Source organism: Scyliorhinus canicula, unplaced genomic scaffold (assembly GCF_902713615.1).
Source record: "Scyliorhinus canicula unplaced genomic scaffold, sScyCan1.1, whole genome shotgun sequence".
Taxonomy (NCBI): Eukaryota; Metazoa; Chordata; class Chondrichthyes; order Carcharhiniformes; family Scyliorhinidae; genus Scyliorhinus; species Scyliorhinus canicula.
Window position 1 is genome coordinate 177,395 of NW_024055654.1, and position 115,058 is coordinate 292,452.

The window sequence follows — 115,058 nt, forward strand, 5'->3', positions numbered from 1 at the left end:
CACTCGATCATCCATCCTGCTGAAACACCAGAGCCTTCACAGTGAGGAGAGATCCGCTCTCGTGCTCCAAGTGAAGGAATGAATTAATTCAGCCATCCTTCCGGAATACTGTGTTCACACTGAGGAGAGATAGGTTCAATGCCCAGATTGAAGGATGTGTTGTAGGTTCCCAGGAACTGATGTCCCATCAACATGTTCACAGTGATGAGAGATCAATCACCTACGCTCACTGTGGGACTGGGTTCACTATTCACCTGACTGTACACCGAGCAAATTCACAGCGGGGCGAGGTGGTGCTCCCAGTCTGTAAGTGGGAATGGATTTGATTAGTTATCCCATGTCCGGAGTCACCAGTGCATTCACCGCTAACTACACTGATTGGATTTTACTGATAATCAGATCTCGGATTGAACTGGGTCTGTCTCTGCTTTTTTTTTTTTTTTTTTTTTAAATTTAGAATATCCAATTCATTTTTTCCAATTAAGGGGCAATTTAACGTGGTCAATCCACCTAACCTGCACATCTTTGGGTTGTGGGGGTGAAACCCACGCAGACACAGGGAGAATGTGCAAACTCCTCACAGACAGTGACCCAGGGCCGGGATTCGAACCCGGGTCCTCAGCGCCGTAGGCAGCAATGCTAATCACTGTGCCACCGTGCCGCCCTGGGTCTGTCTCTGCTGATCATCATCAGCCCAGTTATAGTGTTTATTATTCTGGATAAAAGTCAAGTCAATCATCTTTGTGTTCAATACAGTCAATTCGGGGACACGTCAGCAGGGAGGGGGGGGGGGGGGGGCAGCTGCATTTTTGCGAGCCCTGGCACCACTCATCCTGTAATCCTCTTTTTAAAATAAATTTACAGTATCCAATTAATTTTTTCCAATTAAGAGGCAATTTAACGTAGCCAATCCACCTACACTGCAAATGTTTGGGTTGTGGGGGCGAAACCCACGCAAATACCGGGAGAATGTGCAAACTCCACACGGACAGTGACCCAGAGCCAGGATCGAACCTTGTGCCTCGGCGCCGTGAGGCAGCAGTGCTAACCACTGTGCCACCGTGCTGCCCTTCATTATCCAGATGCACAAGCCATAATTATTTGATCCTGACCTGTATGATCTGTGTTATGTTCCAGGAACAAAGAACAAAGAAAATTACAGCACAGGAACAGGCCCTTCGGCCCTCCCAGCCTGCGCCGATCCAGATCCTTTCTCTAAACCTGTTGCCTATTTTCCAAGGTCTACCTCTCTCTGCTCCCCACGCGTTCATATATATGTCCAGATGAATCTTATATGATGCTGTCGTACCCACCTCTACCACCTCCGCTGGCATTCCATGCTGCTGGCCTTGTTCTGCATTACAAGCCAGCTGTTTAGCCCACTGTGCTAAACCAGCCCCGTCTCGGTAATTGTTTACGGGCGTTTTGGGACGACGACATAGCGAAAGTGCAGGGGCTTCGGGGGAACTCTGGATGGATTCAGATTGTTGCTCCATGATCCTTGGAGGCTGTGGCCTTTCTAATCACCCTGGATGGTTATGTTATTCTGCAGTTCATCATTAATCCTAATCTTTGTTCCTCTGTGACTTAACTCCTGATTTTGTGTTATTGCCTTTTAGCCCGGCAAGAGTGTATGATATACGAGCAGTGAGGTGTTGTTGCCTGTTACACTGTGACAACAGCCCTTAGGAGGTTGTATGACATGAGGGCTGTGCAGTATTTACCTGTGTTTTCTATGTGCTATAATCCTTGCTTTTACACTGAGGAGTGAGGTCTGTTGTGTTGTGAGCCTTGGCAGGGTGGAGAATCCTTGGTTGCTTTATGGAGCAGAGTGTGCACCATAGGGCCACGTTCATGGCTTTATCCTGAGATCCCTCACACTTTTCAATATCCTTTTGTTCTCCGTGTGAAGGGATGCACTGACCATGTCAATTAGAATCTGAACCGATTGTATGAATATTTGCTGCGTGTGTATATAATATATATATTATATGGAATAATGATCACTTTACTGAACTTAATTTTGGGGATTTGTTGCATCTTGTGGTTGAATGTAAAATATCCCATCTTCGGACAAAAGGTTTTGTGAATTATTTCTGTACCTTTTCTTTATTTGGGGGTTAAAGAATGTTGACTGGATCCTGTAAAGGTGCAGACAGGTCTCTGATCTGAGAAAAATGCTTTACAAAGTGTCCCTGGCACCTCATTCTGATTGGAATTGAGGGAAAGTCTGTTTTGGAGCAAACCTCAGCAGGGTATGGAAATATTATCCTAGATTTTCTTTAGCTGTATGAGCGATCGCTACAAGTGAAGGCGTGAACCATTTTACCCTGTTTTCATGGCTTTGACTTTTCCCTCTTTCTCCAGTTTATCCATTCACCGTTTCCCCCGGTAGAAACGGAGGCACCAAGTTTAATCCTGTCTTTTTCTGTATTCATGCACACTGAAGGATTTCTGTACCAGTTGAGGGTTTGTTGTGTTATTTGTAAAAACGGAAAAACTCTTAATAAAAATATATATGATAAAGGTGACCCAGTTCGAGATTCTCCAACAAGAGGAAACATCATCTCCACTTCCACCCCTTAGGATCTTATATGTTTCAATCTTACTTAAGCTCCACGGGATACAAGCCTTAGCCTGTCCAACCTTTCCTCACAAGCCCTTTGCTTAGTGCCTGCACCTCGACAGTATTGGGTCAGATTGATGAAGATCACCTCCTGGCGAAGAACGACACAAGGTTCAGGAGTAAGAACGCTCTCCATGTTTCAGTTTGGTGATGTCAAGACATTAAATCAACACTCTTTCAGTGACTTTAATGTGAAATAGCTGAAGTAAGGCAGTTGACCAGGACTGGTGTAGTTTCTAGTGAAATACCCTTTCTGTTGAGTAAACCTTCCATGAACAAGGTATGAATGCAACTGACCATGGAGCAAGATAAGGCAATTAGAGAGTCACTGCATCTGAAGTTTACTCCATCAGAATACTATCATATCCCCTTAATTATACCTGGCGACTCTGATCAGAGTGTTTGAGAAGGATTAATAGCATTAGCTGATAAGAATCAGAGAAAAATAGTCTCAAAGCTGCAGACAAACTGCTCATCCTTGCTGTCAAAGATGAAAAAGCCTGCTAAAAGGTACCGGGTTGGTTGATGCATATAAAAGGCTCTGGCACGGTGGCACAGTGGTTAGCACTGCTGCCTCATAGCGGAAGGGACCCGGGCTCAATTCTGGCCTTGGGTGACTGTGTAGAGTTTGCACTTTCTCTCCCTGTCTGTGTCGGTTTCCTCCGGATGCTCCTGTTTCCTGCCACAGACCAAAGATGTGCAGGTTAGGTGGATTGGCTTTGCTAAATTGCCCTTTAGTGTTCAAAAGGTGAAGTGGGGTTACAGGGATAGGGCGGGGGAGTATTCCGAGGTAAGGTGCCCTTTCAAAGACTCTGGTGCACTGTAGGAATTTTATTCTAAAAGAGATTAGTGCAAAGTGTGAAATTTGCAAAAGGAATGGGAGCACGCCATCACACCCTATTATAAATATTCCCTTTGCCCATGATTTTAACGAGGCAGTTGCCATGAATCTAAAGGTATGGGACAAAGACAGAAATACTTTCATTCTAAACTTTAGACATGGTAACTAAATGGTAACCCGATTTAGTTTTTCTCCAATAATACATGGCAAGGCCAAAAGGGTTATTCTCGACAAGTCATTGAGAAATGGACAGGGATTGGATCTGGGGCACCAGCTCAGTGTCTGACTGATGATGGAGGTGAATTTATTAATGACGAGTTTGGAGACCTGCAAGAAAATATGGACATTTTGGTCATGAACATTGCAGCTGAAAGTCCTTGCAGCGACGGACTCTGTGAAAGGAATCACACGTGATCGATGAAATGCTGCAGAAACTCTCCGCTGATCAGTCTAACTTCAAGTTGACAACTGGACTGGCCGGGATGATTCATGTAGAGAATTCACTTCAGATGGTTGGAGGGTATAATCCCTGTCAATTAGTCTAGGGGAAAAATCCCTAATGACCCTCTGTGCTGGGAGATAGCCCTCCTGCTTCAGAAGGGACGACAATTAGTTCAATTTTTAGGAATCAATTATCTTGTTTCACAAAAAGATTGCTCACTAATATATTATTGGGTATCCTCAGAGAGGGGTAACATATAAAGTAAGGAAAAACATATTTTTTCTTCAATTTATTTTGAAACATTGTTTATCCATATTGTTATGATCCTGGTCGGGACGGTAAATGTTTAAAGAGAGACTCAAACACCCAGTGATTAACTGAAAGAATGGAGTCACAAAATGTCATGTTTTTAAACAAAAACAAACTTTACTAGATATTTTAAATAAAATTAAAAACCAGAACTATGAACTCGACACTATAGTTAATAATGATTTACGCTGGAATCCCAGTTCAACTTTTTTTTAAACTCTCTTCCCACCCAACCTACCCCCAAATAATTCCCTTACATTTAACAATATCTTTAATATTTATTTACATGTTCTTGGGACCATCCCAAAGGTGTGTCAAAGCTCTTCACAATTCATTTTAAGTCTCTTCAGTATTCCAGCCAATCTCCAGGATTTTACAGGGATCCTTCCATTGGCTTTTGGTTCAGAAACTTTCATTTTTAACACCTCAAAACTGTGGGCTCCATAAGAAATTACAGAGTCATGAACACAGCCCAGACCATCACACAAACCTGCCTCCCATCCATTGACTCTGTCTACACCTCCCACTGCCGTGGGAAAGCTGGCAGCATAATCAAAGACGCCTCCCACTCGGGTTATTCTCTCTTCCAACCTTTTCTATCGGCAAAAGAAACAAAAGTCTGAGAACACGCACCAACAGATTCAGAAACAGCTTTTCCGCGCTGTTAACCGACACCTGCATGACCCTCTTATAGACTGAATTAATCTCTTTACGCGTCTTCTCTACAGTTGTAGCACTGCACTCTGTATGTGACACCTGATGCCCATGTTTTTACATAATGTACTTATCCGTCCTATGTATTTCACGTATGGAGTGGTCTACCTCGACTCCACTCAGAACAATATTTTTCACTGTACCTCGGTACACATGGCAAATCTAAATCGAAGCTTGGGCTTTACCATCTTCTTGCGGAGGGATTTAAATACTGGGAACACTCCTGGTTTAGAATGGACCTCTGGGCTTTTAGTCCCACAGTTCCTGCCGATTGTCCATACAGCCTGCAAACTGCCTCTGTGAGGAAATAAAGTCATGATGGATCATACATTGTTTAACTGTTCACACCATTGACTCTGACCTTATTAAATCAACAACGGCTACCTTTTCACTGTCATTAACCCAGGCTTGTTTCACTTGCATTTACATCAGAGTTCTGTTAATTTCTATCTATCTACATTTAAAGGAATTCCAATTCCCAAAACTGCAAGTATTATTTTGTAAAACATATATGATATGAAACAACATGTTTGCAACAGCCAGCAGGAGCACAATTAGCTGAATTACTTCCTGTGCTCTATGAGCCTCATTGAAAGGCAGAGACTTGTCTTCCATTGTGGGTGACATTAAAGAGAGCAGAGTCCCGCTTCTCTGTATAGTTTAACTCTTAAATCTCCGCGAACATTCACTGAAGTGGCAGATGGAGTTTAATATGGAGAATGTGAAGAGATGTGATTTGGCAGAAGGGATATGGAAAGGCAATACAGACTGAATGGCACAGTTCTAAAGAGTGAATAGGGACAAATAAAATTGGGGGTTCTTGGGCAGAGATATTGAAGGTGACAGAACAGAATGAGGGAGGAATTAGCAAAGCAAATGGGATCTTGAAATAAAGGTATTGAGTACAAAGACAGGGAAGTTATGCGGAACATTTCTAAAGCTCTGGTTAGGCCACAACTAGAGTATTGAGTCCAGTTCTGGTCAGCACACTTCAGGAAGGATCTGAGGGTCATTGAAAGGGAGTGGAGGAGATTAACCAGAATGGTTCCAGGGATGAGGAATCACAGAATTGTTACTGTGCAGAAGGAGACCATTTGTCCCATCGTGTCTACACCACCTCTGTAAACAAGCATTGTGGTCCAGTGCCATTCTCCATCCTTTTCCCCATAATTGTTTCCATTTTAGCGACAAAGTGCGGTTGGAGAAAGTGGGCTTGTTCCCCTTGGAGAAAAGGGCGTTGAGGGGAGATTTGATCGAGCTGGACACGTTTATGTGTTTGGACAAGGTGAATAAAGGAAAGGTATTCCCATTTGCTGATGATGCAAGGAGGAGGGGGACACAGATTGAAACTTTGGGTCAAGAAATGTGGAGGGGGGGGGGGGGGGGGGGGGGTTGTGAGGAAGAATATTTTTATGCAGCCAGTGGTAATGACCTGGCACTCTCAGCCACGAGGGTAGCAGAAGCAGAGAAATCAAACATTTTTGAAATGAAATTGGATGGGCACTTGTGGGAGATTAGATTTCAGGGTTATAGGGCAATGGTACTGAATGGTTTGCTCTCCAGAGAACTGGGATAGACATGACCGGATTAATGGCCCATTTCCTATCCGATTGACTGATCTGAAGAGAGAAATTTCAGTTGCTCCAGTCCCTCCAGCTAACTGAAGTCCCCTATCCCTGGTGCCAATCTCATCAATCCACTCTCCAGCCTCGGTAATAACCTTAACTCTTCCTTCAATAGAGATCCCATATATTGGCGTCCAGTCCAGGGATTGACTTGGAAATCAGGGAACTTATGATCAACTTGTTTAGAATCAGGGTTAGACTATACAGTGATCTACTTTTCGAAAAAGGAAATAGAGGCACTGGAGAAGATACAAAGAATCTCAAGATTAAAGCCAGAATGGAGAGCATTGAAACCTCAGGAAAGGCTGGGTGCTTTTCTCTCGATAAGAGAAAACTGACCGGATGAAATCTTTTCAGATTATGAAGGGATCAATAATCCAATAGGAATGTCAGTAGAAACCTCTTTACCGAGAGAGTGGTGAGAATGTGGAACTCACTACCACAGTGAGTGGTTGAGATGAACAGCATGAATACATTGAAGGAGAGGGCAAGTGGGGAGGATGACACAAAGAGTCTACAGAGAGATATAGACAGGTTCGGTGAGCGGCAAAAAAACTTGGCAAATAGAATATAATGCAGGAAAATGTGAAGTTAATGTACTTTGGTAGGAAGAATAAAGGAGCTGAATGTTGTTTAAATGGGGAAAGACTGCAGAAAGTTGCAGCACAGAGGGACTTTGGGTCCTTGTGGATAAATGACAGAAAGGTAGCTGAAGTCTCTTGCAAGTTTTGATTTGCTTTATTATTGTTACATGTATTAGTATACAGTGAAAAGTATTGTTTCTTGCATGCTGTACTGACAATGCATACCGTACATAGGGAAGGAAGGAGAGACTGCAGAATATAATGTTACAGTCATAGCTCGGGTGTAGAGAAAAAGTCAACTTAATAAGAGGTAGGTCTATTCAAAAGTCTGATGGCAGTAGGGAAAAAACTGTTCCTGAGTCGGTTGGTACGTGACCTCAAATTTTGTAACTTTTTCCAGACAGAAGAAGGCGGAAGAGAGTATTGCCGGGATGCATGGGGTCCTTAATTATACTGGCTGCCTTTCTGAGGCAGCGGGAATTATAGATTAGTGTCAATAGATGGGAGGCTGGTTTGCGTGATGGACTGGGCTACATTCACGACCTTGGGCAGAACAGGATCCATACCAAGCTGTGATACAACCAGAAAGAATGCTTTCAATGGTGCATCTGTAAAAGTTGGAGAATCGTAGCTGACATGCCAAATTTCCTCAGTCTTCTGAGAAAGAAGTCATTGGTGGGCTTTCTTAACTATATTGTCAGCATGGGGAGACCACGACAGGTTGTTGGTAATCTGGACACTCAAAAACTTGAAGCTCTCGACCCTTTCTAAATTCTGCAGGTAATTGGGATGACAAATGGAATGTTGGTCTTTATTTCAAATGGAATGGGATGTAAAAATAAGGAAATCCTGCTAAAATGATCCTGTGAATAGTTACATAGAAAATAGAAGCAGGAGGAGGCTATGTGGCCCTTTGGGCCTGCTCCACCATTCATTATCATGGCTGAGCATCCGATTAAATATCCTGATCCCGCCTCCCTCCTCTCACCCTCCATACCCCTCCTTATCTGTAGAGGCTGGGTCATTAAGTATGTTCAAGTTTAAGATAGATTTTTAATCAGTAAGAGAATCGGGTTATGGGGATAAGGTGGGAAAGTGGAGTTCAAGATCATGTCAGATCAACCATGATCTCATTGAATAACAGAGCAGATTTGATGGGCCGAATGGCCTACTGCTCCTACCTCTTGTGGACAAGCTAGATTTGTAATAGGAAGGGATGCTGATGAGGAGATGAAGAGGTGTGGGCGGAGGGTCAGGTGCAGCATAAATACTGACACAGACCAACTGAGCCGACTCAATGGAAGAAGACAAATGTATTATTTTAGAATTATCTGCAGTGTCAGGGAAAACACTATTTTTTTTTTAAAATTTAGATTACCCAATTATTTTTTCCAATTAAGGGGCAATTTAGAGTGGCCAATCCACCTACCCTGCACATCTTTGGGTTGTGGGGGTGAGACCCACACAGACACGGGGAGAACGTGCAAACTCCACACGGACAGTGACCCAGAGCCGGGATCGAACCTGGGACCTCAGCGCCATGAGGCGGTTGTGCTAACCACTAGGCCACCGTGCTGCCCAAGGGAAAACACTATTTACTATCCAGGATAAAATAAATGTACTACATCTGCTTTTGTGGATCATTTCAGTCGAAATATACAGTCCACATCACAAAACCGGCTCACAGGAAGCAAAGTGGCAAGACTGGCCAGTCCAACAGAAAGAAACTCTCGGACTCTCCAACTGTCAGAATGAACATGGTTCATTCCTGGATGTGAATTACAGCAGCAAGAACCGCAGAATCCAACCCCTATCATCACTTATGGACTTGCTGGTGTCTCAGCAGGTTGGATACTTGAGTGAATCCTTTACCACAGTCAAAGCAGGTGAATGGCCTTTCTCCAGTGTGAACTCGCTGATGCAGGCGCAGGGTGTATGAATCACGGAATCGCTTCTCACACTGACAGCAGATGAATGACCTGTCCCTGCTGCCAACTCGCTGGTGTCTCAGCAGATTAGACAAATGACTGAATCCCTTCCCGCACTCGGAGCAAGTGAAAGGCCTCTCCCCAGTGTGAAGTCGCTGGTGTGTGTGCAGGTTGGATGAATTGGTGAATCCCTTTCCACATTCAGAGCAGGTGAACGGTCTGTCCCCAGTGTGAACTCGCTGGTGTCTCAGCAGGTTGGATGACTGTGTGAATCCCTTCCCACAGTCAGAGCAGATGAAAGGCCTCTCTCCAATGTGACTGCGTTGATGAGTTTCCAGTGCAGAGGGCGTACAGAATCCCTTCCCACAGTCCCCACATTTCCATGGTTTCTCCACAGTGCAAGTGTCCAATGACTCTCCAAATTCAATGATCAGTTAAAGCCTGAACAATGCACAAAACACTTGTCCGGTCTCTCCTCAATGTGAATGGTGCAAAGCTTTAACAGCCTATGTCATGGCCAAACTCTTCCACACTCAGTTTGCTGGACCACTCTCACTCGGGGGAGGGAGGTTGTCGGATTGCCTTTCTAGTCACATCGATTTTTAAAACCTTTTGAAGCAGAAAAACATTTCTCCTTTGAGAGTCAAAGGCCAATGATATTCATGTCCCAGTGACTCTCAGATCTTGACGTGATGATTCGTTCAAGATTTCCGTTTCCAAATTCTCTACTTCTAACGTCCTGTAAAAGGAGTTTAGAAAAGTTAGCACCATCAGTCCAGGATAGAAATTCAGAACAGACAATTCTAGTTCCAATGGAACGTTCTTTCCTCTCTTATTTTAAGAAAGCTGTAAATCTCCATCCCACACACACACTGTTCTCACTCTGCTGTACGCCGTCCCAATTCTCCAGTAGGTGACAATTTGTGCGACTCCTCGACAGATCCATGCTCACCACTTCCTGTCGAGTACACAGCACTAAAAATCTTAATGCAGATGCTAGACTATAAACATACACATGTTTAAATACCAGACTAAAAATCTGTTTCACTTACAGTACTGTATTGCTTGATCAGAGTTTAGTGAGTCATAGCAGTAGAATTAGATTAAGATAATGACTGTTTATGAACACAAACACAAAGACTACAAGGGTGGTGAATGCCGAGACATTCAACTACATCAAACAGGAATTTGATGGGTAATTGAAAGAAAAATACTTGAAGGACTATGGGGATAGAACATAGAACAGTACAGCACAGAACAGGCCCTTCGGCCCTCGATGTTGTGCCGAGCAATGATCATCCTACTCAAACCCACGTATCCACCCTATACCCGTAACCCAACAACCCCCCCCCCCCCCTTAACCTTACTTTTTAGGACACTACGGGCAATTTAGCATGGCCAATCCACCTAACCAGCACATGTTTGGACTGTGGGAGGAAACCGGAGAACCCGGAGGAAACCCACGCACACACGGGGAGGACGTGCAGACTCCGCACAGACAGTGACCCAGCCGGGAACCAAACCTGGGACCCTGGAGCTGTGAAGCATTTATGCTAACCACCATGCTACCGTGCTGAATGGGACTGACTGGATTCCTCGACTGAAAGACAATATGAACTCGAGTTGTCAAATGGGATTCCTGTGCTGTAATGGTTCTATGACTGGGAATATACAACACAGCTACAGTAACAGACAGAAGTAATAATGAATGTACTTCATGAGGGGATCACGGTAGGACAGTGGTTAGCACAGTTGCTTCACAGCTCCAGGGTCCCAGGTTTGATTGCTGGCTTGGGTCGCTGTCTGTGTGGAGTCTGTATGTTCTCCTCATGTCTGTGTGGGTTTCCTCCAGGTGCTCCGGTTTCCTCCCACAGTCCAAAGATGTGCCAGTTAGGTGGATTGCCCATGATAAATTGCCCTTAGTGTCCAAAAAAGGTTGGGTTATTGAGTTACGGGGATAGGGTGGAGGCGTGTTCTTAGGTGGGGTGCACTTTCCAAGGGCCAGTGCAGACTCGTTGGGCCGAATGACCTCCTTCTGCACTGCAACTTTTGAAAAATGATAGACCTTATGTACCTTACAACAACATGAGACATATCTCTGTCTTATATTAATTCAGTAAGAAGTCTTACAACACCAGGTTAAAGTGCAACAGGTTTGTTTCAAACATGAGCTTTCGGAGCACAGCTCCTTCCTCAGGTGAGTGGAGAGGTATCATACTCCACTCACCTGAGGAAGGAGCTGCGCTCCGAAAGCTCGTGTTTGAAACAAACCTGTTGGACTTTAACCTAGTGTTGTAAGACTTCTTACTGTGCTCACCCCAGTCCAACGCCAGCATCTCTGCATTATATCAATTCATTATGTCAGCCACAAAACCCTTTAGTTGTGAACATTAGGAAAGAGACCATCCTTTAAGCCAAACAAATAAATGGATCAAGTTGAGGGAGCAAAGGATGTCACTGTCTTCGAGAGAGAGAGACCTGGGCCAACCTTTCCGGAGTCTGCACCCTCCCTGGATTCATTTCCTTTCCCTCCAGTTCCTGCAAGTCAATCATTTAAGCTCACAATGAGAAAAGAAGTAGAAAGGGGGGCGAAATGAAAGTGTCTTACTCACAGATGTGGGTCAGAGGATGACATTTTAGCTTGTGTGAAGCTTAATCTTCATTCAGAGATGGAGCAGCAGCTTTGCTCGGCAGGAATGCGCAAATTCACAAGCTCCAGGCTCAGACAATAGAGGAAGCTCCTTGTCGCCATTAGTACAAAGCTCCCACATTGATTGGCTGCAATCACCGGAAGAGCACTTCTGGTATGCCAGGACTTGCCATTGGTCAAACACAGCTCCGACCACAATGAGGGCGGAACCTGCGCCCACGTGGTGCAGGGAGGCACTTTGACCTCCAGACGCGCTGAGCTGTTGTCCAATCCGCTGTGTCTTGCTTCTGGAACCAGTGATATCCTCCCGCTGGCTGGGAACGCCACTCTGAGGCAGTGACGTCACAATAGAGCCCGGCCTGAATCAACCAATAGGAATCACTATTGTCCGCAGGGACATCTTCGGCACCACCCTCCCCATCATCACGTGGAGCCAAGGTTTCCAGGGAAACGGTCCGGCCAATGGGGGGTTTCTGGAAAACCGGAAGGACTCTGGTCCTCCAGCTTGTGAATGAAGGTTGAGTTAAATACAGACTGAAACCTCTTGGATCCAACATCTGTGAATAAAACACTTTCTTTTCTCCCATTTCCAATTCTTTTCTAATTCTGAGTTTATATTTGAACTGGCCATTAAAAGAGGATGCCTTGACTTGCTGACTTGAATCACCCCCTTTTCCCCTATGTAACACTGTCAGGCTGGTCAATGTACTGAAAGTACCTCTGCCACAGAAGATGAGCAGAGATAATGTTCACCCCCCTATAATTCTGCTGTAAATAATTTATCTCAGAAACTAGTGGACAGATATCACAAAACATTGGTACACCGACAGAGTATGTCCATGCAAGAGGCCCGTAACAGCCTCCCCGAACAGGTGCCGGAATGTGGCGACTAGGGGCTTTTCACAGTAACTTCATTTGAAGTTCATTGAACTTCATTGTGACAATAAGCGATTTTCATTTCATTTCGTTTCATCTACTTTTTGTTAAGACCGGGATCTCGAAATGTTTTAAAGCATCCGTTCACAATAGATCAGATAAATTGTTCTTTTCTTTGAGATTGTTGTGATTTGTTTTGAATGTTAATTGTTTGAGAATGTTGGCATTCCTGTCGGTAACAATAGATGGCTATGTTCTAAGGAAGAAATAATTGGATTAGTTAAGAATGTGGACTATACAAAGATTATAAATACAAATAAAAGTACAGAACAGGGACAGGCCCTTCAGCTCTCCAAACCTGTGCCGTCCATGCTGCCCATGTAACCTAAAACCTTCAACACATACAGGGTTCGTAGCCCTGTTTCCCCACCCGATGCATGTATTTGTCAAAACATCCCTTAAACATCACTATCGTACCTGCTTCCACCACCTTCTCTGGCAGCAAGTTCCAGGCACCCAATACCCTATGTGTAAAAAACTTCTCTCCCGTATCTCCTCTAAACTTTCCCCTTGCACCTTAAACCTTTGTCCCTTAATAATTGACTCTTCCACCCCGGGAAAAAGCTCCTAACTATCCACTCTGTTCATGACTAGATCCAGATCTTGGAATTTTTCAGATTCAAATGCAGGGCTAGACATCTGCATACAAAATAATTTGTCCTAGTGCTGCATCTTTTCAATTAAAAAGCTTGGAGGCCAAATGTTCCCTGATGCAGACCCCATGCCAACACATCAAGCAATCAGAATCCACTTGATATTTTTGCATTTAAGCAAGAGCTTTAGGTAATGTTTCCCTGGTGCATTCTTCATGGCAGCCCCTCAACCAATCGGAGTCCACTTACCAACCAATTTATACTCAGTCAGTATAAATTTGTCCCTTTTAAATTTGGTATTCTTGCATCTATGCTGATGAGTACAAGAGGAAAAGCTTTGACAGCAATATTTAAACATTTTTAAAAATAAATTTAGAGTACCCAATTATTTTTTCCAATTAAGGGGCAATTTAGTGTGGCCAATCCACCTATCCTGCACATCTTTTGGGTTGTGGGGGCGAAACCCATGCAGACACAGGGAGAAATATTTTTAAAGGATTTATTCCAGTGTGAATTCGCTGCTGTTTCTGCAGGGTGAATGAATGAGAGAATCCCTTCCCACACTTGGAACAGGTGAATGGCCTCTTCACAGTGTGAATTCACTCGTGTTTCTGCAGGGTTGATGACTGAGTGAATTCCTTCCCACTCTTGGAGAGTGAACGGTCTCTCTCCAGCGTGAGCGCGCTGGTGAGTCAGCAGATCCATTTTGCTTCTAAAGCTCTTCCCACAGTCAGAACACATAAAAGGTCGAGTCAGAGTGAACATGGTGGTGTGAAGTGAGATGGGTTAGAGTTATAGAGTTTTACAGCACAAATCAATGCCCTTTGTCCCATTGTGTCTGTGCCGGCTATCAAGCACCAATCTATTCTAATCTCAGTTGCAGGGATTATTAACATCAACTCAAACTCCAGCTGTCAGAATGAACATGGTTCTGTCCTGGGTGTGATTTTGGTTCAGTCCTGGGTGTGATTAACATCAATAACAGCAGAGTCCTGGAGGCACTTCTGAACTCGCTGGTGTATCTGCAGGGTGGATGACCGAATGGATCCCTTCCCGCATTTGGAACAGATGAACGCTCCCTCCCTGCTGTGAATGCGCTCGTGTTTCAGTCGGAGGGACTGCTCAGTGAATCCCTTCCCACACACGGAGCAGGTGAACGGCCTCTCTCCAGTGTGACTGCGCTGGTGAATCAGCAGATCCATTTTGCCTTTGAAACTCTTCTCTCAGGCGAAACATTTAAAAGGTCGCGTGTCAGAGTGAACACGTTGGTGTGAAGTGAGGTGGGCAGACTGAGTGAATCCCTTCCCACACTCAAGGCAGGTGAATGGTCTCTCCCCAGGATGAATGTGCTATAAATTCCCAGTGCTAACCACTGTGCCACGTGTCGCCCCTCCACCGTCCAATGATGTGCAGGTTTGGTGAATTGGCTATGCTAAATTTCCCCTTAGTTTCAAAAGATGGAGAGTGCAGGGTAAGTGCGCCTGTGTTACGTGCTCTTTTGTAGGGTTGGTGCAAACTCGATGGGCCAAATGGCCTCCTTCTGCACTGTATGGATTCTATGATGCTGCCAGACCTGTTGAGTTAATCTGGCATTTTTAACTCTAAATTACACATATTTTTAATCCACTAATTATATTTATTGAACCACCATACCATCAACTACCAGGAGCAGTGTGTTGATGTTTCAGCTATTCCAGCCATGACTGTGTGTTTAGGTGTTGGTACGGGGATAGGGTGGAGGCATGGCTTAAGTAGGGTGCCGTTTCCGAGGGCCGGTGCAGGCTCGATGGGCCGAATGGCCTCCTTCTGCACTGTAAATTCTATGATTCTGTAGGATTTCCTCTCTCAGTCTGAACCACTGGGTGTGTCTGGCGGCATATCCCTGACGGTAGCACAGTTGCTTCACAGCGCCAGGGTTCCGAGTTCAATTCTCGCTTGGGTCACTGCCTGTGCGGAGTCTGCACTTTCTCCCCGTGTCTGCGTGGGTTTCCTCCAGGTGCTCCGGTTTCCTCCCACAAGTCCCGAAAGATGCGCTTGTTAGGTGAATTGGACATTCTGAATTCTCCCTCTGTGTACCCAAACAGGCGCCAGAGTATGTTGACTTGGGGCTTTTCACAGTAACTTCACGCAGTGTCAATGTAAGTCTACTTGTGACAATAATAAAGATTATTATTATTCTGTGTTTGTGTATTTTAGGGAGCAGGTAGAACTTCCTTGGTTCGACCTGTTGTCCCCTCAGATATTCCACCTGTTTTTGGTTAATGTGTCTGGAGTCTGAGTTCTTCCCGTCTGTCTCCAATTCTCCTTCTTGTCTCGGGTATATGGGTCTAGGTAGCTTGGTGTTGTGATTCGTATTGTCTAGTTGTCTGTCTGTCTCCAGCAGGTATTGTTGTCTCTCGATAATGACTGTGCTGCTACCCTTGTCTTTCGTCTTATGGACATATCCGTGTTGGATCCAAGCTCCCGGATTGTCTGTCTTTCTCTCCGGGTACGATTCTATTTGTCTCTTGTATTTCACTGTGACAGGGCAGAGACCTGATTGAAGGGATTCAAACATGGGAGTTCTGGGAAAGATGGGCAAGGATTCGGGAGGTGGCAACATGTTCAAAGAGTTTGGAGAGGAGGCAGTAATGAAGATAGGGCAGTAATTTGTAAGGAAGGCAGGGTCAAGGGTTTGTTTTATTGAGGAGGCGGGTGATGATGGCAGATTTGAAGGACAGAGGGACAGTACCTGAAGAGAGAGAAATGTTGACAATATCCATGGACACAGGGTAGTTGGCTGATCAGTAGCTCAGTGGGAATAGGATCAATGGAGCAGGAGCTCATGGACAAGATGAGCTCTGAGAGGGCATGAGGGGAGATGGGAGAGAAACTAGAGAATGATGTGGGTTCAGGGCTCGGGAAAGGATGACATTTAAAGACAGTTTGGTCCGGTGGGCTCGTGGAAGGGAGGGAAGCAGCAGAGGCAGCTGATCGGATTGACTCAATCTCAGTCACAAAGAAGCTCCACAAGCTCCTCCCACTTCTTGTTGGAGGCAAGGATGGAAGAGACAGGGGAGAGCGTGAGTACTTCAAAAGGGACTGACTTGTTGTGTCAGAGATATTAAAAAGCTTCAACACTGTGTATTTCACACAAATCTAATTTATTTGACTTTCAGCCAGAATATTAGCCCCTGTAAATGGGCTGGAGTTTGTTATCAGCAGAAAGAGACCCAAATGAACATGGTTCAGTCCTGAATGTGAGTAACAGCAAAATTCAATCACTGTGGTTATTTGTGGCCTCGTTGGTGTCTCACCAGGTGGGATGAAATGGTGAATCCATTCCCACACTCGGATCAGACGAATGGTCTCTCGTCAGTGTGAACACGTTGATGGCGCTTCAGTTCCCCAGAACGTTTATAGCACGTCCCGCAATCTGGACATTGAAACGGACTCTCGTCAGTGTGAATTCGCTGGTGACTCAGCAGGTCAGAAGACTGAGTGAATCCCTTCCCACACTTAGAGCAGGCAAATGGCCTCTCCCCAGTGTGAACACGCTGGTGCTTCTGCAGGTTGGATGACTGAGTGAAACCCTTCCCACACACAGAGCAGGTGAACGGCCTCTCCCCAGTGTGAACTCGCTGGTGCTTCTGCAGGTTGAATAACTGAGTGAATCCCTTCCCACACGCGGAGCAGGTGAACGGTCTCTCCCCAGTGTGAATTCTCTGGTGCTTGTACAGGGCGGATGACTGAGTGAATGTCTTCCCACATTTGGAGCAAGCAAATGGCCTCTCCCCAGTGTGAATTCGCTGATGTACAGTGAGATCAGATGATTGTCTGAATCCAGTCCCACAGTGAGAGCACCTAAACGGTCTCTCGTCAGTGTGAACACGTTGATGGCTCATCAGATCCCCAGAACCTTTAAATCGCTTCCCACAGTCTGGACACTGAAACGGTCTCTCATCTGTGTGCACTCGCTGGTGACTCAGCAAGTGGGCTGAAATAGTAAATCCCTTCCCACACTCTGAGCAGGTGAATGGTCTCTCCCTGGAGTGGAATCGCTGGTGTGTGGACAGAGCGGATGATTGAGTGAATCCCTTACCACACTCGGAGCAGATGAATGGTCTCTCTTTGGAGTGAACTCGCTGGTGTCTCAGCAGTTCGGATGACTCAGTGAATCCCTTCCCACACTCTGAGCAGGTGAACGGCCTCTCCCCAGTGTGAACTCGTTGGTGTTTCCGCAGGGCCGATGACTGAGTGAATCCCTTCCCACACTTGGAGCAGGTGAATGGTCTCTCCCCAGTGTGACTGCGTCGATGAGTTTCCAGCTTGGATGGGGAAGTGAATCCTTTCCCACAGTCCGCACATTTCCACGGTTTCTCCTCTGTGTGACTGCATTTGTGGCTTGTGAGGGCTGATGATCGAGCGAATCCTCGTCCACACACACAACACATGTACGGTTTCTCCCCAGTATGAACGATGCTTTTTCCTTCCATGTTCAAAGTACGATGATATTCAGGATATGATAAATTGAGGACTCTGTCAGATCCTGATGTGATGCTTGGTTTGAGTTTCCTGACTTTGAATCCTCCCCTTCGAACACCCTGTGAAACTGATGTAAAAACAGAAAATAGGGAGTGAGAGAGAACCCACAAAACACAAAGACAGGTTGTGAAATTGAGCTGAATGAATCTGGTAATTTGTGGGGCCGGCACTGGGAAAAAGTGACCATGAAAACTGCTGGATTGTTATAAAAACCCAACTGGCCTCTTTGGGAGGAGAGAGAAAGGCGAAGAGGGATTTTGCATATTGACAAGACCTATTAACAGAGTAGTTGGCAAAGCAAATTCGATCTTGAGCTTCATAAACAGTAATATTGATACTGAAACTATGCTTCTGGTAGCACAGTCATTAGCACTGCTACCTCACAGCGCCAGGGACCCGGGTTCAATTCCGGCCTTGGTGACTGTGTGTGTGGAGTTTGCACTTTCTCACCGTGTCTGCGTGGGTTTCTGCCCGGTGCTCAGGTTTCCTCCCACAGTCTAAAGAAGAGCAAGTTAGGTGGATTGAACTTGATAAATTGCCCCTTAGTGTCCAGGAATGCTCAGGTCGGTGGGGCTATGGGGTTACAGGACAGGGTAGGGGTGTGGGCCACGGCAAGGCTCCCTTTCAGAGAATCAGTGCAGACTCGATGGGCCGAATGGCCTCCTTCTGCACTGCAGGAATTCTATGGTTCTAATTCTATTCTATGCATCTTTCTAAAGCTCTGGTCACCACTCTTCAGGAAGAATGGGAAGGTTCTTGGCGAAGGTGCAGAGGAGATTTACCAGAATGGTTCCAGCAAAGGAGGTTGAGGGGAGATTTGATTCAGGGACACAAGATTATGCCAGATTTCCATCGGGTGGACAAAGAAACTCTGTTTCAATTCACTGATCGTACAAGTAGTCGGGACACAGATTGGAAGTTTTGGGTAAAACCTGGATTGAGCTATACAAGATCCTGAGGGGTCTTGACAGGGTGGATGTGGAGAGGATGTTTCCTCTTGTGGGAGAATCGAGAATGAGGGTGTCACTGTTGCAAAATAAGGAGTCACCCATTTCAGATGGAGATGAGGATTTTTTATTCTCTTGAGGGTTGTGAGACTTTGGAACTCACGTGCTTAAAAGGCAGCGGATGCAGAGTCCTTGAATATTTTTAAGGCAGAGCTGGATAGATTCTTGATGGGCAAGGGGGTGAAAGGTTATCGGGATAGGCAGGAATGTGGAGTTGAGGTTAAAATGAGATCAGCCGCAATCTTATTGAATGCTGAGCAGGCTCGAGGGGCCGAGTGGCCTGTTCCTAGTTTGTATGTAAAAGGTACAGGAGATATGAGGTGATATGAGAAATATATTTTTACACAGCGAGTGGCAATGACCTGAAACTTGCTGCCTCTGAGGGAGTTTGAAGATAGACACAATGAATTATTTGATTTCAAAAGGAAATTGGACAGACATCTGAGGGAAATAAACCTGCGAGGATACAGGGAGCAGGAGAATCAAACTGACTGGATTGCCCCAGTGAGCTAGCATGGACTCAATGGGCCGAATGCCATTCTCTGTGCCATAATTTCTCTGACTCGTTTGTGTCATCTAGTTTTGTAATTTATCCCCGGGGGGTTCAGATATCACTCAGGTAAATCTGTGCTACACTCCCTCCGAGGCCATTCTATCCTTCCTCAGGTTTGTTGCCCAGAACTGAACACAGTTCTCCAGGTTTGGTCTAACCAGGGTTTGTGAATCTCGGGGCTTTTCCAGTCACACCGAGACCTGAAATCTTCCCTCACAGACAGAACAGACAAACCTTTTACCTTCCACACCCAGATGCTGCTGATATTCTGTTTCTAATGAATCGAGTGACTCTGTCAGATCGCGATGTGACGTTTGGTTTGAGTTTCCCTTCTGTTAAACCTCCTCTTCCAGTATCCTGTAAATTTACAGAAACCTCACTGTCAGTTTAGGATAGAAATTCCCAACATTCTCTCCTCACCAACTTTGATTAAATGTATTCCTGGAGGTTTGATCACATGACCTCCCCCCCCATGCTCCAGCCATTAATCGGTCAACACACCCAGCCTTGTGACACACTCGCTTCCTCGGCCTATTGGGAAGCGAAAGCACTCACTACCTTACAGGACAGTTACTGTCCTAACGATTTTCCAGACACCCAGGTATGAATCTCACCAACACAGGGAGTGGAGTTGGTGTGAACTCGGGCAGGAGGGGCTTCAGAACAGTAAATATAAATAACGTACCTCGGAATTCACGGCCTAGACAGCAGGGAGAGGAGTTGGCACAAATCCAGGGAGGAGCAGCTTCGGAACAGTAAATATGAATAACTTGCCTCAGAGTAAAGCTGATTGGCTGGTTGGGAATCTGTTCTAAATTTGCGAAACTGGAGTAATTAACTAAGTAGGGAGTAACTCGGAGATCAGTAACTATGAGATTGCTGTTTGTATCTATATCAACGATTTGGATGAGAATGTACAAGGCATGATCAGGAAGTTTGCAGGTGACACTAAAATAGGTGGTATTGTCGGCAGTGAGGAAATTTATCAAAAATTGCAGCAGGATCTTGTCAGCTGGGGAAGTGGGCCGAGAAATGGCAAATGGTGATCAATACAGATAAGTGTGAGGAGTTGCATTTCGGAAAGTCAAATGAAAGGTCGGACTTTCACAGTGAATGGTAGGGCCTTCGGGTGTATCATGGAACAGAGGGATCTTGGAGTTCATGTGCACGGTTCTTTAAAGGTGGAGTCACAGGTAGATAGGGCAGCACGGTAGTATAGTGGCTAGCACAGTTACTTCACAGCTACAGGGTCCAAAGTTCGATTCCCAGCTGGGTCACTGTCTGTGCTGAGTCTGCACGTTCTCCCCGTGTCTGCGTGTGTTCTCTGGTTTCCTCCCACAGTCTAAAGATGTGCGGGATAGGTGGACTGGCCATGCTAAATTGCCCGGAGTGTCCCAAAAAAAAGGTTAAGTGGGGGTTACTGGGTTACGGGGATAGGGTAGATCAGTGGGTGGTGTGCTCTTTGTCAGGGCTATCCAGCTCTGGCAGACACGATGGGCCGAATTGCCTCCTTCTGCACTGTAAATTCTCTGAAGAAGGCTTTTGGCGTGCTGGCCTTCATCAGTCAGGGCATTGAGTATACAAGTCGGGAAGTTATGTTGCAATTGTACAGGACTTTAGTGAGGTCGCACATAGAGTATCGTGTTCAGTTTTGGTCGCCTTGCTATAGGAAAGATGTTATTAAACTGGAGAGCACGCAGAAGAGATTTACAAGGATGTTGCCAGGCAAGGGACTGAGTTATAGGGAGAGACTGGAGAGGCCAGGACCTTTATCTTTGGAGCGTAGGGGACTGAGGGGTGATCTTATAGAGGTGTATAAGATCACGAGAGGCATGGACAGGGTGAATGCACTCAGACTTTTCCCCAGCGTTGGGAAATCGAGAACCAGTGGGCACAGGTTTATGTTAAGAGGGGAAAGAATTAATGGGAACCTAAGGATCAACGGTTTTACACAGAGGATAGTACGGAATGAGCTGCTGGAGGAAGGAGTTGAGGCAGGGACATTGCCAACACTGAAAAGGCATTTGGACAGATGCATGAATAGGAAAGGTTCAGAGGGATCTGGGCCAAATACAGGCCAATGGGATTGACTTTTGGTTGGCATGGACCAGTTTGGGCCGAAGGGCCTGTCTCCATACCATAGATTCTATGAACCCCAAATCTCTTTGGACACCCACTGTACTGAACCACTTTCCATTCAGAAAGTGCTCAGTTCGATCCTTTTTTGGTTCAAAACAGATAATCTCACACTTGTTTATAATGCCACAATCTTGCCCATTCACCTTGTCTGTCAATGTCTTCTTGCAATTTAATGCAATCATCTATGCTGTGTATGATGCCACTGAACTTTGTATCATCAGCAACTCAGAGGCGCTGGTTTAGCACACTGGGCTAAATCACTGGCTTTTAAAGCAGACCAAGGCAGGCCAGCAGCATGGTTCAATTCCCGTACCAGCCTCCCTAAACAGGCGCCGGAATGTGGCGACTAGGGGTTTTTCACAGTAACTTCATTTGAAGCCTACTTGTGACAATAAACTATTTGCATTTCATTTTCCTTTCATTTTTTTCACAGTGCAGAAGAGGCCCTTTAGTCCATCGAATTTACACCAACACCTGATAAACCTGACCCACCTACCTAATCCCATTTGCCAGCACTTGGCTCATAGCCTTCAATGTTATGACTTGCCAGTCTTCATCCAGGCACTTTTTTAGAGGATGTGAGGCTCATCTCTATCACCCTCTGAAGGCAGTGCATTCCAGACCGTCACCACCGTCTGGGTAAAAACATTTTTCTTCAGTACATGTGTCAATAAATCTAATCCCCACTCTCTGCTGTCTGTTGGTTAGCCAATCCTCTATCGATGCTAATATATTATCTCTCAACCCTGTGGGATTTTACGTTATTACCTTTTGTGTGACACCTTATCAAATGCATTCTGGGAGTCCAAATACATCTACAGGACCCCATTATCCACTTGGCTTGTTACATCTTCCAAGAACTGCACAAAATGAGTCAAACATGTTCTACCCTTCACAAAACCACGCTGATTCTGATGGATTGCAGTTGACTTTCCAAATGTCCAGATACTGCTTCCTCAATAATGGATTCCAACAGTTTCCCAACAGGCGATAAACTAACTAGTTTCCTACTTTCTGACCTAATCCAGTGACATTGGAGATTTTCTCAGTGACCCTCAGTCACCGTCATTGAGATTAACTTTAAATTCCAGATTGTATTAATTTAATGGATTGGAGCCGATGTGCCCAGAACATTCTCCTGTCTCTCTGGGTGACTAATGCAGTGACATTGTCACTGGGTCGGTGTCTCCCCCCCCCCCGGTCTCTATGAGGTTATTTGTGGAGAGAAGCCGGAAGTGACGGACAGCGAGAGTGGAGAATGTTCATTGTTCGGCTCTGGGGCCGCACTGGGGTTTGTAAACCCCGCCCCCACCCCGACACCTCACAATGCGCGAAGTGATTGACGGCAAATAGTGGGAGGGACCGGTCGGGAGTGACTGGTCCTCCAGCCAATCAGCATGAACGAGGGGCTCGGGCCGGGCTGAGTGAAGCATGCGCAGTGTGATTAATGGCGACGCAGAAAAACGTTCGTTCTCGGATCCACAATTCGTGAAGGTGGGAATGGCGGGACGGAGGGAGAGATCAATCAGGCAGGTCGTTAGACACACTTCGTGAACATGTTATTTGCAACGAAAATCCGAAAAAATAACGTACCGGTACCTGGGGATCTGAGCGGAGGTCGAAGCTTTGTTACAGACAAAACTATGCGGCAGCCATCTTTATTTGGTACTGGCAGCGGTGCGCATGCGCACCCACCATCTTTATTGGGGCACGAGCAGCAGAGCGCATGCTCAGTCGCCATCATTGTTGGGGGCAACATTTTTGAAACGCTTCTTCATGACAGAATGTCCAGCAAACTGCTTCATTCTGAGTTACAAATTCCTATTTATGGGGCAGAATATTTGCCGAGGGCTGTGACAATAATTCGAATTTGTATTATGACTTGAACAGAATATAACTTTTCAGAGAAAAGTTCAGAGAAACATTACAAAATAACAATTGACACAGAGCCACATGAGGAGATAGTAGATTTTAAGGAGAATCTTAACTGAGGAAAGTGAGTTTGAGAGTCGGAGTTTTAAGGAAGAAATTCCAGAAATTGAGGCCTTGGCAACTCCGTAATGGTGGAGAGATTCAAATCAGGAATACTCAAATGGTTGGAATTAAATGAGTGCAGAGATCTCAAATGAATGTATGTGGAGGAGATTACAGTGATCAGGATGATCACTGCATTGGAGGAAAAGAATAATGAGAAATTTAAACTTTTTGTGCCTTTCAAAAAGAAGCATTTCAGTGGATCAGTGGGCACAGGGGCTGGTGTGAGTAAGCACATGGGTAGCAGAGTTTGGGATGGGATGGAGGGGGTTGTTTAATGTTGGAGTCTGGCTGCGAGTGCGTTGGAATAATTTATTTGAGAGGGAACAGAAGAATATATGATGGTTTCTGCAGCAGATTAACAGAGACTAAGGTGGAGTTGAGCTATGTTCCTGAGGTGGAAATCGGCAATCTTGGTGATGATGTGGATCTGGTCAAGAGTTCATCGCGGGGTGCAATATTTCACCATGGTTCTGAACAGTCTGCTTCAGCCTCAGACATTTGACAGGATTGGAAGTGGTGGCAAGGGAGTGGAGTTTGTAGCCGGGAAATGAAGGGAATGTGTTCAGTCTTTTTTTTAAATAAACAATTTTATTGAGGTGTTTTTGGCATTGTAAACAGTTACAGTAATGTGCAAATATCAACACAAAGCAGATACATAGTGCAAAAGACCACTCCTCTCTCATAAACAGTACCCGCCTATTTATCCCCCCTATTCTACTCTAATTTACCCCCCCCCCCCCGTTAACATTGAATCATTGAATTCCCCGTGAAGAAGTCGATGAATGGCTGCCACCTTTGGGCGAACCCTAATACAGATCCTCTCAAAGCGAACTTAATTTTTTCCAGCCCTAAAAAGGTCGACATGTCCTAGAGCCATGCTTCAGTCTTTGGGGGCTTTGAGTCCCTCCTTGCCAGCAGTATACGTCGCCAGGCTACCACGGAAGCAAAGGCAAGATGTCGGCCTCCCTCTCCTCCTGGACCCCCGGGTCTTCCGAGACCCCAAAAACTGCCACCACTGGACTCATCACCACCCTGGTTTTCAGTACCTGGGACATGACATTCGCAAATCCCTCCCAGTATCTCCTAAGTTTTGGGCATGCCCAGAAGATGTGGACGTGATTCGCTGGCCCTCCCGCACACCTCACGCATTTGTCCTCCACCCCAAAAAATGTACTCATCCGGGCCACCGTCATGTGGGCCCGGTGGACGGGAATGGGTTCAGTCTTGTCAATATTTAAATAGAGGAAAGTTCTGTTCATCCAGCACTGGATGTCGGACAAGATCGGACAGTGTGTGGCTTGGAAAGGAACTTGCAGGTGATGTTGTTCACATACATCTGCTGTCCTGTCCATCAAGGTGGTGGAGTTTAAGTATTTAGGAGATTCTATCAAATTGTGATTCAGTCGTTAGTCAAGAAAATGCCTCTCCAATGCCACCTGTCACCCCCCCCCCCCCCCCCCCCCCTCTGTTCTCGCTCTCTCTCCCTTTCCCTCATTCTTTTTTACTTTCTCTCTCGGTTTCTTGCAGAGAATTCGCTCGCCCAGAGGGTTGTGGATAATCCATCAATGAATATATTTAAGGCTGAGATGGTGAGATTTTTGGGGCGCGATTCTCCGGACTCACGACGCGTCGGAGAATAGCGGGCGGCGCTAATTTTTACGGCCACGCTGGTCCGACGCCCTCCCGCTATTCTCCCCCCCCCCCCCACACGAATCGCTGCTCGCCGTTTTTTTACGGCGAGCAGCGATTCTCCCCTGGCCGATGGGCCGATTTCCAGGGCCTTTACGGCCGTTTTTACGAACTAAAAACACACCTGCTCTCACCGTTCGTAAAAATGGGCGTAAAATGCCGTTCTGGGGAACCATGGCACCGATTGGCACGGCCGCACCACGGCTGTGCCAAGGGTACTTACCCCGCGCACTCTTTCTTACTCCGCCGCCCCGATGGATCCGTCCGCGGGGCTTCTGAGGGGCATAACGGCCCGCGCATGCGCGGGTTTCACGCATATGCGTGATGATGTCATCCGCGCATGCGCGGGTTGGAGTCGTCCAATCCGCGCATGCGCGGCTGACGTCATCATACGCGTCAGCCGTCGCTAACTTTGGCGCGCGGCCTTAGCGAAATTCGTTAAGTCCACGATGCCGGAGTTCACGGCCGCGTGATGCTAGCTCCGACCGGGGAGCAGAATCGGTTCCCGGTCGGGGGCGCGGAGGCTGCCGTCAAACACGGCCGGTTTCACGGCAGCCTTCATGACTCTCCGCATTTGCAGAGAATCGCGCCCGTGGTCTCTCAGGAAGTCAAAGGACATAGAGAGCTAACTGAAAAATGGAAATGAAGACTGAGATCAGCCACAATTGTGTTCAATGGCAGAGCAGAGTCGATGGGCCGAATGGTCTACTATTTCTTGTGTTCTTGCAAAGGCCCGAGTCTTGTGTGGGCTTAGTCCGGGTGGCAGGTTCCCTTCCCTGAAGGATATTAACAAACTTTGTCACTTTTCACAAAAGGTTCAACAGCTTTCCTGGTCACTTATTCCCGGCCCCACAAGTTACCAGATTCATTCAGCTCAATTTCACAACCTGCCTTTGTGTTTTTGTGGGTTCTCTCTCACTCCCTTTTTTCTGTTTTAAATCAATTTCAGAGTTAGAAGGGGAGGATTTGCAGTCAGGAAACTCAGATCAAACATTACATCAGGATCAGACAACGTCACCGAATTCACCGTAACCTGAATATTGGTGAATTTTGACCATGGAAGGAAAAAGCAGCGTTCACAGTGAGGAGAAACCCTGGGAATGTGAGGAGGAGGGATTCAGATCCACATCTTAACTGGAAATTCACCATCCCACACATTCTGGGGAGAGGTCATTCACTTGCTCCGATTGTGGGAAGGAATTCTCTCGATCATCCAGCCTGCTGCAACACCAGCGAGTGCACACCGGGGAGAAACCATTCAACTGCTCCGTGTGTGGGAAGGGATTCGCTCAGTCATCCAACCTGCTGAGACACCAACGCGTTCACACTGGGAAGAGACCATTCACCTGCTCAGAGTGTGAGAAGGAATTGGCTCAGTCATCTGACTTAAAGACGCCACCAGCAAGTTCACACGGATGAGAGACCTTTTAAATATCCAGACTGTGGGAGGTGCTTTAAATGTTCCCGGGACCTGATACTCCATCATCACGTTCACACCAACGAGCGACCGTTCAGGTGCTCTCACTGTGGGACTGGGTTCAAGCAGTCATCTCAACTCAGTGAACACCAGCACACTCACACTGGGGAGAGGCCGTTCACCTGCTCCGTGTGTGGCAGTAGGTTCAGTAGGTCATCAAACCTGCGGACACACCAATGGGTTCACTCTGGGGAGAGACCTTACACTTGCTCTGAGTGTGGGAAGGGATTCACTCAGTTATCCATTCTACTGAATCACCAGAGTGTTCACAATGAGAAGAGACCATTTAAATGTCCAGACTGTGGGAAGTGCTATAAAGGTTCTCGGGCTCTGATACTGCATCAACGTGTTCACACTGATGAGAGACCTTTTCAATGCCCAGACTGTGGGAAATGCTTTAAAAGTTCCGGGGAACTGATGCATCATCAACATATTCACACTGATGAGAAACCATTCAGGTGCTCCGACTGCGGAACTGGGTTCAAGACATCATCTGACCTCACTGTACACCAGCGAACTCACACTGGGGAGAGGCCATTCACCTGCCCCAATTGTGGGAAGAGATTCACTCAGTCATCCAGCCTGCTGACACACCAGCGAATTCACAAGTAATTACAGTGAGTGGACAATCTGATCAGCTGCCTCTGCTGCTTCCCTCCATCCACTAGCTGAGTCTGAGTGTGAACTCAGATCTATCTCCGGTTTCTCTCCAATCTCCTGTCATGTCCTGTTTAATCTCATCTTGTTTATGAGACCTGGGCCGGGATTCTGCCGTACCCGGCGGGGCAGGGGGTCCCGGCGTGGCGCCAACCACTCCGGCGTCGGGCCTCCCCAAAGGCGTGAAATTCTCTGCACTTTTGCGGGCTAGGCCCGTACCGGAATGGTTGGCGCCACGCCGACTGGCGATAAAAACCGCCGTCAGCAGCCTTTGACGCCCGGGGCTGGCCGAAAGGCCTTCGCCGGTTCGCGCATGCGCCGATGCGTCAGCTGCCGCTGACATCACCACCGGCGTATGCGCGCTGGGGGATTCTCTTCCGCCTCCGCCATGGTGGAGGCCGTGGCGGCACCGGCGGATAAAAAAAGAGTGCCTCCCACGGCACTGGCCCGCCTGCCTGATCGGTGGGCTCCGATCGTGGGCCTGGCCACCGTGGGGGCACCCCCCGGAGTCCGATCGCCCCGCGCCCCCTCTCCAGGAGCTCGCTTGCGCCGCCAATCCCTCCGCCACCAGAGGTGGTCGAAACCACGGCGGCTGGAGAGGCCTCTCAGCGGCGCGACTTCGACCCATCGCGGGCCGGAGAATCGTGGCAGGGAGCTCGGCGTGGAGGGCACGCTGATCGGCGGGGCGTGATTCCTGCCCCCACCAATTCCCGGGTGGCAGAGAATTTCTGCCACGGCGGGGGCGGGATTTTCGCCGGCCCCGGGCGAATCTCCGACTATGTGGGGGGTCGGAGAATTTTGCCCCTGACTTCTGCTCCATTGACCCTATTCTCACTAAACTGCTGACTATCCAACTTCCCGCATTAACTGATATTGTTAACAGTTCTCTCTCTTTCTTCTGGTTTTGCCACTCTCACTTTTAAATACACCATCCTCACCCTTCCGGGGAAAACAATCCTTGATGCTCAACTTCTTTGCAAACGGCCATCCACTCCAACCTCCCTTTCCTCTCCAACATGGTGTCCTCCAAGGATCTATCCTTGGCCCCTCCTATTTCCCATCGACATGATGGCACGAGAATCCATAGAATCCCTACACTTTCCGTTTGTGACTTGGTCAACGCGCAGGCGCTTTGCCGGCCCGTTTGACTTGAACCGACTGGGCATGCGTGGCTCTGACATGTACTCGGCATAATTAAAGGGTCAGTGTCCGTTTGCTGTTGCAATTTAAAGGGTCAGATGTTGCGAGCCTCATTTGAACACAGATAAGGGAGAATAGGTTTGGTGGCTTCAAAAATAATGTAAAGTTAGAAACCTATCCACTCTCAATTTCTGCATTTTTTCTTTGCAGGAAGTACTGATATAAATTATTAAACAAGGAGTGGATTCACAGACAGGAAGCTCTGACTCCCAGACACCACATCAATCTAACCGAGTCACTTGATCAGGACTCAGTAAGATTGGCCATATGGAAGGGGAGAGCAGCATTCACAGCGCAGGCAATCTGTACACGTCTTCAGCATGTGGACCTGGATTTAACCATTCGACCAATATGGGAAGGCACACGTGTGACCGGAAAAGGGAAGGTCTGTCTGGACAATGTAGGGGTGTTGGGAAGGGATTGAGTTGTCATCCCTCTGATCAGGATATTTATCGATACAGTCACACCGGGACAAGGCCATTCACCTGCCCACAGTGTGACAAGGGATTCACTCAATTTTCAAATATGTTGCGACACCAGCAGGTTCACACCGGGGAGAAACCCTTCAATTGTTCCCAGTGCGGAAAGCGATTCACTCAGTCATCCCACTTGCTGACACATCAACGAGTTCACACTGGAGAGAGACCATTCACCTGCTCAGTGTGTGAAAAGAGATTCACGGAGTCATCGGCCCTGCTGAGACACCAGCAGGTTCACACTGGGGAGAGGCCATTCCCCTGCTCTGTGTGTGGGAAGGGATTCACTCAATCATCCAACCTTGTGAGACACCAGCGAGTTCACAAGTGACTGCAATGTTCCAATTCTGCAGTTATTCCTGCTGTTAATCAGATTTAGGAGTAAAACTTGTTCATTATGAAACAGGGGAGTGTCTATGCTGTTGCTGATAGCCACAGTAACCGGGTTGCAGTTGGAAGACTTTGCATTTATAATAATAATAATCTTTATTGTCACACGTAGGCTTACATTAACACTGCAATGAAGTTACTATGAAAATCCCCTCGTCGCCACATTCCAGCGCCTGTTCGGGTACACGGAGGGAGAATTCAGAATGTCTAAATTACCTAACAGCATGTCTTTCTGGATTGTGGGAGGAAACCAGAGCACCCGAAGGAAAACAACACAGACACAGGGAGAACTCTGCATTGACAGTGCCTAAGCAGGGAATCGAACCTGGGACTCTGGTGCTGTGAATCAACAGTGCTAACCACTGTGCTACCATGCCGCACATGGTATTATAGTGCCTTTGTAGTATATAGTGCCTTTCACAACTTCGGATGTCTCTGTGTACAGTAAGCCTCCAAAAACAGCAATGCGATAATGACCAGTGATTTTTTAGTGAGATTGATTGAGAGTAAACTATTAGAGAGCAGTGAGAACTCCCCTGCTGTCCTTCTAACAGTGCTCGGAGATTTTGTTTAATAATATTACTACAGAATAGATAAGGGGAACCAATGCATGTGGTGCATTTGGATCTTCAGAAGACTTTTGATAAACTCCCACAGAGGAGGTTAGTAAACATAAGATTGGGGGAGTATAATGGCACGGATTGAGGATTCACAGAAACCAGAGAGTAGGGATAATCAGGTCATTTTCAGGTTGGCAGACTGAATAGTGAGGTACGGGAAGGATCAGTACTTGGGCTCCAGCTATTCACAATCTACATCAATGATTTGGATGTGGGGACTAAATGCAATATTTCCATGTTTGCTGATGACTCAAAACTAGGTGAGAATATGCATTGTGAGGAGAGTACAAGGAGGATTCAAGATGATTTAGACAGGATAATGAATGGGCAAGAACATGGCAGATGGATGATAATAGAAACAAAATGTGAAGTTATCCTCTTTGGTGGGAGGACTGGAGATGTAGAATATTTCTTCAATGGTGAGAGATTGGGATGAGCCGATATCCAGAGGGATCTGGGTGTCCTTGTTCATGTGTCATCAAAAGCAGGTGTAGCAAGTGATCAGGAAGGCAAATGGTATGTTGTCTTCATTGCAAGACGATCTGAGTATGTGTTGGAATTTATTATCAGGTTAGCAAGACTTTACTAAAACCAAAATGGTTCAATATCTAAAAGCCTGGGGCTTCTGAGCTGGTCTGGCTTTGAGCAGAGGAACCAGATTAGAACAATGTGCTGATTACACTCACAGCTCTTTCCAATGTGTCCTCCTTTGAGTATCCAGTAATGTCAATGTGCAGTCACTTATGTAATACAAAGAACAAAGAAAAGTACAGCACAGGAACAAGCCCCTCGGCCCTTCAAGCCTGCGCCGACCATGCTGGCTGTCTGAACTAAAATCAGCACTCCCAGGGTCCGTATCCCTCTATTCTCATCCTATTCATGTATTTAACGAGATGCCCCTTAAATGTCACTATCGTCCCTGCTTCCACCACCTCCTCTGGCAGCGAGTTCCAGTCACCCACTACCCTCTGTGTAAAAAATGTGCCTTGTGCATCTCCTCTATATCTTGCCCCTCGTACCTTAAACCTATGCCCACTAGTAATTGACCCCTCTACCCTGGGAAAAAGTCTCTGACTATCCACTCTGTCTATGCCCTCATAATTTTGTAGACCTCTTTCAGGTCACCCCTCAATCTCTGATGTTCCAGTGAGAACAAAACGTTAATGAATAAACATTAAATCAACGGCCCATTGTTTCCTACTTTCTGAGTGTGTTTAATGGAGTCTGGATACAGAGAAGTCCTTAAAACCACAACGTATATTGAACCTGTTAGGGGGAAACAATCATGAAGTCCAGGATTTCTGAAAAGCAGTGGATCCAATATCAGCAAAGTTCTCACCCACGAAGCAGATAAGTTACTGAGTGAATCTTATCCCACACACATCCACTACACCAAGAAGGACAAGGGCAGCAGATACATGGGAACATCACCTCCTGGAAGTTCCCCTCCAAGCCACCCCATACTGACTTGGGAACATATAGCCTTTCCTTCACTGTTGCTGCATCAATATCCTTCCTAACAATGCTGTGGGTAGACCTACACCACATGGACTGAAGAGGTTCAAGAAGGTGGCTCACTGGGGGCTTTTCACAGTAACTTCATTTTCATTTATTTCATTTCACCCCTGCCTTCTGAGTAAATTTAATGCACCTCTTCTGAAGTGGAAGTCACTTGGGGCAGGTACAACACTTGTCGGGAACAGTGAAAGTCTCCCTCTACATTTTCTAAGGTACAGAACAAAGTTCTCTCTAAATCATCCCATCACAAACTCACAGGACAAGTACAGCCCGGGCTAGGTACAAAGGAAAACTCCCACTACATGACACATCAAACAGTGCCAGAGAATAGGTGCAGCACAGCTTTGATAAGGGTAAAATGCCCTCTGCCCTGCCCCATCAAACACTCCCAGCCCCTAATGAACTGGATTCTGGGAGGCAGTTACCAGGCAATGGAATGATGTCATAAAGCATCGCCATTCAATGGAGCTGGTTCTCTCCTTGTCCTTTTAAAGGTGGTGAACTGGGACATCCTGTCTCCAAAACACATCCCACCCTATTCACACTGAGAATCCCAGGGTGGACAACTGGGACATCCTGTCTCCAAACACATCCCGCCCTGTTCACACTGAGAATGCCAGGATGGATAATTCTCACACACATTCATTCCTGTGGATTTACTGGTGTGCGAAAACAGACATTAGAGGTTCACTGGTTAGTTAAGCACACAAGAGTTCCTGTTAGTATTTGATCCACTAATTCTACGCATTTCACATGCCCCAGTTACATTATTAATAAAGGGTCAAGTTAAGGGAGTGTTCCCAATGTGATGGAACAGATAGATTATTGAATTATAAAGTGAAGACATAATTATTCTGCAAACTCACAATGGTTGGGTGTTTTGAAGTATGAAAACCCCCACATGTTGGAAGGTGGAGAGATGCCAATGTCCAGCAGATTCCTTCCTACTGCACATCTGCACCTTACTGTCATAGACATAGAAATGATAGACACAGAATTCTTACAGTGCAAAAGGACGCCATTTGGTCAATTCAGTCTGCACCGTCCCTCTGAAAGAGCAGCCTACCTCGGTCCATTCTCCCAATCTAACTTTGGACACCAAGGGGCAATTTTGGCATGACCAATCCACCTAATCTGCACATCTTTGGACTGTTGGGGGAAACTGGAGCACCCAGAGAAAACCCACCCAGACATGGGGAGAATGTGCAAACTGCACTAAGACAGTCACCAAAGGTCAGAATCAAACCTGGGTTCCTGTGAAGTCGAAGTGTTAACCACTGTTACATCATGCTGCCCGTGTCCTTCTGCTTGGAGCAATGTGGATAGAATGATTCACCATTTATATATCACAGAATGGAGGGGAAGGGCATATATCATAATCCTACTGAATAGAATAATATAGAAGAGTGAACATTATCCAGTCCCACTCCCTAAAGGTGTTCAGAAAATGAACGCATTAATTGAAAAATAATTATTTTTATTTTAAATTTAATTATAAATTGAATTGTGTTTGTTTAACTATATTTCCCAAATAACTTACACAGCCTCATATTATTTTTTCTTCTGAGACCATGAACACTGACAATGATCGATAAGTGGACCGGGTCCTTAAACGACATTGGTTTCCCTCTTTCCGTGTTTGTTGAGCTTCATATCCTCTCATTTTGTACCTATTGTGGACAATGTTTCACTTTACAGCTCTGGGTAAATCATGTACAATTTTGATGCCTAAATTCGAATTCCTACACTGCAGAAGGTGTCCATTGAGTTGGCACCAGTCCTCTGAAAGAGCACCCTACCTCCCCATCCCCGCTTAACCTATACATCCTTGGATTGCGAGAGGAAATGAGAGCACCCGGAGGAAACCCATGCAGACCCGGGGAGAAAGTGCAAACTCCACAATTCACCAAATTCCTGAAATCAAACCTAGGTCGCACGCACTGCGCGGCAGCAGTGCTACCATGCTCACCACTGTCCACCTGGGTTCCTAACATTACTGATTTCCGCTGCAATCGCCAAATCATAGCGAAATAATTAACAATTCCCTGCTTGGTTAGTAGCTGCCATGGCGGGAACATTACCCGGCACCCCCCGCGGTGATGAATGTCCTCTATCCAGAACACAGGTGAGCAATGCGCAAGCGCAAGACCGCCCTGTATTGGAGCATGCGCAGTGATAGCGAAGGGAAGCCTATTGTTCATCGGATCTCCGAATTGGTGAGGATGCGGAAACGCGTAGGGGGCGATGAAGCCGGCGGATGGACGGGGAGGATTTCTAAACACCTGGTGAAGGCATCAAGCCCCGAATCCGAACCTGCGGGTCCCACATTTGCAGCTCCGGGTCTTTTCCCCGGAGACGACCCAGACTAACGGCCGCCATCTTGTTTCAGGTGGAGAGTGCGCATGCGCTTCTGTTCTGGGGCATTCGAAAGATTGTGGGCGGGGCTTCCGCGCCTCTGTTTCCAACCGGGTCCTAGTGTCCGGGCGGTGTATCAAGGTGCAGGTGCTGCTTGCAGCCCAGAGAATTCCATGGGCCATGTATACATTCAGTGTGGGAGGTTGCAGTCTCGATAGTTAGTTACCTGCAAAAGCTACTTCTCAAGTTTTAGATACATTTCAGCCCCAGGCTCCTAATCTTTGACTGCCCGGTGTGGAGGGACTGGGTAAGTCAGAGGATCTTCCCCTGGACTTGCTCTTGGGCCTGGTTAAAACAGCAATTTATAGAATTTGGATGATCAGGTCCCATTTGAGGGGGGGGGGGGGGGGGGGTTATACTGGTTAAATGTAAGAAATAGGAGCAGGAGTCAGCCACTACGGCAACACCACTACACCAGTACCACATAGTGGTATTGTCACTGGACTCCTAAACCAAAAATCCAGGGTAATGCTTCTGGTAAAACCCAGGTTCGAATCCTGCCACTGCAGATGTTGAAATTTCAATTCAATAAGCATCTGGAATTAATAGTCTAATGATGACCATGAAACCATTGTTGATTGTCATTAAAACCTCAACTCATTCACTAATGTCCTTGAGGGAAGGAAATCTGCCGTGCTTACCCGGTCTGGCCTACATGTGACTCCAGAGTCACAGCAATGTAGTTGACTCTTAACTGCCTCCTCCAGGGCAATTAGGGATGGGCAATAAGTATGGGGCAGCATGGTAGCATGGTTGTTGGGTTACGGGTATAGGGTGGATACATGGGTTTGAGTAGGGTGATCATTGCTCGGCACAACATCGAGGGCCGAAGGGCCTGTTCTGTGCTGTACTGTTCTATGTTCCATGTTCTAAATAAAATAAAAATCAGTCCATTGAGCCTGCTCCACCATTAAATAAGGTCACTCTACTTCCGCCCCCCCATAAGAGGCTGCCGGCCTCTCTTCCATGGGCCTGCCTGTGTCTGGGTGGCTCTGGTGTCCACCGGTACAATTGACACCTTCCACAATCAGTGGGTTCCTCGGAGTACAGAATATCTCATAGACATTGGTAATAACATTCTGGTTTATTCAGGAAGATTCTTTTGCTCTTGTTGGGACTTTGTTTTATTTTATTTTAATTGAACAACACATTTGGGTAAACAAGAAAAGAATGAATGTTGCATAGAAACTAGAACTGTCTGTTGTAAATTTCTATCCTGCACTGACAGCAATGACTTTTGTAAACTCTGTTCATAGGATATTAGGAGATAACGTGTGGATGGGGAACTCAAACCAAGCATCACATTAAGATCTGATCATCACTTAATTCACTCGGAGCTGAATATCACCAAGCTTTGAATGTCAAAGCAGAAATATTTATCTGTTTTGTCTGCGGGAAATGATTTCAAACATCAGTGTGACTGGAAAAGCACCGAGACATACACATACCCGAGTGAGAGCGTTCCAGTCGACCTTTAAGCAGTGACACAGCCTGAACGAAAATCACACCATTCACAGCGGGAATAAACCGTACATATATTCTGTGTGTGGACGAGGCTTCAACTGATCATCCAATCTGGAGAGACACAAACTCATTCGCACTACAAAGAAACCGTGGAAATGTGGGGACTGTGGGAAGGGATTCCTTTGCCCATCCCAGCTGGAAGCTCATCGACGCAGTCACACTGGGGAGAGACCGTTCACCTGCTCCGTGTGTGGGAATGGATTCACTCTGATGTCCAGCCTTCAGTTACACCTGCGAGTTCACACTGATGAGAGACCTTTTAAATGTTCTGATTGTGAAAAATGCTTTAAAATCTCACCGGATCTGATTAAACACCAGTTTATTCACACGGACGAGAGACCATTCGGTTGTTCTCAGTGTGAGAAGAGATTCAGACAGTCGCCTCACCTCATTCAACACCAGCGAGTTCACAGCGGGGAGAGGCCGTACACCTGCTCTGTGTGTGGGAAGGGATTCATTTCATCATCCAACCTGATGAGGCACCAACAGGTTCACACAAGGGAGAAGATATTCACCTGCTCTGTGTGTGGGAAGGGCTTTACTCAGTCTTCTAACCTGCTGAGACACCAGCAAGTTCACACTGGGGAGAGGCCGTTCACCTGCTCTGTATGTGAGAAGAGATTTGCTCGATCATCTCACTTGCTGACACACCAGCGAGTTCACAACTGACTGTGGAGGTTAGATTCTGCTGTTAATCACATAATTTGTTTGTTTCTGTTGCTGTTAGTAACTCCTGTAACTAAATTGGTGATCATGAAATCAGACAGCGCTGTTGTAAGCAGACAAGGGTTAGGAGCAGGATCAGGCCAGACAACCTGTCTCACCTACTCTGTTAATCAATACAATCATGGCTGAATGAGCCTCAATTCCTCCCTCCTGCCTGTTCTCCAGCACCCTTGATTCTCTGAGAGACCAAAATTCAGTCTATTTCAGTCTTCCATTTGTTGGACAATGGAAACAGAAAATTTAAATTTCTAGGACCAAAGGAGGCGAGTTGGCCCATCATATCGGTACCAGCCCAACCCCACTTTCTAGCTGTTAGTCTGTAACCTTGTAGGTTGCTACATGTCAAATACCTCACTGTAATGATTTGTTCTAAGGTCACTCTCCACTGCCTTACTGCTGAGTAATCACAAGAAACTGAATTGTGAATCACAATGGTGGGGTTTTTACCCAGCATTCCCCACATGGTGGATGTCCCCTATCTACACCACAGGAGATGAGTGCACAGGTGCAGTGTCGCCCAGTTTTTGAAGCATGTGCTGTGTCGGCCATGACCATGGACAGGTGTTTATTTGTCACATCTGCAGCTGGTCGAAGGTGTGCTGGAGTTGGCGGCTGGATGGGGAGGATTTGGAAACACTTTGTGGATCCACAAACTCATCAGGATAATTGTCAGCTCCCTGGTTTGCAGCTGTGGGGCGTCTCCCTCCCTCCCGGGAACAGGCCCAGGTTAACGGGCACCATCCTGCTTCACACACTGGAGGGTGGTTCACATCACAGGATGGGGGATGGGGGATAATAAATAAGAGCTGACACTTTGCACTCAAATCAATGAGGACTCTGATCTCTGGGAAACTATTAACAAATGTCTCCCTGTGAAACATCAGCTCAGGGTCACATTGGACAGGACGAGAACCAGAAATCAAAACAAGGGAGAGAGAGGGAGAGAAAGGTTAATGTCTGAATTGTGATGACGATACAAATATAATAAGTAATTAGAATTCATCACATAGTTATAGATAGCCATTAAATAAAAGTATAAAATAATGACGGGATTGCACATTGTTTCATCAGACAAATAATTACAATAGGTTACAAAACGCAGGATTCCTTAACCAGCAGAATATAAATTAAAGATTCTCAGCAAAGCGCATTTTTTAAAAACTTGTTTTTATTCAGAATTTTAACAAAGCCACTACTAAAAGAAGGCAACAAAAAACAAAAAAAGAATGAACAACTTAACAAAAATCTATCCACAACCCATACAGTTCCCCACCTCCCCCTCTGGTTTTCTGCTGCTGCTGACCTCCATCTAACATTCCGTGAGAAAGTCAAGGAACGGTTGCCACCACCCGGAGAACCCCTGCAGAGACCCTCGCAAGGCAAACGTTATCCTCTCCAAACCTAGAAACCCCACCATGTCACTAACCCAAGTCTCAACACTTGGGAGTTTTGTGTCCCTCCACATTAATAACAGCCTTCTCCGGGCTACCAAGGAGGCAAAGGTCAGGATTCCAGCCTCTTTTGACCCCCCCCGGCCCCCCCGACTGTGCTCGAAGAACATTCTTTTAACTCGCGGGGTTTTGTTTCCCCACACCAATCCCGTGATAATCCTGTTCACCCGCTTGAAGAAGGATTTGAGGATGGGAAGGCACTGGAAGACGAACAAGAACCTGGGGAGGACCGTCATCTTCACGGACTGCACCCTGCCTGCCAGGGAAAGTGGCAACATGTCCCACCTCTTAAAGCCCCCCTCCATCTGATCCACAAGCCACGTTAGGTTGAGCTTGTGCAGGGCATCCCAACTCTTAGCCATCTGTATGCCCAAGTAGCGAAAGCTCCTCTCCACTATCTTGAGCGGGAGCTCTCCCAGTCTCTTTTCCTGGCCTGTCGCATGGATCACAAAAAGCTCGCTTTTCCCGACATTTAATTTATACCGCGAGAAAGCCCCGAAATCTTTTAGTATCTGCATGACCTCCCCTACCCCTCTACCGGATCTGAAATATACAGGAGCAGGTCATCCGGGTACAGTGAAACACGATGCTCCTCCCCTCCCCGAACCAGCACCCTCCAGTTTCTAGACATCCTCAGCGTCATGGCTAATGGCTCGATTGCCAGGGCAAACAGCAGGAGGGACAGGGGGCACCCCTGCCTCGTTCCTCGATGCAGCCTATAGTATTCCAACTGCAGCCGGTTCCTGGACACACTCGCTACAGGGGCATGATACAGTAATCTGACCCACCCTATGAATTCCTCACCAAATCCAAATCTGCCAAACACTTCCCACAGGTACTCCCACTCCACCGATCAATGGCTTTTTCCGCATCCATTGCAGCCACCACTTCTGCATCCCCTCCTTCCGAGGGCATCATGATCACGTTCAAGAGCCTCCGCACATTCGTGATCAGCTGCCTGCCCATCACAAACCCCGTCTGGTCCTCATTAATCACCCCCGGGACACAGTCCTCAATTCTAGTGGCCAGGGTTGGCCAACAATTTGGTGTCTACATTAAGGAGCGATATCGGCCTGTAGGAGCCACACTGCAACGGGTCCTTATCTCGGTTAAGGATGAGCGAGATCAAGGACCGGAACATCGTCGGGGGAAGGGTTCCCCTTTCCTTAGCCTCGTTGAAGGTTCTCAGCAATAGCGGGCTCAACAGCTCTGAGAATTTGCTATAAAATTCTACAGGATATCCGTCCAGTCCCGGGGCCTTGCCCGACTGCAAACCCTCCAAACCTTTGCAATCTGACTTTTGTATTAAATCCACAGATCATATGTTGTCAGCTTGAGTTCATTAAATTCTCAATCATTTACATACTGTCTATGAGTTTTATAAAGTAGGTCATTGGGCTGTCTTGTCCTCTATTTGTTCTATATCTTATTTGTGGATTTTTCCAACTCGCTGGGAACACATATTCAGCCGATTGATTGTATAATGTTTCATCAGGATTCATGGATGAAATGAATTATCAAACATGTTTCTATCTCTATTTGTCTAAATTTGTACAAAGGATACAGAAAACAATATCCAACAATTTATTTGGTTTCAGCCCAGTAGGGAGAGAGAGTTTGTGGGACGGGGATCTGTCGCTGTCGTGGAATAAGAGGAAAAAAATGTTCCATAGAAATGAGAATTAACTGTTCTGCATTTCTATCCTCTACTTACAGTGATGACTTTGGTCATCTCCTTTTACAGAGCATGAAAAGGCGAGGATTTGCAGATGAGTAATGCAAACTGAATATCATGTAAAGATCTGACACAGTCACTTGATTCATCAAGACCTGAATATCATCGGCCTTTGAATGTGGAACGAGAAATGTTTGTCTGTTCTGTCTGTGGGAAAAGATTTCAAATATCAGTGTGACTGGAAAAGCACCAAGACCCACACAACACACACAACACACACCCGAGTGAGAGTGTTCCAGTGAACTGACTGTGGAAAGAGCGTTAACCAATTACACAGCCTGAAGAAACATTACACCATTCACAGTGAGGAGAGACAGTGCACATGTTCTATGTCTGATCAAGATTGCAACTGACCATCCAACCTGGAGAGGCACAAGGACACCGGCACCATGGAGAAACCATGGAAATGTGGGGACTGTGGAAAGGGATTCAGTTACCCATCCCAGCTGGAGTGCCATCGGCGCTGTCATACTGGGGAGAGACCGTTCACCTGCTCCATGTGTGGGAAGGGATTCACAAAGTCATCCAGCCTGGTATCACATCAGAGAGTTCACAGTGATGAGAGACCTTTTAAATGCTTTTACTGTGAGGATTGCTTTAAAACCTCTCCAGATCTAATTAAACACCAGCTCGTTCACACTGACAAGAGACCATTCAGTTGCTCTCATTGTGAGAAGAGATTCAGACAATCGTCTCACCTTATTCAACACCAGCGAATTCACACTGGGGAAAGGATATTCACCTGCTCCGTGTGTGGGAAACAATTCACTCAATCATCCAATCTCCAGACACACCAACGCACTCACAGTGGGGAGAAGCCGTTCACCTGCCCCGAGTGTGGGAAGGGATTCAATCGATCATCCAACCTGCTGAGACACCAGTGGGTTCATGTGTGACTGCAGGAGTTGGCTGTTGTTGTTAATCACGTCCTTTATTGGGGCTGGAGTTTGATGTTCTTCACAGGACAGATGATGTGTCGGGATTGCAGCATGTGGGAGGTTTTGGAGAACGTTACAATCCTCAACAATCATATCTGCGGAAGTGTCTGCAACTTGCAGAACCTGGGCTCAGGGGTATTGAGCTGGAGTCTGAGCTGCTGACAGTGTGAGGCATCAGGGAGGAGGAGAGTGACCTGGACACTTCCCCATGGTTCAGTAAAAATTTCCAGTTAATCAATGGTCCGGAGACAGCAGAACATGAAAATAGATCAGTTTTAATGCCTGTGTCTCACAGGAGCCGGTTACATGACACACTGTGAAGGAGATTCAGTGACCAGTAATTACAGCTTTTTGACCACAGCTAACTTATATTCCTTATAGCTTACCACCAGGTCAAGGATAAAGCCCTCAACTTCTTGTTCTACATCCCTAATTTCAGAGCAGAGGGTGTGGGGACTCGATTTTCTGCATCAATCGACAGTTTGATATGTGTGGGGGAAGAGTGAGGAACAATCAGTGAGGTGCGGCTGTCTGACAGCGCGGTGTATTACTGCAGGCTGAGAGACACACTGACAGGAACCAGAGGGAACCTTAGACAAGAACACTGCCGCAGTGTGACAAGGTGAACACAGCAGTGGGCTGTGGAGGGAGTTATGTGGAGTTCTAGAATTTAACAGACAATACCATCTAAACAATGTGTCCACAGACAGCTCTCATCAGCTCTGAAGAGAGAAGTCAGATTTCATTCACTGCCCTTATATTTTTCTGCTCTGTTTGATGTGCCACTGATGGAGAATAACAAGAACAAATCTTCCCCTTTTTGTGTCCTCAGTGGAAGGTTAATCAGAATCCACCCCGTCGGTGGCCCGCCAGAGCCAAGAGGGAGGGAGAGAGGAGGTGCTCGAGCCAGCCGGCCGTGCAAAGCGGGTGCTGGAGGTGTTTGGAGCTTTCCCTCCACGAAACGCAAAATCTGTTCTCGAGCGGGTTTAGAGCACAGATATTAATCTGAAGGGAGGGTTGGGTGGTTTGAGGTGATGTAGGTCCAATCCGTGAGGGGCGGGGTTGGCAGCCAGCCGGCCGCCATTACCGGACCGGCCGCCATTACCACCATTACCACCATTGGGCTCTTCATGTTTTAGCTCCCGCCTTCGGGGCGTCGTCAAGGACGGCGGGTCCGGGGACCATGTGCGGCTGCCAGGCGCTGATGTCCTGAAAAAGATTCCAGTCAAAGAGAATAAAGAATTGGCACAAGAACTTGAAGGGTTGCATGTTAAATCATTTTGCCAGAAAAATGGAAGACCTACATGGACACCGAAATTTCAGACACTAGCTGCTTCAATATATGAGGGACAAGGAAATAGAGGGTTTTGCCGACAAGACTTGGATGAGAAAATATAGGACGAGATTCAAGTGGAGCATAAATACTGCAGCAAAGAAAGAACACCATACAACTCTTGATTCAGATTTGCAACATTTGGAACCGCAGAAAAACTGCATATCCTCCGGAGCAGAGGGTGAAAATGAGCTTGAGGATGAATATAGAGCTGATTATCACAACTATTTGGACAGTGACCTGAGTGACTATGACTTTGCTCCACTCCCAGAGGCTGTGCCAACACCTGGAATGAGTGCTGGGCTATTTTGTGAGAAAGAAGACTGGGAAGAAGAACTCAAAGAAGCTTGTCCCTATGACGAAGATGACCTAGCAATAATTGTTAGACGTGGTTGTTGCGAAGTGCAGCTTGTTTGGCAGGATGGCGAGACTTACAGCCCAAGCTGTGATCATGCTCCCTCATTAAGATCAAATATAGTAGGAATTCCCACTGTGCAGGGGCAGTTTGATGATGCTGATGAATAAGGTTTGGACATCTCATCCTGTTGGAAGAAAAAAGGTAGACGAGCTTTGAAATTTGGAGTTATGTTTTCTCTTCTCAAAATGGGAATGGTCTTTGAAAGGATGCTGCCATATTATGCAGCTGTTTATCACAATTTCATTCAGCTTATCAAAATTCAGAATTGTCATTGGCACAGTTTCTTTTGAATTTGCGCAAGGTCTTTCAGCATGTAAAGTCATAATGGAGAAATAAGTGACATGATGTTTTGTTTAATATGAATGTACAATTAATGATTAGGAATGTGATGGGCTTTTTTAAAATTTTCCAAAGTTTTTAAAGACATTCTATTGATGTCCATTTTATTTTTAAATAATGTATTTTGAAACCTGACATGTAGGCATTTTATAAATTGGTGCTTTTTCTCATGCTGTAGAAACAAGTTAATCTGTCATTAAAACCAACGAGGGAGTAAAGGTATTGCATACCTACCGTTGCTTTAATATAGTGGAACAATATGTGTTTTTCAGATCTTCTCCACTCTTGTGCAAAGAAATGTTAGCTTGGTGCTTATTTGTTTACCATGGGCTGCATGTTGTTCTTTTGATGCATTTGAAAAATGTTGCACATTTGTTACCGTAATCATTATTTCTATGATACCTTGCACATCTGAGCTTTTGTATGAATTTAGATAAGTGTTTTTGAAGCTGTATGAAAATAATCAGTGTTGAATTGGTTGCTTGAGGGTCCTGTGATAATCACATTAACAGGAGCTCAGCCTGTCTGGGAGGGTTAAACAGGGAATAGTTTCCAAAGACTGGGGGAACCTGAGCTGGTTATTCTGACCGCTGGAAAACAACTTCAGAACAGACATGGAGAGCGTGCATTCCTGTCAAATTAGAAACCTTTAGAATTTTCCGATAATGGCAGAGGTTTTGTCAGGTACTGGAATTGGACAAGCCAGATTCAATAAAGTGATAGGTTTGCTTGTTGCACTGATCTGGGCCAGGAAGTTGGAGTTCCACAATACCCTCAGCAACTGGGGCTTTGGAGCTGAAAATTGGCCTGGGTAGCTGCTCCTGACCAGTAACTCATGTTGGAAGTGATTTTGGTCTGAATTAGGCTTGACTGTAAATACACATTTTGCAGTCAAATATATCAAAATCATTGCTTGCCCTTCAGCCACTCTTCAGAAGAAGGATCACCTGGGCAGTGAACTGAAAGGTGCCCACAGACCTTCCCGTGGCAATGAATAAAGGCCTCCAGGGGGAGAATGTTGATGACAAAATAAAGGAAGAGAAGAACTGAAAAAAAAAAGAATCCACCCCGTCACCAAGCTCAGTCCAATTAATGACAATGAGCGAAATAAGTTGAACATCTTCATCTATATTCAACACCTGTATTCTTTCTCTCAAATTAATTAAAGATCAAACTGTCTCTCAGGTCAATGAGATCGCTGTCATCATTTCATTGGAATCACTCGGTTACATTAGTGATATTATGATTCTAATCAACATCTGCAGGAAGCCGCAATATCACATTGCCCATTGCAGCTTGGCTGTAAGGTTTAGCCCTGAACCTGGTGGGAGCTTCACTCATGATACCCAATTACATGCAAGGCAGAAATGGGAAGGAATTGAAGTAAAATACTGCGGATGTTGGAAATCTGAAATAAAAACACCAAATGCTGGATAAACTCAGCAGGTCTGGCAGCATCTCTGGAAAAACCCATTAACATTTGGTTCTTATGGTTTTGGTTGCAGAATGAGAAGTGTAATCTGACCATTTTATTGTAAAACGGAGTGAGGGGAAAAGGAAACGATATTATAAATGTCTCTGATATTGAGTGACGTCCATCTTTGTGCGGGGTAGAGCTGCTCCATTAGGCCAGAGGGTGAATCGGAGCCGAGATGCCCCTAACAAAGATGGATGCCGGGTAATGAGCGGGGCATGCATTTCGCCGAGGATGTCCAGACAGCAGCGCATGCTCATTGCAGCGGGTGTGGTTTGTTGACGGAAGCGCGCGGATTATTCCCCGGATCAGATTTGAGGGGGGTCGCCGGCGTTGTCATGGCTGCGGGGGCGGCGCTTGGTAACCACGCACTCTGGACCCTCGAGCTCAACCTCAGCAGCAGGTGCAGAGGCCGCGCTGGAGCCTGGGGCTCAAGTAGGAGGTGCAGGGTGGGCCAGCCTGCCTCTCCCGTGGGGAGGGCACCACACACTGACCCGGGGATGTGAACACCAACCCAAAACTTTCCATCCCACGGTTTTCCAGGGCCCTTTCACTCCGCGCTTGACCCCTTAGCAGAAAGCAGCCTCTCAAATCTCCCAGAAACCACTCAGAATGTCCAAATTTTGGGACTTGTGTGAGGAAGAAGCGACAAGTCTCCACAATGACTCTCCCTCAGACTAATCTGTTCCCTGTAAGAACACTATTCACGATGCCCTATGCTGCTCTTGCTCATATATTTGCTCTGTTTGGTCCTTGTTCCGCAGTATAACCAATCACTGTTTGTCGCTGTACCAATTGTCAATGTCCTCTGTTCATTATTCTTTTTTTACCTACTGTCTACATTCCCTCAGCCGCAGAAAAATACTTTTCACTGTAATTCGGTACATGTGACAATAAATCAAATAACTTGAAACAGAGACTCAACGTGCAGACTCCTCACAGACAGTGACCCAAGAGCAGGTTGTTGCTGAGCAAGTGCCACTTGATAACACTGTTGATGACCCCTCCGTCACTTTACTGATGATTGGGAGAAGACTGATGGGGCAGTAATGGGCTGGGTTTGACCTGCTCTTTTATACAGGACATACCTGGGTAATTTCCCACACTGCTGGGTAATCAGTAATTTACAAAGATTCATGATAGCTTCCTTGCATTTGTACTCTGTGTCTACATTAATAAACAGGGGAACCCCATTAGCTTATTTTTAAACAGCTTGATCATCCAATTGTGTACATTTATCACCCCCCCCCCCCCCCCCCCCCCCCCCACCCACACTCTGTTTAAAATTGCACCGTTTAGTTTTTACTGTCTCTCCTCATTCCTCCCTCCAAAATTAATCATTGACTGTCAATCACTTTGGGATGTTCTGAGGGTGTGAAATTAACACAATAACTTTCTTTCTCTTTTATAGCTGATTTAAATCTGCAGCGTTTGAACCAAAAATTAAATTGAAATGAAAAATGCTTATTGTCACAAGTAGGCTTCAAATGAAGTAACTGTGAAAAGCCCCTAGTCGCCACATTCCCGCGCCTGTTCGGGGAGGCTGGTACGGGAATTGAACCGTGTTGTTGGCCTGACTTGGTCTGCTTTCAAAGCCAGCGATCTCGCCCTGTGCTAATTGGGATTGATATCTGAAGTTAACTATTTTACTGCACAAACAGCTTCAGCTGGGAGTCAGTGAATGAAGAGGAAAGATCCCAGACAATGGTTCTTCAAGGTTCACTGCAGGCCCGACGGCTTAATCAGCTCCACTCTCAACTCAGGAGAGCTCAGCAGCTTCACACACTGTCCACAGGGGAGTTCTCCTAGTCCAGTGGGACCAAGATTCGTGTTTTAACTGACACCACCAAAACACACGTGTTCCAATCTCAGTTGATGGTGGAACTGGGCGGTAAGATCCCAGAATGGAACCCTAGCTCAAAAGACTGTAACTTTTACTTTAAAAAAAAAATCAACGTGGAAGAAGAGTCAGATGACCACTAATTAGTTTAAAAAGCCATTTATTAAACTTGAAAACATGGATTATAATACAATACTTCTTTATCCTCCCCCCTTTCCTTACAAGTATACACAGGTTTTAAAATTAACACGGGTGACAAAGTACATTTGAAGCTACAATGGTCTCATCGACACATCAAAGTCTCTTTGACACACACAAGATGCCTGTGGTCAAATACACACCCCCACCCAGAAATCCCAAGTGAATGTCAGTGGATGTCCCCTCAGAATCTCCCCAGATGATTGTCATGTAAACGTTTCCAAACTCTAATCCCCAAAACACTCATTTAAAATAATTCAGTCATTATCATTCTTTCTGTTAGCAATTTACATTCTCAAATCCACTCCATATTGTCCATCGGACTCTTTTGAACAGGGCTTGCGCTCCACTAAATCAGTGACTCAATTCTAGGTTTTACACCAAACCCTTTTCGGATTTATTTGTCTTGTCTGCTTTTACATACATACAACCTCGACATCCAGTCACTAATTACTCCACAATTATTTCAATTAATGTCTCACAAACTGCGGTAAGATATCACAACCCTTAGAACTACTTAACGTGTTTCTGACATTGCAGTAGCCAGTTCCTTTACAGTTCTGTGACTTCTTTTCTGCTCCCAGTTCCTTTTTGTTCCTGTAGAAGGGACTTTAGTTGGCAGATTAGCTGCCTTAATACTCTGTATTATTTTAACCAGCTGCTTGACTATATTTCATGGAAATAGGCACTTGGCAAAGCATGATGGATCTTTTGCCTTATTTTTTAGTCAAGAGGTTCTGTATGAAACAGTCAGAAGGTCATACAATGTAAATAAGCACACAGCTGCACACTGTTTTGCTGACAGAAGACAATTATTTTTCTTAGGCGAGGAACTCAAGGCCTGCTCATTTTTTCTGTCCTTCTGCTTATCTAAAGAATGCATTTTTGTCCAAGATATTCCTTACTGTAACATATAAATTGCTTACCTTACCTCTGTAGAGGAGGGACATTCGGAATGACTTTGGTCTATCTAATCCCCCCACGAACTTCGTGTTAAATAAAGGACCTTTCGCAAAAACTCGAAGTGCTGACTATTATTTTCTTCAACAGTTCCGATAACTTCAGGTTCCCTGGAAATACGATTTCATTTCTCTGGTTTCCTTAGGTAACTGTCCTTGAAATTTCTGGCACTGGCTTTCTTAACCATTACTCTATTGTGTGACTTTCAGACAATGAAAGACAGCAAAGCTGAGAGAGATGTTCCCTCTCTATCTTCCTATCAAACTGTTGTTGCTTTCAACTGAAACTAAAGAACAAAGGAAAACTTTTTTCCTTACCAGGGCCTCTAGTTGCTGAGCAACTGTATTTATTCTTCATCCCGTAGCTCTCTCTTTCACAATAGAAACATAATTGGAACTTAGCCAACCCCCATTCACACAAACACCCTTTTCCAGCATGAGTTTAACTTTAGGTCCGTTCCAGGCACAGAAACATGAAATTCAACCCACCTAAAATGATACCTTATTTCTAATATTTACCAATACAAATATATATCTCATAAAATTACTTTTTGTTTCCGAACAATTGGATTAATGGGTCACTGATCTGATTGCTGTTTGCGGAATCTTACTGTGCGCAAACTGGCTGCAGTTTGATAATTTAGTAACGGTGGAGGAATGGAGAGGGATGGGGGTGAGGTAGAGCTGGGTGTTGTCAGTGTCCATGTGAAAACTAACTCGGTGCTTTTGGATGATGTCACCCAGTGGCAGCTTGTAGATGGGAAATAGGAGGGGCCGAGGATAGAACCTTGGGGAACACCGAGTACACGGACTTTGGAAAGGAAAGGGAGACTGGAGATGGAGCGGTAGGTTGCCAGGATGATGGGGTCAAGGGTTTTGTTTTTAGGTTGGATGATGCGAGTGAATTTAACGCTGGGAGGGACAGAACCATTAACAATATCGGATAAAGTGGGGAGTCAGGTGATCAGGGCAAAGGGAAATAGCGGAAGGTCTCATGGACAGGATGAGCAATGAGAGGGTTTGATAGAGGCAGGTCTCATGGACAGGATGGGCAATGAGAGGGTTTGATAGCAGCAGGTCGCATGGACTGGATGGGCAATGAGAGGGTTTGGGCAGGTCTCATGGACAGGATGGGCAATGAGAGAGTTTGGGCAGGTCTCATGGACAGGATGAGCAATGAGAGGGTTTGGGCAGGTCTCATGGACAGGATGGGCAATGAGAGGGTTTGGGCAGGTCTCATGGACAGGATGAGCAATGAGAGGGTTTGGGCAGGTCTCATGGACAGGATGAGCAATGAGAGGGTTTGATAGCGGCAGGTCTCATGGACAGGATGGGCAATGAGAGGGTTTGGGCAGGTCTCATGGACAGGATGGGCAATGAGAGGGTTTGGGCAGGTCTCATGGACAGGATGGACAATGAGAGGGTTTGATAGCGGCAGGTCTCATGGACAGGATGGGCAATGAGAGGGTTTGGGCAGGTCTCATGGACAGGATGGGCAATGAGAGGGTTTGGGCAGGTCTCATGGACAGGATGGGCAATGAGAGGGTTTGATAGCGGCAGGTCTCATGGACAGGATGGGCAATGAGAGGGTTTGATAGCGGCAGGTCTCATGGACAGGATGGGCAATGAGAGGGTTTGATAGAGGCAGGTCTCATGGACAGGATGAGCAATGAGAGGGTTTGATAGCGGCAGGTCTCATGGATAGGATGGGCAATGAGAGGGTTTGATAGCGGCAGGTCTCATGGACAGGATGAGCAATGAGAGGGTTTGGGCAGGTCTCATGGACAGGATGGGCAATGAGAGGGTTTGATAGCGGCAGGTCTCATGGACAGGATGAGCAATGGGAGGGTTTGGGCAGGTCTCATGGACAGGATGAGCAATGAGAGGGTTTGGGCAGGTCTCATGGACAGGATGGGCAATGAGAGGGTTTGGGCAGGTCTCATGGACAGGATGGGCAATGAGAGGGTTTGGGCAGGTCTCATGGACAGGATGGGCAATGAGAGGGTTTGGGCAGGTCTCATGGACAGGATGAGCAATGGGAGGGTTTGGGCAGGTCTCATGGACGGGATGAGCAATGAGAGGGTTTGGGCAGGTCTCATGGACAGGATGAGCAATGAGAGGGTTTGATGGGGGACAGGAGAGAAACTGGAGAAAGATGTGAGTTCAGATCTTGGACAAGGGGGAGCTTCAGAGACAGTTTGGTCCAGTGGGTGTGTGAGAGGGAGGAAGCAGCAGAGGCAGCTGATCAGATTGTCTCAATCTCAGTGAGAAAGAAGCTCCATCAGCTCCTCACACTTGTTATTGGCGAGGATGGAGGAGATCGGAGGGTTAGAGCCGTTCAAAAGGAGAACCCTTCAGATATTAAAAATACCCGACGCAGCATGTTTAACATAAAGATGGCATAATTTATTTTTGTCCAGAATATTAGTCTTTATGACTGGTCTGAAGTGTATTAACATCTGCAGAAACAGACCTCAATGAACAGGGCTCATTCTCAATGTGAGTAACAACGAAATTCAATCACTGTAGTTACCAGTGAGCTCACTGGTGTCTCAGCAGGTCGGATGACGAGTAAATCCCTTCCCACACTAGGAATAGGTAAACTGTCTCTCCCCAGTGTGAACGTGTTGGTGTGTCAGTAGGTTGGATGATTGAATGAATCTCTTCCCACAATCAGAGCAGATGAACGGTCTCTCTCCGTGTGAATTCGCTGGTGCCTTAGCAGAGCGGATGACTGAGTGAACCTCTTCCCACACTTGGAGCAGGCGTACGGTGTCTCTCCTGTGTGATTGCGCTGGTGTACAGTGAGGTGAGATGATCGTTTGAACCCAGTCCCGCAGTGAGAGCATCTGAACGGTTTCACATCAGTGTGAACCTGTTGATAGGAGACCAGTTCCTGCGAGGTTTTAAAACACTTCCCGCAGTCCAGACATTTAAAAGGTCTCTCGTCAGTGTGAACTCTTTGGTGTATCATCAGGTGCGATGAATTAATGAATCCCTTCCCACACTCGAAGCAGATGAATGGTCTCTGTTTAGTGTGAACCTGCTGGTGCATCAGCAGGGTGGATTGGTGAGCGAATCTCTTCCCACAATCAGAGCAGGTAAATGGCTTCTCCCTGGTGTGTATTCGCTGGTGTGTCAGCAAGGTGGATGACTGAGTGAATCCCATGCCACACACAGAACAGGTGAATGGTTTCTCCCCAGTGTGTATTCGCTGATGTTTCAGCAGAGTGGATGACTGAGTGAATCTCTTCCCACAGTCAGAGCAGGTGAATGGCTTCTCCCCACTGTGTGTGCGCTGGTGTGTCAGCAGGATGGATGACTTAGTAAATCCCCTCCCACAGTCCGAGCAGGTGAATGGCCTCTCCCCGGTGTGACCACGCTGATGAATTTCCAACTCTGATGGGTAACTGAATCCTTTCCCACAGTCCCCACATTTCCACGGCTTCTCCCCATCATGACTACATTTGTGTTTTGACAGGCCAGATGATCGATTGAACCCTCGTCCACACACAGAACACGTGTACGGTTTCTCCTCACTGTGAATGCTGCTTTTTTCTTCCATCTTCAAAATCCGATGATATTCAGGTTACAATAGATTGGTTGGGCGCATCCATGAGATCCTGATGTGATCTTTAGTTTCAGTTTCCTGACTGCAAATCCTCCCCTTTCTAATATCCTGTGATATAGATTTCAAAAATGAAAAAAGGAAGTGAGAGCCAACAGAAACACAAAGGCAAGCTGTAAAATTCTGCTGAATGAATCTGGTAATTTTTGAGGTCGGCATGAGGAAAGTAACTGTGAAAATTGCTGGATTGTCATAAAAATCAGGCAGGTTCACTAATGTTGTTCACGGAATGGATCCTACCACCCAATCTGGGATTACAAATAATCTAGCATCGATGGGAGGTGATGAGAGGGAGACAGAGAGAGAGAGGGGTGCAAGAAACAGAGGGTAAAAGAGACAAATTTTCTACAACTACAGCTTGACCAGAACTCTGAGAGAATTTTTTAACCCATCAACCTCCACTGTCTGGATGGACTCGGGAAGTAGGTGCAAGTGAAGATCATCACCACCTAGTTCATCTCCAACTCACACACACTGTCCTGGCTTGTCTGACATCAAGTGCTGCAGGAGCAGAAATTTCCAGCCTTTAAACATTGGGAAGGCTGAAGCCATTCTCTCCAGTCACCACCACAAACTTCACTCTCTAACCACTAACTCCATCCCTCTACTTGTTAACTGTCTGAGGCTAAAGGACAGCTTTTGACCACATATCCACATCATTTCCAAGACCACCTATTTCCCCCTCAGTTACAGAGCCCGGCTCCACTTTAGTCTTTAGTTTATCTGCTAGAGAAACCATCATCCTTTCCTTTTGATTTTATAGACAGATTTATTCTGTTAAAGACACAATATGAATACAAATGATTGTCATTGGCCTGAAATCGTTGTTCGGCGTCATCGATAAGAAATTGGAGGTGAAAGAGTGAAGCAGTTTAATGGTCAATTTGTTCTCTGTTACTGGGTAAATTTCAAAAATAGTGCCCCTAACAAAGATGGCGATTCTGCATTGCGGATGCGCCGCCCTGCGACCAGTGCCCCCCCCCCCGCCCCCGACAAAGATGGCGGACATTAACCCGGGTGTGTAATTGAGGAAAGCTGCGGCCTGCTCTGTGCAAAGGGCGGGGGACCATCCCGGATATCAGTAAGTTGTTTTTCATGGGTTTGTGGTTCATATAACATGTTTACAAAGCTTCTCCTACCCCCCGCCTGATCCATACCTCCCCTCGGTTCCGCCATACCCACCTCTGCGGATTATCGAACCGAGAAAGCACCGTCTCTGCGCCGCCATTAATCACACTGCGCATGCCTCTGATCACTGCGCATGCCTCACACGAACGAGCCCAGCCCGGCCCTCGTTTACTCGGATTGTTTGGAGGACCAGTCACTCCCGCTCGGTCCTCCAGACCCGCCTCCCCCTTCCCTATTGGCCCAGAGATGCTGTCAATCATTCCCTGGACATTGTGAGGTACCAGGTGAGAGGTCAGTGACTATCCGTCACTTCTGGCTTCTCTCCACAAACAACCTCATAGAGATCAGGGGGGGAGACACTGACCCAGTGACAATGTCACTGCATTAGTCACCCAGAGAGACAGGAAAATGTTCTGGGGACATCGGCTCCAATCCATTCAATTAATAAAATCTGGAATTTAAAGTTAGTCTCAATGATGGTGACTGAGGGTCACTGAGAAAATCTGGGACCCTGGCGCTGTGAAGCTACAGTGCTACCCAGTGCTAAACATAGATCCGAGCAAGCAATGAGCCACAAAATGACCACAAGATATAGGAGCAGAATTAGGCCATTCAGCCCATCAAGTCTGCTCTGCCATTCAGTCATGGCTTACATTTTTCTCATCCCCATTCTCCTGCCTCCTCCCCATAACCCCCAACCCCCTTATGAACAAGAACCTGTCTATATCTGTCTTAAAGACACCCAGTCATTTAGCCTCCACAGTCTTCTGTGGCAAAGAGTACCACATAATAATATTTATTAGTGGTACAAGTAGGCTTACATTAACATTGCAGTAAAGTTACTGTGAAAATCCCCTAGTCGCCACACTCCGGCGCCTGTTCGGGTCCACTGAGGGAGAATTAATGTCCACTTCACCTAACAAACATGTCTTTAGGGACTTGTGGAAGGAAATCGAAGCAACCGGAAGAAACCCACGCAGACACAGGGAGAACGAGTAGACTCCACACAGTCAGTGACCCAAGCCGGGAATCAATCCCGGGTCCCTAGCGCTGTGAAACAACAGTGCTAACTATTGTGCTACCCTGAGAGGGTGAGAAAGAGAGAGAGAGAGAGTGAGAAAGAGAGAGAGTGAGAAAGAGAGAGAGTGAGAAAGAGAGAGAGTGAGAAAGAGAGAGTGAGAATATTCACCACCCTCTGGCTGAAGAAATTCCCCTAATCTCAGTTTGATAGGTTCGTCCCTTCCGTCAGAGGCTGTGCCCTCGGGTTCTAGTTTCTCCTACTGGTGGCAACATCCTCTCCATGTCCACTCTATCCAGGCCTCTCATTATTCTGTAAGTTTCAATGAGAATGGCATGGTGGCAGAGGGGTTAGCACTGCTGCCTCAAAGCGCCACAGGTTCAATTCCAGTTTTGGGTGGCTGTCTGTGACGTTTGCACTTTGTCCCAGTGTCTGCGTGGGTTTCCTCCGGGTGCTCCTGTGTCCTCCCATAGTCCAAAGATGTGTAGGTTAGGTAGATTGGCCCTGCTAAATTGGCCCTTAATAATAATAATAATAATAATCGCTTATTGTCACATGTAGGCTTCAATTAAGTTAGGTGAAGTAGGGTTCGGGGGATGGGATGGAGGCATGGGCCGAGATAGGGTGCTCTTTCAGAGGGTCCATAAAGACTCAATGGGCTGAATGGCCTCCTTCTGCACTATTAGAATTCTATCCCCCATCATCCTTCTGAACTCCATCGAGCACAGACCCAGAGACCTCAACCGCTCCTCATATAAAAGAGGTTCTTCATTCCATAACTTCATGGTTTCTGATGGCAATAGGAAGGATTACCTTGAATATCTGTTCCTTTCTAATAAATAGATAAATAAATCCTGGTTCTGGGTCACTGTCCATGGGGAGTTTGCACATTCTCCCCATGTCTGTGTGGGTTTGACCCCCACAACTCAAAGACGTGCAGGATAGGTAGATTGGTCAGGCGAAATAGCCCCTTAATTGGAAAAAAAAAAATTAGGTACTCTAATTTTTATCAGTAAATTATCCCGAGGACACTGTCACCTCCAGCCCTGGATATCACCATCCTCCTAATCCGGATCAGTAAATTATTCCAAGGACACTGTCACCTCCAGCCCTGGATATCACCATCCTCCTGATCCGGGATCAGTAAATTATTCCGAGGAGATTCTCACCTCCAGCTCCGGATATCACCATCCTCCTGATCCGGGATCAGTAATCCATTCCGAGGAGACGGTCACTTCCAGCCCCGGATATCACCTTCCTCCTGATCCGGGATCAGTAATCCATTCCGAGGAGACGGTCACTTCCAGCTCCGGATATCACCATCCTCCTGATCCGGGATCAGTAATCCATTCCGAGGAGACTGTCACTTCCAGCTCCGGATATCACCATCCTCCTGATCCGGGATCAGTAATCCATTCCGAGGAGATCGTCACCTCCAGCTCCGGATATCACCATCCTCCTGATCCGGGAGCAGTAATCCATTCCGAGGAGACTGTCACTTCCAGCTCCGGATATCACCATCCTCCTGATCCGGGATCAGTAATCCATTCCGAGGAGATCGTCACCTCCAGCTCCGGATATCACCATCCTCCTGATCCGGGATCAGTAATCCATTCCGAGTAGACTGTCACTTCCAGCCCCAGAGATCAGCATTCAAACCAGCAGGAACTAGTATTCTCTCCAGTAACTTCTGAATTCTACCGCTTAACTTAAAGACACTTGTCCATTAATCCTGCTTGATTTAAAGATACATGTCCATTAATCCTGCTTGACGTAATCTTTGGGGTAGCTTCGGAGCCGGGAGTGCAGGAGGCGAGAGAGTCCGGCATTCTGGCCTTTGCGTCTCTAGTAGCCCGGCGCAGGATTCTGTTTCAGTGAAGGGATACGCGGCCCCTGAGTTCGGAGGCCTGGGTCAACGACATGGCTGGGTTCATCAAGTTGGAGAGGATGAAGTTTGCCCCGAGGGGGTCGGTACAGGGGTTCTTTCGGCGGTGGCAACCCTTTCTCGACTTCCTGGTGAAGGGGTCGAGAGTGGTCAGTCTCAGCAGCAACTTTGGGGGGGGGGTTTGGGGATGGTTAGGGGTTTTTTTTTTTTTTACGGCGGTGGGTTTGCTATGTTGTTATTTTCTTCGGTCTTGTATTGCTGTTGGTTTTTTGTTATTATTTATTTTGCGGGGGTGAGTTATTTTCTTGTGTTGGTGTGGAAACACGCCTTGTTTGTTTTAAATTGTGGGGAGAAAATTTGTTATTGAAAAACTTGAATAAAAATTATTTTTAGAAAAAAATCCTGCTTGACGTAAAGATACATGTCCATTAATCCTGCTTGATGTAAAGATACATGTCCATTAATCCTGCTTGATTTAAAGATACATGTCCATTAATCCTGCTTGACGTAAAGATACATGTCCATTAATCCTGCTTGATTTAAAGATACATGTCCATTAATCCTGCTTGACGTAAAGATACATGTCCATTAATCCTGCTTGGTGTAAAGATATGTGTCCATTAATCCTGCATGATTTAAAAATACATGTCCATTAATCATCCATGGATCAAAAATAATAACGACAAAATAAGAGATAGTGAAAATAAGGGAATAAACAGGAAGGAGCCTTACAACTGTTATGGGTCACATGTATTTTCTGCCAATTTAGCTGGTGTACCATATCTAACCTGTTGTTTTTTCATAAACTCTTCAAAATTATCAATGACATGGACCCCCCTTTTTGGGTAAACTCTGACTCCCGGACTAAAATCTTAAATTTCCAGCATTCATCATTAATCTTGTCGCCTCTAAATACAGTTGTAAAGGAGCCTTCTGTCTATATCTAGGAGCTCTGAACCATGGAAGAGAGCGACTGTGGCACGTTTCTTACACACCTCAGTATTAACCCACACATTCAGTCCTGGATCTGATTGACAGCAGCAAAAACAGCCGAATCCAATCCCTGCAGACACTTATCAAGTCGCTGGTGTTTCAGCATAAGCTGTAAGTCAGTGAATCCATTCCCACACTCAGGGCAGATGAACAATCTCTCTCCAGTGTGAACTTGCTGGTGTTTCATTAGACTACTGCTGCTTCTAAAGCTGTGCTCACAGGCAAAACATTGAAGAGGTTTCATATCAGAATGAATTTGTTGGTGTTTCAGCAGGTTGTATGACTGAGTGAATCCCTTCCCACACACAGAGCAGGTGAATGGTCTCTCCCCAGTGTGAATCCGCTGATGCATTACTAGACCGTTGCTGCTTTTAAAGCTCTGCTCACAGACAAAACATTTAAACGGTTTTAGATCAGAGTGAATTTGTTGGTGTTTCAGTAGGTGATATGACTGAATGAATCCCTTCCCACACACAGAGCAGGTAAACGGTCTCTCCCCAGTGTGAATTCGCTGATGTACAGTAAGTTCAGATGATCGCCTGAAGCCAGTCCTGCAGTGAGAGCACCTGAATGGTCTCTCGTCAGTGTGAACACGTTGATGACAGGTCACTTCCCCGGAAGTTTTAAAGCACTTCCCACAGTCTGGACATTTAAAAGGTCTTTTATCAGTGTGAACTCGGTGTTTCTGCAGGTTTGATGTAGCAGTGAATCCCTTTCCACACAAGGAGCAGATGAATGGCTTCTCCTCACTGTGAATGCGTTGGTGTCTCAACAGATACTTTTTGCTTTTAAATTTCTTCTCACAGTCAGAACATTTGAAAGGTGTCTGTTCTGTGTGAACATACTGGTGTGCTAGTAGGCTGGATGACTGGGTGAATCCCTTCCCACAGGTGGAGCAGGTGAATGGCCTCTCCCCAGTGTGATAGTGTCGATGCATTTCCAGTTCAGAAGGGTAACTGAATCCCTTCCAACAGTCCCCACATTTCCACGGTTTCTCCATGGTGCCGGTGTCCTTGTGTCTCTCCAGGTTGAATGACAAGTTGAACTCTCGTCTACACACAGAACACATGTACAGTTTCTCCCCACTGTGAATGGTGGAATCTCTTTCCACAGTCAGTTCACTGAAACACTCACTGTGTGTGCGTCTCAGTGCTTTTCCAATCACACTGATATTTAAAATCTTTTCCCACAAACTGAACAGACAAAAATTACTCCTTCCACATTCAAAGACTGTGATATTCAGGTTCTAAACAATTGAGTGACTCTGTCAGATCTTGATGTTTGGTTTGAGTTTTTTGTCAGCCAATCTTCCGCTTCCAATATCCTGTAAAAGGAATTTACAAAAGCCATCACTATCAGTCCAGGATATAAAGTCTGAACAGGCAATTCTAGTTTCTCTGGAACATTTTTCCTCTCGTTCCCCCAAAGCTGTAAATCCCCGTCCCACACACTCTCCCTCCTCCCTGGGCTGAAATCCAAACCCATCTCACCATCTGCACCATTTCTTTCCTCCACTGCCAGTTTTCTCCCTCCCTCTCCTCTACCTGGGTTCAGTTCTCCAGCTCCTGTCTGCAGACTGATAATAAAACCAATGGGTCTTATTGGGGGTTTGGGGCCTCCACTCACCCGCCTGAGTCCAGCTTCATACTCGTACGGCGCATGCTCGAACTCACAATGGCTGGGGAGTGATTGACGTTGGCTGCTGTCCAATAGGAAGAGTGCAGTCCGGGTCTGGCTTTACCGGCCGCCATCTTGGGAAAGGAAGAGCGCTGCGGCGGACATCTTGGTTAGGGAGAGAGTGGGCGGGACTTCCTTCCCGGTGACAACACCCGGGTCACCCAGGCAACCGGCGCCATCTTGTGGCGGGACTTTCTATCCGGGTCTTTAGTGAAGGACAATGAGCTGGAGCTGAGGTTGCAAAGTGTTCAGAGGAAGGTCTGAAATCAGAGTTACAGCCAGATATCTGTAAGAACCACAAAGTTCACATTCATTCTGTCTGTCAAATGAAACCACAATGCTGCAAACACTCACTTCTGAAGAAGAATCAGATTGCATTGGAAATGTTAACTCTCTTTCTCTCTCTTCACAGAAGCTGACAAACCTGCTGAGGATTTCCACAACTTTCTGTTTTCACTTCACATTTCCAGCTTCCGCAGGGTTTTACTCAAATTATTATTATGTTTTTGAAATTTTGTTACGGTAGCATGGTGGTTAGCATCAATGCTTCACAGCTCCAGGGTCCCAGGTTCGATTCCCGGCTGGGTCACTGTCTGTGTGGAGTCTGCACGTCCTCCCCGTGTGTGCGTGGGTTTCCTCCGGGTGCTCCGGTTTCCTCCCACAGTCCAAAGATGTGCGGGTTAGGTGGATTGGCCATGCTAAATTGCCCGTAGTGTAAGGTTAATGGGGGGATTGTTGGGTTACGGGTATACGGGTTACGTGGGTTTAAGTAGGGTGATCATTGCTCGGCACAACATCGAGGGCCGAAGGGCCTGTTCTGTGCTGTACTGTTCTAACCTGTTCAGAGTAAAATAATTGTCATTATTTAAATGTCCAAATCAGTGAGATTTATTTGTTTAACTGAGACTGGGCTGTTCAGGAGCAATGTCAGAAATCACATCATAGAAAATATCGTGAAACCTGGAATTCTATTCAGATTCTGTCAGTAGAAAGTTTAAAAACTGAGATTGATTGAAGTTTGTGAGATGAGGGTATTGAGGGTTATTAAATGAAGGGAGCTGGGTGGGCAGACACGTCAGACATCTGCACGCTGTAGCTTAATGTCTGTGGTTGGACTGATTCTGGTTTTGTTTTAATAATCTTTATTGTCACAAGTAGTCTTACATTTGCATTGCAATGAAGTTACTGTGAAAAGCCCCTAGTCACCACATTCCGGTGCCTGTTCGGGTACATAGAAAGAGAATTCAGAATGTCCAATTCACCTAACAGCACGTCTTTTGGGAGGAAACCGGAGCACCCATAGGCAATTCCTTGGTACCGTGAATAACTTGTTTCCGCTCCGACTCGGTGATTTCTGAGGTGGCTCGGCAGGAAATTTATCCTGGAAACCGGCCGCCATCGGTTGTAGGGTGAGACGCACGCAGACACAGAGAGAATGTTCAAACTCCACATGGACAGTGACCCGGGTCTTCGGCGCCTTGGAGCAGCAGTGCTAACCACTGTGTCACCGTACTGCCCTGAGCTTGGGGAGTCTTGTCCAGCCAGCAGGGTACATGTGTGGCCATTTTAGTGAAGGGATATTGGGTAGGTGGGCTTCAGACCCCAGTAACCTGGAGAGAAAATGATGGACTCATTGATTTTATTCTCAGTCTGCAAACAGAAGCTGGAGAAGTAAACCCAGTTAGAGAAGTGGGAGAGGGAAAACTGGGAGTGGAGGAAATAAACTTAACTGCATTCTGCATCAGGAAGAGGGATGGGGAACAAAAATGTTCCACTGAAACTGGAATTACTGTTTTGAATTTCTATCCAGGATTTAGAATAATGACATTTGTCAACTCCTTTTACAGGATATTAGAAGAGGATTCAAGATCTGACAGAGCTATTTGATGCATCAGGATTTTTATATGGAAGGAGACTGGAAAAGCCCCGAGACACACACACCCGAGTGAGAGTGTGCCAGTAGGTGGACTGTAGAAAGAGTTTTAATCAGTTGCACAGCCTGAAAAATATTCACAGCGGGAGAAACATGTATTTTGTGTGGACGAGGATTTAACTGATCTTTCAACCTGGAGAGACACAAGGACTCTGGCACCATGGAGAAACGATGGAAATGTGCGGACTGTGGGAGGGGATTCAATTGGCCATCCCAGCTGGAAATTCATCGACGCAGTCACACTGGGATAAGGCCGTTCACCTGTTCCATGTGTGGGAAGGGATTCAGAGAGTCATCCAACCTGCTGCAACACCAGCGAGTTCACACTGACCTGAGACCTTTTAAATGCCCAGGCTGCGGGAAGTGCTATAAAAGTTCTGGGGACCTGATGTCCCATCAACGTGTTCACACTGACGAGAGACCATTCAAGTGCTCTCACTGCGGGACTGGGTTCAGGAAATCATCTGAACTGACCGTACACCAGCAAATTCACACTGGGGAGAGGCCGTTCACCTGCTCCATGTGTGGGAAGGGCTTCATTAATTCATCCAACCTGCTGAGACACCAGCGTATTCACTCCGATATGAGAACTTATAAATGTCCTGATTGTGAGGAGAGCTTTAAAAGCAGCGACAATCTGCTGAGACATCGACGCACTCACAGTGGAAAGAGGCCATTCACTTGCTCCCTGTGTGGGAAGGAATTCACTCGATCAGCCGCATTGTTGACACACCAGCGAGTTCACAGTGGAGAGAGGCCGTTCTCGTGCTCTGTGTGTGGGAAGGGATTCACTTGTTCATCCCACCTGCTGAAACACCAACGCTCTCACACTGGGGAGAGACCGTTCACCTGCCCAGTGTGTGGGAAGGGATTCACTCAGTCATCTAACCTGCTGACACATCAACGGGTTCACAGGTGACTGCAGTGATTGGATTCTTGTGTTATTGCTGCTGTAACCAGATTGAGGACTAAATGTGTGGGTTAATCCTGAGGTATGTAAGAAATGTGTCCCAGCCGCTCTCTCTAGGGTTCAGAGCTCCTAGACACAGAACAGAAGCTCCTTTACCACTGTGTTCAGAGTCAGGAAGGACATTGGAGAATGATGGAAACGTGCTGTCAGATCCGAGATTGGTGTAAAACTAGGACCTGTTCCTGACTGAAAGTGAAACAGCAGCTTTAAGTTTATAGTCTGAAACTTTAACATCATAAAATGTCCCAAGCTGTTTCACAGGTTATTAAACGTTTGATCAGGTGGCATGTAGCGCAATGGCTTGCACTGGGACTATGGCACTGAGGAGCTGGGTTTGAATCCCAGCCCTGGGTCACTGTTCGTGTGGAGTTTGCACATTCTCCCCGTGTCTGCGTGGGTCTCACCCCCACAACCCAAAGATGTGCAGGTTAGGTGGATTGGCCACGCTAAATTGTCCCTTCTGGTTGCCTTCTGAGGAAAGGTTGGAGAAGTTAGGTTTATATCTACTGGTGTTTAGAAGAGTAAATGGTGAATTGGGCGATCCTTTCAGATCCTGAGGGGTTTTACAAGGTGGGTGTGGAGAGGATGTTTCTTGTCGGAGAATCTAGAACTCGCTGTCACTATTTAAAACAAAGGAGTCTCTCATTAAAGACGGAGCTGAGGAGATTTTATTTCTCTCCGTGGGTTGAGAGTCTCTGGAACCCTCGTCTTCAAAAGACATTAAAGCAGAATCTTTGAATATCTTTAAGATAGAGTTAGATATGTTCTTGATCAACATGGAGATGAAAGGTTATCCAGGTGTGGGCAGGAATGTGGGGTTGAGGTTACAATTAGATCAGTCATTATCTTATTGAATGGCGGAGCAGACCCGAGGGGCCGAGTGGCCCATTCCTGCTCCTATTTCATATGTTTGAAGAATTGGAGGCTGTCGGAGTTTCCAGAGACCGTGTCATGGAGAGAGTGGCTGCCTCCATGGAGTCCTCAAGCCCCATGTTTACCCTGCCTGCCGACGATGACAGGCCCGGGGCAACGGGGTTCACCGGCCACCATCCTGTGATGGGAGTCAGGACTGATCATGAGGCAGGGCTTCCTCCCCAGTGACAGGCCCAGGTTACCCAGCCAACCAGCGGCCATCTTGGCAGGAAGTAGTTTGCATGAGTGGCCAAACCTTTGTGAGGAAAGAGGGAGTGGCCACACCTTTGTGAGGAAAGAGGGAGTGGCCACACCTTTGTGAGGAAAGAGGGAGTGGCCACACCTTTGTGAGGAAAGAGGGAGTGGCCACACCTTTGTGAGGAAAGAGGGAGTGGGCGGGGCTTTGTGAGGAAAGAGGGAGTGGGCGGGGCTTCAGGAACACACTGGTCTGAGCAGCATTTTAAAACAGAATTCACTTCCCCAGAGAGGAGGGAAGACTGGGTCACCGGCTGAGTTAGTAGCTCTGAGATTTGATCCACTGGGCAGTCATAGGTTATGGGGACGGGGAGAGAAGTGGAATGAAGGGCAGAATCAGATCAGCCATGAGGGGCTGAATGGCCCATGCTGTTGCCGTTTCATATGACCTTATAAAGCTGGCACTGTTCAGCGAGCAGGGCAAGTGTGTGACCATCTTGGTGAGGGAACAGACTGGGTGGAACTTCAACAACCCAGTGACCAGCGGAGAAAATGATTGAAGGAGAGTTTGGGAGACAGAGTTAAACCTTTGGGGAATCAAGAGAGGGAAAAAAATACCCAACAGAAACGAGAATTTCTGCCCTTTACTGACAGTGGGAACTTCTGTAAACTCCTTTTACAGGGTATCAGAAAGGGGGGATTTTAAGATCTTTAAGAATCATGCTTCTCATCAGGTCTTAGATATCATCGACCTTGCAATGTGGAAGGAGAAATTTTTGTCTGTTCTGTCTGTGGGAAAAGATTTGAAACATCAGTGTGACTGGAAAAGCACCGAGACACCAGCTGGAAAACCATCGACAGTCACATCAGTAAAAGGCCGTTCATGTGTTCCATATTTCACAGTCATTCTCCTCCAGTTACACCAGTGAGCTCTCACCGAGGAGATCTTTCAGCTGAATTTCCTGTGAAAAGAGGTTCAGGTGTTCATCTAACCTCACTACACACCAGCGAATTCACACTGGGGAGAGACCGTTAACCTGCTCCGTGTGTGGGAAGGGATTCACTCAGTCAACTACTCTGCTGATGTATCAGTGAGTTCACACTGGGGAGTGACCGATAAACTGCTCCGTGCGTGGGAAGAGATTCACTCAGTTAAACAGCATGCAGAGACATCAGCAAAGTCACTAGCGAGAAGGCATTCATATGCTCAGTCTGTCGGAATGGATTCAGTCACTCGTGTAACCTGTTGACACACCAGAGAATTCACACTGGGGAGAGGCCGTTCACCTGCCCAGTGTGTGGGAAGGGATTCACTCAGTCACAACAGCTGGTGACACACCAGCAGGTAAATAAAGTGACTGCGGTGTTAGGATTCTGCTGTTAATCACATCCAGGATTGACAGTCTGACAATATTTACTTTCTTCCTTCTAATGTGAACTGACTGGTGTTTAATATTCCAGATATATCGCTGCTTTTTGTAATAACAGTGTCCATTTTAAAAGCATCGTCTGTGATCTTATCCCTCAATTCAAGAACTTCCAAAGGAACCGGTGGACAATAAAATTATAAATTTTTCCTCCACTCCTATATTGGTCTTTTATATAAACGCTACAATTCAGTGTCTGAACGCTTCCTCTGATTAACATCTTCAATTAGAAAATGCTGTGGACACGGTAGCACAGTGGTTAGCACAGTTGCTTCACAGCGCCAGGGACCCAGGTTCAGTTCCTGGCTTGGGTTACTGTCTGTACATTCTCCCATGTCTGCGCGGCTTTCTTCCGGTTTCTCCAGTTTCCTCCCACAAGTCCTGAAAGACGTGCAGGTTAGGTAAATTGGACATCCTGAATTTTCACTCTGTACTCAAACAGGCGCTGGAATATGGCGACTAGGGGCTTTTCACAATAACTTCATTGCAGTGTTAATGTAAGCCTACTTGTGAGAATAAAAGATTATTTTATTTTAAAATATTTTCCTTTAAAAGTTCATTGACGAAACAGAACATGTTTCAAAAAAACTAACAGAAAATTACTTGAGGATGAAAGACAACCAGAGTAACAGGATGTTCACAATGTTCTGGGTCCCAAATGGTTTCCCTTCAGCTCCTCTGTACCCTGTTCCCGTGACTCCCCGCTTTGGACACAGGGGCACTGAACCCTGGGGGTCACATCACCATCAGCCCTGGTCACCCTTCCAGCCCCGAACCCTGATTGGCTGGAGGTCCAGTTCCCTGTCAGTCCTCCAGCACCTTCCTGTCTCTATTAGCGACGCCCATGGCAGTTTCCCAACTGGGGCACAGGCCCCGTTATTCTCAGCTAAATTCAGCCCTCAGCTCCATCACCTGGCTGTCAGTGACACGGGAAACAGAGACAGAAAGGTGCCCGAGGCTCAAATGGGAAGACAAAACCTGTGGATTAGGATCTCCATAAAGGTCAGCAACTTCTTAGAAAAAAAATCAAATTCTAAGTGAGCACAAAGAGACTTCAAGTTTCATGATGTTTAATGCAACAAACAAACTAGAAGCTACTTTAACTCGGAAACCTACACAGTAAACTATAAAATAGAACTTTGCCCAATACACAATCTAAAATCACACGCCACGATTACAGTTCACACTGTCCTGGAAGTCAAAACTTAATTGTCTCAGAACCTGTTCAAAGTGATGATTCATTCCCAAGGATTTACTTCCATTGTTTTCACAGTCTGGCAGCCTTGAATCCCAGAATTGTCTTTCACAGTGAAAGATTAGCCAGCTGCCAGAAAACCGAGAGGAGGCACAAATAGGCCATTTTCTGGCTGGCAAGATGTAATGAGTGATGTGTCACAGGGATCAGTGCTGGAGACTCAACGTTTTACAATTTATATCAATGACTTTGATGACGGGACCAAAGGTTTGCTGAGGAAGTATAGGCACTGTTGTGCTTTCTTGATCGTAGCGTTGATGTGTGTGCACCAGGACAGATTGTTGGTGATGTGCACACCTAGAAATTTGAAGCTGTCAACCATCTCCACCTCGACACCATTGATGCAGACAGGGGTGTGTACGACACTTCCTGAAGTCAATGACCAGCTCGTCAGTTTTGCTGATGTTGAGGGAGAGATTGATGTCATTGCACCACTCCACTAGGTTCTGTCTCCCTACTGTACTCTGACCCATCGGTGTTCAAGATCAAAACAGTAGGGGTAGTGTGGGACATGGTATTAATCGGAGATTAGAGAAGTATGTAGCATGGGTAAAACAGTAATGGGTGACTTCAATCTGCATATAGACTGGGTTAACCTAATGGGCACTGATGCTGTGGAGGACAAGTTTCTGGAGTGTGTTAGGGACATTTATCTACAGCAGTAAGTTGAGGAACCGACTAGAGAACAGGCTTTTGCAGATCTAATATTATGCAATGATAAAGGGCTAATTGATAATCGCGCTGAAAACAACCTTTAGGGATGAGTGACCAGAATATTGAATCTGAGGTATTCCAATCGAAGCCAGGGTATTAAGTTTGAAGGAAATTATGAAGGTAGAAGGGACAAATTGGCTGAGGTGGATTGGGGTTAATACATTAAAAGGTGTGACAGTCCACAGGCAATAGATAGACTTTCAATAATTATTACACAGTTTACATTCCTTCACGGCACAAGAACCCCAAAAGATCAGAGAACCGTGACTACCAGAGGAAGTGAAGTTTTGTAGAAGATTGAAAGAAAAGGCTGATAAAGTTATCAGAAATAGGAATAAACCTGAGGATTGGGAGGATTTTAGAATACAGCAAAGGACCAAAAGACTGAAAGCGAGGGAGAACAGAATATGAATGTGAACCAGCAAAATACATAAAAATGAACTGTAAAAGTTCCTACAGGTATGTAAAAAGGAAACGTTTTGCTAAGACAAAGGATTGTCCGACACAGATAGTCAGGAGAATTTATCGGGCAGCACAGTAACACAATGGTTAGCACAGTACCAGCACAGCATCAGAGTCCCAGGTTCGATCCCCTGCTGGGTCACTGTCTGTGCTGAGTCTGCACGTTCTTCCCGTGTCTGTGTGGGTTTCCTCCTGTTTCCTCCCACAGGTCAAAGACATGCAAGTTAGGTGGATTAGCCACGTTAAATTGCCCTTAGTGTCCAAAAAGGTTAGGAGGGATTATTGGGTTTGGGTGGAAGTGAGGGCTTAAGTGGGTCGGTGCAGACTCGATAGGCCGAATGGTCTCCTTCTGCATCGTATGGTCTATAATGGGGAATAGAGATCTCCACAGCCACATCGTTCAACACTCTGGGATGCAGATCATCAGTTTTTGGGGATTTATTCACTTTCAACCCCATTAATGTCTCCAGTACGACATTTTCACCAATACTAATCTCTGCCAGTCCCTTGGTTCTCTGGTGTTTTGGGGACAGTTTCTGTATCTTCCTCTGTGAAGACAGACACACATTGTTTAGTTTCTCTGCATTTCCTTACTCCCCATTATAAACTCTCCTGTCTCTGCCTGGAATGGACCCACATTGGTCTTTGCTAATCTTTTCCTTTTCACATTCATGTAGAAGCTTTTCCAGTCGGTTTTTATGTTTCTCACCAGTTTGCTCTCATCAGTTTCTTGATCCTCCTTTGCTGAATTCTAATGGATCTCATGGAATCTTTAACTTTTCTTGTTCGCCAAGATTGCATCATTTTTTATGTTGGATTGTTGTTCCTTAAAGGAATCTATATTTGTTGTATATGTGCAAAATACAAATTGCAAAAATCCCAGAGGACCATAGGCTGCTCTCCCCTTTGACAGAGAGAGAGCTGACTGGAGGTGATTTAACCCGAGGGTCAGTACACCTCAGGCGAGGGGCCTGGTTGAGAAGGCCGGGCCTTCATGAATAAACTCAGCCAGTACGGGAGTTGAATCCTCTCTGTTGGCCTTGCTGTGCATCACCAACCAGCCGTCCAGCCAACTGAGCTGACCGACCCCCTTATAAATATGTAATAATTCATTGAATATTAGGTGTTCCCTGTACCAATCAATTTCCCAGTCCACCTCAGACAACTTGCCCCTCATACCCTGATAGTTTTCTTCTGTGAGGAACACCCAGATAAATTAAAGAAAAGAACCAGGTAACCACCAGGGCCCATCTCCATGGCAACGTGGCATGCTTTGGGGGTTCCAAACAGAAATGGGAACTAAATATCTTCACACTTCCAAACACCCTTTCACCCTGTGATCCTTATGCAATTTGAAGCCAGGTATTAGCAACAAGGCTCAAAGAGAATCAGCCCACTGGAGGCAAAGTGGTGAGACCGGCCAGTCCAGCAGAAAGAAACCCTTCGACCATCTCCACTGACCACCTGTCAGAATGAACAAAATGCAGTCCTGGCTGTAGAGCAGAAACAATAACAGCAGAATCCAACCCCTGTAATAGATTGTGAAATTGTTGGTGTCACAGCAGGTGTGGTGCAACATGCAATCCCGTCTCACATTGAGGGGTGAATGGCCTTTCCCCAGTGTGAACTCGCTGGTGTGACTGCAGGTTGAATGCTCGAGTAAATCCTTTCCCACACTGAGAGCAGGTGAATGGCCTCTCCCCAGTGTGAACTCGCTGGTGTCTTCGCAGGTGAGATAACTGAGTAAATCCCTTCCCACACTGAGAGCACGTGGATGGCCTCTCCCCAGTGTGAACTCGCTGGTGTGTCCGCAGGGTGGATGAATCAGTGAATCTTTTTCCACACCGAGGGCAGGTGAATGGCCTCTCTCCAGTGTGAACTCGCTGATGTCTCTGCAGGTTGGATGAATCATTGAATCCCTTCCCACACTGAGTGCAGGTGAATGGTCTTTCCCCAGTGTGAACTCGCTGATGTGTCTGCAGGCTGGAAAACTGAGTCAATCCTTTGCCACATTTTGAGCAGGTGAATAGCGTCTCCCCAGCGTGAGCTCGCTGGTGTGTCTGCAGGCTGGAGAACTGAGTGAATCCCTTCCCACACTTGGAGCAGGTAAATGGTCTCTCCCCAGTGTGACTGCGTCGATGAGTCTCCAGCTGAGATGGGAAACTGAATCCCTTCCCACAGTCCCCACATTTCCACGGTTTCTCCATTTTTTTGGGTCTCCAAATCAGTTGAAGCCTCGTCCACAGACACAACACGGGTAAGGTCCCTCCCCACTCTGAATGTTGTTTTTCAGGCTGTGTAACTGGTCAAAGCTCTTTCCACAGTCAGTTCACTGGAACTCTCTCACTCAGGTGTGTGTTGTGTGGGTCTCGGAGCTTTTCCAGTCACACTGATGTTTCAAATCTTAAGAAGCCGACAATTTGGGTAAATGTTTCATCTTATCAACTCAAAGGCCAATGATAATCTGGTTCTAAGGAATCGAGTGACTGTCAAATTGAGACTTGACTGTTGAGATTTCTGTCTGTAATTCCTCCTCATTGAATATTCTGTAAAAAAAATTACAAAATTCATCACTGTCAGTACAGGATAGAAACTCAGAACAATAATTCGCAATAAATGGAACATTTGGTTCCTCTCTCTTATTCCCCGAAAACTGGAAATCTCCATCCCACACACTCTCCCTCCATTCTCACTCTGCTGTATCTAATATTCATCCTCCCAATTCTCCTGAAGGTGCTGATTCAGGCTGATTGACAGATCCCAGCTCAGCTCACTGCTTCCTGTCCAGGAGGTCACAAGAAATATGAGCTGCAATCAGCCATTCGGCCCATCCAACCTGAACCATTCAATGGGATCATTGAAGCCTGGGAGTTTAAAATTAGAAAGTGTGCATCATATCCTGTCTCTGAGGCTGAGGGATAGTTTTCATCCCAGGCCTGTTATCATTCGCTTCCACAACCTGAAAGAAGATTCTGGAGATGGGTACGGTGAGGTGGCACCTGGCCCCCGGAGAGGGGGAGGATTCAGGACTTTTCGGCAGCAACACAAACAAAGCGTCAAGGCATCGATGAAGTTCAAAGGCAGTTGAAGGCTGTGGGGAGTGAATTCCGTCAGGCTTTATCCTGAGACCCGAAAAACGGTATCCAACAACTCCGTCAAGTCTTTCAATAGATCATAGAATTTACAGTGCAGAAGAAGGCTATTCGGCCCATCGAGTCTGCACCGGCTCTTGGAAAGAGCACCCTACCCAAGGTCAACACCTCCATCCTATCCCTATAACCCAATAACCCCACCCAACACTAAGGGCAATTTTGGACACTAAGGGCAATTTATCATGACCAATCCACCTAACCTGCACATCTTTGGAATGTGGGAGGAAACCGGAGCACCCGGAGGAAACCCACGCACGCACAGGGAGGATATGCAGACTCCGCACAGACAGTGACCCAAGCCGGAATTGAACCTGAGACCCTGGAGCTGTGAAGCGATTGTGCTGTCCACAATGCTACCGTGCTGCCCCAACTATTGCCTTGATCTTCACTAAATCCATGAAGGGCAAGGATCTGGAGGGATGGTTTGCAGCTCAGACTAACTCAGGTTCTAATCCGGACTCTTTCCCTGTCATGGTGTTGTCTGAATTTCACAGAATCACAGAAATACACATTGGGACAGGAGTAGGCCATTCAGCCCCTCAAATCTGTCCTGCCATTTAGTGAGATCATGGCTGATCTGTGACCTAACTCCATATTCCTTTGTATCTTTGCTCAACAAAAATCTATCTATTTCAGATATAAACTTAACAAGTGATCCAGCTTCACCTGCTGTTTGTGGGAGAGAGTTCCAAACCTCTCCCACCCTGTGTGTGAAGAAGTTCTTCCGAACATCTCCTGAATGGTCCAGCCCTGATTTTTAGACAATGACCCCTAGTTTTCGAATCGCCAATCAGTGGAAATAGTTTATCTTCATCAACCCTGTCTTTCCCTGTTAATATCTTAAATACTTCAATCAGATCACACCTTAACCTTCTAAATTCTAGCGAAAACAGGCCTAATTTGTGTAATCTCTCCTTGTCACGTAACCTCCCCGTAGTCAGTGTATTGTGGGGTGCCGTTTTAGTAAACCTTAGTTGCACTCCCTCCAAGGCCAAAATATCCTCCCGAAGGTGTGGTGCCCAGAACTGCTCACAGTTCTCCAAGTGGGGTCTTACCAGGGTTTTGTATAACTGCAGTCTTTATACTGAAATCCTCTAGATATGAATGGCTTTCGCCTTTTTAATTATGTTCTGGACTTGATTGTGACATTTTAAGGATCTGTGCACCTGTACCCTAAGTCTCTTTGAACATCCACTGTACCAAACCTCTTTCCATTTAGAAAATACACTGCTCTATCCTTTTTTGGTCCAGAATTGCTTACATTCAATTTGATCTGTCACAAATTTGCCCATTTACTTAATCTGTCAATATCTCCTTGCAATTTAATGCCATCATCTGGCTGTCTGCAATGCCACTTAAATTTGTTTCATCAGCAACAGTGCAGAAGAGGCCCTTGGGGCCCATCAAGTCTGCACTGACACATGAAAAACACGACCTACCTACCTAATCCCTTTGCCAACATTTGGCCATAGCCTTGAATGTTATGGCGTGCCAACTATTCACCAGGAACTTTTTTAAAGGATGTGAGGCAACCCGCTTCTACCATCCTTCCAGGCAGTGTATTCCAGACCGTCGCCACCCTCTTTCCTCACTTACCTCAAAACCTTCTAAATCCCCTGCCCCTCAGCATGAATGTGTGTCCCCTTGTGACTGACCCTTTGTACAAGGGGAACTGTACCAGCCTCCCCGGACAGGTGCCGGAATGTGGCGACTAGGGGCTTTTCACAGTAACTTCATTGAAGCCTACTCATGACAATAAGCGATTTTCATTTTTTTTTCAACTGCTGCTTTCCGTCCCTCTCCCTCTCTCTCCTGTCGCCAGGCTCACACACACAGCAATCCAACAGTGCTAACAACAGCAGCAGAAACTCCATTTCATTCCAGCCTCACATTTCAGTCTGAAACACATTTATTCCAGGATTATTAAATCCAGAATTACACCCACTTCCCATTCAGAGACTTTAATTCCGCAACATCCACATTGCTTTATAGTCCATGGATTCATTTCTAAAAAGTCACCTCCCTGTTGTTAATTGAGAGAGTTCACCAGAGTCCAAGGGACTGGATCTGAATCGTGTCCCCGGGAAAGGAGCACCCTCTCCCGCCAGAGAGTAAGGGAGTGAATCTGAAATGTTTCCCCGGGAAAGGAGCACCCTCTCCCGCCAGAGAGTAAGGGAGTGAATCTGAAATATGTCGCCGGGAAAGGAGCACCCTCTCCCGCCAGAGAGTAAGGGAGTGAATCTGAAATGTGTCCCCGGGAAAGGAGCACCCTCTCCCGCCAGAGAGTAAGGGAGTGAATCTGAAATGTGTCCCGGGAAAGGAGCACCCTCTCCCGCCAGAGTGTAAGGGAGTGAATCTGAAATATTTTCCCTGGGAAAGCAGCACCCTCTCCCTCCAGAGAGTAAGGAAGTGAATCCGAACCGTGTCCCTGGGAAAGGGTGCTCCCTGCCCGCCAAAGAATAAGGGAGCGAATCTGAACCGTTTCCCGGAAAAGGAGCACCGTCGGGACCAGCCCTCCGCCCTTCCCACAGGGACCAGGGCCGATGGGGTCCTAGCCGCAAACCACCCATCAAGGAAGCCCCCAAAGCCGGCCTGCCTTTCAAATTGGCCTGTGGGGACATATATTATACCCGCCTCCATTCATGAAAGTCAATTAGAGCGGGCAATCAATAACCAGTGGCTCTGTGTGCAGCAAATCATTAACCAGTGGCTCTGTGCGGCAAATCATTAACCAGTGGGGACGGGTTTACATTAGACTTTTCCACTGACTCTGATGGATTGCAGTTTGACTTTACGAATGTCCAGTTGCTACATCCTCACTAATGCGGGGGTGTTTTGCACAGGGCTAAATCGCTGGCTTTGAAAGCAGGCCAGCAGCACGGTTCGATTCCCGTTACAGCCTTCCCAAACAGGCGCCGCAATGTGGCGACTAGGGGTTTTTCACAGTAACTTCATTTGAAGCCTACTTATGACAATAAGCGATTTTCATTAATGGATCCAAGTTTCCCAACAACAGTTTTTAAACTAACTAGGTTTCTAGTTTCTGCCTTTTGGAACAGGAGAGGTTACATTAGACTTGCCCACTAATGCAGTGACATTGTCACTGGGTCCGTGTCTCCCTCCCCTGGTCTCTATGATGTTGTTTATGGAGAGAAGCCGGAAGTGACGGACTGTGAGAGTGGAGACTGTTCATTGTTCGGCTCTGGGGCCGCACTGGGGTTTGTAAACCCCGCCCCCCGACAGACCTCTCGCCTGACACCTCACAATGCGCGAAGTGATTGACGGCAGCACTGACCAATAGGCAAAGAATAAGTTGGAACGGAGGACCTGTGGGGAGTCAGGAGTCCTCCTACCAATCAGCGTGAATGAGGGGGCGGGACGGGGCTGAATGAAGCATGCGCAGTGTGATTAATGGCGACACAGAAAAACGTTCGTTCTCGGATCCACAATCCGTAAAGGTGGGAATGACGGGACCGAGGGAGAGATGAATCAGGCGCGTCGTTGGACACACTACATAAATATGTGATATAAACCGAAAACCCGTAAAAATAACCTACCGGTACCGGGGGCCCTGAGCGAGGCCTGCAGCTTTCTCACAGACAGGACGATGGAGCCGCCATCTCTAGCGCGCGTTAGCGGGGTTGCGCATGCGCACCCATTAACTTTATTTGGGCACTAGCAGTGCGCACGCGCACCCACCATTTTTTTTTTAAATTTAGATTAGCCAATTATTTTTTCCAATTAAGGGGCAATTTAGTGTGGCCAATCCACCTACTCTGCACATTTTTGGGTTGTGGGGGCGAAACCCACACAGACACGGGGAGAATGTGCAAACTCCACACGGACAGTGACCCAGAGCCGGGATCGAACCTGGGACCTCAGCGCCGTGAGGCGGTTGTGCTAACCACTAGGCCACCGTGCTGCCCCCGCACCCACCATTTTTATTGGGGGCAGCAGCAGCGGAGTTCAGGCTCAGTCGCCATCATTGTTGAGGGCAACATTGAGAATTGTTTCATCGTGACAGACTGTTTCACTCTGAGTTACAAATTCCTATTTATGAGACAGAACAATGATACATTTCCAGGGCTGTGACGATAATTCAAATTTATTTTGACAGAATAAAGTTTTTTGAGACATTTCAGAGAAATGTTACAAAATAACAATTGACACTGAGCCTCAAGAGGAGATATTAGATTTTAATAATAATCGTAATAGAGGAAAGTGAGTGAGAGAGTTGGAGATTTTTAAGGAGGAAATTCCAGAGCTAGTGTGGAGCATGCGCAGTGTCACTTTGCTTGGGGCCCTGTGCGTGCGGGAGACGCTTTTCTGAACGGGTGAGAGTCGGTGGGCCGGAGGGAGGAATTGAGCCGGGGTGGGGAGGGAGCCGAGGCTTCATAAACACCCAATGCAGGTCTCACAACCTCAATAGGAACCTGGAGGCCCCGGGTTTGTAACACCCAGGCTTTTCCCCAGGGAACAGGCCCAGGTGACCGGCCGCCATCTTGGATCAGTGGGGAGTGACGGGCATGCGCCGTTATGTGACGCAATAGTGTGGGCGGGGCCTCAGGGTTCCGGTGACCGGGGACAGTCTCCTTTGGGACCTTTCTGTTCTCAGAGCTGGATTCAGGTGGACTCAGAGGCAAAACTGGTTCAGGTGGTGATGGACATCCTGGTGCATCCTCAGTCACCGAGAGTAATTATGCAACATGTCGAGGATTTGAAAGAGAGAAACATGCCCCAATTTGATGCATTTTTATTTATGAGGCATCGAGGTGTCGCCCAATTCTCAGCAACATTTGTCACTGAGCCATACATGGAGATATCAGAGCAGGTGGACAAAAGCTTGTATATAAGGTAGGTTTTAAGGAGATTCTGAAAATAGGAAAGTGAAGGAGTGAGCAGGAGAGTTTTAAGGAAGAATTTCCACAGCTTGGCTCTCAGGCAACTGAAAAAATAGGCACCAGTCATAGTGATTAATATTGCAAATGCTGAGTACAGCATTGTGGCGCAGTGGGTTAGCCCTGCTGCCTCACAGCGCTGAGGTCCCAGGTTCGATCCCGGCTCTGGGTCACTCTCCGTGTAGAGTTTGCACATTCTCCCCGTGTTTTAGTGTGTTTCGTCCCCACAACCCATCTTTGGTGGATTGGCCATGCTAAATTGCCCCTTAATTGGAAAAAATTAATTGGGTACTCTAAATTTATTTTTAAAGAAGCAAAAAATATTGAGACTGCTCATGACCATAACATGTAAGATATAGAGCAAAGTAGGACATTCGGCCCATCGAGTCTGCCCTGCCATTCCATGAAATGGTGGCTGATCTGATATCCTCAATTCCACTTTCCCGTCTTATCCCCATAATTCCCTTGATTCCATTCCTTTTTTGTTTCAAAAAAAATTTAGATTACCCAATCATTTTTTCCAATTAAGGGGCAACTTAGCTTGGCCAATTCACCTACTCTGCACATTTTTGGGTTGTGGGGGCGAAACCCACGCAGACACGGGGAGAATGTGCAAACTCCACACGGACAGTGACCCAGGGCCGGGATCGAACCTAGGACCTCAGCGCCGTGAGGCGGTTGTGCTAACCACCCTTGATTCCATTCCTGATTTGCAATTGTCTATCTCAGTCTGAGTCCAGAATTAGATCAGAGCAAACATCTCGGTGGCTGGATGAGATGACAGAGATAGGGAGACACAACCCTGGAGGAAAAGGTGCTTCTTAAACAGGAAATGTTATAGGTCACTGAGCCACTGGATTAACTCAATATTACAGGGAGGTTGAATGTGGGAGGTCATCTGAGGGTGCGTTAGGATAGTTGGATCTAGAGGAAATAAGAGAATGGATTGGGTAGCACAAGTCGATAGCACTGTGTCTTCACAGCACCAGAGTCCGAGCTTCGATTCCCCGCTGGGCCACTGCCTGTGCGGAGTCTGCATGTTCTCCCCGTGTCTACGTGGGTTTCCTCCGGGTGCTCCGGTTTCCTCCTACTGTCCAAAGGTGTGCATGTTAGGTGGATTGGCCATACTAAATTGCCCTTATTGTCCAAAAAGGTTAGGAGGGGTTATTGGGTTACGGGGATAGGGTAGAAATGAGGGCTTAAGTGGGTCGGTGCAGACTCGATGGGCCGAATGGCCTCCTTCTGCACTCTATGTTCATGTCGGCCAGACCAGGTAAGGACGGCAGATTTTCTTTTCTGTTCATTCACGGGATGTGGGTGTTGCTGGCTGGGCCAGCATTCACTGCCCAGCCCTAATTGCCCTTGAACTGAGTGAATCTTAGAGCATTTTAAGGGTCAACCAGCTGACTGGATCTGGTGTCATGTGTAGGCTAGACCAGGTAAGGATAGAAGATTTCCTTCACTGAAGGACATGAGTGAACCAGATGGGTCATTATAACAATCAACAATTGGCTGACCAAGCCACTCAGTTTAAGGGAAATTAGGGATGGGCAATAAATGTTGGCCCAGCCAGTGACTCCTACAAATCATAAAATAAAACCCTGGAGTCTCCAGTCAGTCAATCCGGGAGAGTTGGCATCCGGTCCAGGCTCGCAGCGCATGCCATCACGGTCATCAGCAGACTTCCAATGAATTAAAATTTTACCTTCTGCCTTGGTGAGATTCATGCATGGGTCTCTGGAAAATCATTAGAACAGTAAAAAAGATTTTTGGATCTTTGAAAAAAATAGTTGGCCCCTCGAGCCTGCTCCTACACACAAACTTGTGTGTAAGGGTAGCATGGTGGTTAGCGTAAATGCTTCACAGCTCCAGGGTCCCAGGTTCGGTTCCCGGCAGGGTCACTGTCTGTGTGGAGTCTGCACGTCCTCCCCGTGTGTGCGTGGGTTTCCTCCGGGTGCTCCGGTTTCCTCCCACAGTCCAAAGATGTGCGGGTTAGGTGGATTGGACATGCTAAATTGCCCGTAGTGTCCTAAAAAGTAAGGTTAAGGGTGGGTTGTTTGGGTTACGGGTATATGGTGGATACGTGGGTTTGAGTAGGGTGATCATTGCTCGGCACAACATCGAGGGCCGAAGGGCCTGTTCTGTGCTGTACTGTTCTATAAACTACGAGTCGGCCCCTCGAGTCTGCTCCTAACACACAAACTGGGAGTCGGCCCCTCGAGCCTGCTCCTAACACACAAACTAAGAGTCGGCCCCTCGAGTCTGCTCCTTACACATAAACTGGGAGTCGGCCCCTCGAGCCTGCTCCTTACACACAAACTGGGAGTCGGCCCCTCGAGCCTGCTCCTAACACACAAACTAAGAGTCGGCCCCTCGAGTCTGCTCCTTACACATAAACTGGGAGTCGGCCCCTCGAGCCTGCTCCTTACATGCAGGCTAGGAGTCGGCCCCTCGAGCCTGCTCCTTACATACAAACTAGGAGTCGGCCCCTCGAGCCTGCTCCTTACATACAAACTAGGAGTCGGCCCCTCGAGCCTGCTCCTTACACACAAACTAGGAGTCGGCCCCTCGAGCCTGCTCCTTACACACAAACTAGGAGTCGGCCCCTCGAGCCTGCTCCTTACATGCAGGCTAGGAGTCGGCCCCTCGAGCCTGCTCCTTAATACAAACTAGGAGTCAGCCCCTCGAGCCTGCTCCTTACATACAAACTAGGAGTCGGCCCCTCGAGCCTGCTCCTTACACACAAACTAGGAGTCGGCCCCTCGAGCCTGCTCCTTACATGCAGGCTAGGAGTCGGCCCCTCGAGCCTGCTCCTTAATACAAACTAGGAGTCACCGCCTCGAGCCTGCTCCTTACACACAAACTAGGAGTCACCGCCTCGAGCCTGCTCCTTACACACAAACTAGGAGTCAGCCCCCCGAGCCTGCTCCTTACACACAGACTAGGAGTCGGCCCCTCGAACCTGCTCCTTACATGCAGGCTAGGAGTCGGCCCCACGAGCCTGCTCCTTACATACAAACTAGGAGTCGGCCCCTCGAGCCAGCTCCTTACACACAAACTAGGAGTTGGCCCCTCGAGCCGGCTCCTTACACACAGACTAGGAGTCGGCCCCTCGAGCCTGCTCCTTACACACAGACTAGGAGTCGGCCCCTCGAGCCTGCTCCTTACATACAAACTAGGAGTCGGCCCCACGAGCCTGCTCCTTACACACAAACTAGGAGCCGTCCCCTCGAGCCTGCTCCTTACACACAGACTAGGAGTCGGCCCCACGAGCCTGCTCCTTACATACAAACTAGGAGTCGGCCCCACGAGCCTGCTCCTTACATACAAACTAGGAGTCGGTCCCTCGAGCCTGCTCCTTACATACAAACTGGGAGTCGGCCCCACGAGCCTGCTCCTTACACACAAACTCGGAGTCGGCCCCTCGAGTCTGCTCCTTACACACAAACTAGGAGTCGGTCCCTCGAGCCTGCTCCTTACACACAAACTACGAGTCGGCCCCTCGAGCCTGCTCCTTACACACAAACTAAGAGTCGGCCCCTCGAGTCTGCTCCTTACACACAAACTAGGAGTCGGTTCCTCACGCGTGCTCCTTACATACAAACTAGGAGTCGGCCTCTCGAGCCTGCTCCTTACGCACAAACTAGGAGTCGGCCCCTCGAGCCTGCCCCTTACATACAAACTAGGAGTCGGCCCCTCGAGCCTGCTCCTTACACACAAACTAGGAGTCGGCCCCTCAAGCCTGCTCCTTACATACAAACTAGGAGTCGGCCACTCAGCCCCTCAGGCCTGCTCCACTATTCAATGAGATTATGGCTCATCTAATTTTCAAAAATAAATTTTGATTACCTATTTTATTTTCCATTTTTTTCCCTTTAAATACAGAGTTGCCAATTCTTTTCTTTTCCCAATTAAGAGACAATTTATAAAGGCCAATTCACTTAACTTGTTCTTGGACTGTTGGAGGAAATCTGAGCACCGGGTGGAAACCCACGCAGACACAGGGAGAAAGTGCAAACTCCACACAGACAGTCACCAAGGCCGGAATTGAACCCAGGTCCCTGGCACTGTGAGGCAGCAGTGCCAACCACTGTGCCACCAGAAGCATAGTTTCAGTCTCAATATTACTGTTTATGAAGGTCAAGATCGCATTTGCTTTGCCAACTTCTCTCGTAATATGTCTTGTAGATATACAAAATCCCTCTTTACCCCTTTCTCCTCCCAAAGAGGCCAGTTGGGTTTTTATGACAATCCAGCAGTTTTCATGGCCTTTATCCCTTGTTTCATAGAACATGGAACAGTACAGCACAGAACAGGCCCTTCGGCCCTCAATGTTGTGCCGAGCCATGATCACCCTACTCAAACCCACGTATCCACCCTATACCCGTAACCCAACAACCCCCCCCTTAACCTTACATTTTAGGACACTACGGGCAATTTAGCATGGCCAATCCACCTAACCCGCACATCTTTCGACTGTGGGAGGAAACCGGAGCACCCGGAGGAAACCCACGCACACACGGGGAGGACATGCAGACTCCGCACAGACAGTGACCCAGCCGGGAATCGAACCTGGGACCCTGGAGCTGTGAAGCATTTATGCTAACAACCATGCTACCGTGCTGCCCTAATGACCGGCTCCACAAATGACCAGATTCATTCAGCTCAATTTCACAACCTGCCTTTGTGTTTTTGTGGGTTCTCTCTCACTCCCTATTTTCTGTTTTAAATCAGTTTCACAGGGTGTTCGAAGGGGAGGCTTCAAAGTCCAGAAACTCAAATCAAGCATCACATCAGGATCTGACAGAGTCCTCAATTTATCAGATCCTGAATATCATGGGATTTTGAACATGGAAGCAAAAAGCATTGTTCACAGTGGGGAGAAACCGTACACGTGTTGTGTGTGTGGACGAGGATTCACTCAACCATCAAGCCTCACAAGCCACAAATGCAGTCACACTGAGGAGAAACCGTGGAAATGTGCGGACTGTGGCAAAGGATTCACTTCCCCATCCAAGCTGGAAACTCATCGACGCAGTCACACTGGGGAGCGACCGTTCACCTGCTCCAAATGTGGGAAGGGATTCACTCAGTCATCCTCACTGTCCACACACCAGCGAGTTCACTCCAGGGAGAGACCATTCACCTGCTCCGAGTGTGGGAAGGGATTTACTATTTCAGCCCACTTGCTGAGTCACCAGCGAGTTCACACTGATGAGAGACCGTTTCAGTGTCCAGACTGCGGGAAGTGCTATAAAAGTTCTGGGGAACTGATGCGCCATCAACGTGTTCACACTGACGAGAGACCGTTTAGGTGCTCTCACTGCGGGACTGGGTTCAGGCGATCATCTGACCTCACTGTACATCAGCGAATTCACACAGGGGTGAGGCCATTCACCTGCGCCAAGTGTGGGAAAGGATTCACTCAGTCATCCGATCTGCAGAAGCACCAGCGAATTCACACTGGGGAGAGGGCATTTACCTGCTCCAAATGTGGGAAGGGATTTACTACATCATCCATCTTGCTGGCACACCAGCGAGTTCACACAAACAAGAAAACTTTTAAATGTCCAGACTGTGAGAAAGGCTACAAAAGTTCTGAGAAACTGATGCTCCATCAACGTGTTCACACTGACGAGAGACCGTTCAGGTGCTCTCACTGTGGGACTGGGTTCAGGCGAACATCTCAACTCGCTGCACACCAGTGAGTTCACACTGACAAGAGACCTTTCAAATGTCCAGACTGTGGAAAGTGCTTTAAAAGTTCTGGGGAACTGACCCGTCACCAACGTGTTCACACTGAGGAGAAACCATTCAGGTGCTCTCACTGTGGGACTGGGTTTGTGCGATCATCTCAACTCACTGTACATCAGCGAATTCACACTGGGGAGAGGCCATTCCCCTGCTCCGAGTGTGGGAAGGGATTCACCACTTCATCCCACCTACTGAGACACCAATGTGGCCACAAGTAACCACAGTGATTAGATTTTGCGATGTTCAGTTGGGTCTTTTTCTGCTGATAAATTCAAGCCCATTTACAGGGGCTAATATACTGGCTAAAAGTCAAATAAATTAGATTTGTGTGAAATACGCAGTGTGCTGAACCTTTTTAATATCTCTAACACAAGTCAGTCCCTTTTGAAGTACTCTCGTTCTCCCCTGTCTCTTCCATCCTCCCCTCCAACAAGAAGTGGGAGGAGCTGGTGGAGCTTCTTTGTGACTGAGATTAAGTAAATCTGATCAGCTGCCTCTGCTGCTTCCCTCCCTTCCATGAGCCTCTAATTTTCCTCATTGAGTGGTGAACCCTGAGGGCGAGAGGTCTGGATGGTGAGGAATTTGTTAACTGTGTCCAAGATGGTTTTTTTTGGAACAATATGTGGATAGTCCGACTAGATAGGAGTCTATATTGGACCTAATACTAGGGAACGAGCCCGGCCATGTCATCAAAGTTGTAGTAGGCGAACATGTGGCGAACAGTGACCACAATTCCGTAAGCTTTGGGATATTCATGGAAAAGGACGAGTGTTGTCCTCGGGTTAAGGTGCTAAATTGGGATAAGCCTAACTACAACCAGATTCGGCCGGATTTCGTGGCTGTTGTTTGGGAGAGGCTGTTTGAGGGGAAATCCATATTTGACATGTGGGAGTCTCTTAAGGAGCAGTTGATGGGAATGCAGAACAGGCATGTGCCGGTAAAAAGGAAGGACAGGAAAGGCAGGGTTCGGGAACCATGGATGACCAGGGAAATTGAGAATCTGGTCAAAATGAAAAAGATGCATATGTTACGTAAACGCAACTAAAAACAGATGAAGCACTTGAGGAATAGAAGGAAAGTAGAAAATAGCTCAAGCTGTGAGTTAGGTGGGCAAAAAGGGGTCACAAAGTGTCCTTGGCAGATAGGATTAAGGAGAATCCCAAGGTATTTTATACGTATATTAGGAACAAAAGGGTAGCTGGAGAAAGAGTTGGTCCACTCCAGGACAAAGGAGGGAAATTATGGTGTAGAACCAAAGGAAGGAGGTGAAGTCCTTAATGAGTATTTTGCATCGGTATTCACAATGGAGAGGGACACGTTGATTGGTGGTGTCTCAGAGGGATGTGTAAAAACTTTTGAACAAGTCATTATTTCGAGGGAGGAAGTGTTTGTTAAAAAGCATTAAGGTAGACAAATCCCCATGGCCAGGTGGCATCTATCCCAGATTACTGAGGGAGAAAAGAGAGGAAATCGCTGGGCCTCTAACATAAATCTTTGTCTCCTTATTGGCCACAGGTGAGATCCCAGATGATTGGAGGGTAGCCAATGTTGTGCCGTTATTTAAGAAGGGTTGCAAGGATAATGTGGGTAATTATAGCCAGTGAGGTTGACGTCAGTGATAGTGAAATTGTTGGAAAAGATTCTCAGAGATAGGATCTATGCACATTTGGAAGTGAATGGTCTTATTAGTGACAGACAGCATGGTTTTGTGCAAGGGGGGTCATGTCTCACTTGATTGAATTTTTTGAGGAGGTGACAAAATGATTGACGAGGGAAGGGCTGTGGATGTCCACATGGACTTTAGTAAAGCATTTGATAAGGTCCCTCATGGCAGGCTGGTGCAAAAGATTAGATCAAATGGGGTCAGGGGTGAACTAGTTGGATGGATCCAGAACTCACTTAGCCATAGAAGACAGAGGGTAGCAGTGAAAGGGTGTTTTTCCAAATGGAGGTCTGTCACGAGTGGTGTTCTGCAGGGATCAGTTCTGGGACCTCTGCTCTTTGTAATATATATAAATGATTTAGTAAAAAACGTAGCGGGTCTGATTAGCAAGTTTGCGGATGGTACTAAGATTGCAGGAGTTGTGGATAGTGATGAAGATTGTCAGAGAATACAACAGGATATAGATAGGCTGCAAAATTGGCCGTGGAAATGGCAGATGGAATTTAACCCAGACAAATGCGAGGTGATGCATTTTGGTCGATCCAATTCAGGTGGGAGCTATAAAATAAATGGCAGAACCATCAGGTGCATAGATACACAGAGAGAGCTGGGTGTATAGGACCACAGATCCTTAAAAATGACAGCACAGGTGGAAATGGTGGTAAAGAAAGCATATGGCATGCTTGCCTTCATAGGACGGGTATAGAATATAAAAGCTTGGAAATTATGTTACAGTTATATAGAACTCATCCACACACCGAACACGTGTATGGTTTCTCCCCGCTGTGAACGGTGCAATGTTTTTTCAGGCTGTGTAACTGGTTAAAGCTCTGTCCACAGTCAGTTCACTGGAACACTCTGACTCGAGGAGTCTGTGTCGCGGTGCTTTTCCAGTCACACTGATGTCTGAAATCTTTTCCCACAAACAGTACAGAGAAACATTTCTCCTTCCACATTCAAAGGCCGATGATATTCAGGTTCTAAAAAATTGAGTGACTGTCAGATTTCGATATTTGGTTTCAGTTTTCTGTCGGCCAATGCTCCACTTCCAATATCCTGTAAAAGGAGTTTATAAAAGCCATCACTGTCAGTCCAGATTAGAAATTCTGAACAGGCAATTCTAGTTTCTCTGGAACATTTGTTACTCTCTTGTTCCCCCAAAGCTGTAAATCCCCATCCTACACACTCTCCCTCCTCCCTGGGCTGAAATCCAAACCCATCTGCACCATTTCTTTCCTCCACTCCCAGTTTTCTCCCTCCCTCTCCTCTGCCTGGGTTCAGTTCTCCAGCTCCTGTCTGCAGACTGACAATAAAATCAATGGGTCTTATTGGGGGGTCCAGCTTCATACCCGCACTGCGCATGCTCCAATCCAAAATGGCTGTGGAGTAATGGGTGGCAGCTCCGGACCAATAGGAAGCTAGTAATCAAGGTCTGGATTTTCCGTGGCAACCAGCCACCATCTTGGGACAGGAAGGCGAATGTTTCATTCAGAGATTGAGTGCTGGGGGTGGCCATCTTGGTATGGGTAGAGGGAGTGGGCGGGACTTCCTCCCGGGTCACCCGGTGGCTGCCGCCATCTTGTGGCGGGATTTTCTATCCGGGTCTTTAGTGAAGGACAATGAGCTGGAGCTGAGGTTGCAAAGTGTTCAGAGGAAGGTCTGAAATCAGATTTACAGCCAGATATCTGTAAGAACCACAAAGTTCACATTCATTATGTTTGTCAAATTAAACCACAATGCTGCAAACTCTCACTTCTGAAGAAGAATCAGATTGCATTGGAAATGTTAACTCTCTTTCTCTCTCTTCACAGAAGCTGCCAAACCTGCTGAGGATTTCCACAACTTTCTGTTTTCACTTCGCATTTCCAGCTTCTGCAGTGTTTTACTCAAACTTATTATGCTTTTCAAATTTTGTCACATAACCAGTTAAGAGTAAAATAATTGTCGCTATTTAAATGTCTAAATCAGTGAGATTTATTTGTCTAACTGAGACTGGGCTGTTCAGGAGCAATGTCAGAAATCACTTCACAAAATATAGTGAAATCTGCAATTCTGTCAATAGAAAATATTTAAAGCGCTGAGATTGCGAGTAATTTGTGAGGTGAGAGTATTAATGGTTATAGAATCAATGGAGCTGGATAGCTTTACCAGAGTTCAGGCATCTGCAAACTGGAGCTCGGTGACTGAGGTCGGACTGATTCTGGTTTTATTTTAGAGGTGGTGTAGGTTTCCTGTCCTGCAGCAGCATGGTGGTACAGCGGCTAGCACTGCTGCCTCACTGCACCAGGGATTTGGGTTTGATTTTTTTTTAAATTTAGATTACCCAATTATTTTTTCCAATTAAGGGGCAATTTAGCGTGGCCAATCCACCTACTCTGCACATTTTTGGGTTGTGGGGGCGAAACCCAAGCAGACACGGGGAGAATGTGCAAACTCCACACAGACAGTGACCCAGAGCCGGGATCGAACCTGGGACCTCAGCGCCGTGAGGCGGTTGTGCTAACCACTAGGCCACCGTGCTGCCCGGGTTTGATTTTAACATCGGGTGACTGTATGGAGATGGTACAATTCCCCGCCATGTCTGCGTGGGTTTCCTCTGGGTGCTCCGGTTTCTGCCCACAGTCGAATGATGTGCAGATTAGGGGGATTGGCCAAGCTAAATTATCCCTTAGGATGGTGTAGCAGGAATAGGGCAGGGGATTGGTAAGGGGGTCTTTCGAAGAGTTGGTGCAGACTCGATGGGCCGAATAGCCTCCTTTTGCACTGTAGGGATTTTATGAAGAATCGGAGTGGCACCATTCAAATCACTGGGTGGGATTCTCAGTGAACCAACAGCATTTGCTCAGAGAGAGGAAGGTTTATGTTACAGCTGATTAGAAGCAGCACAGATAGTCTGCAGTCACACACAGCCTGCAGACACACACAGCCTGCAGGCACACACAGCCTGCAGACCCACACAGCCTGCAGGCACACACAGCCTGCAGACCCACACAGCCTGCAGGCACACACAGCCTGCAGACCCACACAGCCTGCAGGCACACACAGGCTGCAGACACATACAGCCTGCAGGCACACACAGCCTGCGGACACACACAGTCTGCAGTCACACACAGTCTGCAGACACACACAGCCTGCAGACACACACAGCCTGCAGACACACACAGCCTGCAGACACACACAGCCTGCAGACACATACAGCCTGCAGGCACACACACAGCCTGCAGACACACACAGGCTGCAGACACATACAGCCTACAGGCACACACAGGCTGCAGACACACACAGCCTGCAGACACACACACAGCCTGCAGGCACACACAGCCTGCAGACACACACAGCCTGCAGACACACACAGTCTGCAGACACACACAGTCTGCAGTCACACACAGCCTGCAGACACACACAGCCTGCAGACACACACAGCCTGCAGTCACACACAGTCTGCAGTCACAGCCTGCAGACACACACAGCCTGCAGTCACACACAGCCTGCAGACACACACAGCCTGCAGTCACACACAGCCTGCAGACACACACACAGCCTGCAGACCCACACAGCCTGCAGTCACACACAGTCTGCAGACACACACACAGCCTGCAGACACACACAGCCTGCAGTCACACACAGCCTGCAGACACACACACAGCCTGCAGACACACACAGTCTGCAGTCACACACAGTCTGCAGTCACACACAGCCTGCAGACACACACAGCCTGCAGTCACACGCAGTCTGCAGTCACAGCCTGCAGACACACACAGCCTGCAGTCACACACAGCCTGCAGACACACACAGCCTGCAGTCACACACAGCCTGCAGTCACAGCCTGCAGACACACACAGTCTGCAGTCACACACAGCCTGCAGACACACACAGCCTGCAGTCAGTCTGCAGACACACACAGTCTGCAGTCACACACAGCCTGCAGTCACACACAGCCTGCAGACACACACAGCCTGCAGACACACACACAGCCTGCAGACACACACAGTCTGCAGACACACACAGCCTGCAGACACACACAGTCTGCAGACACACACAGCCTGCAGACACACACAGCCTGCAGACACACACAGCCTGCAGACACACACAGCCTGCAGACACACACAGTCTGCAGACACACACAGCCTGCAGACCCACACAGTCTGCAGACACACACAGCCTGCAGTCACACACAGCCTGCAGACACACACAGTCTGCAGACACACACAGTCTGCAGTCACAGCCTGCAGACACACACAGTCTGCAGACACACACAGTCTGCAGTCACACACAGCCTGCAGACACACACAGCCTGCAGACACACACAGCCTGCAGTCACACACAGTCTGCAGTCACAGCCTGCAGACACACACAGCCTGCAGTCACACACAGCCTGCAGACACACACAGCCTGCAGTCACACACAGCCTGCAGACACACACACAGCCTGCAGACCCACACAGCCTGCAGTCACACACAGTCTGCAGACACACACACAGCCTGCAGACACACACAGCCTGCAGTCACACACAGCCTGCAGACACACACACAGCCTGCAGACACACACAGTCTGCAGTCACACACAGTCTGCAGTCACACACAGCCTGCAGACACACACAGCCTGCAGTCACACACAGCCTGCAGTCACAGCCTGCAGACACACACAGTCTGCAGTCACACACAGCCTGCAGACACACACAGCCTGCAGTCAGTCTGCAGACACACACAGTCTGCAGTCACACATAGCCTGCAGTCACACACAGCCTGCAGACACACACAGCCTGCAGACACACACACAGCCTGCAGTCACACACAGCCTGCAGACACACACACAGCCTGCAGACACACACAGTCTGCAGACACACACAGCCTGCAGACACACACAGTCTGCAGACACACACAGCCTGCAGACACACACAGCCTGCAGACACACACAGCCTGCAGACACACACAGCCTGCAGACACACACAGCCTGCAGACACACACAGGCTGCAGACACACACAGTCTGCAGACACACACAGCCTGCAGACCCACACAGTCTGCAGACACACACAGCCTGCAGTCACACACAGCCTGCAGACACACACAGCCTGCAGACACACACAGTCTGCAGACACACACAGTCTGCAGTCACAGCCTGCAGACACACACAGCCTGCAGTCACACACAGCCTGCAGACACACACAGCCTGCAGTCACACACAGTCTGCAGTCACAGCCTGCAGACACACACAGTCTGCAGTCACACACAGCCTGCAGACACACACAGCCTGCAGTCACAGTCTGCAGACACACACAGTCTGCAGTCACACACAGCCTGCAGTCACACACAGCCTGCAGACACACACAGCCTGCAGACACACACACAGCCTGCAGTCACACACAGCCTGCAGACACACACACAGCCTGCAGACACACACAGTCTGCAGACACACACAGCCTGCAGACACACACAGTCTGCAGACACACACAGCCTGCAGACACACACAGCCTGCAGACACACACAGTCTGCAGACACACACAGCCTGCAGACACACACAGCCTGCAGACACACACAGTCTGCAGACACACACAGGCTGCAGACACATACAGCCTGCAGACCCACACAGCCTGCAGACACACACAGTCTGCAGACACACACAGCCTGCAGACACACACAGGCTGCAGACACACACAGTCTGCAGACACACACAGCCTGCAGGCACACACAGGCTGCAGACCCACACAGGCTGCAGACACACACAGCCTTCAGACCCACACAGTCTGCAGACACACACAGCCTGCAGTCACACACAGCCTGCAGACACACACAGCCTGCAGACACACACAGCCTGCAGTCACACACAGTCTGCAGACACACACAGTCTGCAGTCACAGCCTGCAGACACACACAGCCTGCAGTCACACACAGCCTGCAGACACACACAGCCTGCAGTCACACACAGCCTGCAGTCACAGCCTGCAGACACACACAGTCTGCAGTCACAGTCTGCAGACACACACAGTCTGCAGTCACACACAGCCTGCAGTCACACACAGCCTGCAGACACACACAGCCTGCAGACACACACACAGCCTGCAGTCACACACAGCCTGCAGACACACACACAGCCTGCAGACACACACAGCCTGCAGACACACACAGTCTGCAGACACACACAGCCTGCAGACACACACAGCCTGCAGACACACACAGCCTGCAGACACACAGTCTGCAGACACACACAGCCTGCAGACACACACAGGCTGCAGACACACACAGCCTGCAGACACACACAGCCTGCAGACACACACAGGCTGCAGACACACACAGTCTGCAGACACACACAGCCTGCAGGCACACACAGGCTGCAGATCCACACAGGCTGCAGACACACACAGCCTGCAGACCCACACAGTCTGCAGACACACACAGCCTGCAGACACACACAGCCTGCAGACACACACAGTCTGCAGAGACACACACCTTTGAATACACAACCACATTCTGAAACACAGAGAGCGACAGTCACACACACTGACACAGGAATACCTCCTGTCCCATAAGGTGGACAGTCCCATCCAACCTGACCAATCCTGGGGTTAAAGTACCAGTGTCTGGAAAGACCACAGCGTTACGGAAATTATAATAATCTATTAGTGTCACAAGATGGCTTACATTAACACTGCAATGAGGTTACTGTGAAAATCTCCCAGTCGCTGCACTCCAGCACCTGTTCAGGTACACAGAGGGAGAATTCAGAATGTCCAATTCACCTCACAGCACGTCTTTCGGGACATGTGGGAGGAAACCGGAGCACCCGCAGGAACCCACACAAACACGTGGAAAACGTGCAAACTCGCACGGACAGTGACCCAAGCGGGAATCAAACCCGGGTCCCTGGTGCTGTGAAGCAACAGTGCTAACCACTGTGCTACCGTGCCGCACTCAATTACAAGTACAAATTCAAGTAAACAGGTTACAAAGGGAAAGAATATAATAGAAATGTTTGTACTTGGCAAGAGAAAACTCTAAAGCTACAAAAGGAAGCACCTTATTGAGCCTCGAGGTGGGGAATGTAGACAGAGGGAGGCAACGCAAGAAGATCTGAATAACTTTAATAAACATTTTTCAACAGTAATGACACTTGCATACATTAAAACTAAGGACCTACAATAGAAACAGGTTCTCAGAGGTCACACTGAGGATAAGATTAGACATGAAGAGATAAATGATCTGAAAGGACAGACAATGGGCCGAATGGCCTGCTTCAGCACTGTCGGGATTCTATGATTCTATGAATGTAAGTTGTCGACACTGAGACAGAGGGTCAGGAGATGGACTGAATACAAAGACATTATTACATCCTTCAGAAAGAGATGAGATATTTAGGTACAAACCATGAAAAAAGTAATGATAATATCACACAAGACTACTAAAGAGCATGATATCATTTATCAGCTGAATTAATGGGTTAATATGTTATGTTTTAATAAACAAGTAACCAGAATTTATTGAGATGTTATCGTCAGGTTAATACAACATTACTAAAGCTGGGACCTGTAAGAGAGGGAGACGGCTTTTGCACTATGTTTATAGTTTCATGTACATTGTTTATTTTGTTGTTGTTTTTTTCAAAAATAATAATTTTTATTGAAATTTTTAACAAAAAATATAACAACAAACAGTAACAAGCAACAATAAAACAACATAATAAGTATAACACCCCCAAGACAGTAGCAACGCATATATCGCACCCCCCCCCACCCTCCCCAAACCCAGTAAATAACAAGATAACTTAAAAATAAATTAAAATTAAATAAACATAGTCAACGACACCCCCCCCCCCCCCCCCCCGGGTTGCTGCTGCTGCTGACCCAGTTCCCTATCGCTGAGCCAGAAAGTCGAGGAAAGGCTGCCACCGCCTAAAGAACCTTGTACCGATCCTCTCAGGACGAATTTGACCTTCTCCAGCTTAATAAAACCCGCCATGTCATTGATCCAGGTCTCCACGCTTGGGGGTCTCGCATCCTTCCACTGTAGCAAGATCCTCCGCCGGGCTACTAGGGACGCAAAGGCCAAAACACCGGTCTCTCTCGCCTCCTGCACTCCCGGCTCCACCGCAACCCCAAAAATCACAAGTCCCCAGCCTGGCTTGATCCTGGATCCTACCACCCTCGACACCGTCCTCGCCACCCCCTTCCAGAAATCCTCCAGTGCCGGGCATGCCCAGAACATATGGGTATGATTCGCTGGACTCTCCGAACATCTGACACACCTGTCTTCGCCCCCAAAGAACGTACTCATCCTAGACCCGGACATGTGGGCCCGGCGCAGCACCTTGAATTGGATGAGGCAAAGCCGCGCACATGAGGAGGAAGAGTTAACCCTCTCCAGGGCATCCGTCCATGTCCCATCCTCGATCTGTTCCCCCAGTTCCCCCTCCCACTTAGCCTTTAGCTCCTCTACTGACGCCTCCTCCACCTCCTGCAATACCTTGTAGATATCAGATATCTTCCCATCCCCGACCCAGATCCCCAAAAGCACCCTGTCCCTCACCCCCTCGCGGGAAGCAAATGGAATCCCTCCACCTACCGCCTAGCAAACGCCTTTACCTGCAGGTACCTAAACATGTTCCCTGAGGGGAGCTCAAATTTCTCCTCCAACTCTCCCAGGCTCGCAAACCTCCCATCAATCAACAGGTCCCTCAGCTTTCCGATGCCCGCTCTGTGCCAACCCTGGAACCCCCCATCAATGTTCCCCGGGATGAACCGATGGTTCCCCCTTAGCGGAGCCTCCATCGAGCCCCCCACTTCCCCCCTATGTCGCCTCCACTGCCCCCAAATCTTGAGGGTAGCCGACACAACCGGACTCGTGGTATATCTCGTAGGAGGGCGCGGCAACGGCGCCGTTACCAGGGCCCCCAGGCTTGTGCCTCCACAGGACGCCATCTCCAACCTTTTCGGTGCTGCCCCCTCCCCCTCCATCACCCACTTGCGCACCATCGACACATTGGCCGCCCAATAATACCCAGAAAGATTGGGTAACGCCAGCCCCCCACCATCTCTACCCCCCTCCAAGAAGGCCCTCTTCACCCTCGGGGTCCCATGCGCCCAAACAAAGCTCATGATGCTGCAAGTCACCCTTCTAAAAAAGGCCCTAGGGATAAAGATGGGCAAACACTGAAAAAGGAACAAGAACCTCGGGAGCACCGTCATTTTGACGGACTGCACTCTACCCGCCAGCGATAGCGGCACCATGTCCCACCTTTTAAATTCCTCCTCCATCTACTCCACAAGCCTGGTAAAATTAAGCTTGTGGAGAGTCCCCCAACTCCTGGCCACCTGCACCCCCAGGTATCTGAAACTCTTCACTGCCCTCTTAAATGGGAGTCTCCCAATTCCCTCCTCCTGATCACCCGGGTGCACTACAAATACCTCGCTCTTGCCCAGATTCAGCCCGGGAAGCCCCAAACTCAGCCAACAGCTCCATCACCCCCGGCATTCCCCCTTCTGGATCCGCCACATACAACAGCAGGTCGTCCGCATACAGCGATACTCAATGTTCCTCCCCACCCTGCACCAGGCCCCTCCACCTCCCCGACTCCCTCAGCGCCAAAGCCAAAGGTTCAATTGCCAGTGCAAAAAGCAAGGGGGACAGGGGGCACCCCTGCCTGGTCCCACGGTAGAGCCTGAAGTACTCTGATCTCCTTCCATTAGTAACTACACTCGCCATCGGGGCCTCATAAAGCAACCTCACCCATTTGATGAACCCCTCCCCAAATCCAAACCGCTCCAGCACCTCCCGCAGGTACCCCCACTCAACTCTATCAAACGCCTTCTCTGCATCTAGCGCCACCACTATCTCCGCCTTCCCCTCCACCGCCGGCATCATGATAACATTTAACAACCTCCGCACATTCGTGTTAAGCTGTCTTCCCTTGACAAATCCTGTCTAATCCTCGTGTATCACCCCTGGCACACAGTCCTCTATCCTGGTAGCCAGGATCTTCGCCAGCAACTTAGCATCCACATTGAGGAGCGAGATGTTTATTTTGTTGTTATAATACCAAAAATACCTCAATAAAATGTTTATTAAAAAAAAACACAACATGACTGAAGTCAGAAAGGACCAATATAAAATCTCGGTGTTCCTGACCAGGTCTACCTTTGAGCAGATTGATCAGATTAGAATAACGTGCTCCCAGATCTTTCTGATGAGACCTCCTATCAGTATCCAGTAATCTCATGGTTCCTGTCTGGAATGGCTTATGTGATAGAAATAAAAACATTGAACCAATGTCTCATTGTTGCTTGTTTAAAGCAATAAATCATTGTGTAAAAACAAAAAAGTATATTCAGCCATTAAGACAGCAAATCTGCAACAATTTGAAATGAATTCCAGGATCTCTGATCAAAACGATATTCATTTTCAGGAAATGTGTTTGCAGACAGGAAGCAGGTGAATATCCTCTCTCCACTTTGTAATTGACAAATTTACAGTTGTGATGATGATCAAATCCTTTTATACACACACACACACACACACAAACACCCTCTGTGCAGTGTGAACTCACTGACGAGTCAGAAGTTTAAACGACTGAGTGAATCCCTTCCCACACACGGAGCAGGTGAACAATCTCAGCCCAGTGGGAACTCGCTGGTGTGTCCACAGATTAGATGATTAATGAATCAATCTCATGTCAGATCACTGCCCAGCCTTTCCCCCAGTGTGAACAATTTGGTGATTCATCAGGTCAGTTGAAACATTTCCACACACGGGGCAAGTGAAAGACTGTCCAACAGGAGACTGTGTAACTGACTGAATCCCTACACACATACATCTTTTCCCCAGTATGAACTCACTAATATCTCAGAAGGGCGTATGTCTGATAGACTCTCTACTCACATATGACATCAGACAGCTCCTCCCAGGTGTGAGTGCGCTGGTGTGTCAGCAAGTTGGATGACTGAGTGAATCCTTTCCCACACTGAGAGCAGGTAAATGGTCTCTCTCCAGTGTGAACTCGCTGGTGTGTGAGCAGGTGGGATGACTGAGTGAAACGCTTCCCACACAAGGGGCAGCTGAACGGCCTTTCCCCAGTGTGAAGTCGCTGGTGTGTCAGCAGGTAGGATGAGGTAGTGAATCCTTTGCCACACACAGAGCAGGTGAATGGCCTCTTCCCCGTGTGAATACGCTGATGTACAGTGAGGTCAGATGATCGCCTGAACCCAGTTCCACAGTCAGAGCACCTGAACGGTCTCTCATCAGTGTGAACACGTTGATGGGACATCAGTTCCTCAGAACTTTTATAGCACTTCCCACAGTCTGGACATTTAAAAGGTCTGTCCTCACTGTGAACTCGCTGGTGTCTCAGCAGGTTGGATGAATGAGCAAATTCCTTCCCACACTCAGAGCAGATGAATGGCCTCTCCCCGGTGTGAACTCGCTGGTGGGTCTGCAGATGGGATGAACAAGTGAATCTCTTCCCACACCCGGAGCAGCTGAATGGTCTCTCCCCAGTGTGAGTGCGCTGGTGGGTCTGCAGTTGTGATGAGGCACTGAATCCCTTCCCACACTCACTGCAGGGGAACAGCCTATCCCCAGTGTGAATTCGCTGGTGTTCCAGAAGACTATATCTCTGAGTGAATCTCTTCCCACAGTCTGAGCAGGTGAATGGCCTCTCCCCAATGTGAATGTGCTGGTGTCTCTGGAGGTTGTGTGAGTGACTAAATCGCTTCCCACACCTGGAGCAGGTGAATGGTCGCTCCCCAGTGTGAACCCGCTGGTGTCTCAGTAAGTAGGCTGTACAAATGAATCCCTTTCCACACTTGGAGCAGATGAATGGTTTATCTCCAGTATGAATGCGTTGGTGTGTCAGCAAGTTGGATGACTGAGTGAATCTTTTCCCACATTTGGAGCAGATGAATGGTCTCTCTCCAGTGTGAACTCGCTGGTGTGTCTGCAGGTGGGATGACTGAGTGAATCCCTTCCCACATTCAGAGCAGGTGAATGGCCTCTCCCCACTGTGAATACACTGGTGTGTCAGCAGGTAGGATGAGGTAATAAATCCTTTCCCACACTCAGAGCAGGTGAACGGCCTCTCTCTGGAGTGACTGCAATGATGTACAGTCAGATCAGATGATCGTCTGAACCCAGTCCCACAGTCAGAGCACCTGAACGGTGTCATGTCAGTGTGAACATGTTGATGGGACATCAGTTCCCCAGAACCCCGACAGTGTTTCCCGCAGTCTGGGTATTTAAAAGGTCTCTCGTGGGTGTGAGCTCGCTGGTGTCTCAACGGGTTGGCTGAGTGAGCTAATCCCTTCCCACACTCGGAGCAGCTGAACGGTCTCTTCCCAGTGTGGACTCATTGGGGTCAATAGGTGGGATGAGGTAGTGAATGTCTTCCCACACTCAGAGCAAGTGAGCGATCTCTCCCTGTGTGTGTCACTGTGAATTTCCACTTCAATGGGTAATTGTATCCCTTCCCACAGTCCACACGTTTCTACGTTCTCTCTGCTGTAACTGCGTTTGGCTCAACAGGACAGCTGATCGGCTGAAATCTCAGCCACACAGAACCTGAGCACAGTTTCCACTGTGAACGGTGTTGTTTCCCTTCCATGTTCAAAATCCGTCAGCATTTGGATGATGATGAATTGGGCGACTATGTAAGATTCTGATGTGATGTTGAGTTTCAGTTTTCCAATGTTCAACCTCCTGTAAAATTGACAGAAAACAGAAAAGTGTGAGAATGAAATTGAGCTGAATTAATTTGGTCAGTTTGGGAAACACTCGGAAAAAGTGACCATGAAAACTGCTGGATTGTCATGAAAACCAACTGGTTCAGGAATGTCCTTCAGGGAAGGAATCCTGCCAACTGGTCTGGGCCAACACAAGATTCAGACTTCTATAGGAGGAGGGAGAATGGAAGAGAGAGTGAGAGGAGAGGTGGGAGAGGTAGGGAATGAAGGAAAGGGTTTTTATCCATCTACAGCTTGACCAGACGTTTACAAATCTCTCAAGCCTTCAGCCTCCATCACCATAAAGGACCAGGGCAGCATGTGTATGACAACGCATTCACCTACAAATTCCTCTCCCAGTCACACACCGTACTGACATACTGAACTGGATGAGCAAACATTTACTGCATTTAAACATTGCAAAAAATGATCCCATTGTCTTTGCTTCTCTCCTACAAACTCCATTTACTCAGCACCGGCTCCACCCATCTCCCCGATAACAGCCTGAGACTGAACCATGGTTCATACATATCCCAAAATATTTTGTGATAATCCCATATCTACATCATCACCAACACTGCCTATTTCCAGCTCAATAACATCACCAGACTCTCTGCTCATCTGCTGCTGAAACCTTCACCCATTCCTTTGTTCCCTGTGGACTGAACTGTTCTAATGCTGGTCTGGCTGGTTGGTCTCCCACATTAAACCTCCCTATTAACCTGAGATCATAAACTTTATTGCTTAATCACACCCAATTTTCATTCATGCTCACAGACCTCCAAAGGCTCCCAGTTAAGAAGCAGATACATTTAGAAATTCTCATCCTTGTTTTCAAATTTCTCCATGCTCTTGCACCGCGCCCCCCCTCCTCCTCCTCCAAGTCTAATCTCCTCCATGCCCCTCTCTATCTCTGTCATCTCCCCCATGCTCTGGTCTCTCTCTGTCATCTCCCCCATGCTTTGGTCTCTCTCTCTCTCTCTCTGTCATCTCCCCCATGCTCTGGTCTCTCTCTGTCATCTCCCCCATGCTTTGGTCTCTCTCTCTCTCTCTGTCATCTCCTCCATGCTGTGGTCCCTCTCTGTCTGTAATCCCCTCCATGGTTTATTTTCTCTCTGTAATCTCCTCCATGCTCTGGTCTCTGTCTGTCTGTAATCCCCTCCATGCTCTGGTCTCTGTCTGTCTGTAATCTCCTCCATGCTCTGGTCTCTCTGTCATCTCCTCCATGCTGTGGTCCCTCTCTGTCTGTAATCCCCTCCATGGTTTTTTTTCTCTCTGTAATCTCCTCCATGCTCTGGTCTCTGTCTGTCTGTAATCTCCTCCATGATCTGGTCTCTCTATCATCTCCTCCATGCTGTGGTCCCTCTCTGTCTGTAATCCCCTCCATGCTCTTCTCTGTCTCAGTCTCTGCAATCATTGCCCCCATTAAAGATGGTGATCTTTAACACGGGCCGGTGAGGACGTGTTCGGTTCAAATGGGAGTCCAGGACGCCCTTTTCCCCAGATTGTGCTGCGCAACATGTTGACAAAAACACTGCACACACCCGGCAGATGGACCGCTGCCGGCTTTCCGCAATTTTCTGCTCATCGATCCCCCGCACTGCGCCTGCGTCAGTCACTGCCTAGCCCCGCCCCCTCATTCACTCCGATTGACTGGGGGACCAGCCGCTCCCGCTCGGTCTTCTTGCCCCGCCCCTTCTTCCGATTGGCGCGGAGGCGCCGTCAATCACTCGCCGGCATTGTGACGCAGGCAACGGGCTGGGACAGAAGCTTGTTTGTCAGATCCACAGACGGTGAGGGGAATGGAGGGAGAGGCGGAGCCTGGGGAGGGTCCGTGAGTCCCGGGGTGCGGCTCTGACCCCGGAAGAAGAAGCTGCCGGTTCCGGGTTTGTATCTGCGCGGCGGAGGCAGCAGCTGAACCGCGTCTGCAGTGAGAGGCCCGGATTCAGGGCGCATGCGCGGTGCTCCCTGTCAGCAGGAGGTGAGAATGTTGTGAATTTCTATCCTGGACTGACAGGGATGCATTCTGCAAACTACTTTTACAGGGGGTTGGGATGGCTGGATTTACACAGAAAACTCAAATCAAAGATTACATCAAGATCTAACAGAGTCACCCTGAACATTATCAGAATGTGAGTATAATTGAGCTCCAGGACAGTCCTGCTCGCTGCATGTGAAAATGAAATGAAATTTGCTTATTGTCACGAGTAGACTTCAATGAAGTTACTGTGAAAAGACCCTTGTCGCCACATTCCGGTGCCCGTTTGGGGAGGCTGTTACGGCAATTGAACCGTGCTGCTGCCCTGCCTTGGACTGCTTCAAAAGCCAGGGATTTAGCCCAGTGTGCTAAACCAGCCCATAATGAAGTTACTGTGAAAAGCCCCTCGTCGCCACATTCCGGCGCCAGTTCGGGGAGGCCGGTACGGGAATTGAACCCACGCTGCTGGCCTGGGTCTGCTTTACAAGCCAGCTATTTAGCCACTGTGCCAAACCAGCCTGTGTAGTGGGCGTTACAGTCAGATCAGCCAGATACTTATTCAATGGTGGAGCAGGCTCGAGGGTGTCTCCGAACACAGACAGAAAAGTCCACTTTTCTCTTGGAGTTTGAGAAAAATCAGTTTTCAAAATGATGCAGTGTTTCAGCCACTGAGGGAGATCCGGGCTCAGCCCCACTCCTCATTCACTCCGATTGGTTGGAGGACCAGCTGCTCCTGCTCAGTCCTCCAGCCCCACTGCTGCTTCCTGTAGGTTCAGAGATGCCGTCAATCACAACTCGGGCATTGTGAGCTGGAACACGCGCAGTGCAGGTTCTTGCTCTGGACTCAGGTGGGTAAGAGGAGACCCCAAACTCCCAATAAGACCCATTGATTTTATTGTCTGTCTGCAGACAGGAGCTGGAGAACTGAACACAGGCAGAGGGAGAAAACTGGGATTAGAGGAAAGAAATGGTGCAGATGGGTTTGGATTACAGCCCAGGGAGGAAAGGGAGGGTGTGTGGGATAGAAATTTACATCTTTCACTTTGGTAATCTTCATTTATAGGATATTCGAAGTGGATGATTTACAGATGGGAAATTAAAATTAAGCATCACAACAAAATTCAACAGAATCACTCGATTCAAGACCTCAATCTCATTTGCCTTTGAATGTGGAAGGAGAAATAAGACCATAAGACCATAAGACATAGGAGTGGAAGTAAGGCCATTCGGCCCATCGAGTCCACTCCGCCATTCAATCATGGCTGATGGGCATTTCAACTCCACCTCCCAGCATTCTCCCCATAGCCCTTAATTCCTCGCGACATCAAGAATTTATCTATCTCTGCCTTGAAGCCATTTAGCGTCCCGGCCTCCACTGCACTCTGCGGCAATGAATTCCACAGGCCCACCACTCTCTGGCTGAAGAAATGTCTCCGCATTTCTGTTTTGAATTTACCCCCTCTAATTCTAAGGCTGTGCCCACGGGTCCTCGACTCCTCGCCTAACGGAAACAGTTTCTTTGCGTCCATCCTTTCTAAGCCATGTATTATCTTGTAAGTTTCTATTAGATCTCCCCTTAACCTTCTGAACTCCAATGAATACAATCCCAGGAACGCCAGCCGTTCCTCATATGCTAGACCCGCCATTCCAGGGATCATCCGTGTGAATCTCCGCTGGACACGCTCCAGTGCCAGTATGTCCTTCCTGAGATGTGGGGCCCAAAACTGGACACAGTACTCCAAATGGGGCCTAACCAGAGCCTTATAAAGGCTCAGTAGCACATCGCTGCTTTTATATTCCAACCCTCTTGAGATAAATGACAACATAGCATTCGCTTTCTTAATCACGGATTCAACCTGCATGTTTACCTTTAGGGAATCCTCGACTAGCACTCCCAGATCCCTTTGTACTTTGGCATTATGAATTTTCTCACCGTTTAGAAAGTAGTCTATGCTTGGATTCTTTTTTCCAAAGTGCAAGACCTCACATTTTCTCACGTTGAAATGCATCAGCCATTTCCTGCACCACTCTCCCAAACTGTCTAGATCCTTCTGCAGCCTCCCCACTTCCTCAGCACTACCTGCCTGACCACCTAACTTCGTATCATCAGCAAACTTCGCTAGAATGCCCCCAGTCCCTTCATCCAGATCATTAATATATATGGTGAACAGCTGCGGCCCCAACACTGAACCCTGTGGGACACCGCTGGTCACCGGCTGCCATTCCGAAAAAGAACCTTTTATCCCAACTCTCTGCCTTCTGTCAGACAGCCAATCCTCAACCCATGCCAGTAGCTCACCTCGAACACCATGGGCCCTCACCTTACTCAGCAGCCTCCTGTGTGGCACCTTATCAAAGGCCTTTTGGAAATCCAGATAGACCACATCCACTGGGTTTCCCTGGTCTAACCTACTTGTCACCTCCTCAAAGAATTCTAACAGGTTCGTCAGGCACGACCTCCCCTTACTAAATCCATGTTGACTTGTTCTAATCCGACCCTGCTCTTCCAAGAAATTAGAAATCTCATCCTTAACGATCGATTCTAGAATTTTACCAACAACCGAGGTTAGGCTAATTGGCCTAAATGTTTGTCTTCAATCTGTGGGAAAAGATTTCAAACATCAGTGTGACTGGAAAATCACTGAGACGCACATACACCCAAGTGAGAGTGTTCCAGTGAACTGACTGTGGAAAGAGCTTTAACCAGCGTGAACAAAAATCACACCATTCACAGCGAGGAGAAATCATTCAGGTGTTCTATGTGTGGACAAGACTTCAACTTATCTTCCAACCTGGAGAGACACAAGGACACCGGCACCATGGAGAAACCGTGGAAATGTGGGGACTGTGGGAAAGGATTCAATTACCCATCCCATCTCGAAACTCATCGACGCAGTCACACAGGGGAGAGGCCGTTCATCTGCTCCGTGTGTGGAAAAGATTTCATTCAGTCACAACACCTACAGTCACACCAGCGTGCTCACTCCAATAAGAGACCTGTAGAATGTTCTGACTGTGGGAAGAGCTTTAAAAGCAGAAAGAACCTGATGCAACACCAACACACTCACACTGGAGAGAGGCCGTTCACCTGCTCCATGTGTGGGAAAGGATTCACTCAGTCATCCACCCTGCTGAGGCACCAGCGGGTTCACACGGGGGAGAGGCCATTCACCTGCTCTGTGTGTGGGAAGGGATTGACTCGGTTAAGCATCCTCGCTGCACATCAACGTGTTCACATTGCTAAATGATCTCTTGTTATGAATGTGAGAAGTACAGGTGAGGCTCAGACACACCAACGCACTCATGTTGGGGAGGGGCTGGTCATCTGCTCTGTGTGTGAAAAGGGTTCACTCAGTTACAGCACCTATTGTGAGACCAGTGAGTTTACATGTGATTGCAGGGGTGGGATTCTGCTGTTCATCACTTTCACTGTTTGTTTCTGCTGATGTTAAACGTCAGCCCCGTCTTGGAGGTTATTGAAATTTTAGATGAAGATATTCTCCCCGTGTCTGCATGGGTCTCACACCCACAACCCAAAGATGTGCAGGGCAGGTGGATTGGTAACGCTAAATTGCCCCTTAATTGGAACAAAAAGTATTGGGCACTTTAAATCTATTTCTTTTTAATTCTAGATGAATGTCAATTTGGTCAGTTGTTGAGCAAATACACAGTGTTATGTTCCATTTTTCTCCAATGTAAGTGGAGATTAATTGATGTCCTGTTGCCGACTGCTTTATTTTTGGGGCCTTTTCTCTTTACTAATCATTAGTTATCTGATTATCATCTGATTATTTCAGATCTCACGGCATCAGTTACTCGCGTGGACAATTCCCAGCTCTCCATATCTTGCAGACTGATGATAATCATAATAATCTTTATTATTGTCACAAGTACGCTTACATTAACACTGCAATGAAGTTACTGTGAAAATCCCCGAGTCCCCACACTCCAGCACCTGTTCGATTACACACAGAGAGATTTCAGAATGTCCAATTCACCTAACAGCATGTATTACGGGACTTGTGGGAGGAAACCAGAGTACCCAGAGGAAGCCCACGCAGACACGGGGAGAACGTGCAGACTCGGAACAGACAGTGACCAAAGCAGGGAATAAAACCTGGTATGCTACTGCTGTGAAGCAGCAGTGCTAACCACTGTGGTACCATTCCACCCATGAGACACTGTTACACTGTCAGTGTGCTCCTGTACTGCTCTGTATTTAACAGGAGTCTGCAGACTGATGAGACTGTGTTACACTGTCAGTGAGCTCCTGTACTGCTCTGTATTTAACAGGAGTCTGCAGACTGATGAGACTGTGTTACACTGTCAATGTGCTCCTGTACTGCTCTGTATTTAACAGGAGTTTGCAGACTGAGACTCTGTTACACTGTCAGTGTGCTCCTGTACTGCTCTGTATTTAACAGGAGTCTTCAGGCTGATGAGACTGGGTTACATTGACAGTGTGCTCCTGTACTGCTCTGTATTTTGCCTGTAATAGAAAATGACTGAATCGTTGTTCCAGTGGAGCCTTTGCTGTTCTGAAATGTGGGTGAATATTACTGAGCCTCACATCCTTGCTCATATTGCTGCAGTTGTGTAGAAAGGGGATGTGTAAAGAGCTGGTCTCTGTGTGGATATGTGAACCTAGGAAATGGTATCTGTGTGTGTGACAGAGACACAGCCTTGTGCTCACACTCAGAACAAAGATATCCCTGTGGTGAGGGTTTGAAAGGGTCAGATCACAAATGTAGTGGAAAAGTTTAATATAAATATCTCCAGTGTGGCTGCAGCTTGTTAAATCAGAGCTGAGGAAAAGGGAGCTCTGAATCCCTGTATTATCTCTGTTCCCCAGAACAAGTAACTGTGCTGTCTGTATTATTGCAGAGCTGTTAATAAAGTCAGTAAAAGACAATCTGTTGTTGGGAGTTTGATTCTCTGGTGTCTGAAAGCAAAAGATTCAATATTTAGAGTCAACAAGATGAACACGGAAACACAGTAGGGCCCAAAACTCCAGCTGTATATTCACAGAGAAAGTCTGTTATCAAACACCTCGAATGGACAAAACAGATAAAGATCCCAACTGTGAGAAACTCTCGAACCATTTGCAAATATCTTTCAAATGCTGACAGGTTCCAACTGTCAGATTCCGTTCAATTGAAATTATTGAAAGATGAGAGACTGTGTTGGAAGCAGAGCTGGGCCCACTTGTACTGAGACCCCAAAGCCAGAGATCACTGACTCTGACACACCAAATCCAGGGGCCACTTACACTGAGACATCAAATCCAGGGACCACTTACTCTGACACACCAAATCCAGGAACCACTTACTCTGGCACACCGAATACGGGGACCACTTGCACCGAGACACCAAATCCAGGTACTACTTACACCTAGACACTAAATCCAGGGACTACTTACACCTAGACACCAAATCCAGGGACCATTTACATCGAGATACCAAATCCAGGGACCACTTACACTGAGGCACCAAATCCAGGGACCACTTACACCGAGACACCAAATCCAGGTAACATTTACATTTTGAAGTTGATGAAATGAAAATGAAAATTGCCTATTGTCATAAGTAGGCTTCAATGAAGTTACTGTGAAAAGCCCCTAGTCTCCACATTCCGGCGCCTGTCCCGGGAATCGAACCGTGCTGCTGGCCTGGCTTTAAAAGCCAGCGATTTAGCCTGGTGAGCTAAACCAGCCCCAGTTTAATTAATGGGGTTCAGATCGTTTGCAATAAATCCCCAACTTTCAATTAAATCCGGTTCTAAAAGATTTAACTATCTGACAGAATGAACACTTTAAATGGTAAATTCAAAAGATTTATGAACCATTAAAAGGTAGAAAGGTAACGAGTTTGGGGTGGCACAGTGGTTAGCACTGTTGCCTCATGGCACCGAGGACCCGGGTTCGATCCCGGCCCCGGGTCACTGTCCATGTGGAGTTTGCACGTTCTCCCCGTGTCAGCACGGGGTCTCCACCACAACCCAAAGATGGGCCGAGTCGGTGAATTGGCCACGGTAAATTGCTCCTTAAGTTGGAAAAAATAATTGGGTCCTCTAAATTTTGAAAAAAGAGTAACAAGTCAGAAAGATAAAAAACTAAGTTTAATGAACAGTAATTGACAAGAGATATTTATCATTAACAATTAAACAGAGTTCATCCAACTTTCCTCAGTTTATCAGGTGAAAGACATGAAGTAATAATCCCAAAATGTGGTAACCTGTTCACAAAATGGCTAATCGAAACATTTAGCTTTATCTCCTCAACTCAGCTTTTCGAATCTCTAATTGGCCAAAGTGTCGAACAATAATTGGTTAACCTCACTGTCTGCTGATTTATAATCAACCCGACATCTACTCGTGTTTCCTGATGTCTGAGTACAGAGGCCGACTGAAAACTGAGACGGTTTGAGTCAGGCCCCATTCACGCCCCAACTTGATGGAACTTGTCACGGCCAAGAGACTGGCTTGAAAAACATTATTTTACACTTCTCATGATAGTGTGCTGAAAATCATATAATGTGTAATTATAAAATCTAAAACATTATAAACTTTGTGTTACAGGCTATCACCAGCCTTATATCTATTGATCAATGGCTTATTCTTTAACTGTCTCAGAATTGAACTAATCTGGCTGGTTTCCAATATGGCAGAAACTGGGTTTGTTTTCAAACGGTCTTTGAGATTCGTTCAAAATGTCATCTTATTTTCGTGTTAGTAGAAAATGGCATTTTAACCTTTCATTTTTTTGGGATATGTTTTTTATTGAGTTTTCATATTTAATATCCAACAAATTTGAAATTATTAGAAAAAAAACACAAAAATTAACATGTATATTTACAGATAAGCATCTTCATAATAACAACTGTGGCCGCCCCCTTTAACCGGCATACATATTTTACATTCCCCAATATGGCCGAGGCACATGTTTATAGGCATTTATTTACAATTTGGTTTTGGGCCTTGCCATCAGACTGTCGCTTTTTTTTTGGAATAATTTTTATTCAAGTTTTCAACAACAAATTTTATCACAACAGAGAAAAAAAGTAACCCCTCCCCTCCAATACAAAAACAATAAATTAACAAGAAAAAGAAATAAGCGTAAAACCATGCGAACAAACCCTCATAACGAACCCGTAGCCCCCCCCCCCCCCCCCCACGTTCCCCCGATTCCCGTCCATTTTTCCCTGATTCTTGGCTACCCGACTATTCTTCCTCTTGTTCGTTGACCGCAAACAGGTCCCGGAACAATTGCATGAATGGCTCCCACGTTCTGTGGAAGCCGTCGTCTGACCCTCGGATGGCGAATTTGATTTTCTCCATTTGGAGAGATTCCGAGAGGTCGGACAGCCAGTCTGCAGCTATGGGCGGTGTTGCTGACCGCCAGCCAAACAGGATTCTACGGCGGGCGATCAGGGAGGCAAAGGCAAGAGCGTCCGCCCTCCTCCCCAGGAATAGATCTGGCTGTTCTGAAACCCCGAAGACCGCCACTATCGGGCATGGCTCCACCCTCACCCCCACCACTTTGGACATAGCCTCGAAACTCTACATAGCCACCATTACATCCGATTTTGCCTTCTCTCTTTCAAACTGCAGACTGAACTCAACCATATTATGATCGCTGCTTCCTAAGTGTTCCCTTACTTTAAGATCTTTAATAAAGTCTGGTTCATTACATAGCCAGGGTGGAGAGGAGGGAATGTTGCGAATTTCTATCCTGGACTGGTTATGATGGATTTTGGAAACTCCTTTTCCAAGCGGCTAGAAGGGTGATTTACACACAGCAAACTTAAACTAAGAGAAATGCTTATCCCTTTGCAATTTCTATATTGGACTAACGCTGTTGACTTTTGTAAACGCCATTCACAGGATATTAGAAGAGGATTTGCAGACAGGACACTTGAAGCAAATACCACATTAAATCTTACAACGTCACTGATTCATCAGGACTTGGACATTATTGGTCTTTCAGAGTAAGCATTGAGTTCCTGCTCATTACCACTGTGTAAAATTTCTTTCTGACATTCCCTTATGTAATCTTGGTCAAAATCTTCAATGTGTCCCGTAATGCTTTTTGATAGCTAATGGGGACAGCTTTATTTTTAATCGGGCAGCACGGTAGCATTGTGGATAGCACAATGGCTTCACAGCTCCCAGGGTCCCAGGTTCGATTCGGGCTTGGGTCACTGTCTGTGTGGAGTCTGCACATCCTCCCCGTGTGTGTGTGGGTTTCCTCCAGGTGCTCCGGTTTCCTCCCACAGTCCAAAGATGTGCAGGTTAGGTGGATTGGCCATGATAAATTGCCCTTAGTGTCCAAAATTGCCCTTAGTGTTGGGTGGAGTTACTGGGTTATGGGGATAGGGTGGAGGTGTTGACCTTGGGTAGAGTGCTCTTTCCAAGAGCCGGTGCAGACTCGATGGGCCGAATGGCCTCCTTCTGCACTGTAAATTCTATGATAAACCTATGACAAACGTGTACACCTTTATCAAATCAATCTTAAGTCCCATTTACTCCAAGGAAAACAACCCCAGTTTCTCCAATGTAATTTTGCAACTATAATCCCTCATCCTGGCGGCATGTGGCACAGTGGTTACCACTGGGACTGTGGCGCTGAGGACCTGGGTTGGAATCCTGGCCCTGGGTCAGTTGCCCCTTAATTGGAAAAGAAAAATAATTGGCTGTTCTAAATTTATTTAAAAAAAATCCCTCATCCCTTTGAGAGGAGAGAGGATTAATGAGAAAAGTGAGGGGGAAAGGGGAGAGGATTAATGAGGAAAGTGAGGTAGTGAGGGGGAGAGGATTAATGAGGATAGTGAGGAGGAGAGGATTAATGAGGAAAGAGGTAGTGAGGGGGAGAGGATTAATGACGGTAGTGAGGGGAGAGGATTAATGAGGTAGTATGGGGGAGAGGATTAATGAGGATAGTGAGGGGAGAGGATTAATGAGGATAGTGAGGGGGAGAGGATTAATGAGGATAGTGAGGGGGAGAGGACTGATGAGGAAAGTGAGGGGAGAGGATTAATGAGGAAAGAGGTAGTGAGGGGAGAGGATTAATGAGGGAAGTGAGGGGGAGAGGATTAATGAGGTGAGTGAGGTAGTGAGGGTATAGGGTTAAAGAGGATTAGTGAGGAGGAGAGGATTAATGAGGATAGTGAGGTAGTGAGGGTGAGAGGATTAATGAGGATAGTGAGGGAGAGGGGATTAATGATGAAATTCCAGAGCCTGAGGCCCAGGCAACTGAAAGAATGGTCGCTAATAGCAAAGTGATTAAAATAGGAAATGTTCAAGGGGCTGGAATTATATAATCCCAGCTATATAAAGTCCATCCCCTAACCCTCTCTTTTTCTATTTCCATTTTTTTTTCTCTCTCTCTCTCTTTGCCTCTCACTCTCTATCTGTCGCATAGCACCTCTCTCTGTGCTCCTCTCTCTCATCGCCTCTCCCTCTCACTGACCCACCCCTCGTTCTAATTCTCTTTGTCCACCTCTCTCTCTTGGTCTCTCTCATTGCCTCACACTCTCTCTGCCTCTCTCTCTCCCATTGCCTCTCTCTGTCTGTCTCTCATATTTCCTCTGTCTCTCATGCCTCTCTATCTCTGCCTCTGTCTCATTGCATCTCTGTCTCTCCGTGCCTCTCTCACATTGCCTCTTTCTATCTTTGTCTCTCATATTGCCTCTCTCTGTCCTCTCTCTCTCTCATTGCCTCTCTCTCTCTGTCTCTCACATTGCCTCTCTGTCTCTCACTGTTTTCCCCCCTCACCTCTCCCTCAGATGGAAGGGTCCATCTCTGATCAATGTCAATGAACCAGTTGGGTTTTTATAACAATCCGACAGTTTTCAGTCACTTTTTCCCAGTGATGGTCCCACAAATGACCAGCTTCATTTTGCTGTTTCACAGCCTGTCTTTGTGTGTTTCACTCCCTCTTTTTTGTTTTCAATCAATTTCACAGGTGTTAGAAGGGGAGGACTGCAGTAAAGAAACTCAAACCCAATATAACATTTGTGTTTGATGCCATCACCCACTTTATCCTAAACTGAATATCATCGGAATTTGAACATGGAAGAAAAAAGCCCCGTTCACAGCGGAGAGAAACTGTACACATGTTGTGTGTGTGGACGAGGCTTTAATCAATCACCTGCCCTGTTGAAACATAAATGCAATCACAGCGGAGAGAAACCGTGGAAATGTGGAGACTGTGGGAAGAGATTCAATCACCCATCTGAGTTGGAAACTCATCGACACAGTCACACCGGAGAGAGGCCGTTCACCTGTCCTGAGTGTGGGAAGGGATTCACTCAGTCATCCCACCTGCTGAGACACCAGCGAGTTCACACTGACGAGAGACCTTTTCAATGCCCAGACTGCGGGAAGTGCTGTAAAAGCTTGAGCGATCTGATGTCCCATCAACGTGTTCACACTGACAAGAGACCTTTTAAATGTCCAGACTGTTTGAAGTGCTATAAAAGTTCTGGGGAACTGATGCGTCATCAACGTGTTCATACTGAGGAGAAACCATTTAAATGCTTGGACTGCCAGAAGAGTTATAAAAGTTCTGGAGAACTGATGTCTCATCAACGTGTTCACACTGACGAGAGACCTTTTCAATGTCCAGACTGTGGGAAGTGCTACAAAAGTTCTGGGGAACTGATGCACCATAAACGTGTTCACACCGATGAGAGACCGTTCAGGTGCTCTCACTGCGGGACTGGGTTCAGGAAATCGTCTGGCCTAACTGAACACCAGCGAATTCACACTGGAGAGAGGCCGTTCACTTGCACAGAGTGTGGGAAGAGATTCACTCAGTCATCCACCCTGCGGAGACACCAGCTGGTTCATACTGAGGAGAGACCTTTTAAATGCCCAGACTGTGGGAAATGCTATAAAAGTTCTGGGGAACTGATGCTCCATCAACGTGTTCACACTGATGAGAGACCATTCAGATGCTCTCACTGCGAGACTGGGTTTAAACAATCATCTCAACTCTCTAAACACCAGCGCGTTCACACTGGGGCGAGGCCATTTACCTGCACTGCGTGTGGGAAGGGATTCACTCAGTCATCCAGTCTGCTGACACACCAGCGAGTTCACAGTGAGGAAATGTTTAAATGCCTAGTCTGCAGGAAGGGATATAAACACCCTGGGGACATCCCACCTCATGACATACAAGCAGGTTCACACAGGGGAGAGACCATTCACTTGCACCATGTGTGGGAAGGGATTCACTCAATCATCCAACCGGCTGAGACACCACTGAGTTCACAAGTGACTTCAGGAGTTGGATTTTGCTGTCAGCCACTTGTGATGAATATCAGACTGTCCACAGGACTTGGTTTAGAATAAGGACATGTATAAGCAGCAGAAATTAATACACCAAGTGTTTTAATTCAAAGTGGAATAAAACCATTTTAACAGAAAGGTCTTTCAAAAGTCAGTATCAGCTGCAAAAACTTTAGAAGTCCCCTGGGATCAGACATCTCAGGGCTTAAGGACAGCCCATAAATTCTTCAAATGACCTTCCTGCAATTCTAACCACAAGCCAGGGCCCTTGAAGGGCCCTTAGTTTTTTCCATGTCGGTGCAACATCGAGGACCGAAGGGCCTGTACTGCGCTGTATCGTTCTATGTTCTAAGGTATATAGAGATAGCAAGTCGAATAAAATAAGCAAACTTCCTTCTTAGCTATAGAACCTTTGACACTTGAGAATGCCAATTGGAATAGTGGCTATCTGGACATCTATATATTTAAGAATCTTGACACATTAAAAATAGAGAAAAGTAGCGATGTGTCTCGAACCACTCCCTGTCCGACCACATTACACGAAATAGGAAGAAATGTGTCTGTAAACGGGCAGATTCACAGAATCGGTACTCACTCTCTCTCCAGCTAAGAGTGCAGTTAGAGTTCTGTTCCTCAGCCTGCTTCGTCAAACAAAGACCATTGTGGTTTTTGTAAGTTTGTTTCTATTGAACTTCTTCAAAATATATTAGAAATTGATATGAGATACTTTAGGATTTTCTATGTTCAGATATATACTTCTCTTAGAGACGTTAGTGTGTTAGCAGATGACAAAAGGCTGTTGACTGATTTCTATTTTTAACTGACAAAGGACTGTTAACCAATTCATAATTTTAACTCTGCAATTTTGTATGTATAAATTGAAAGTATTTTATAATAAAATACTATTCGAAATAACTGTGTAGTCTTACTCTCAATAATTTTGTATCCTTTCTGCTGTTGACCCTTTTATGTCTTTATCCATGAACTTCAATTCTACTAGACACGTTTTGAAAGTTCCTGTATACACCATCTACAGCACGAACCTCACCCACATTCTTACCTCATCAAAAAAGTTGTTTAATAAAAGATGATTTACCATTAATAAATTTTATATCAGTCCATACTTGCTGATTTGGGTGTTAATATTTTCCTGGATTTTGACTTCTGCTGCACAATGCACGTGGTGAACCCTTTGGTGTCTCAGCAGAGTGGACAAGGTAGTGAATCCCTTTGCACACTTGGAGCAGACAAATGGCCTCTCTCCTCTGTGAACTCGCTGTTGGGCCAGTAGGTTAGATGACAGTGAATCCCTTCCCACGATCAGAGCAGGTGAACGGCCTCTCCCCAGTGTAAATTCTCTGGTGTGAAAACAGGTCGGTTGACTGAGCGAATCCCTTCGCACGATTGGAGCAGGTAAACGGCCTCTCCCTGGTGCGAATTCGCTGGTGTACAGCGAGTTAAGACGATCACTTGAATCCCATCGCACAGTGAGAGCACCTGAACGGTCTCTCATCATTGTGAACACGTTGATGAGACTTCAGTTCCCCAGAACATTTATAGCACTTCCTGCAGTCTGGGCATTTAAACGGTCTCTCATCAGTGTGAACTCGCTGGTGTCTCAGCAGATCAGTTGACTGAGTGAATCCCTTCCCACATGTATAGCAGGTGAACAGCCTCTCACCAGTGTGACAACGCCAGTGCTTTACCAGGTCAGAAGGGATCATGAATCCCTTCCCACAATCCCCACATTTCCTCGGCTTCTCCCCGTTGTGACAGCATTTATGTACTGACAGGTCAGATGATTGGCTGAATCCTTGTACACACAAAGAACACGTGTATGATTTTTCCCCACTGTGAACAACGCGCTTTCCTTCCATGTTCAAAATCCGATGATATTCAGGATTCAATAAATTAGCCAACTCCATCAGATCCTGATGAGTTTTTTAGTTTGAGTTTCCCAACTGCAAATGCTCCCTTCTAATGCCCTGCGAAACTAATTACAAACAGAAAAATAGGGAGTTATATAGAGAAATACAGCACAGAACAGGCCCTTTGGCCCACGATGTTGCGCCGAACTTTTGTCCTAGGTTAATCATAGAATTTTGGACAATTTTTCATGGCCAATCCACCCAACCTGCACATCTTTGGACTGTGGGAGGAAACCGGAGCACCCGGAGGAAACCCACGCAGTCACGGGGAGGATGTGCAGACTCCACACAGACAGTGACCCAAGTCGAAATCGAACTTGGGACCCTGGAGCTGTGAAGCAATTGTGCTATCCACAATGCTACCGTGCTGCCCTTAAGAAGTTAACCTACACTCCCTTATTCTACCCTAATCCAAGTACCTATCCAATAGCCGCTTGAAGGTCCATAAATTTTCCGACTTAACTACTACCACAGGCAGTGCATTCCATGCCCCCACTACTCTCTGGGTAAAGAACCTACCTCTGACATCCCCTCTATATCTTCCACCATTTATCTTAAATTTATGTCCCCTTGTAATGGTGTGTTCCACCCGGGGAAAAAGTCTCTGACTGTCTACTCTATCTATTCCCCTGATCATCTTATAAACCTCTATCAAGTCGCCCCTCATCCTTCTCCGTTCTAATGAGAAAAGGCCTAGCACCCTCAACCTTTCCTCGTATGACCTACTCTCCATTCCAGGCAACATCCTGGTAAATCTCCTTTGCACCTTTTCCAAAGCTTCCACATCCTTCCTAAAATGAGGTGACCAGAACTGCACACAGTACTCCAAATGTGGCCTGACCAAGGTTTTGTACAGCTGCATCATCACCTCACGGCTCTTAAATTCAATCCCTCTGCTAATGAACGCTAGCACACCATAGGCCTTCTTCACAGCTCTATCCACTTGAGTGGCAACATTCAAAGAACTATGAACATAGACCCCAAGATCTCTCTGCTCCTCCACATTGCCAAGAACCCTACCATTAACCCTGTATTCCGCATTCAGATTTGTCCTTCCAAAGTGAGTGAGTGAGAGAGAACCCGTTAGAACACAAAGGCAGGTTGTGAAATTGAGCTGAATTAATCTGGTCATTTGTGGAGCCGACACTAGGAGAAAGTGACCATGAAAGTCACTGGATTACGGAGTATGATGCAGCAACATAGCACAGTGGTTAGCACAGTTGTTTCGCAGGCTTGGGACAAATGGCCTCGTTCTGCACTGTAAATTCTATGATTCTAGGCTCACTGGGGACAAGGTTTGGTGATGTCATTCATCTAATGCTGTGGGGACATGGGTTCAAGTGTCACCAAGGCAGCTGGTGGAAGTTGAATTTAACGAATAAATCAGGAATATAATGTGGGCGGCATGGTGATTGGCACTGCTGCCTCACAGTGCCAGGGACATGGGTTTGATTCCAACCTCGGGTGACTGGGTGGAGTTTGCACATTCTTCTGTGTCTGTGTGGGTTGACTCCGGGTGCTGCGGTCACCATCCACAGTCCAAAGAAGGGCAATGATCATATCATTGATTTCCTCTGATATTCATCACCCACCCAAATCGACTCCACATTCTTGGGGCCCGGATCGTCCCTCAGAACTGTACTTATTTCCTCCCTTATTAGCAGAACTACCCCGCCACCTATTCCTTCCTGCCTGTTCGTCCCAAAAGTCAAATGATCCTGAACACCTATGTCCCCATTTGAATAGATACTCACCACTTCCTACTTATCAATCAGCAGGTTCTCAGAGTACTACCCTACGATGCTGACAGCAGGACACTTCCCAGTCTGCTTCGCTGCAATGCTGACAACAGTACATTCTTCACCATCTGCTTCACTCCGATGCTGACAGCAGGACACTCTTCCTAGTCTGCTTCACTCCGATACTGACAGCAGGACACTCTTCCCAGTCTGCGTCACTGTGATGCTGACAGCAGGACAATCTTCCCAGTCTGCTTCATTGTGATGCTGACATCAGGACACTCTTCCCAGTCTGCTTCACTCCGATATTGACAGCAAAACACTCTTCCCAGTCTGCTTCACTGTGATGCTGACAGCAGGACACTCTTCCCAATCTGCTTCACTGCGATGCTGACAGGACACTCTTCCCAGTCTGCTTCACTGCAATGCTGACAGCAGGACACTTCCCAGTCTGCTTCACTGCTACGCTGACAGCAGGACACTCTTCCCAGTCTGCTTCACTGCTACGCTGACAGCAGGATTATCTACCCAGTCTGCTTCACTGCTACGCTGACAGCAGGACAGTCTTCCCAGTCTGCTTCACTGCTACGCTGACAGCAGGATACTCTTCCCAGTCTGCTTCACTGCTACGCTGACATCAGGACACTCTTCCCAGTCTGCTTCACTGCTACGCTGACAGCAGGACACTCTTCCCAGTCTGCTTCACTGCTACACTGACAGCAGGACACACTTCTGTAACCGTCTCACTGTGATACACCCTGATTGCGATACACCCTAATGAATTGAGTGACTCAGTCAGGTCCTGCATGTGATGGTTGCTTTGAGTGTCCCGTCGGCAAGTCCTTCCCATTTAATATCCTATAAAAAGGACTTTACTAAAAAAAGCCATCACTGTGTCCAGGATAGGAATTTTTTTTTTAAATAATTTTTATTGAAAGAGTTTTTCCATACAAACATTTACCCCTACTAATTTTTAAATTATTTACAACACAATCCCTCTAGGCAAATGTCCCTCCCTCGCCCGCCCTCTCGCGCGCACCAGTCCTCCCCCCCCCCCCCCCAGGCAACCTTAACAAACAAGGCAGCCTACAGTTTCAGACATGAGCAGCGAGCAGACTTGCCCGCGTTACAGTCGTGCATGTCCCCCCACGGCCCTTGCTGCCCCCCCCTCCCCTCCCCCCCCCCCCCCCCCCGGGTTGCTGCTGCCACGACCCCGAACGTCTATCTCTGATCTAAAAAGTCAAGGAAAGGTTGCCACCGCCTGGCGAATCCCTGTACCGACCCTCTCAGGGCAAATTTGATCCTTTCTAGCTGAATATAGCTAGCCATATCATTAATCCAAGTTTCAACGCTTGGAGGCCTCGCGTCCTTCCATTGAATTAATATCCTTCGTCGAGCCACTAGGGACGCAAAGGCCAGTATTCCGGCCTCCCTAGCCTCCTGTACCCCCGGTTCTACCCCGACCCCAAAGATCGCAAGCCCCCATCCTGGTTTGACCCTGGACCCCACCACCTTCGACACCGTCCTTGCCACCCCCTTCCAGAACCCTTCCAGCACCGGACATGCCCAGAACATATGCACATGGTTCGCTGGGCTTCCCAGACATCTGACACACCTGTCCTCACCCCCAAAGAACCGGCTCATCCTTGTCCCCGTCATGTGAGCTCTATGCAGCACCTTAAATTGAATGAGGCTCAGTCTCGCACACGAGGAGGAAGAGTTGACCTTCTCCAGTGCATCCGCCCACGTCCCGTCTTCTATCTGCTCTCCCAGCTCCCCTTCCCACTTGGCTTTCAGTTCCTCCCCTGATGCTGCTTCCGCCTCCTGCATTATCTTGTAGATGTCTGATATCTTCCCCCCTCCGACCCAGACCCCCGAGAGCACCCTATCACTCGCCCCCTTACTGGGGAGCAGGGGAAACCCCTCCACCTGCCGCCTAGCAAATGCCTTCACTTGTAGATATCTGAACATGTTTCCCGGGGGGAGCTCAAACTTCTCCTCCAGCCCTCCCAGGCTCGCAAACCTCCCCTCTATAAACAGGTCCTTCAGCTGCCGTATGCCCACCCTGTACCAGCTCTGAAATCCCCCGTCGATGTTCCCCGGGATGAATCTATGGTTCCCTCTTATTGGCGCCGCCAACAGACCTCCCATTTCCCCCCTATGTCGCCTCCACTGCCCCCATATCTTGAGGGTGGCCGCCACCACCGGGCTCGTGGTGTACCTCGTGGGGGGGAGCGGCCATGGTGCCGTTACTAGGGCCCCCAGGCTTGTGTTGCCACAGGACGCCCTCTCCAATCGTTTCCAAGCTGCCCCCTCCCCTTCCATCATCCACTTGCGCACCATTGACACATTTGCCGCCCAGTAGTACCCCGAGAGATTGGGCAGTGCCAGCCCTCCACTGTCCCTACTCCGCTCCAAAAAGACCCTCCTCACCCTTGGGGTGCCATGCGCCCACACGTAGCTCATGATGCTACTCGTCACCTTTTTGAAGAAGGCCCTAGGGAGGAAGATGGGCAAAGCACTGAAATAAAAACAAGAACCTTGGGAGGACCGTCATTTTGATTGACTGCACCCTCCCCGCCAGCGACAACGGTACCATGTCCCACCTCTTAAATTCCTCCTCCATCTGTTCCACCAGCCTGGAAAAGTTCAACTTGTGGAGGGTCCCCCAGTTCCTTGCCACCTGCACCCCTAAGTACCTAAAGCTCTTTCCTGCTCGCTTGAAGGGGAGTCTCCCAATACCCTCTCCCTGGTCCCCCGGGTGTATCACAAAAACCTCGCTTTTGCCCAAATTTAGTTTGTACCCCGAGAAGTCCCCAAACTCTGCTAATAGTTCCATTATCTCCGGCATTCCCCCTTCTGGGTCTGCCACGTACAGCAGTAGATCATCCGCATACAGCGATACTCGATGTTCCTCCCCTCCCCTAGTCAGTCCTCTCCACCCCCCTGAACCCCTCAGTGCCATCGCCAACGGTTCAATCGCCAGTGCGAAAAGTAGGGGGGATAGGGGACATCCCTGCCTGGTCCCTCGGTGGAGCCCGAAATACTCCGACCTCCTCCCGTTTGTCACTACACTCGCCGTCGGGGCCGAGTAGAGCAACTTCACCCACTTAATAAACCCTTCCCCAAACCCAAACCGTTCCAACGTCTCCCACAGGTACTCCCACTCCACCCTATCGAATGCCTTCTCCGCGTCCAGCGCTACCACTATCTCAGCCTCCCCCTCCACTGCCGGCATCATAATTACATTCAGCAATCTCCGCACGTTCGTGTTGAGCTGCCGCCCCTTCACGAACCCCGTCTGGTCCTCATGGATTACCCCTGGCACACAATCCTCTATTCTAGCTGCCAGGATCTTTGCCAGCAACTTGGCATCCACGTTCAGAAGCGAGATAGGCCTGTAGGACCCGCACTGCACGGGGTCTTTATCCCGCTTCAATATCAGGGAGATCAGAGCCTGCGACATTGTCGGGGGCAGAACCCCCCCCTCTCGCGCCTCATTAAAGGCTCGTACCAGTACCGGTCCCACCAAGTCCACATTTTTCTTATAGAATTCCACCGGGAACCCATCTGGCCCCGGCGCCTTCCCCGCTTGCATCTGACCTATTCCCTTGACTAGCTCCTCTAGCCCTATTGGCGCCCCCAGCCCTTCTACCAGCCCCTCCTGGACCCTTGGGAACCTCAATTTGTTTAGGAAGTCCTCCATTCCCCCTCTCCTCGTCGGCGGCTCAGACCGATACAACTCCTTGTAAAAATCCCTGAAGACCCCGTTCACTTCTTGCCCCTTCTGCACTACCTTCCCGCCCCTCTCCTTCACTCCCCCAATCTCCCTAGCCGCATCTCGTTTGCGAAGCTGGTGTGCCAGCATCCTGCTCGCCTTTTCCCCATACTCATAGACCGCGCCCTGTGCCCTTCTCCACTGCGTCTCTGCCTTCCTGGTGGTCAGCAGGTCGAACTTGACCTGCAGGCTGCGCCGTTCTCCCAGCAGCCCCTCCTCTGGTGCCTCCGCATATCTCCTATCCACTTCCAATAGCTCCCCCACCAGCCTCTCCCTCTCCTGCCTCTCCTTTCTTTCTCTGTGCGCCCTTATGGAGATCAGCTCTCCCCTGATCACTGCCTTCAGGGCCTCCCAGACCATCCCCACCTGCACCTCACCCGTGTCATTCAAGTCCAGATAGCTTTCAATGCTCTTCCGGACCCTTTTACACACCTCGTCGTCCGCTAACAGCCCCACATCCAGCCGCCACAGCGGGCGCTGGTCCCGCGCCTCCCCCATTTCCACATCCACCCAATGCGGTGCATGATCAGAGATCGCAATGGCCGAGTACTCAGCTTCCCGTACCCTCGGGATCAGCCCCCTGCTCAACACGAAGAAATCGATTCTGGAGTACACTCTATGGACGTGGGAGAAAAAGGAATACCCCCTCGCCCTCGGCCTACCAAACCTCCATGGGTCTACTCCTCCCATCTGCTCCATGTACCCCCTCAGCACTTCTGCCGCTGCCGGCCTCCTATTGGTCCTTGAGCTCGATCTGTCTAGCCCGGGGTCCAGCACTGTGTTAAAGTCCCCCCCCATGATCAAGCCCCCTGCCTCCAGTCCCGGAATGAGGCCCAATAGGCGCCTCATAAAACCCGCGTCATCCCAGTTCGGGGCATATACGTTGACCATCACCACTTTCTCCCCCTGCAGCTTACCCTTCACCATCACATACCTACCCTCCTTATCCGCCACCACCTCCTCCGCCACGAACGACACCCTCTTTCCCACCAGAATCGCCACCCCCCGGTTCTTTGCGTCCAATCCAGAGTGGAACACCTGTCCCACCCACCCCCTTCTCAGGCGAACCTGGTCCACTACCTTCAGATGGGTC

The 115,058-nt window shown here is 47.4% G+C and overlaps 5 protein-coding genes and 2 long non-coding RNA genes across 14 annotated transcripts in view; 4 read left to right on the forward strand and 3 right to left on the reverse strand.

Moving 5' to 3' along the window:
- The window catches only part of LOC119960574 (zinc finger protein 239-like), a 2,134-nt gene extending 1,726 nt beyond the window's left edge, over window positions 1-408 (forward strand). For all 5 annotated transcript variants that reach the window (XR_005459457.1, XM_038788241.1, XM_038788242.1 and 2 more), the window contains one exon: window positions 1-408. This exon is cut by the window's left edge. Coding sequence is in view for 4 of the 5 variants with exons in the window: in XM_038788241.1 (XP_038644169.1) it covers window positions 1-82 (82 nt within the window). In the remaining variant the exon portion in view is untranslated.
- Window positions 409-16,378: 15,970 nt separating this feature from the next.
- LOC119960575 (zinc finger protein 239-like) lies at window positions 16,379-17,696 on the reverse strand (the record flags this gene model as incomplete). Its single annotated transcript, XM_038788245.1, has 1 exon — window positions 16,379-17,696. A coding segment is annotated over one exon (1,113 nt), but the record flags the coding sequence as incomplete, so codon positions are not given.
- Window positions 17,697-33,718: 16,022 nt separating this feature from the next.
- LOC119960579 lies at window positions 33,719-39,532 on the forward strand. The gene is made up of 3 exons (XR_005459458.1): window positions 33,719-33,924; window positions 35,207-36,151; window positions 39,368-39,532. It is a non-coding gene; the product is annotated as an uncharacterized LOC119960579 (long non-coding RNA).
- A 9,758-nt stretch (window positions 39,533-49,290) lies between these two features.
- LOC119960569 (zinc finger protein 239-like) lies at window positions 49,291-50,544 on the reverse strand. The gene has a single exon (XM_038788231.1). The coding sequence runs from the start codon at window positions 50,448-50,450 to the stop codon at window positions 49,521-49,523; it is 930 nt and encodes a 309-aa protein (XP_038644159.1). The 5' UTR covers window positions 50,451-50,544; the 3' UTR covers window positions 49,291-49,520.
- Window positions 50,545-63,812: 13,268 nt separating this feature from the next.
- LOC119960561 (gastrula zinc finger protein XlCGF57.1-like) lies at window positions 63,813-94,030 on the reverse strand. Its single transcript, XM_038788223.1, has 3 exons — window positions 91,419-94,030; window positions 66,895-67,384; window positions 63,813-63,975 (listed from the first exon to the last, which is right to left on the reverse strand). The coding sequence occupies exons 1-3, from the start codon at window positions 92,725-92,727 to the stop codon at window positions 63,813-63,815; spliced, it is 1,962 nt and encodes a 653-aa protein (XP_038644151.1). The 5' UTR covers window positions 92,728-94,030.
- LOC119960581 lies at window positions 82,007-82,513 on the forward strand. Its single transcript, XR_005459460.1, has 2 exons — window positions 82,007-82,236; window positions 82,361-82,513. It is a non-coding gene; the product is annotated as an uncharacterized LOC119960581 (long non-coding RNA).
- A 999-nt stretch (window positions 94,031-95,029) lies between the features above and the next one.
- On the forward strand, window positions 95,030-107,375 carry LOC119960566 (zinc finger protein 501-like). Of its 4 annotated transcripts, none has more exons than XM_038788226.1 (3): window positions 95,030-95,385; window positions 103,113-103,216; window positions 105,193-107,375. In XM_038788226.1, exon 3 carries the CDS (start codon window positions 105,300-105,302, stop codon window positions 106,581-106,583), a length of 1,284 nt encoding a protein of 427 aa, XP_038644154.1. In that variant the 5' UTR covers window positions 95,030-95,385; window positions 103,113-103,216; window positions 105,193-105,299; the 3' UTR covers window positions 106,584-107,375. The 4 variants fall into 4 exon arrangements, 2 of the variants coding, with proteins under 2 accessions (XP_038644154.1, XP_038644156.1); XM_038788228.1 differs by lacking the exon at window positions 95,030-95,385 and adding an exon at window positions 100,709-100,759; XR_005459453.1 differs by lacking the exons at window positions 103,113-103,216; window positions 105,193-107,375 and adding an exon at window positions 96,295-96,407.
- Window positions 107,376-115,058: the final 7,683 nt, after the last annotated feature.

What these genes read in the sequence shown, in the direction of transcription:
- LOC119960569 (XM_038788231.1), bottom strand. Translation starts at nt 50,450, where the DNA reads ATGGAAGAAAAAAGCAGCATTCACAGTGAGGAGAAACCGTACACGTGT.
- LOC119960561 (XM_038788223.1), bottom strand. Translation starts at nt 92,727, where the DNA reads ATGTCCCATCAACATGTTCACACTGACATGACACCGTTCAGGTGCTCT. An exon ending in GGAGCTGTCTGATGTCATAT is followed by an intron (nt 67,385 to 91,418) that starts GTGAGTAGAGAG and finishes AGCTTTGACCAG; the next exon opens with TTACACAGCCTGAAAAACAA. An exon ending in TTCACTGATTCATCCACCCT is followed by an intron (nt 63,976 to 66,894) that starts GCGGACACACCA and finishes GTTTTCTGGCAG; the next exon opens with CTGGCTAATCTTTCACTGTG.
- LOC119960566 (XM_038788226.1), top strand. Translation starts at nt 105,300, where the DNA reads ATGGAAGAAAAAAGCCCCGTTCACAGCGGAGAGAAACTGTACACATGT.